Consider the following 142,407-nt stretch of genomic DNA (forward strand, 5'->3'; position numbering starts at 1 on the left):
TGGCTCATCCTTTTCCCACTGAAGTTGCCCAAAATGTCATGTTCTCCATGGATAACATGATGGAGAGTCCAGCCCCTGTGTGGTCCTGCTGCTCCTCCTGCTCCAGCACAGCTTGCCATGGATGTCACTTCATTCCCACTGGGATATCACAAACCAAAGCTGGGGTGATCACTAGACCTTGCTCTGAGGTGTGTGTAGGATCTGGGATCCCGACTGTGCCTTGTAAGATGGAGTTTTTCTACAAAAGAAGAAATTGGACTGCAGGAAAAAAGCATCTTAGTTCCTAAGCAGTGTTAAAAATGCATGGAAATTAAAACTGATGCCACAGATCATTAAAAAGTATTAATCAGAATAAATGTCTTTCTTTGTACTGTGCATTTTCAATACCAAAATAAGAGCAGGATAATGGAAATGGGGAAATTTCCTTTCACAGATAACCCCCCACAGATGCATTTTTAGTTATTTAAAACAGGCCCTTATTTCCATCATGGAAATTCGATGTTGGATTTTGTCCTTGGCGGTTACAGGTGTTTGAGAGTGTCCTGCTGAAGGAAGAACAAACCCCAAACAGCTGGGATGGTGTTTGGGGACACAAATCCAGGCCTTTCACCCTCACAGAACAGGACAGAATTCATTTGGGTGGGATAATAAAAAAGGGCACTGCCTGAGATTAATGTCAAAAGGATTTTAATATAATTTAATAATCTTAACAAATTATAATTAATATAATTTTAATATAAAGTAATATAATTTGTGTGGAGGATCTGGCAGTGCCCTGGGAGCTGTTCCAGGCCATGGATTGTTCTCCTTGGCCCTCCAGGCTCGGGGTCAGCTGTGCCAGGGTGGGGACAGGGCTCGGGGTGGGATCTGCTCCTTCCCAGGGGACCAAGGAGGTGCCACCAGACAATTCCACTGAGGGGACACTGCCCAGGGGGGCTCTGAGGCCACTTCCCCACTTTTCCAGGCCCCTCCCTTCAGTGGGATGTGGCTGGGACCAGCAGGACTCAGACACTGCTGCCAGGCATGGAATGGGTGGGAAATGTCAGGGAAAAAGGGGAATAACCCAGGGGGTCCAGATGGGAGGGAAGGGCTGGGAAAAGACATCTGGGAAAGGAAAATCCCAGTGTGAGAGAGAGGAAAATGCCCTCCCCTGGAGCTGTGCAGCCAGGGAGGATCCCTGGGCAGTGCTGCAGCCCCTGTGCTTGAGTCATTTAAAGTGGGTGGGAAAAAATCCATGGAAAATGTCCTGTGAGGAGCAGCCCTGCACTGCAGGAGCAGCTGAACCGAGTGCTCCAAAGGGGATTTTCCATCTCCTGATTTATGGGACGTGGAAAGTGGTTTGGTTTGGCCTGGCACCACTCCAGGGAGTGATGCCCAGCTGGCAGTACCTGCTTTGGACTCCAGAGGAAAGAATCCTGGAAGAAATCAGGTGTGCACTGAGGAAAGAGCCTGGAGAGCCACGGAATGGAGCAGGTTCCTCTTCCTGCTGGAGGGTCACAAATGTCCTTCAGCATCACCATCACCATCATCATCACAGGATGGGTTGAGTTGGAAGGATTTTAAAGCCCATCCAGTGCCACCCCAGCCATGGCAGGGACACCTCCCACTGTCCCAGGAGCTCCAAGCCCAATGTCCAGCCTGGCTTGGGCACTGCCAGGGATCCAGGGACACCCACAGCTGCTCTGGGCACCCTGTGCCAGGTCCTCAACACCCTCACAGGGAACAATTCCTGCCCAAAATCCCATCCATCCATCCATCCATCCATCCATCCATCCATCCATCCATCCATCCATCCATCCATCCCCTCTGTCCATGTGAAGCCATTCCCTGTGTCCTGTCCCTCCTGCCATCCCTTCCCCACTCCCTTTCAGCCTTTCACTGGCAGCAGCAGAATTGGAGATGCAGCAGCAGCAGAATTGGGGATGCAGCAGCAGAATTGGGGATGCATCCTCCCCTCCCCAGGCTGGATTTTGGGAGTTCCCTCTGCCCTGCCCTGGCTGGTGCTGGGACAGGCACCAGGAATCTCCTTGGTTGGAAACAGCTCCTCAGGAGCTCCTCAGCCTGACCCCTTTCACTGAACATTTCCATGAATCGTTGGCTTTTATGGAAATCCCTCCCAGCGTCCTCTCCCCAGCTGTTTCCTGTGCACTGTGCTGGCTGCAGGGCTTGTTTTAACTTACCGGGACTCGTGTGGTCATTTTAATCACCACAAAGTTCTGAACAAAGAACCACATGTGCCTTTGGGGAAAAGAACTCAAAAAAAGGATCCTCAGGAACAGCTGGAAGGTGTCCGGGAAGGCTCAGGAGTGGAGTAGGATTTTACAGGGCTGTGGGTGTAAACAAGAAGCAGCGTGGCCTCGGGGGCTGCCAGCTCTGTGCTGTTTGCTGCTGTCCTGTTTGGGGGGTTGTTTTTGTAGATTCCTTCTAAAAATAATCCCAGCAGCTCCTTGGAGGGCGATGGAAGCAGCAGCTGGAGTTGGATGAGGCACAAATTCACCTGCTCAAGCTGGACACAAGGGAGAGTTTGGATTTCTGATCTCTGGGTGAAAGGCTGGTTCTGGAGATCAGGATTTTCTGTGGATTTTCTGGGTTTTTCAGGATTTTCTGTGTTCATAGAAATCCACAGAAATCCTCTCCTCTGGCTGGCTCTGGGTAAGGATGTTCCAAACCTGCTGAAGATCCATCTGACAGGGGAACAGCCCCTTGTCCATTGGGGATCTGTGTGTGTCTCACCTCAGCAGCAACAGAGACCTGGGGAATCAATCCACAGCTGGGCAGGGCCATGGAATATCTTCTCCTCTGGATCTATAGAACATCCTCTCCTCAAGATCACAGCACAACTCAGGGTTCATAAAATGAGAATTTAATCCAAAGCCATTGCCTGAAATAACAGGAGAGCAAAAAAAAAACAGGCACAGAGCTGGGTGTGTGGAGATCACAGACCACAGAAGGCAAAACTCTCCAGGGATTCCTCTTAGCCACTGTAAAATGGGACCTCAGGCTTTTTTGAATCTCAGCTCCTGATTGCTCCATACACACCTGGGGTCTCCAGTGAGGGGATTTTGGGAAGCTGCACCACTCCCTGAACAGGGATAAATTAAATCTCTGAGGGCCTTCAGGAGATTCACTTGGTTTAAGATCATTTTGCTGTGGATTTCCCCTCTTGGCTCCTGGGGCTGCCCTGCAGGGCCTCAGTGGGATCAGCCTGGGCTGGAACTTTCCTGGGATGGAGCAGCCACAGCTCCTCTGGGACACCTGGGCCAGGTGAGGAACCCCCTTTTCCCTCCCCTTTAGGGCTGTCCCTGGAGCTGTCCCAGTCCCTGATCCATCCCCAGCTGGAATTGGGCAGGACATTTGTCCCCTCCTCACCCCGGTGGCGTTTGGGGCGAGCCGGGGAGGCTCCGCTGGGCTCGGCAACACCTCCACCTACAGAGGGAACACAGAACCGCAGCGGGAATAGGGGAGGGAATCCCGGGAATGAGGGAGGGAATCCATGGGAATGATGGGGAGAGAATCCATGGGAATGATGGGGATGGAATCCATGGGGATGGTGGATGGGGAGGGCTCAGAATCTGTGGGAGTGATGGAAGCACAACATCCCAGGAATGATGGGGGCACAGAATCCATGGGAATTATGGAGGATGGAATCCCAGGAATGAGGGAGCAAAGAATCCATGGGAATGATGGAGAGGGAACCCTGGGAATGAGGGGAGCACAGCACTCCTGGGAATGATAGGGACACAGAATCCTGGCAATGGTGGGGACACAAAATACCCAGGAATGAAGGATGGATGCACAGCATCCCTGGAATGAGAGTGCCACAGGATCCATGGGAGTGAAGGGGACACAAAACCCGTGAACAACAGGGACACAAAATCCATGGGAATGAAGGGGCATAGAACCCCTAGGAATAAGAGGGAATCCCAGAATTCCCCAGAAATCCACAGAATCCTTGGGAATGATGAGGGCACAGCAGCCCTGGAGCCCCAGGGGATGGGGAAGCTGGAATGTCTCTGCAGGATGGGGGCAGGAGTCTCTCCCTTGCTCTCCCCAGCAAACCCATCCAGAGGGATTCTCCAACCTGGGACAGAAATGGACACTTTTTGCCAAGTTTTTTTCCTTCCACTGGAATATAAAAGACTTTTTCTTCAAGCCAGCTTTACCAAATTTAACTTTTTTTGTTTTAATGGCCCTGCTGGGCTGTGGCCAGGCAGGAGGAGGGATGGAAAGCTGTTTCCTTTGCAGAAGTGCTTTTTCCAAAGGGGGATGTGATTGCCAGCCTGGCCAGGAGGGTTTGTTTCCTGCCCCAAGGAGCGTGGACAGGAGAGTCACAGACTTTGGCCTGATGTCAATTCCTGGATTTCATGAGCATTCCCTGGCAGGAGCAGCAACCAGGGAAAGATTTCCTGGAAAAGGGCCCTTATCTCCTCACCTGCTGCCACTCACCTGTGGGTTTGGGTTTGGGGGAGACTGAAGCCTTCAGAGGGACCTGTTGGGCCAATTTCCATCCAAAATATTCTCTGATTGTTCATCTTTTCCTAAACCATCCAAAGCTCGTGGTCCACGCTCATCCTTCCAGAACCTGTAACAAACCTGAAAGTGAAGGACAGGCAGAACAGTTTGTATGAAATGCTCTAAAACCTTTGCTTTTTTTTTTTTTTTTTTTTGTTGAACTCAGTCAAAAATTTTTAACAAAACCCTTTTTTTTTTTTTTTTTTTTTCTCAGAGGAAAAGCAACTCTAAGGGTGAGACCAACCCAGGCAAAGCCCAGGGAGAAGGGGCTGGGACATTTCCCTGTCCCTGTGGGACTCAGATGTTCAGAGCCCATTGGCAGCTCCTGATTTCCAGAGGCTGCAGCACCACCCAGAGCAGGAATCCTGCAGATTTCCCAGGAAAATTGTCTCAGAATGACTTCTGGAGGTCAACACAGGGGTTTGAGGGCCCTCAGCCTTGTCCAACACTTCATTCCTGTGACTCAGAGCTCCGGGAAATAACAAGGGAACTGCAAAATTCAGGGACACTGGAAAATTCAGGGATACCTCAAAGTCTCAGAGAGACAGGAATTGTGGTGCAGGGACATTCCAGCTGCTGTGCCCTGCAGGGAATGGGGAATTCAGGAGCCTCAGGACTGGCACCTGTCCCATGTCCCCCTGCTGAACCCACACAGATCTGAGGGCCAGGCTGTGACTCCCATCTGGAATTTGCTGTTTTCCCTCAGGAATCTCCTCCTGCCCGTCCCAGAGCTGGCACAGCCCTGCTGGGGCCAGGCCACTGCCCCTCCCTGGCTGGGGAGGAGTTTTCTCCATGAGGAACAAACTCTGGGCTGCCTGGGGGAGCAGGAGCTGGCCAGGTGCTCTGGAAGCACAGGGGGGTTTGTCAGTGCTCACACAAACCCAGGGCTGAGCCCTCCAAGGGTCACCCCAACACAAATCCCAAACCCAGGAATGTCCCTCTGCTCTGCACCATCCCAGCCTTTGTATCTGGGGGAAAAAGCTCCTTCAATTTCCATAGCAACAAACATTTTCCTGAGCACAACACACACAGAGCAGTTGTTCCAGACTGAAAAACAGTGGTAACCAAGAAACAGAGAGAGACATTTTCTCTTTTCCTCCCTGAAAATACACATTCACTTTCTGTATTTCCACAGCAGCAGCTGAGGGGGCCCAGCAGGACAGAGGGGGATTTTCTGCTCAGGTTTCCTCTCCTCTCTGAGATCTGTAGAACATCTCCCAAGAGCCTGGCACTGCCCCTGTGCCACCTGGGCCCTGCAGGGGAAAATTCCAGAAATGAGAGGCATTTTGGGAGAGCCCAGGGGCTCCAGGTGGGCAGGACAGCAAACTCCTCTCACCTGGAGGCTCCAGGTTTGGTACTACCTGAGCAGCAGCTGAAGAATCAGATCCAATTCCTCCTCTCCCCCTTCCAGCTCCAGGAATGTCCCAACAGCTCATCCCTCTGGACTTCAGAGAGGTCCATGAGGATTTTATTCCAACTGCTGCACCTCCAGGAGGACACAAACATCCAAAGCTTTCCCAGTTTTCCCCTCCCAACAGCAGCACATCCACACCCCCGTGTCCCACTCAGGCACAAGGGTCAGAGCCGTGGTGTGTAAGAAAACCAAGTTTAGTTTGCACACATTTGGCATCCAACAGGCAGTAAAAAAAAAGAAAAAAAAAAAGAAAAAAAAAAAAAAAAAGCTTTATATTTTATTTCTTGTAAAAATCTTTGAACACATGCAGACTAAAACCAGTGTAAGAAAGTCTCCACCATGTTTAAACAAATAACTATACTTAAATATAAGCGTCTGCAATTGACTGGTATAAAAATAAGGTACGTTTTGCTTTTTGTACAGAAATCCTTTCTCCAGTTCTCAGCTCAATAAACAATACACAACTCTAATACATACAATTGAAACCTGATCGTTTTTGCCACACCTCTCTGGGATACTGCTAAGGTATTATGTGCAAAAGTTGGTAACAGTTCATTTTTCCCCCAAAGAAAAAAAAAAAACAACAAAAAAAAAAGAGTTCTACACCTTTTAGAAAAGGAGCTGTGGGGGGATCAAAGCTGCAGTCAGTCAGTCTGTGGGGCTGGGAGCAGTCTGTGGTGGCTCAGAGGAGCTAAGCTCGGCTCAGTTGAGCCTGGCTCAGTCAGGCCTGGCTCAGTCAAGCTCAGCCCAGCTCAGTGGAGCCCGGCTCAGCGGCGGTGGCGGCCGTGCCCCGAGCGGCTGCTCCCGTGGTGTTTGCCGCCCTTGTGGGAGCGCTCGAAGGAACGCGAACGCTCGCGCCGCTCCCGGTGGTGGCCGCGCTCGTGCCGGTGCTTCTTGGCCGCCTCCGAGTGCTCCCGGGACTTGCTCTGCGAGCGGGAACGGGATTTTTTCCTCTTGTGGCCGTGCCTGCCCGAGCCCTTGAGCTCCTCGCGGCCGTGCTTGGCCTTGGCGTGCGGGGAGCCGTGGTTGTGGTGCCGCCGGGGGCTGCCGCTGTGGCTGCGCGAGCGGCTGCGCGAGCGGGAGCTGTACGTGCCCGACAGGCTGCGACGGTTGTTGTAGCTGAACGAGAGGCAAAGCAAATAAGTTAGTGCTTAGAGATCCAAATTGCTGGAGGAAATCAGGTTTTGGGCCTTGGGGGTAAGTGAGGGAGGACAGCGAGTGTCTCAGAAGCTGCTCCGTGGAAAGCTGGGGTTGGTGATGTGGGATTTAAGGGCGTTCCAACCCCAACCGCTCTTGTGGGTCTTTTAGTTGAGCTCGTTTGAAAATAAACAGCTCAAACTAAAAACAGAATGCAGCATCTTTTGACCACTCTGTCAACGCTGCCTTTTTCCTTCAGTGACTTCACTGAGATCCAAGTTGGCAACTTAGATGTGAGCCTGAAGATTCTTAGAATAGTCTTATCTAAAAAGCCAGCAGCTCTCACTGCATCCCTCTCCTCCCATGGCATGAGAGGGGCAGAGCCCTCAAGAGCCAGGCACTGCACCAGGGAACACTGTCACAAGGAGGCTGCACACCTGGGACACTCCTCTCCCCTTCCAAGGGCACTGTGCTCCCACAGATTGCTCTCACTTGTAATGGAATCGTTGGGAAGACGAACAAGGGAGGACTAACGCGAGCCCAGCACAGATTACGCAGGTACAGCGCAGTTAGCACAGGCTGATTTTACAGCCTGAACTCTGCAGAGCAGCTCCACAGCCAGCACTGAGTGCCCAAGTGAAGCCCACCTCCCCCTTTTGCTGTCCCTGGGCAGTGCCCAGCCCTGCTGAGCCCCCCTGCAGCCCCAGCCCCACTCACTGCCTGCGGGGGCTGTGGGAGCGCGAGCGCGACTTTGTCCGGGAACGGGAGCGGGAGGCGCTTCTGCTGCTGCGGCTCCTCTTGCTCTCCTTCCTCAGCCTGTGAGGACACAAACAAAACACTCTGCTCAGACACTGCCACGCCACACCAGTGCAGGAGGAGCTCCTGCTCTTCAGCTGAAAGCATTTCTGCTCAAGTACAGATCAGGAGGGTTTTACTTACCCGTTGTAAGGGCTCTTTGAGGTTTGCTGCCTCTCTTCTGGCTCTTTTTTAATGGTTTTGGTATTCATGGACACTGGAGATTTCTCTTCAGCTTTTACTTCTCTTGGGGAAGCTAAAAATTAAATTTAAATTCAAAATCAGTTCTTCTTTCATCCTTTGTCATAAACACAGTGTACATCCCTCACTCAGGTACCTTCACTGGGATTTGCACTAAGTGTAGACATGAACTCTAAATCTATTATTTCATCCCATCTCTCCATTTGTATTCACTCCTGGAATGGGATATTGGTGGGGAAATCCTCTGCCTGTGAAGGAGAACAGCACTGGGACCTTCAGAGCACACAGCCATGCTCACCTGGGGCCAAAAGGTACAAACCAGCAGCTGCCCCTGTGCCCCACAATAGAGAACTTGTTACCTTGGCATTTATTTCCAATGCTATAGAAAGGATTAAACCTGCCCAGTAAAATGACAGATTTCATCTTTATAACAATGGCACAAATATAAATGAGTAACAAATAAAATTATTGAGGTTAATATGTCAGTCTGTCCAGAGATGGATTCACCTTTCATGGAAGGGCTGTTAAGCCCACCAGAGCTCCTGCTTTCAAACTTTTCCAACCTGGGTTAATCACAGAAAACACTTCCCTTGTTCTGTGAGAAATTCACACTGCCCAGCCCAAAGACCTCTGAAAAGCCAGGACTCCTCAGCAGAAATTAAGAGTTCAGACAGCCTGGCCAGTTGAAAATCCATGTTCCATCTAATCCCCTCTGATGCCAAGGCAGTGCTGGGCCTCTCCCTCCTCCATTTCCTGCTCACCAGCTGTCAGCCCTCACTGCAACAAACAGTTGCCAAGTACATTAAAAACAATCAAGGGAAGGAATTTTAACAGATATCTGCTGCAAAAGGGGCCATGAAGGCTATTGCAGCACCCCCAAATTAAATCAAAAAAGCCTCCCTTCACATCACAGAACACACAGCAACTGCTGCTTCATTATCTCACTCTCTTAAGGGTGCATATTATTAATATATCACTCTCTTATCTGGGGAAATATAAATAAAACATCTTTCTTTCTAATATGGTTGCAAAGTTTTGAGACTGGTTTAAAAAAAAAAAAAAAAAGTTTTTCTGTTTACAAAACAAACTTACATGGTTTGGATGCAGGAGAAAAGCCACCCAGTGTTGAGAGTGCTGGAGTTCCATCTGGATTTAAACCTTTTGCTTTCAGTTTTGCCTCCTGTAGTGCCATTTTTCTCTTTTCTACTTCTTTATCCAAAAATTCATAATTGGGCTGTGGAAGTAAGAACCAGGTAAGAAGCTGAACTAATGTAAATTCATATTTCATCCCATTTCTGAAAAATACTGAGTTGGCTTTTAATGATCTGCCCAGTAATTTAACTTCCAGAATTTGTTCTCTCCTTAGAGAAGCCCTTCCCCATTAGTACTAAAGGGAATTAATTCTTCTGTATTAGGCATTCCCAAACTTTTCTGGACACCCATAACTCAGCTCAAGCTGCACTGAGCATCAAGCAGCAACACCCAAGATGTGAAACTCACCTTCTTTCTGGTATAAAGTTTTAGGGTTGTTAAGCAAATCTCCTGAATCTCCTCTTCCGTGGTGCCAAAGAGCAGGAACCAGTGGGGACGGGTAGGCAGCGGGATCTGAAAATCAAACAGGGAGAAGCTTAATGGAGATTCCAGCTCGGGTTCTGTTGAAATATCTCCATGAATTCCCTGGAAAGCAGAGCAGCAGCACTGGAGGGCAGAGCTCAGGGCAGCCAGGGCTCACCTGCAGGGCTCTAGCAGCGAGGTAAATGCACGCACACGCGATGGTCTCCGGCTGGAAGCGAACAAACACGTTCGTCCGGAGGCTGTCGTTCATGTAATTCCTAAAAACACAAAGCAGCACAGGTTGGAACTCCAGTCTGCTTCTCTTTTAGAGGATAACAATACTGGAGACTCAATTGACTTTATTATTTTTTCTGTTGTTACATTAAAAGTGTGATTTCTTTTGGGTTGTGCTGGATGTTTACGTGTGTCACTCTGGGACAAGTCTGCAGCACTGCCAGTGTTTTAAACCCCAAGGCAATAATGTGCAGCACTAAATCCAAATAGTGTGGTAGGGCCACTTCCCAGGTTAAATTACACTGAGAAGTGTCCACTGAGTTACAATTTAACAAGTACTTTGCATCTGTCCAGCTGATTGCCTTAAAAAAATCAATGGGTTTGTATTTAAAAAAATCAATGTAGAACTCAAGAGCCATCAGGAGAGCAAGGTGTATTTTCAACCTACCATTATCCAGAGGCTACATGCAACCTGCAGAGTTCATACAACTCTGGCTGCATTTCAGTTTTGTGTGCTTTGAGTCACTTTAACTCCATCCAGGGAGATGCACCCCATTTGCCCGCTGAGTGTTGGCAAAGATGTGTGAGATAGAACTGGGCCCTGAGCTCCTGTGGTTACACAGGGCTGGCACTGTTAATAACACAAGCCCAGAGATGCAGAGAACAGCAGAGCTCCTTGGATTTCTCAATTCCCAACACGGGAGAGAGCCCAGCAGTCAGTGAGTGAGGACTCTACACCCCCACGCCCAGCCTGGCTGCTAAGTGAACATGCTGCATGCACTGTCACCCTCTGTTAAACTCCAGTTTAAATGTTAAACCAACTCCAAAGAAACGCTGGCAGAATGGTTCCCCCACGTGTCCTTTTTAACATACAGCAGGTAGGCAACAAAGACATCGAGAAACAGTTGTAACAGTTACTTCTAGAACCAAATATACAAATCCTGGCGCCAGGACAGAACTAGGAGGTGCTGCCCGATGGCTTTGGGTGACGGCAGTGAACTCGCTGAGGCTTGCACTGGCTTGGCTGGAGAGAAGGGCAGCCAAAGCAGCCATCCCCAGGTCATGGGCTGAGGTGCAGAGGGCAGAGCTCTATGACTTACCAGCAGGGACTACCCTTCAATCAAAGAGTAGAAAAAAGAACAAAGTTAAATTGAGTTCTCCATCGCCCCGGTGGAATCAAGCCATGAAAATAGTAAGCAGAAACAAGCACCACGAGATTTGTCCAAATGTGTTTTGGGTGGTAACTTACATCTCATTGCTTTGTTCATAGGGATCAGCAGGCTTGTTATTTCTGTTACTATTTTCCTGGCTAGGAAAAGAATGGAAAATAGCAACTTACCAGGCTGTCTGTACCAGGGTTTGATTACGTTCACATTCTAGGACTTGTAAATACATAACAATGATCTGAGGAATAAGGAGGGGGGGAAAGAGAAAAAAGACTCAGTTTCAACACATAAAGCAGGAGTAAGGAAGTAAATATATACATATGTAGAAATAAAATTAAACAGTATGCCCAAGCAATACTTCTCTCCAAGCACACACTCTAAGCTCCCCCATCACCCCATCACATTCAGACAATTCTTTATTTCACTACTTCTCCACTATTTTAAACCCAGCCAGCTTTACCCTTTCCCAGGGCAGTGACTTTTATCAATACAGCTGTTTGCCCAAGTACTCTGGCAAAAGCATTAATAACCACAGGAGAATAAAGAGAAGAATTCAGGTCATTCTGACACCTGTGTTTCTTGTTCCACAGCTCCCAGTGATGCCACCAAGGCAGAGCAAGAATTACAATTACATTATCGTTGAGAACTCACCTTATGAGGATGCTTGACATGAACACAAAATCCCAACTCCTTCAGTACCCTCCTTTCTGCTTTGATTACTTGATTTTTGGTGTTTATGTAGTTCTGATCAAGTATCAGGGGGCTTGGAGTCCTATAGTTTGCAAGAAATAAAATCAAAACTGTTTTGCATATCCAAAAACAACGGCAACTCTGTTTTCCCTTCCAACCAACTAATGGCAACAGAAACCGGTTTTCAACTCCTGCAAGCAAGTTTAAGCATTAATCTTGTGCTGTCCAAGTTTAGATAAACTAGTTTAGTTGCTGCTTTTGGCTAGCTACAGATTAGATGGGCTGAGATTAAAAAAAAAAAAATAATAAAAATAACCTTCTGCTCCTGTGTATGCAAACTGCACTGCTCCAGCTGCTGGAAGGAGTTGGCTCCATGGGGACACTCCCAAGAACTTTTCCTCTCCGTGGCAGAGGTGGCAGAAGGAATCCTTTGCCAGGCAGGATTTCAAAGCAGAAGGAAGCCAGAACAGGGTTCTCATTGGTATTAAAGTAGCAACTTGTGCTTTAGAAATTGCAGTTTCCTACACTCTGCAGAGCAGCTGACTGACCCTTCAGAGAAGCCAGCCCTGCCCTGAGATGTGTGAGAAGTGAGTGAAGCACAGAATTAACCTGGGACCAGCAGGGATCTGCCTGGACTCTGGGCCTGCTCCCCTGTGCAGTGGTACCAGGGATGATCCTGCTGCTGTTTGCATTTGTAAAATAACAGCTCACTCCAGAGAGAGATTTCAAACTCCAGCACTGTCAACCCTAATTCCTTCCAAATCCAACCCCTGAACTGTCCAGAGCATGTTTAACCACAATAACCTTCTGATGCACAAGTGTCACACTCCATATTCTTTGTTTTGTCTGTGCTCAGACTTGACCTTTCAACATTCCACACGGGATATTTTAATCCACTTCCTCCTGAAGACAGACCAGCTTTTTTTCCCTCTAATATGCCTCACACATTCCATGTGCTTTCCAAAGCAGAATAATGTTTTTGCAGCTCTTTATGCTCTAATAAACCAGTCTGTGTACATGATACACCCCAAGCACTGGTGACAAATTTATTTTACATTACCTTCAAAAGAAAAAAAAAAAAAAGAAGTAATGCAACGTGGATTCAAAATACAGCTTTTTGTTGTGTCAGACAAAATATTTCACTGCCAACCTGCAAATTCCATGAGTGGATCTCACTTCTCTTTCCTGACAGGTCACAGAACAGAAAAAACACTCAAAAAGCAAGGTTCTCACCCCAGGGAGAAAGAGTTAATTTAATGACAAGGCTGGAATAATCCAGTTTGTGACACAACCTCTGCAGTCACCTGGACAGGCACTGATGGCTGTGGGCAAAGGACACAACAAACTCCTCTAATAAAATAATTTTGTTTTATCACCATTCTCCTGAAGCATGAGCTGTCCCTGCTCTTCCCAAGGGGTTGAGATGCAGCTCCCAGCTCTGGAATGAACAACTGCAGCTCCCTGGTGCCAGGATGGACCTGCAATTCCAGCACTGTCTCATTATAGAAAATGCCAGGCTTTCCATATTCCAGCAGAGTAACTTCTCTAGTTAAGTGTTACTCTTACTCATCAGGGCAAGTTTACCAAGTTTTTAATTTCAGCTCCTCTAAATAAAAACAAAATCAGATTTTTTTTTCTTTTGTTTGTGTTGGTTGTTTTTCTTTTCTCCCCATAAATTAACCGAAAGAGAAAAGTTTGAGAAGCTTTTCTTTAGGGTAAGGAATACTTTACTTGAGTGAGGAGCTGATTTTGTCTGAACACTCCAGCACTACAGAGACAGACTGAACACAGAGCTCTGGAGTGGGAGAGAGGAACAACCAGGCTGAGTTCTTCCCATCAGTGAAGCTGATTCACTCCCAGCTCATTCCCCATCAATTTTACTGGTGTTGATAACACTTCCTTCAGTACTGCTCTCCACGATTTCATCTGGAGATCACTGGCATGAACAGGATCTGCAGAGCAGAGTTCAGGAGTCCAGGCTGTCTGTCAGCAGAAAGCTTCATCACAGGTGGGAGATGTGGGTTAAACATTTAGGACAGCCATGATTTTATCTATTAAAACAATCTCCAGTGCAGTCAGGATCACCCACCACCTTGCTCATGTCCCTGCATTCCCTGAGAGCTCTGGGGGGAAGTTAAGGTGGCTCCAAGTGCAGCAGGACAGAGAGGAGCCTTTGCTTTATTTTAAGTTTTCTCTGTCCTTGCACAGGGCCAGGAAACCCAACGTGCCAAGTGTGCTTTGCTTTACTCTGCTGTCCCACATCCCTCTGGTCACAAAGTCCTACAGCCCTAAAAACCAGCAGTTTGTCCAGACAGACACAGCCTCTTATCCACTCATGGAAAAATAAAAATCTGCAGGAAGATTTAAGTGTTTTACTGCACCTTATTACTGGCACAAGTCAGGTTCTCCACTGCATCGATTCACCAATTTAATACTTTTGCCATTAACTCTGCAGTGTTGGTAAACAACTATTTACAAGTTTAGAAACTTCAGAAATTCTCCTTTGAAAAACTTCTTTGTTTTCTACTAAGAAAAAAAGAGGAACTTTGCCAGTGCATTTGCTGCACTTAATTCTCAGTTCAGTAATTATCTCAGGGCCATAAACAAACCAGAGAAAAAGAATTTATAAGCTTATATATGAAATATAAGCTCCAAGCCCTGTGTAGCCAAGGAGTGTTGCAAGTTCCTACTTGGAATCAGCTCCTACAGATCAGCACTAGAGCTCCAGACAATTTTTTTATCTTTAAGAACAGAGCACACAGTGGCCCCTCTGGGAAGTCAATCCAACACTCAGGATGCAAAACTTGATTGGGATTTAGACTGTGTAACAACCCAGAAGATTTAACACACATTGTAGCGTGTTTGTAACAATAAATAAATTACAAATACCTTTTTTTTAAATCACTCTGAGAAATGAGACCTAAGTTCTCCACAGAGCTGCAGCTTTGTTTGGTGCAATATTAAACTCTGATGTCTTTGGCATGACTAATACCTGGAGGAGCAGTGCCCTGCGTGGAGTTTTGTTCCTAATGAGCAAAGCACTTGTGACAGGTACAGCAGAGCACCAGCACCTGGTTCCAAGGAGCAGAGATCTGTTGTGCTGGCCAGTAAAAGAACACCAGTTCTCTGTTTGTCTCCAGGATCACAAGCACAAGCAGCAGGGCTTTGCAGGCAGTCTGAAGGCACTAAGGATGTGTGGCCCCCGAGTGAGGAAGAGCTGACTGAGCACCTCTCAAAGCACCGTGTGAGATTACAGCACCACACCAGTCACATTTCCAGTCTCGGGACCTTCTGCGGCTTTCAGGCACAGTTAAAAGAAATAAAAATCAACTTAAAACTACATTCTATATGTTAAACAACAGTTGCACTTTGCTCAGAACAGAGAGGTTTTGGCACACAGTTATTTCAAAAGCAGTTTTTCCATAGTACGAGCTTTTCTCCATGCACACAAACATTTTTTACATGCAGTTCTACATCACATATGCTCGTCAAAGATCCCAAAGAAAATATGCTTGTCCAAAACACTTATTTAGCTTTTTCTTACTTCTCAGCATTAGAAATACCACCTCAGTTGGCTACATGTCTCATGAAAAGAAAATTCCAATGCAATTCCCAGTTCTGCAAACAGGTACATAGAAGGGACTGCTTACATCATAATTGATAAAAATGTACAAATTCAAGACTTCTGTACCCTTGTTTTACTGTGAATTCAAACTGCAGTTATACAGAGCCAGAAAGTGGAACTAAGAACCCAAAAACTGGTTAAGAAAGAAAGCAAAGCCTACCCAAACTACCCCAAAATTCGTGTGCAGGTTAAGAGCTTCAGTTAACAGAAAATGCTAAGACTAAAAAAAAGAAAAGTACAGCAGCCTTTTTCAGTTCTGGGTTGTGTGTGAGAGACTAACTACAGCCTAAGTGTTAGCTTCAGTAAAAAAATTATTAAAAAAAAAAAACAACAAAAAAAGAAAAAACAACAACAAAAAAAAGGTCAAGCTAGTATTCTAAAAACCTGGACAGCAAAGAAAAAAGCTTATAACAAGATACAGGAGTTCTTCCAAATGGTTCACCAGCGGCCAACCTGTTAGTCCCCCGATTCCAGTGACCTATGCTCAGAGCACTGGCTTCTCCTTGGGGATTTTCGATACTTCACTCACTGTTGCCATGACGACAGCTTCATCTTTATGTACCACTCCACATCACCCAGGCTTTGGTAAATGTAGCTGGTCGCTGTATAGTCGGTTGCAAGGGAAAAAAGAGTTGAAGTTAATAACGTGTACAGGTGATGGAATTGTCAGCTTGTAAAAAGTACAGAAAAACGTTTACATCCTGCTTGCTACAAAAAAAAAAAGGGGGGGAGTTGTGCGAGTCTGAATGAATGTCAGACTGCAGCGTTTTTTAAGGTTAATTTCATGCAGATTCACTCAGAATCGCAGAGCAACAATACCCATTTCTCCCGAAAATAACGGGTAGCAGTGCACGATTTCTCTGGCCGTGATGCACTTTAGGCACCACGTAACATGCACAAGTTGGGATTTGGAACAGGCTAGCTGGAAAGATTTAAATTCACAGGTTAAGTTCAGTTCCTCTGATCCTGCACGATAGCACAAAGAAACGGCTAATTTGTATTCTCGTTGCAAAGAAAAGCAAAGGCATATGATTAATTAACCTTCACTGCCTGGACAGAGGCCAGAACATTACTAATCACTGAGCCTGCTCCAGTAATTCCAATATCCAGACTCCCTTAATAACTGGAGGACAATCCCACTGAATTCACACCTGGCATAACTTCACAGAGCTCTCTCAGGGCCGTCGGCTTTAAAGGCCAGACAGAACAAAGCTGAATTCCAAAGTGTAACAACAACTCTTCCTTCTTGGATCTACAACTAACTAGGACAACACCATCAGGAAGGTGGCCAAAGCTTTTTCAACAGAAGCACGACCAGGATAAAGACACCAACAAACAGCTGGCTGCCCTAAGGGATTTCTACTCTGTTTCTCAGAAAAGCTTGCACAAACACGAGTTTAAATTCCTGCCGTCACTTGGTGACACGGGGCGGGAAATAAAGTGTGAATTTAACATTGTAGCTGAGAAAAAAATCCTTTTGTAACTACGGAGTACCTGAAACTTTCAGCAATCAGGCACCAGAAGCAAAGCTGAAGCCTCCAACCCCAGACTGTGACACAAAATGAAGATTTTGCTGTTTAAACAGCAACCTAGAGAATTCTCTCCCTTCAACCACGCCTTCCCTCCTTTCAATGTTATTTGCTTTACACACAAAGAGCAGCATTAGGCACTGAGAACTGGGACAGCTCTACCCCACCTGCAGGGCCAGGGGAGCCCCCACTGCACCAGGACAAGGCAACTCTCACTTTCTGCACCCAAAAACGCCTTTCAGCCTCCCAGACTCAGCTACAGCTCCTCACCGGTAAAGCTGCAAACGCTGCCGGCCACACCAGGCCTTTCTTCACTTTATAAAATGGCTTTTTCTAGAAGGCAACATTGTCACCGCTCAAAATTCAGCTTCTTAACAGGTACTTTTTTAGCACCACAAAGACACCTGGGCAGCCACAGACTAACGAGAGAAAAGCATCAGGACTGCTGGTTAAAAAACTGGAGAATACACAGCAACTCACCGGCTACTCACACCTAAAGCTACCTTACAACAGCTACGAGACATCAAAAAGATCAACAAACGTACCTAAAACTACAACCGTGGTCCTAAAACTAGAACCAATACTTGCCAATCATAACTCGTAGCTAAATCAACAAGGAAAACGGGTCTACACCAAGTGAACCAAAGCAGAAGCAGCCGAGATTGCACTGTACTGCCTACACAGCAGCCAACGGGCACTCCCTTCTCAATTTTAGGTCGTTGAACTTAGCCTGGAAAAATACTGTGAATTGAAAAAACTGCAGCGTAGATTAGTGGTTAACAGGTGCTTATGCTCATAACGAAGCTGATCTTACCTTTTTGCTCTTAACTGCCGCAAATGATGGAACACGTTGATCACGTCCCTTATCCGACGAGGCGCCTCTTCGATTTTGGACGCGAGATTGATGCAAGCCATAGCAACAATCTGAAAAGAAGCCCCGTTTCCGTTAAGCAAACAAATTTCAGCCCAGATTAAAAAAAAAAAAAAAAAAAACAACAGAGAATTACGCAACTAAGAAGCAAATCCGCCAGGCTCCGCCCGCGTGGCCGCCCCGGCCGCCCTCTCCCGGTGCCGCGCTCACCTCGAAACTGTGCTTGACGAAGGACTTGGAGTAGAAGAACCGATGGAACAGCACCTGCCCCGTCGCCATGGCCACCTGTGAGGGGAGAGCAGGAGGAGGAGAAGGAGCGGAGTCAGTGCCCGGGCCCAGGCGCCGCCATTTTGTGTGAGGCGCCGCCGCCCCCCCCGCGCCGCCTCACGCCCTTCCCGCCGCCACAATGGCGGCGCCCGCCCTTCCCTTCTTTTCCTTTCCCTTCTTCCCCTGCCCCCCTGGAAGCCCCGGCGAGGGCCCACCTGCGGCAGCCGCAGCAGGATGCCGGCCGCCTGGATGAGCTCGCAGCCCAGGATGCGCAGGTCGGTCTCGCACTGCAGGTCCAGCCCGTCCTGCATGGAAGGGGTGGGCGAGAGCCGCTCCTCCGGGATCAGCGAGTGGTCGATGGTCAGAGACACCTCGGAGTAGAGCCGGTCGCCGATGAGGATGCCCGGCGGGGCGGGAGGCGGCGGAGCGGGGGCGGTGGGCGCGGCGGGGCCCGGGTGCGCGGCGGCCATGGCGGCGGAACAGAACGGAACGGAACGGAACGGGGGAAAGGCTGGAGTCCCGCTCCGGGTCCGGCTCCGCTCCCGGCGGCGGCCGCGCGCCGACTGCGCGGGCCCGCCGCCTGACGCACGCGCCAGCGCCGCGAGAGCGCGCGGGGGGCGGCGGGAAAAAAGAGTCCGCGGGGACACGCCCCGGGAGCCGGGAATGGGGCGGGGAACCGGGAACGGGACAGGGAACCGGGAATAGGGCAGGGAACCGGGAACGGGACAGGGAACCGGGAATGGGATAGGGAATGGGAACGGGACAGGGTACTGAGAATGGGACAGGGAACTGGGAATCGAATAGGGAATGGGAACGGGACAAGGAACCGGGAACGGGACAGGGAACCAGGAATAGAGCAGGGAACCGGGAACGGGACAGGGTACTGGGAATGGGGACAGGGAACCGGGAATAGGACCAAGACCGGGAATGGGAACGGGACCGGGACAGGGAACCAGGAATGGGACCAAGAACTGGAAATAGAACCGGAACCGGGACTGGGACAGGGAATGGGAACAGGACAGGGAACCGGGAACGGAACTGGGACAGGGAAGCGGGAATAGGACCGGGAGCGGTACCGGGACAAGGAATTGGGAACGGGACAGGGATCGGGAACGGGACCGGGTATAAACCAGTGCAGAATAACACCGGGAGTGGGAATGGCGCTGGATCAAGGGCGGTTTAACCCCAAAATCACCGCAGTCGCTGGGGCTGGACAGGATCTGTCAGGGTCAGTCCAGTCCAGCCCTGCCATGGGCAGACACCGTACCGAACAGATGTATAAAATACAGGAATATCACATTGTGGTTAACTGGGGGTCCTGGATCCAGGCCCTGTCTTACAGTTTTTAGTACTTGGAATATGTCATATGGGAAAAAAAACCCCAAAACCCCACATAAATTTGAATAAAAATAAGGTGATTGTGGGTTATTATTGGCCAAAGGTGGGCTGCGCCTTTCCAGACTGGAAACGTCCAGCGGAAAGTTACCTCCGACTTCGTTGATTAAAGAAAAACAAAAAAAAAAAAACCAGCTCCCGCCGTTTCAACCGTTGTAGGTAATAAATTCCCAATAAATGAGGAAACATTCCCACATGGCGAGACGCGCGGAAGAACACAGCGGCCGAGCCGAGCACGCCGCATCCCCGGCACACCGCGGGGCGGCGGCACTGGCAGTGTCCCGGCGCCAGCAGTGTCCCAGCGGTGTCCCGGGGCTCCCGGCCAAGCCAGGATGTCGCGACATGTCCCTTTTGTCACGACCGGGCGGGACTAGGACACCGGGGCCAGGCCGGGCGGTTGCGTCACTTCTGGGAAGGGCCGCAGCACAGCCGCGCGCCCCGGATCCCTCCGCCGCCCTGACCGCACGCGCGCCAACCGGGAAACTCCCGCCTCCTCAGCGGAACTGCGGCTTCTGATTGGCTCGCCGGGTTTGAGTGGCAGCGGCGCCTGAGGGGCCGTGCCCGCCATGTTGTGTGGGGAGGAGGCGGCGGTGACCCCGCGTTGCCCGTGCCCACGGGGGTCACCCGAGAACAGGCACAGAATGGCAGAGGTTGGAAAAAACCTCCAGCGTCGAGTCCAAGCTGTGACGGATCCACACCTTGTCACCCAGCCCAGAGCACTGAGTCACATTCAGCCCTTCCTTGGACACCTCCAGGGATGGGCACTCCAAACCTCCCTGGGCAGCTCCTGCCAAGGCCTGAGCTCCCTTTCCATGGGGAAATTCCTGCTGCTGTCCAAGCTGAGCCTCCCCTGAGGCCGTTCCCTCTCCTCCTGGGATAAGATCCCAAATCCCCCTCCAGCTGTCCCCTCCTGTCAGGGACTTGTGCACAGCCACAAAAGTCTCCCCTGAGCCTCCTTTTCTCCCGGCTGAGCCCCTTCCCAGCTCCCTCAGCCCCTCCTGGGGCTCCATTCCCTTCCAAAGCTCCTTCAGGATCCCCAGGATCAGCCATGAGGAGGAGGCTGAGGTGCTCATGGTCTGCTCGTCCTCTTCAAGGAGTGTGGAGCCTTATTTATCACAATCACAGTCATTAATAAACTTCCCCAGTTTTACAAATACATCTTTTAGAAAGGTCTCCGCAGTACGTTTGGTTTTTACCTTCCTTTTCCTGTTATAGTTTGGGGGTTCAGAGTCTGTAACAATCACCAAAATAGTGGGGGTTTTTTTTTAATGGAAATAAAGCATTTAATTGGGAGCTGTTTTATGTGCAGGTTCATGACTCAGCAGGGATCCTGCCTATTTGGAAAGGACATCATTTATTATTCAGTTATTTGGAATAGTTCACCCTATTTTCCTGGCCCTTTGACAACCTTCCCCTCTTATAGCCATGTGCTGTACAATCCCTGACATTTTAAAAACCAACTTTACATGGAACAAAAAAAATCTCACCGCCAACCTGCAATAGCACTGGCCTTTTAGAAACCTGGAACGGTTTTTGGAGTTGTGAGAGCAGAGCCAAAAAAAAGTCCTACGCACCCACAACGCTGGTGCTAAAACACCTCTGCAATGGCAAAGGCAATTTACAGCCCACGGAATGCGCTGGAGATTAAAGAAATAGCAATAAAAGGAGAGCTGGCAAAAGTTGTCTCAGTTCTCTGACTCTCAGATTAACCTGGAGTGAAAATCCTGGGTTTATGTGGTGTTTGCAAAAGACAAACAGCACTTTCCATTTCCCTCCGTGTGCCAAAGGGGCTGGAAAGGAGGAAAAACGAGTCATGAAAGCAGCAGGTGTCAGCGCAGTGGAATTTGCCCTTTTTTTTTTTTTTTTTTTTCATTCACACACCCATCATTTATTGCTTTTAACGCAATAAAATTAGTTTTCCAGGTTACACTTCAATATTTCAAAAAGCTGCAGAGATCTGTCCTTGTTCTTACTCAGCTCAACCCTCCTGACCATTCCCATTCTTAGCAACCCTTGATGTTTTAATGTGAGTTATTTTTGAGCTCCAGAAGGATGAGCAGCGCCTTGTCCCCTCGGCAGCAGGAGCAGCGCTTTGTTGCCAGGACACTGCTGGAAAATAGCATCAATCGATGAATTGCTGCTTGAGTCATGATGAGACATTAATGAGTCCAGTTCTCCTGGAGCCCTTTGGCCTGCAACTCTGCAGGCCATGGAAGCTCCTCTTTGCATCAGTTGCACACAAATGTAAAACTGATTTTGTTCTTCCATGTGTTTGATTGCAGTGAGAGGCACCAAAGCTGAGCGATAAAAAAAAGGAAACACCTCGTGGAAAGGGAGTTTTGAATATCCCAAGCTCTCTCTTCTGGTGGGGAGTGACATCAGCTCAGCTCCTAAATCCCCTCAGGATTTACAGGCTTGGCAGTAAATGTTTCCCAGAACAAAATACAAAAAAACTTTCTTAGCAAAATGCTACAAATTGCAGTGTGCAATTACCTTAACAGAAAATAAAGGATTATTTTGGGAAAATAAGAATCTATGGTGACAGAAAAATCTGATTTCCTTGAAGAATGATGGCTGTAAGAGAATGTGACAGGAATTTAGGCAGCAAAATATTTTGACATGAGCTGATATCTAAAAGTTTCTACTGTCACATCAAATAGACAAGACTAAGACAATGCAGAATATGCTTAGATCAACTTATTGATCAATCTATTCATTAAATTCTAAAATCTCCAAAGTAAATCATTAGTTGAAAGTTGTCTGTTTCTTATTTTTTTTTCCTATCAAGTAATTTAGGAGATTCACTTTCATTCTTCATGCTGAACGTGATAAATTAACTGAGAATGTGGATTTCCCTTCCATCTCAGTGATAAAAATCTGAATTATCAGCTGGGACAGGACTTCTGATGGCCCCTGTACGTGTCGACTGCTGGGTTTGCATTGATATAAAAATTTGGTGTCAAAAAACCTTGACAATGGGATTTATTCCAGCTGGATAAACAGCATTTTGCTCTGCCAAATTATAACTTGAAGAGAAATTCGTTAGATACCTTCATGAAAGATTTATAGAGACTCCAATTTCGGGCTCTGAATTAACAGCTCAGAGGAACAAGGATTATTTGAAATCGTTCCCAGAGGGCGAGTTCTTTAAGCTCTTACTCACTGGTTTTGAAAGAGAAAAGGGGAATTGAGCAGTTGGAGTCACACCCTGCAGTTTGTGCCGTGAATAACCGGGTGTGAAACCGGGGCAGTCGGGATAAACTGGGCTGTAAATGTTTCTCTGTTTCAGGTTAACTGAGCCTTCACCTTCCACTCCCCGGATCCCTCCCTGCCTTGGTTTCAGCGGAATTCCTCTCATTCATTTCTTATTTGCTGCAGTGGAGGCACAGCTGGCGACTGGCTTAAAGTATCGAGAAACGATTTTAACATTGTTCATGTGTGAAAGCAGATTTTTTTTAAAATTATTCTGTCACCTAGAATGTAAAATTCACTGCAGAACTGGAAAATTTGTGCTCTTCAGACCTCATACTCAAGGCACAACACTTGTTGCCTTTTGACTTCTCAGTAAATCTGCATTTCTGTGAGTGTTACGCAGATTTTTCAGAAGATTTAGTGCCTAAATGAAGCCCGTTTCTCTCAGATCATGAGTTTATGGACTCGAGGCTTCAAGTTTCCTGTAACAACAAATTGCTCGAACTTCCATCAAAGGTAGTGGGAAAACGAGGAACTAAGGAACACTCACCATGTATAAAAATCAGTTTTTCCTACAGACTGATGTTCAGCAGCTCACCTAAGTGCAACAGTAGTATTAATAGGAATAAATATACAAATATAGCATTTACAAATTGAACAAATTGAACTCCCTTGAAGTTCAAACCTCTTTTCCTGCATATTTACAACACCACCCCGCTTTTCTCCTTGAGACACGCTGGTGCTGCAGGAAAAACACGTGGAATTTGATTTATTAGCTCTTATCAGGTCCCACTGACGTGAAGATCAGCAGCAATAACGACTTTCCAGGCTGGATTTCTGTCTGGAGAGGTTGAGTGTGAGCACATCAGCTCTCCCACAGGGCGTGTTTGTGCATGGCCCAGCCACGAGCAGCTGGAATTTTGTGTGGGCAGCACCGGAGGGAGGAAGGAGAGCTTTGCTCCAGAGCAGGTGATTGCCTCAAAGTGTGACAGAGATGCGGTGACATCTCTGCTGTTGTCACACAGGTGGCTCCGAGGGAGGGAGGACGCGTGGTTTCTGCTGTGCCCCGGGTTTGACTCAGCACTGCCGGTGACACCCGAAACCGTGAAGGTGTGACAGGAACCAACAGGCTGCTTCATGTCCCTGCGGTGGCACAGCTCCAGCCCTGGGCACAGCCAGGCCTGGGTGTGTGGGGGTGTGATAAACCCTTCTGGTCACCTTTGGGAACAGGGAGAAACAGGTCTGGGTGACATCCCCATCACTGTGTCACCCGAAATCCCATCTGCCCCAGTGAAATGCTGAGGGTCTGCTGATATTCCCAGCTGGGCTAAGAAAACTGGGAAAACAGCACCTGGGAGAGGATGATTGGTGAGCATAGATCAGGTTCCCAAACCCACTCGGCTTCAGCAAGAGGCTCTTGCACGCTGGATCCTCCTGAGCAGGGAACATGCCTGGGTTTGTCCTTGGGGTGCAGTCCCCTCCTTTGTCCTTGTGTGCAGGGGTGGGTTGTGTCCCCAGGCTGTCCCAGCTGAGCGGGCTGGCGGTGCAGGAGGGAGCAGGGAAGTGCAGGTCAGGCTGTTCAGCTGGAGCAGGTCACAGCAGAGCCTCTCAGAGGGGACAGATGAGAACAGGCTGTATCCTGCACGGCTCATGTCAGGGACAGATATAGCTCCTGCTCCGGCAGAAGGACATTTGTCAATGTGACGAGAGGCCCAAAGTATTTTTAGAGCTTTCCTCATGAGTCTGCAGCTTTGAAGGACAAAAAAAGAAAGATGAGGCTGGCTTGGCTGGGCAGCCTTACCCAGCTCTTCTGGGGCAGGAGCTGAGGAGCGTGTGCCAGCAGGGATGAGGCACTTCCAGGAGTGGGGAACACATGGACATGGCACCTCCAGGAGCTGGAGAACATGTGGACATGGAGAAGCCACCTCCAGGAGCTGGGGAACACGTGGACATGGAGAAGCCACCTCCAGGAGCTGGGGAACATGGGGACATGGAGAAGCCACCTCCAGGAGCTGGGGAACACGTGGACATGGAGAAGCCACCTCCAGGAGCTGGGGAACACGTGGACATGGAGAAGCCACCTCCAGGAGCTGGGGAACATGGGAACATGGAGAAGCCACCTCCAGGAGCTGGGGAACATGGGAACATGGACAAGCCACCAAGTGCAGTGTCTGGCTCTGTCATGACTGTGACATTCAGCCTGTAAAGCCCAGCATCACCTGTGCTCACCTGGACCAGCAAGGCTGAGCCCAAGTGAGCATTCCTGAGTTAAATCTGTTTAACATGGAATAGCTTTACCCAGGAATTGCCTCCGCTGTTCAGGCTCAGGGCTTTGGGAGCCTTGGGGTGTTTCCTGCCCACCCAGACTGTGTTAACAACATGGCCCAGAGGGACACCCCAATCCCAGAGCCACCTTGCTGTGCAGCAGGAGCCACAGGTGCCTGTCCCAGCCAGGCTCTGGGGACACAAAGTGGCTCTGGAGCATTTGTGAGCCACGAGAGGCCCCGTGTGAGCACACCCTGGCCACATCCTGCCACCGGGGCCAGGACTGTCACCAAACCCCTCTTATCTGATCACGGGGGAAGGAAACGTGGAGCTGCAAGCAGCCCACGGTGCCAGCAGGTGCTTCCCCTGCACAGACACAGCTGCTGCTGCAGAGGTGCCTCACCTCATGAAAATACCTAGCAAATCTTTCACCACAACCCCATGTGTAAATTTGCATTTACCGAGCTGTGGCCAGCGTGGGGTGAGGGTCAGGCGAGGTCAGGGACAGCAGCACTGTCTGTGTGCACTGTCAGAGGAACCAGAGAGGCTCTGAGCTGTTCAGATCTGCTCTGGAAGGGCTCAGTGGGGCTGACACCCTCTCCTGCTCTGCTGCTGGGTTTTTGTGACCACAACTCACTGCTCTGCTCGTGAGGAGGAGCTCTTTCTGTGTATAAATGAGAAAAGCTGCTTTAATATTAAACAAGTTGTTACTTCTGTCATCCAAGTGTTAAAAAACCAGTTGGCAAAGCAAAGAGGGCACAGAGCAGAGCGAGGGTAGAGCTGGGGGTGGGTGATGTCAGTTGGCCCCTTCTCTCCCTTCAGGAATGAATTCCTGTCATGGTCTGTGAGCTCTTCAAGCATTTCTCCGTGGCTTTGCAAGTTTGTTCTGCTTTTAAAGCACTTTCAAGTGTCTCCTTAACCTCGAGAGGTCTTTTGTGTTATTTTTTGCTCCTCAGAGAATGATTCACAGCAGAAAGATCAGGGCCATCAGGTCCTCGCCTCTTCATCTGCTGCTCTGTCAGGGACTTAACTTCTCCTGCAGCATCTGAGTGAAATATCCACTGAACTCTGAGTCAGTGGCAAATCCCCCACTGATTGCAATAAAACATGAAATTCTGTCTTTATGGGCGGAGTGGGGCCGTGCAGAAAACCAGCACAACCTGCTTCCATCGACAGGAGTGAGAGGGTGAGCTCAGCCAGGATATTGGGAAGGAATTCCAGCCTTGGAGGGTGGGGAGAGCCTGGCACAGGGTGCCCAGAGAAGCTGTGGAAAGTGTCCCTTTAAACATCCCTAACCCAAACCATTCCTTGTAAAAGCTCATATTGTACCTCAACATTCTAAAGTATGAAACAGCTTTTACTTTCATATCTTACTAATAGTTTTTTTTTTTTTTTTTTTTTTTTTTTTTTTTTTACAGACTTGTCTGTAGTCTGGGGTTCACTAAAAACCACAATATAATCCCGTTAATGATTTGCCAGGGGTGAATTTCACTGGCTTTGTTTAAATAAGGCAGCAGTGTTTATGGGCTTTTTCAAGGGGTGGTTTGCCATCTAGTGGGTTGTTGGGATTTTGCAGAAAAGCCTCACGATGGTTATTTTTGTGTCACCCTCTCCATCACCATGGATGGGCAAAAGGGGCATAAACAGCAAGAGCCTCTCCAGGAAAGGGAGGGGAAATCAAAGTTACTGACATAACAGCAATATTGAACACACCCAGATATTGCCACTGACAGCTCACTAGCCATTTGTAAATAGAATAAATTGGTTATTTGAAGTAATTAGTTATGGGTGTCATCAGTAACCTCTTCCTCCCCAGAGCACCAAGAGAAAATTGGCATTTAAGCATATAAAAGTTGTGTACACTGCCAGGGTTTACTGGTGTATGAATTTAATCTGGGATATCCATATCTCAGAATATTTCCAGTTCCTGTTAGTTAAGGGAATTACACAAAGGAATAAAATTAACTTTTAAAAATAGTGTTAATAAGTCATTTATGGGGATGTGGGAAGACATTTTGTTCAAGGATTGTCAGAAATAGGAATTTCTGCCTTTATGAGCAAAGTTGCCCCACAGTGTACAGCATTATATATTAGAGTAAGGCTTGTCTTTAATATAAATCTCCTTTTAGTCAACATTATTGAGAAATTCTGTCACCCACTTTTGGAACAGATCAGAGTCTGAACTAGGAGATCCTTAAAGATGCTTTGAACCTTCTGTAGTTCCTGGAAAGACTGACAATAGAATTTTCTAGTATTTCCCTAATTTTTTTTTTTTTAATGGGATTTGTCAAGTGTATGTAATAATAATGCTCAGCAATCTCTGCAAAGCTTTTTCCAAAGTGAAATAAATGCTGTGTAATAAATTCCTGAGGAATCTCTTTTAGAGGGCCCTGCACCCAGCAGGAGGCAGCACTTTACTGCAAAACAACCCAAAACTTCAGGTAAAACTCAATTTTGAGGTCAATTAAACTGGGGAAAAAATATCAAAATAACACCCACGGTCTGGTGGGTGTCTGCAGCAGCTTTGACAGAGGCTGTGCAGGAATTAGGAGTGGCTCCTGCAATTCTGATCCTCCCCAGGCAGGGACAGGGTGGGAAGCTCAGGGGTCTTTAAAAAGGAAATTCCACATTTCTCCTGCACTAGTTGCAAATAGGACTGTACTAGTAAAGGACTGTGTCAGGTTCAAAATGCGTTAATTCTGATTTTGTGGCCCTTTTGTGCCCGCAGGTATTGCCAGGAGGGCTGGAAGAAGGGAAGACCTCCTGACCCTGTTGTGCAGCAGAACAAGAGTTGTGGTGGTTCCACCCTCAAACCGTGCCAGACGTCTGCTCTGGTGTGACAGTGAGGCCCCAGAAGGGATCAGCAGAATTCAATTGTTCCCTTAAAGCCCATTTGCATACATCATCATCAAGAGAAAAGTCACAATTTACTATAATTACCATTTTTACTGCACTGGAGCTTAATAGAAAAAGCTGGATGAGTCAGGCAGCTGAAAGCAGCAGGATCTCAGCCGTGCATGGAGCAGTTCTGGCTCTCCCATGCCCACATCTCGCCAAAATAACCAATTTAGGATTTCAAACTGGTGGATTTCACAGGCTGGGGTCCCCCAATTATTGATTACCCTTCGCTCTGTGTCTGGAGCAGAGAAAAGCTGTCCCTAAAGCTCTTGGCTCTTGGGATAACACCAAAGCCCAGGTGCTGGACACTCACCTGCTTCCCTTGGCAGCCAGAGCAGCACCTGCAGGGAGGTGGGACCAGCTGGGACCTCCTGAATCCCAAAATATCTGGGTGTCAGCAGACATCCTGCTCCTGGGACTCTCCTCAAGGAGTCCAAGACCAAGCAGGCCACACCACGGCTCTTCTCCAGGTCAGCACATCCAGGAGCTCCATGGATCACAGCCAAGCATGTTGGTGTTGTTATTCCTTAAGGTGGATTTTTCCTGCTCCGCATTTTTGGCCCATGAGCCAAAAATCTCCCCACCCAGCAGTCCTGAGCCACAATCCTCTCCTTCCATCAGCAAATCCTGCTCATCCTCTCCGTGCCCACCTTATCCCTCTGCCAGCTGCACATTAGTGCCCAAACCCCTGCAGCTGTGCCTCTGACAGGCACTCTCCTCCCTGTGCCCACCTCCCCAGGAGTTCAGAAAACCTCGTTTGCTCAATGATTAATGGGAATATTCCAGGCATTTCTGGCAAAGTCCAGCTGACCACTGTGCAGGGCTGTTTCTCCCAAGCCACATTTTGGGATGCAGCGATGGCTGAGGGAGTGAGAGCTGTGTAACCTCACACATCAGCCCAAATAAAGGAGAGATGTCTCCATCACAGGCCTGTCATGGTTTAGGCTGCCCAAACAATCTGTGAGTGTTTAACAAGCTGCTGAAAACCACTGGTGGACAAAAGGCATTCCTGGCATTTTTGGGTTTCATGTCAAGCTGTGTTCCCTAACCCAAAATGTGATGATCAAAACAAGACGCTCCTCTCTGGACTTCTCCCACAATGACCAGGCCTGGTGGGAGCTGTGGCTCTACAACATCAGCAGCAGCCCAAAGGTGTTAGAGGACACTCTGCTTCCAGAATTTCCCTGCTGCTGACATTGTCCTGCTCCCTGCTGGCTGGGCAGGGGACACAGAGGGACTTCATGGAACCATCAGCCACCCCTGGAGGTGTCCAAGGCCAGGCTGGATGGGGCTTGGAGCCACCCTGGGACAGTGGAAGGTGTGGGATGGGGTGGCACAAGGTGGTCTCTAAGGTCCCCTCCAACCCAAACCATTCCAGGATTCCGTGATTCCCTGATCTGAGGCACAGCCATGGACAGCTGGAAAAACAGACTCTGCTGCTGCCTAAACACCACCTGCACTGGAGCAAAGGATCCTCACACTCGCGTCCTTCAAAGCAAAAACAACACCCCTGGCCACGAATGTTTTCCCTTGTGCTGAGGCCCCCCAGCACAGACAGGCTGAGCCCTCTGGGGCCAGATCTGTGCTGTGACACACGTGGCCTTCTCCTGTTGTTTATCCATCCCCAAGGAAAGGCTGCTCCCACCACGGGCAGCCCTGCAGCCTTTGACGGGACCGTCTGTGGTGACGCAGAATTATCCTTTACAAAAATCCCCACAAACAAAACCCTCTCACAGACGCTTCTTTTCCATGAAGAGCTGCCAGTGAAAACCAGATTTGTTTTTTTATTTTGCTCCTAACCTGAAGGCATTGGCGTTGCCTCTGTGATCCTGGATTGTCAGTGACCTTTACCCACGCTCTGGGTGGTGAAACCACATCCAAGGCAGTGGCTGAGCAATGCCAGGGGTGTCACAGAGCCCAAAGAGCCACCTGCTCTGGCACTGCCAGCAAAGACATGGCCTGGCTGGGAAGGATCCCAGCCCCAGGGATTCCAGTGTCCCCATCTGTCCCCTCTAGGACACACAGCCACCACAGGTCCACGTTGATTTTCCTGCTGAGGAGGAGCCAGAAGGGAAGGGCAGGGGTAGACATCAGGAGGCAAATCTTGGCTCTCAAACAATAGCTATTGTGTAAATGTATTTTTTACTTCTGTCATAAAAAAAAAAAAACCTGAGTGATTTCGGCGTGTCCTAAAAAGGATTAAATGCCAGGATTTTCATGGGATCATAGAAGGGTTTGGGTTGGAAGGGACCCAAAAGACCATCCTGTTCCATGGGCAGGGCCATCTCTCACTGTGCCAGGTTTGTGCAAGCCCCATCCAGGCTGGCCTTGAGCACTTCCAGAGCCGGGGAGTCGATATCCAGAGGAGATGGACACAACATTTATATTTACAGTGTCCACATCTGTAGAAGCAAATAAATGGAAAATCTTGTGATGTCCTGAGGCAGTGTGAGAGCTGTCAGGGCTGCCTGGGGCCGGGGGGATCCCCTGGAGGGGCTGGGACTGGGATCACTGGGGTGGGACAGAGACCCTGGGCTGGGGCTCTGGGGTCCCAGGTGGGGGTCTCAGGTGGGGCCAGCCAGGGACATCCATGTCCTGGCAAAACCAACTCCAGCACAAACTGCCTGGAGAGCTCCAGTTCATTTCACTGAAGCAGTCAAATGAATCAAGTCTGATTTTGCCTCTTTCTTCACCTAATTAGACAACGGGGAGATTTATGGAATAATTGAGCCAACTCAATGTAGCTGTAACTTGACATCTAATTAATCAATGTCTTGCTCCTTCACAGGTGCAGTGAAAACCCTTCCTAACTGCTGCAGGCATGTCTCTATTGTTCCTATGGAAAAAAAAGCCCAACCAAACCCCATTTCTTGTTTCCTGGAGCATGAGAAGCTTCAAGAATTCTGTTGTTGCCCCCAAACAGCAGAAGGGATGTTGCAGGGTGGTCACATCCCTTGGGATGGCCTCAGTGCAGGCTGCTGGAGGCACAGCTGGTTCCTAATGCAGCTAAAAGTTGGGGAAGCAGCTTTTCTCACCAAAATACTCCTGGCTGCCAAACTAGGTGCTGGAGGTCTGTCAGAGGGGAGGGAAGGGATTGTGTTCCTGCAGCTGGCCCAGCCTGGGGAGTGCAGGGAGCTGTAAAGGTACCACCAGGACACGCAGGGATCCAAGGAAAATCCTGGCCCCATTAGAGTTAATAGGAGTTTTGCATTTGACCTCAGCAAGGTCAAGGATTTTACCCAAGGAATATTAGTCATCAGCATCAGGATGAATTAGAGGACTTGTCAACAAGAAGCAGGCAAGGTTAGTCCCGTGGGTGGCTGAGCTTGGAGCTGGAATGGCTGGAAAAAGCATGTCCAGCTTATTCCATTTATCCCCGTGCTGCATGCGAGGCCTGTGTGCAATAGCTCAGCATTTCTCGCCTGCTCTGTTCCATTCCTGTCAGACACTTTGTTTGGGATGGAGGGGGAACTGTAGGGTAAAATTTCCTTGGAAAGCTTCCCGGAGCTGGGGTTCAGCTCTCCCAAACCAGCCCTGGGCAGGCAGTGCTGGTGCACAGTTCCGGTTTCTAGGAAATCCCAACTCCCAGTGGCAGCAGGGATCCAGCCCGGCAGGTTCCCTGTGGATTGCAGGGATTGCACACAGCTGGAAGGCAGGGCTGCTGCCACCCTGCCAGGGGACAGCTCTGCCACCCTGCCAGGGGACAGCTGATCCCACCCTGCCAGGGGACATCTGCCCCCACCCTGCCAGGGGACAGCTCTGCCACCCTGCCAGGGGACAGCTCTGCCATCCTGCCAGGGGACAGCTGCCCCCACCCTGCCAGGGGACAGCTGATCCCACCCTGCCAGGGGACAGCTCTGCCACCCTGCCAGGGGACAGCTCTGCCACCCTGCCAGGGGACATCTGCCCCCACCCTGCCAGGGGACAGCTCTGCCACTCTGCCAGGGGACAGCTCTGCCACCCTGCCAGGGGACATCTGCCCCCACCCTGCCAGGGGACAGCTCTGCCACCCTGCCAGGGGACATCTGCCCCCACCCTGCCAGGGGACAGCTGCTCCCATCCTGCCAGGGGACATCTGCTGCCACCCTGCCAGGGGACAGCTCTGCCACCCTACTAGGGGACAATGCCCCCACCCTGCCAGGGGACAGCTACTCCCATGCTCTGTCCCCTCTGCAGGAGTGGGAGGTGACAAAGCCCCGAGGTGTGAGCCAGCCCTTCCCTGCCAGAGCCCTGGGATGGTTCCCAGTTGTTCTTGGGTGTTCCTGAGGCCACACACTCACCCAGGCTTGGATCCCTGAAGGATACACGGGATGTGGCACTGGAGTCACAGGAGAAATCAGCTCTTTCAGGAAAACAGGGATTATTGTCCTTGCAGAAGCCCCTTCATGGAAGTGGGAGCCAGTATTTTGAAGGATTTGTTTCCTAGAGGAGCGATGCTGATCTGTGAAACTTGGAGGGTTTGGGAATTGCTCACATTCAGGAATGATCAGGGCTGGATTTTGGGTTGGTTTAGGTCAAACCCTAAAGCTGGGTGTGTGCCCCCAGTTATGGGAGGGACTGGGGGTGCTGGTTTGGACTGGGAGCTCTTCTCTGCAGAGTCCTGGAGCTGTGGGCTCTGAGGAGGTTTTTGCATCCAGCCTTTTTTCCAGGATGTGCCCAAAGACCCTCAGTGAATTCTCAATGCTCTCACTGCAAAAGACCAGGATGGTTCCTGCAAGGATGAGCAAACCAACAGGGAAAGTACTGCACACTCAGAGCTACCAACATGTGGATATGTAAATCCAAATGTTTTGGATATTTAAATCCAAAGTGGTTCAGATATTTAAATCCAAAACGTTTTGGATATTTAAATCCAAAACATTTTGGATGTTTAAATCCAAACCGTTCTGATACGTGTTGTTTGGAAAAGAACCAACAAAAGCTATTTATACATTTGCTTGAGAAGTTCCCTGCACTCATTCTACACTGAATTGATGCTCTCTGTGTTTCTCCTTTTCGGAGGGTGACTGGAAGAAGTTGCCAGCTGAATTTCTGTTTCATTTTCCTCCAAGTTTTAATTGAAGTCAGGAGAAGTGTGGCTGGGCTCCCTATTTTGGGGAATTCTTTCCTGGCACGGCACCCGGGGTGTCTCTGACTCCAGAGTGATGCATTCCACATTGTTCCCATCACCCTGAGGGTCAAAGGAAAGCTGTGAGTGCCTTGTGGTGGCAGCCAAGGCTGGGGACAAGGCTGGGGGCAGCAGGTGACACAGAGCTGTGCTTGTCCCACACACACATTGGTGACATCAGTGACATCTCTCAGAGGTGGCAGGACAAGCTTGGCTCCAAGGGTAGGAAACACAGAATATTTGGTCTGTCAAAGTTGTTTCTGGTGGCCAACCCACTTTTATCACTGAGCTCATCCCAGGGTGAGTGAAGTCAGCGTGAATTCCAGGAATGCAATTGGAATTACAGAATATTTGGTCAGTCAAAGTTGTTTCTGGTGGCCACCTCACTTTTATCACTGAGCTCATCCCAGGGTGGGTGAGCTCAGCGTGAATTCCAGGATGTAATTCTGGAACTCAAGGTGATAAATTCAAAGTTTTCACCTATAAATTGACTTCATTCCCCACAGACTCCCGAGGGCCTATTGAAAATTAAATGGATTTCCTCCTTTCCTCATCTCCCAGACCTCCAGTGGAAATCTCCCCTGGTGTGTCTGTCCTCAGCCTTGCCCTGCTGCAGTTCCATGGTGGGTTTCCACGTCCTCTGTGACTAAATTTACCTTTAACAAGGTTCTTCTGATCACTTTGCCACATTCCAGGACCTGACACTCATCCCCATGTTTTAGTTGATAGAAGGATTTTCAGGAATTTGAACATTTCACGTCTTTCCCAAGAGCTTTGGGAAGTCTGGAGCCAGTTTTGAGTTTTTTGGGGTTTTACTCCCCACCCTTCCCACCTGTGGCCTCACCATCTTCCTGCAAAGTCCCCAGGAGCATCACTGTCCCCTGGGGCCACCAGCATGGGAAGGGATTCAAAATTGTGGCAATGTGTGTGTTTCCACATTTCTGGCAACATTTTTTTTTTTTCCAAAGATATTTTTTGCTAGGTTGGAAAATTTCAAATTTTATTTTTACTCAGCTTTGAATGATCTCTGAGCTCATTTCTTCACTTGCAGACTCCTCATTCCTTTTTTTTTTTTTTTTTTTTTTTTTTTTACTCCTTTTCCTTTCTGTCTCTTCTACAGCATTTCCTCCACTTTGGAATAGTTTGAAAGTAACAAAGAAAAATCAAACAAACTGGGAATTTTCCAGATTTGCAGAAAGTTTGAAAAGTTACAGAATGGAGAAGAGAATAATAATAATAAAAAAATTTACATTCAATTACAAAGTAGAGCAAAAGCAGGAAAAAGAGGGAAAAATCAAACCAGTTAAATATTTAAAATTATTTTCCCGCTGTACAAAATCTTTCAAATCTCCCAATTTAAACCTGAAAGCAGCAGCACAGACACACATGAACAAAAGGAGAAAGTCCAAAGGATATCTGTATCCAAAAGGATAAAGGGTTTGTAGAGAATTCTTAAGGATAAAGCCCACCAGGATTAAATAAGGAAAATTAACTTTTTTACATCAAGTTGAGCGAGGAAAGCAGAAAGTCCTGGAATTCTCTTGGCAGTGTCAGAGACCTGGTGCCCCTCAGGCCAAGGAGTTGGGTTTCCAATCTCATTCCTTGGCTTTCAGGACATCAGGCTGAGGAAAAAAAACCTGGATTTCCCCAGGGAACGTGGCAGCTGCTGCTGCACCGGGCAGTGTCCCCATTGCTCCCACGGTGGCACCTGGAGGTGTCATTGTCCCACAGGCTCTGGGGGTGGCCTTGTGCTTGTCCCCTGGTGCCACATGGGTGTGGTTTGGTGGCCCCAGGGTCACAGGCAGGTGGTGTCCCCAGGTCTACAGGTAACTGGTGACATCAGGGTCACAGGTAGGTGGTGGCCCCAGATTTAGGTGGTGACACCAGTGTCACAGGTAGGTGGTGTCCCCAGGGTCACAGGTGCTGTCTCGAGGGTCAGGTGGTGTCCCCAGTGTCATAGGTATGTGGGTGGTGTCCCCAGTGTCGTATCCCCAATGTCACAGGTAACTGGTGTCCCCAGTGTCACAGGTATGTGCTGTCCCCAGTGTCCCAGGTATGTGGTGGCCCCAGGATCACAGGTGCTGTCCCCAGTGTCACAGGTAGGTGGGTGGTGTCCCCACTGTCGTGTCCCCAATGTCACAGGTAACTGGTGTCCCCAGTGTCCCAGGTATGTGGTGGCCCCAGGATCACAGGTGCTGTCCCCAGGGTCACAGGTAACTGGTGTCCCCAGGTTTAGCTGGTGTCCCCATGGTCACAGGTATGTGCTGTCCCCAGTGTCCCAGGTATGTGGTGGCCCCAGGATCACAGGTGCTGTCCCCAGTGTCACAGGTAGATGTCCCCAGGTTTAGGTGCTGTCCCCAGTGTCACAGGTAACTGGTGTCCCCAGTGTCACAGGTATGTGCTGTCCCCAGGGTCACAGTTAGATGTCCCCAGTGTCACAGGCAGTTGATGTCCCCTGTGTCACAGGTAACTGGTGTCCCCAGTGTCACAGTTAGATGTCCCCAGGGTCAGAGGTAGGTGGTGGCCTCGCGGCTCTGGCGCTCGCGGGCCTGGGCCACGGCCACGTTGAGGCACTGCAGCCACTCCTCGGCGTTCCTCTCGTCCTTGGCCTTGAACACGTAGCTCCTGCTCTCCGTGAAGATCTCGAAGGCCCGGGGGAGGCTCCGGTCCCGCCGCTTCTTCCCCACCACCTTCACACTCTGCACCTTGCTCAGCTCGATGGGACACTCGTCGGGGTCGTCCTTCTGGGACACAGGGGACACAGCAGAGGTCACCTCACACACACCTCAGGTGTCCCAGGCCAGCTTGGAGCAGCCTGGGGATGGTGGAAATGGGGTTGTGGGAAATGGATTTGTTCTTAAATTCTTAAAAGTTTGGTAGGAGGTTTATATGGTGTGTAAAATTTGAGATTAAAAAAAAATGGTTAGATAAAAAAACGACTCAGAAATTTTATGGAATGGGAGAGGTATTGTTGAGAGAGGAATGGAATTAGGAACAAGTTTTTTTAAATGATGGGATTGTAAATAAGACTATTTTGGACAAATAGAACTATGGGAGATGTAGTATAGTAGGATTTATGAGGGGCAATTTTATATGATTGGTTTTAAGGCATTAACAGTATTGTGGTAAAAGTTGATAAGGTCAAGAAACGTTTATAATTAGGAAATTGCTGGGTTTTGATAGTGATGGTGTGAATTATAATATTTGTAATTTTTTTACTTTTTATATGAGACTGAAAAGAGAATAAAAGTACAAATCCATTTCCCACAGAAGGTGTCCCTGCCTAGGTCTAGGTCTAGGTCTAGGTCTAGGTCTAGGTCTAGGTCTAGGTCTTGGTCTAGGTCTAGGTCTAGGTCTAGGTCTAGGTCTGTGTCTAGGTCTGTGTCTAGGTCTAGTTCTAGTCTATGTCTATGTCTTCTCTTTTAGATGATGCTTGCTGACTCACTCTGGGCCAGGTTTGTTGTTCTGCAGGGCAGAGCAGAGGGGTGGGATCCGTGGGAGTGTTTTTGGGGCCAGGGGAAGGGGGCACTCACGGATTTGCCTTTTCGGAACAGCAGCTGGTTCCCAGCCAGGGTGAAGTAACGCGTCTTCCACCTCTTGATGAACTTCCAGCGGACCTGCTTCTCCTTCAGCTTGCCCTCCATCAGGGGCTGCCCGTCCTGGTTCACGCCTGGGGAGGGCAACAGGCAGCCAGGGTCACTCCTGCCCTCCCTTTCCCCCTTTTTGTGCTGCAGGAGGGTGGTTCTGCCTTCCCCATGTTTCCAGCACTCAGCTCTCAGCTCCCACAGACAGCTCAGCCCTCAGCCATTCCTTCCTGCTGGGGAGGCCGAGCAGATGGAGCAGCTCAGACCCCTCTTCCATCTCTTTCCCTGCTCCCTCAGCCATCCCAAACTTCTCTCCACCACCACATCTCCCAGTTGTTCCTCAGCCCATCCAAATGCAATCACCATTTCTGGCCTTGGATGCTTCAGGGATCCAGGGGCAGCCACAGCTTCTCTGGCCCCTGTGCCAGGGCCTCCCCACCATCCCAGGGTGGAATTCCTTCCCTGTATCCCACCCAGCCCTGCTCTCTGGCACTTTAAAGCCCTGATATCTCCTCGGGGTTTAATTTTCCTTTCTCTTCTATCTTTACATCAATGGCTGGGACAAAAAGGACCAGATAGACCAGAGGGCAGAGTGAGGCACAGGCAGCCTGAGAAGGGACGTTTTTGGATGGGATGTTTTCCTTGGAGCCCATCCCAGCATCTGTCAGAGGGGCAGTGATCCCTGCCTGGCCCAGCCTCCAGCTCCATCCTGCACTGCTTTTCCTTCAGAGCCTTTGCTGCATCTGCAGCCCGTGAGCCCACAGGCTGCTGGGGATGGAGGTGAGCAGGGTGCCCAAGGGAGTGCCAAAGGCTTTTTGGGCACCCACCCCGTGTCTGGAAAAGGGAAAACCAGCACCAGGACGAGGCATCAGCTGGAGATAAAGGACGTGTCCTTCCCCTGGTGTTGTTTTCCTTGGCAGTGAGGCTGGCTCAGGGGGACTCCAGCAATTTCCTCAGGAAAGCCCATAAATATTCCTGTCTGTGCAAGACAGGGAGAGCTTGGAAGGAGGTGGATGAATGAAAAGGGGCTTGGCAAAGCCTCAGTGCCTGCCTGGGGGGAGCTGCAGCTGGGATTTCCATGGCAGGAGTGAGCTGTGCTCTGCAGCCCCTGCAGCCCCAATCCCACAACTTCTCTGGATGTTTTAGTGCCAGAACTGACCACAGCACCCAGCCTGGCATGGGACAGGGTGAAACTGAGGGTTCCTTTCTCCCTGGAGAAATGTTGGCACTGCAAAAAGGGGATGCATTTCCCAGGAGGCTGATTTGGGGCTCTTTAGTGGGACAGAACCACATTTTAGTATCCCCCTTACTGAAAACTCATCAATTTTGTTAAATATTATTCCCTGCCCAGCCCCTGGTTCCACAAGAACATCTTCAATCCCATTCCAGAGCAGAAGGAACATGCTCCAACCAAACCAAGAGGGGTAAAGCCCAAAAGGCTCAGGGGACCAGACGATACTGAGATGGTTCGTGGTCAGGAGCACAACACGAGAAGGGAAGTGAATGTGCAATTTTGGCCTGAAGTGATTTTTTATGGCCAAAACCTTTCAAACCCTAAGAAATGCTGATCTCTCTTTAAGGAGCCAGTGGTTTTAGGCAATGCTACCAGAGGATTTCTCCTGTGGATCCACAAAGAATCCCACGGGGAGTTCTGGTGGCAGCTGCCGGAGTGGCCGTAATGAATCCGATGCCAGCATGTCTGAGGGGCTGATTGGGAGGGAGAGATTCATGCAAGATAAGAATAAAACTCTTGCCCAATATTTTTCTAAGCCCTTCTGCTTATTTTCCTTGCGGTTGGCTTCACAGAATCCCAGAATAACTCAGCTGGAGGGGTCTCTGCTCCCACCTCCTGCTCCAAGCAGGGTCACCCGGGGGGTCACACCGGGTTCTTCATGGATTTATCCACCTGGGACTTGAAAAATCTCCACAACATCTCTGGGCAACTTGTTCCAGTGCTTGATTTCCTCAAGCTTTCACTCACAGGGAACAATTCCTGTCCAATATCCCATCTAAATCTCTCCTCTTTTCAGTTTGAAAAGGTCATAAAATATCCAGAGGTCTTGAAATATCTATCTTTCCTTAAATCATCTTAATATGGACACACTGACTCCGATTTAACCCTGAGCAGTTTTTGTTGATGTGTCTGTTGGAATTTTCTATTTCCCATCTTGCTTTTTTTGCAGAACTACAACACATCCAGCTCTGAGCAGTTTGGGCACTGAATAAAAAGTTAAAAACTCCCCCCCAAACTCTTCCAAGATGAACTCGAGACAGATAAAACCCAAAGCTTTAAATCTCGAATTTGCTGAAAACACAAAATCCTCCGCAAGAATTCATGAATGATCTCAGTGATAATAAACCCCTGTGAACTTGAAAGAATGGAATGTGTGGCAGATAAATGCAATTAGCCTCGGGGAATATGGATTCACTCTCTCCCATTAATCACCACGTTGGGTTTTGCTGAAAACCTGGAAAGGACAAATCTCTGGATGCCACTCCTTATGATACTCCTGTGAGCATTAGAGCTGAGCTCCTTCATTTCTCTGGGCAAGTTGGAACTGCAGGAAGGGGATAAATATATTCCCAAATTAATGTTGTGTAGATTTTCCCAAGGAATTGCAGTTTTCCAGAGGAATTCCTAAAGTCCCTCAGTTTTTCCTGAATCCCAAATCCTTACCCAGAGCCCCCAGGGATCCCTGCCATGGTTTTGAGAGGAATTCCCTGGTGGATCTCCAGTGGATTTGAGGAATGTTTTGTGCAAGAGCTGGTGAAGCCAAACTCTCCGTGCAGGGATGAGGCTCCCAACAGCCAGCCTGCCCTGACAGGAGGAATTTTCCCATTTTTCCAGCATTCCAGGAGTCTGGTGGCTGTGCTGGAATGGCCAAGGTTGGAACACACCATGGCAGGAGCTGCTGCTCCTCCCTCTGAGCCCTCCCTGCCTGGGAGAACACCAGCAGGATTTATGGGAATGCAGGAAAAGCCAATCCAGGATGATTTTACGGCACTTCTGGAAAAGTGTGGTTGTGCAAGACATGCTTTGGAAGCAGGAGAATTTGTGAGAAGGAGTCAAACTTTCTCTAATTGTCACCGTGGGTGCATCAACCCCTTTGCTTCAGCTTTGCTGCCTCTTTCCACACAGGATCAGCTTCCAGCTCCAAAAATCCCTCCCAGCTACAGCCAAACAGGAGTCACTGATCACAGAAACATGGAATGGTTTGGGCTGGGAAGGAATAAATGTCATCTCATCCCACCCCCTGCCATGGCAGGGACATTTTCCACCATCCCAGGCTGCTCCAAGCCCTGTCCAGGACATTTTCCACCATCCCAGGCTGCTCCAAGCCCTGTCCAGGGCATTTTCCACCATCCCAGGCTGCTCCAAGCCCTGTCCAGGGCATTTTCCACCATCCCAGGCTGCTCCAAGCCCTGTCCAGGACATTTTCCACCATCCCAGGCTGCTCCAAGCCCTGTCCAGGACATTTTCCACCATCCCAGGCTGCTCCAAGCCCTGTCCAGGACATTTTCCACCATCCCAGGCTGCTCCAAGCCCTGTCCAGGACATTTTCCACCATCCCAGGCTGCTCCAAGCCCTGTCCAGGACATTTTTCACCATCCCAGGCTGCTCCAACCTGGCCTTGGACACTTCCAGGGATCCAGGGGCAGCCACAGCTCCCCTGGGAATTCTATCCTGATTCAAGGCCAGGGTTTTAAGGCAGTGTTTGCCCAAGTCTGGAGGATAAATGGCATCTTGCAACACGGCATCCAAAAAATGCAACAAAAACCCCACATGAATCAAACCCAGCAGACAATAATAGGAAAAAAAAAAAATTTGTCTCTGAATTCCTCCTTCGACAGGAGCTCTGTTGCTAAACAGCATTGCTGAGAGGAAGGAATTGCGTTCTTGCCTCTCAAAAGCATTTCACATTTCAAAGGGTCTTTCCCTACTCTGGAATGAAAATAAAAGATGTTTCACAGCCTTTAAATTCCTTCCCAATGCGAGGAGACCTCCAAATCCTTTTTTGTGTTGGATTTTACAAACCCAGAGAGACCCTGCAGCTTCTCCCACTCTGCCACGAGCCTTCCCTGCTGCACCAACACAAAGGTGGAGTTGTCCCTCCCTGCAGATTTTTATTCCACTGAGCTCCCACTTCCACGTTCCTCTCTTCAGCTTTCACAGGACCCATTCAAGGAATTTATTTTCTTGGTTTTCTAAAGGTTTTTAGAGCTCAGAAGCAAATCACGATACTCACAAAGAGCCTCTCTCACAAAAAATTCTTTTAAACTGAGACAAAGAGAGCAATTGCTCATGAAAAGGACAATTTCAGCCAGGAGAGCAGGAGTGAGGCAAGGCTGTGCTGGTTAAATGTCTTTGGAAATTCAGACCAAAGTTACTTCATTCAGCTCTTTGACATTTTAAGCGAGAGGCTCAATTTCCTCAGCTTGACATCCCTGATGTGATGGGGAAACCACGCTGGGAGCACAGTGGAGATGAAGTTTTAACTCAGAGCAGGATTTATTTCTGGTCCTGTTGTCCCCTGGAGCTGGGGAGGGAGAGGAAGCTCAAACACCCCTGGAATGAGCAGGGGCAGCTCAGCCACTCCTGCAAGGCTTCCTAAACTGGGGCTTGGTGCAGCCTGAAGAGACACTCACTGTTAAAATAAATCTCTGAAACAGCCAATTATTCAAACATTTGGCCAAAATATTCAGAATTCCTGGCCAGGATTGGTCAGAGTTTAATGGAGTGGCAGAAAGCCTGTGAGAACAAGACATTCCTCTGCCTGTCAGGGCACTGATGGGGCCAGAAAACTCCAAAAGCAGGAAAACAAGAGATTTTACCTGGGAAAAGGCACCAGGAGATGAAACCTGGGAAAAAGGCTGGGCTTTCCTATTTTCCAATCACCCTCTTTTCCAATAAGCTGAAGTATTTACAAGACTTTGCTTTTATAAGATTTAATTACCACGTCCCTAAGGAGATGTGCACAGTGGAGTCGATGACATTAAAGCAAATAATTGTGAGAGTGAAGAAATCAGGAACCAGGTGTTGTTCCTTGTGGCACCTGGGCAGGCTCCAGAGGAGCTGGGATGTGGCCCAGGAGATGCAAAACTTTATCTGGACCTGCAGAATGTCTGCAGAGCCCTCCCACCTCCCCCAGGGCTCAGTGATGCTGCAGATTTGGGGTTTATGTCCCTCTGAGCACACACCAAATCAGCTTTGGGCTTGACTCTCTTACCACAGAGGAGTTTAATGGAGAATTTTAATTAAAATAGCCATTGGGAAGTTTGTTTTGCCCTTTCCCCACCTGCAGGGACAGGGGCAGGGCCCTGGTACCTGTTGCCCTCTCGGGGTTGTTGCACATGAAGCACTGCCAGGCTGCTGCCTCCTCACTGTAGCCAAACAAATCAAAGAATCTCACTTCCTCCAGCTGCATCTGAATGTTCTCCAGGTCCTGGGACAGGAGGAGAGAAACCAAACTCAGGAGGTGAAGGAGCCCTGATGGCTCAGGAAAGCTGAGCTGGAACAGAGACTGGACAGAGCTGGAGAATAAAGTAGAGATTTATTGAAAGGTCTTTAGGACACACCTTGGGCAGGGCAAGAGCCTGGCCAGGGCTGCACCCAAGGTGGACCCAAAATGGGCACAAAATGGACACAAAATGGACCCAAAATGGACACAAAAAGGACACAAAATGGTCACAAAATGGACAGAAAATGGACATAAAATGGTCCCAAAATAGTCACAAAATGGATCAAAATGGACACAAAATGGACACAAAATGGACACAAAATGGTCCAAAAATGATCACAAAATGGTCCCAAAATGGTCCCAAAATGGTCCCCAAGTGGTCACAAAATGGTCCCAAAATAGACCCAAAATGGTCACAAAATGGACCCAAAATGGTCACAAAATGGACCCAAAATGGTCCCAAAAAGGACACAAAATGGACATAAAATGGACACAAAATGGTCACAAAATGGACCCAAAATGGGCACAAAATGGACACAAAATGGTCACAAAATGGACCCAAAATGGGCACAAAATGGGCACAAAATGGACACAAAATGGACACAAAGTGACCGACCAGTCACAAAGTCTCACACTTTTATAAGTTTTGGTCCATTTGCATTTTGGGGTTTAATTGTCCAATCCCAGCTCCAGGCTGGGAGGTCCCATCCTTCTTGTTCCTCCCTCCAGCCCCCCTTGTTTGTGCTTTTGGGGCTGAGAGTTGTCCTTGGTGTGCAGCAGGAAAAGGGTTTGTTTTGTGTCCCTGCTGTGTGCAGAGCTGAGTGACACTGACTGTGAGCTCAGAGCTGCCCCCCTGAGCACCACAGAACCTGAAACACATCCAAGCTCAAACTTAAGGCATCACTTTTTCTGTGTGAGGAAAGGAGCCCCTTTACCTTCTGCTGAGGGAAGGTGGAGTGGATCATGGCAGTCTCAAAGCTGTGCATCCCCTTGAGCTGGGTCTTCTCCCACAGGGCCTTGAGGACCTGCACTGAGCTGCTTTGTGTGGACAGGGGTTCTGCAAACAGGCTCTGAAGAAAAACAAAGAAAATTCTCTCAGGTGGTTTTTTTTTCATCAAAAAACACCTTGTCCTCACAGTGGGGCAGCCATGAGGATAAACAGGGCTTGGTCCAGCTCCTCTGGGGGTGTTCTGATGGATCAATAGGTTCACAATTGGATACAACATCAAATATCTCATTTTCCTTTGGGGTTTGTGATGTTTATTGCACATCCCACGTCTCTGAGGTCTGTGGCTCACTAGGGATTGCCCTTCAGTGGGCAGTACATTGGTCAGTTCATTATATTTCTCTACTGAAATGTTCATTTATCACCATTTATCAGCACTGGCCTTTGTGAACCACACAGAGCCCTGGGTGAGGTGCATCCCCCTGGAAAAACCTGACATTTCCAGCCTGAGGGAGGAGATGCTTCCCACCTTGCAGGGTTTGTGTGGAGCTCCTTCAGTCCTTGAGCAGCAAGAGCAGAGTTTGTGAGAGCACTGGGACAGAGAGTGGGATGAAATAAAGGAGAGAAAACTCCCCAGGGCATTCCCAACGCAGAGTGCAGGAGTTTTCAGCACTCAACACTCCCAGGACAGGATGACACTTTGCTCTGCTGTCACCTCCAGAGCTCCCTGAGCCAAAGGACACTGAGGATCCAACCTCCCACCACCCTCAATGGTCCTGGAATTTCATCAGCACCAAGTTCTTTATTGCATCAAAATCAGTGGCACAGGAACTCTGTGGCTGAGAGAACATTTGTGCCCCTCCTGCATCTCCTCTGTGATCTCTGAATTAAAGAATGCATTTACACACAGGGGCCAAGATAAAGTGCACAAACAAATCTGAATTTTCCATACTATAACTATTTGATTTCACAATATGGGCAATGTCCTTCAAATGTGGGATTCCTGGATGGACTTTCTGTCTCCTCTCTCCGAGCAAACTCATCCAGCCTAATCCTGCTCTCCTGCACGAATAATTTCCCAATTCCTGTCCAAGAGTTTTGAAACACAGTAGAACTCTCCATTAGTATTTTTTTTTTTTTTTTAATTAACTGACCAGTGTTCTTGAAAAGGATTTATTTCTAGGAAAACACTCAGGGCAGAGCAATTCAGGCTGTTCCATCCCCAGCATCCCTCAGTGTGTCACATTTTGGATAAATCCTGGCTGTTCCCAAGGCTGCCTTAGGGTGGGATGGGCTGCAGTGAAAGGCTCTGTGGGTGTCAACAAACTGAATGTTGTATTTTACCTCAAACCCCACCTGTTTCATCTCCAAGTGTGAATGGAGGGTTTTTTCTCTTAGTTTTACACTATTTGTAACCTGTTAGGAAATTCCATAGGTGTCCAGATGCTGGGTTGTGCTTGGAAACAGCACTGAGCACAGAAAAATCACAAATTATTTACAAATTCTGCTCAGTCTGCAATAAAAACCCCAGTGGGTTCTGCCCCTCCAACCTCCTCCTGCAGCCCTGGGGTTGGTGCTGCTCCCCTAAAATCCACTGTCAACCCTTCCAAGGCACCTGGGACTTGCTGGGAGTTAAGAACAACATGGTTTGGCCCCACTTTTTTATTTTATTTTATTTTATTTTATTTTATTTTATTTTATTTATTTTTTTTTATCCCCAGGCTTTGTAATCTCCCCACCCACTTTTGAATTTGAGGTATTTAACAGAAATATAAAAAACTTACAAAGCACAAAATAACTCCAGCCCAGTCAAACGAGTTTCTGGGGGATCACAAAGGCCATAAATAAATATGAGTTAGAAACGTGTTTAATGAGTTTAAAGATGGAATATTCCTGTCCAAGTGTGGTTTGTGTGGCCCTCACCTGCTGGAACAGGAACATGATGTGGATCCAGAGGGGAGGCTGCTGGCTCAGCAGGGTGAAGCTGGATTTGCTGTACAGGCAGTAGTGACCCTTCAGGGCACAGCTGAAGGACAGCCTGGCCACACAGCTCTGACCAGTGTCTGCAGGGAGAAACAGGGAATATTCACATCAGCCACAAAGCAGGGAGAAAAGTCAGCTTTCAGAAAACTCAGGGGTTTTTTTCAGAAAACTCCCTGGGGTCCCACTCAGGATTTGGGGCACTGCTGCAGGCAGCAGGGCACTGATGTGTCTGCACCCTTAAAGAAGGAGAGAAATTCAGTATTTAGTGATTCAAATCCTGCCCTGTAACTCTTTAATGCCAAATGCAGGAGGGGCAGCCCAGCCCAGCCAGGCTCTTCATGGTCTTTGTGTTTTCTCATGAGATACCAGACCATCAGAGCCACCAAAACTGGGTATCCCTTATCCTGATTTTAAAAGTTTATTGGAAAACCCCTGCCCTGTGAGGCCCCAGCCATGTGTGGCTGACACCTGTGGGATCCCTGATGAGGGGATGGTTTTAACTGGAAATGGAGCCCTTGAGAGGCACAAATCTGCTTTTGCTGAATATTACAGACCATGGAATGGACCTTAAATCCCACCCAGTGCCACCCCAGCCATGGCAGGGACACCTCCCACTGTCCCAGGCTGCTCCAACCTGGCCTTGGGCACTGTCAGGGATCCAGGGGCAGCCACAGCAAATCTGGGAATTCCTTCCAGCTCCTCCCCATCCTCCCAGCCAGGAATTCCTTCCCAAAATCCCATCTGACCCAGGAATCCCTTCCCAAATCCCATCTGACCCAGGAATTCCTTCCCAAATCCCATCTGACCCAAGAATCCTTTCCCATTATCCCATCTGACCCAGGAATTCCCAGGAATAATATAAATATAAATATAAATATAAATATAAATATAAATATAAATATAAATAATATAATATAAATATAATCTGACCCAGGAATTCCCAGGAATTTTATCATCCCACCCATCCCTGCCCTGTGTCCATGTGAAGCCATTTCCTCAGCAAACCCAGTTTTGCCAAAGGATGATAAAATAATTTCGCCTTGCAGCCTCTGGAGGGTTTGTCCCCAGCCTCACCCACCTGGCCACTCTGCAGCATTTCTGGCAGATTCCCCCACCCCACTTTTAGATTTTCTGCCTTTTCAGTGACAATCTGACCACTGACATTAACATATCCTTTTGTGCCTCTGGTAAACTCATTCCTCACCTGTCACACTTTTACATGAAATACTGAATTTATTCAATTTCCCTCCTGTGCACTCACATCTTGGTTAGATGGAAAATGTTAATCCCAAGCATTTCAAGCCTGTCTGGTGCTGGACACACTCTGCTCTCAGCCTCTCCTGGTGAGGAGATCCACAAACCATCTCCTCTTAGTCACGTTTTCTCAGCAGTCACAACTCATTTTTCCAGTTAGGAGATTTTTCTTTGAGCTTTTGATTCTTTCCCCCTTGTCTCCCCACGGAGGCTGAGTCACATCCCTGCATGGCTGGCCCGTGAGCAACACACCCCAGCAGGGAAAGATGGGCCATAAAATCCACTTCTCTTGGATCAGTGGCGTAAAATCCACACGCTGGGATTGGTGGCTATGGGGAAAACTTGAGTTTAATGAATTAATTTAATTAATTAACCTACTAGTTCTTACCCAAACCTGCCAGTGCTCACGTTGACTCTAACAGGGGAGTTTGGGAAGCCAAAGGGGTTGATTAGAGCCCTCCTGAGTCCTGGGGCACAGGAAAGCACAGAGGACATTTCCAAGGAAGCTGCTGACAGATGCTCCTCCAACCTGCAGACCCCTCACAGATGTTAAAAAACCCTTCAGTGATGCACTCAAGCAGAAATGGGGCTTGGCCTCGGGCCACGAGTGTGAAAAATTGATGTTTCAGGATGGGAAATGACTCTTAGCTAACTAAAAATGACCCTGAACCACGGTGAGGAGGAGCAGGCAGTTTGTCCTTCCTTTTCCCTGGAGCATTACAGCTGTGCCTCTTCCAGTTATAAAAACTGGAATGACAAAAAAAAAAACCCTGGGGGCAGGAGGGGCAGGGCTGCAGACCCTGGTGAGAGCTGAGAAAAGGCCCCAGGTCTGTCTGGGAGGGACATCCCTGAGTGCTGCAGGCTGAAAAAAATGTCAAAGGATCTATGGAGGAACAGGAGCTCCAGGGAAATGCTCAGCAAGGTTTTGTTGGTGACACTGAGGGAGGTTGGGGACACCTGCCAAAATCAGCTCCAGCTCCAGAGCAGAGCATTGCTGGCTGAGCACAAAATTCCTGGAAAACTGCAGCATTCATTTGTCACTTCTCACTGCAAAAAGCTCCTTCCCAGACAATCTCCCAGCCCCTGGAATAGCTGAGCTCTTACTCAGGGCTGCTCTGCTCCGTTTGATGTGCTGAGTTTGGCTCTGCCTGACCAGCAGCCCACGTTTGCTGGGACCATCTTTCAGCAGCTTGTGATGAATTCCCAGGATCCAGCCAGGACAGGGAATAGCTGTTATTCCATTGTCAGCAGGATCAGGGAATTGTGGAGTGCCTTGGGTTGGAAAGTCTTTAAATATCATCTCATTTCACCCCCTGCATGGGCAGGGACACCTTCCACTGTCCCAGGGGCTCCAACCTGGCCTTGGGCACTTCCAGGGATCCAGGAACAGCCACAGAAAATCTGGGAATTCCATCCCATCCTTTCTCCACCCTCTCAGTCAGGAATTCCTTCCCAAAATCCCACCTGACCCTGCCCTCTGCCAGTTTAAGACCATTTTCTCCTGTTCTTTCATTATCAGCCAGGTCTGGCTTGGCAGGAGAGTCCAAGCACCACAAGAAAAGGGTTTAAAACACGAGAACAAGTGAAGAGCACCACAAGACACAAACCCCACCCCACACAGTCACCAAATGCCCCAAAAGACTGATGGAGACCCCAAAGAAATGCTCCTCCAGCCAAGGAATATTTTTTCAGCCCAGCTCCTGTTGAGTCTCTGCCTTCCAGCAAGGGAATAACCCACAGCTTGTTTCTCCTGCAGGAAACAAGGGGATGGATGTTGCAATTTTAAAGTTCACAACCGACTGGTTGTGCCTGGGGAAAAGGAACAAAATATAAGCAGAGGAATGTCAGTGGAGCTGTTAATTGTTACCTATTCCAGCCTCACTTGCTGGGCTGAACGGGGAGGGTGCAGAGTCCCTGGCTCTGGGAACAATTAATGAGTTATTTGATTTACATCAGTAATCCTTTACTATTAAATGAAATCTGTTAATAGGAGTAGAAGTATGCTCATAAATTTCCTAAATAGAGTCAAACCCACACATAAACGTGGAGCCAATGAGAAATGGATGTGACTGTTTAAATTCGGGGTTTAAGCCTTTTTCAGCTCCCTCAGTTTCCTCTGCCTGACCTCTCCAGTTTGGGTTACGAGAAGTGTGCAAACAGTAAATGCATTTATGGGAGGAGAGGGCAATTTTAAAAGCAAGCAGCTTCAAGAAACGCTGCTTTATGTTGTTTTGAACACTGCTGGCTCTGTGTGCAGGGCATAACTCAGTGCCAAGGGTTCACCTGCACTGGCAGGGCTGTGATGGGGCTGGACACCAACCGCGAGACACCCAGCACAGACTCCACATCCAAGGGGCCAATCCAGGAGCTCATAAAATCATCACAGAATCACAGACTGGGTTGGAAGGGCCTTGAAACTCATCCTGTTCTACCCCACCTTCCTTCCTCTAGACCAGGCTGCTCCAAGCTCCATCCAAAACTCTTCTGGTTGATGTCAGCACATCAGGAGTGTCCCAGCTGCCAGGTAAAGCCCAGCCTGTCTCCAGGGCTGCTCCAAACCCCATCAAAAGTCCTGTGGTTGATGCCAGCACACCCAGAAGGGTCCCAGCTGCTCCCAGGGCAGGGGTGAAGCTCCCAGGACCTGTCACAGGTGTGTGAGAGCAGCCAGGGAAGAGCATTCCCAACACTCTGCCTGTGGCTCTGGGAATTTCTCCAGCAGGAGCAGCACCATGAGCCATCCTGGGTGGTGGCACTGCTGTCCCCACTGTCCCCCTCACCTTTGGGAATCCAGCTCCTGTTTGCTGCTCCCTGGGAAGGCTCTCCTGAGCCCCCCCAGCCCTGATCCCACTGCAGGACCCGAGGCCCATCTGTTCCCAATCAGGCTCTGGCTGATGGAATGCTGGAATTTATCAGGCCAGAGCAGGGGTGAGCACTGCAGGGGAGCAATGAGCTTTTCCATCCACGCCGTCATCTGGTCCCCATTAGCCCTGAGTTCCACATAAAACATAATAACAACCACATTGGGAATGCCAGCACGCTGCAACCTGCTCCCCCTGCTGCCTCCTGCCCTGCCAGCAATCCCAGGGAATGTTCTCTGCATGGATTTCCTCCTGCATGGCACCCAGGAGCCAGCAGTGACTGCTGCAAAATGAGATTTTTTCATTGGAAGTCACTGGATGTGGAGGGGGAAATGACTCCGTGGTCTCCCAGGGCTCTGTCCTTCCCAAAATGAGGCTGGAGATGGCAAATCCTTCAGCATCCTTGGCACACAGATATTACCAAATGCTTTCTTTCCAGCAGCTCACTTGACATTCAAAGCTCTGAGCTCTGGGCATTCACAGTGGCTTTTTAATCCAAATTACCAGAAAAATTTTGAGAACTACAGCAGGAAACAAGGGCCTGTTCTTGTTATAACCAAACCCAGCAGCTTTGCTGGCTGCTAATAACTGCACCCAGGCACTCCCAAAATCAGGATTCCCATGGCCATGGGTCTGAGGCACACGTCTGGCAGGGGTGGGGAACAAGGAGAGCAGATCACAAATCCTGCAGCGTGCAGGGCTCAGGGTGGGGGGTCTGCAGGGGCTCCAGAGCTTCTTTCTGTGCAGGAAAAACTGAGGGGGCTGTGCCAGGAGGAACTGAGTGGACTCGACCCCAGCTGGATGGTGTGACTGTCCCCAAACCAGTAACACAATGAAACCAACAACCTCAGAGTCACCCTGGGCTGCACAGCTGGATGGTGTGGCTGTCCCCAAACCAATGACACCAATAACCACAGAGTCACCCTGAGCTGCACAGCTGGATGGTGTGACTGTCCCCAAACCAATGACACTAATAACTACAGAATTACCCTGAACTGCACATCTGGATGGTGTGGCTGTCCCCAAACCAATGACACAACGACACCATCAACCCCAAAGTCACTCTGAGCTGCACAGCTGGATGGTTTGGTGTCCCTAAACCCATGACACAATGACACCAATAACCACAGAATCACCCTGAGCAGCACAGCTGGATGATGTGGCTGTCCCCAAAGCAGCCACAAAGACACCAATAACCACAAAGTCACCCCAGATCCTGCAGTGGGCTGGGTTGGAAGGGCCTGGGCAGCTGCCCTCAGCAACATCCTGGAGGTACCAGGAGAATTCAGGGTCCCAGCCCATCCCATAAAATATGAGCTGAGGAAAAAACTCTGCTGAAGTCCATGGAAACTGAAGAGCCTGACAAATATGACAGCTTGTTGTTTTTCTCGTTTTGAGGAAAAGATCCCCAGGATAAAGAGGCTTTAAGTGATGAACATGACATTAAAAAATGCCTCAAATTGCTTCAGGTATGTCAGGGATGTGGGTCAGGGCACAAGGCTTCAAACTAAGCAGGAATTGAGGCAATAAATGGATTTTTTTGTGGGTTTGAGTTCCTTCTTTCTGCTCCACCTCAAATCTCCTGCCTGACTGCAGTGTTATTCCAAAAAATAAAAATTCCCTCATGCACATGAGTCTGGTGTTGCAGCTTGTCTGCTCTGTGCAACACCCCCAGCTTAGCCTTTTCCTTTAGGATAAAACCTTCTGGCCAAGAGCCCAGTGCTCACACTGCTCCTGCTGCAGGATCATCACCCAATTCTCAGCTCTCCCCTGCCCAAAGCACAGCCACAGCCAAAAACAGTAAATATGAAACAACAGGCCTGACATGGCGATTTTTCAAGGCATCTTCAAAATGTCACAGACAGTTCATGGGTCCACCCTGACACTTCTTAACCTGCAGCCCTTCCCAGCTGTAAAATCTGACACTCCAGTTAATATTGCATCCATTTGGACACAGAATATAAATTGAATGAGCTTAGAAGTCAACAAGGAGCCTGCAAATCACACCCTGTAAAGCAAAAATACTCTGTGAGGGGTAAGACCTACACAGCAAACATCTGACTGGAGAGCAAAAAAAAAGCCAATTTGCAAATCACAGACGATTTAACAGAGCAGAAGTGCCAATTTTGTGTGTTTTGAACTTGCCTCTGACAACTTCATTGCGTGTTCTCCAGCACCTGGATCAGGGCAGACACTCAGTTAATCCTCCCAGTCACTCCTGATATTGCAAATCTCTTTTCCAGGTTGCAGAGTCCATTTATCTCCATGTGGAGTTCTCTGATATTTTCCTCACACTCCTGCAGCCACTCTTAGCCTTAAAATTGAGGCTCTAATCAATGCAGGAAATCTCAGAATGGCTTGGGTTGGAAGGGACCTTACAGCACCTCCAGTTCCTGGGCAGAAACACCTTCCCCTGTGTGTCATTAGTGTCCAGATCTGAGGGGTCCTACAGGAAATTTGGGATGTTCCCAAGGTTCTGTCCCCACCAGCACATTCCCTATTGGAGCAGGGCAGACACTCAGTTAATCCTCCCAGTCACTCCTGATATTGCAAATCTCTTTTCCAGGCTGCAGAGTCCATTTATCTCCACATTTATCTCTGATTTTCCTCACACTCCTGCAGCCACTCTTAGCCTTAAAATTGAGGCTCTAATCAATGCAGGAAATCCCAGAGTGGCTTGGGTTGGAAGGGACCTTACAGCACCTCCAGTTCCTGGGCAGGGACACCTTCCCCTGTGTGTCATTATTGTCCAGATCTGAAAGGTCCTACAGAATATTGGGATGTTCCCAAGGTTTTGTCCTCACCAGCAAATTCCCTGTTGGAATCCCCAGAGTGGGGCTGAGCAATGAGGAATTGACCCCATTCCCAGACAGGCTGCCCCAGGTCAGACACCACCAGCAGCAGCAGAAATACAAGCAGGGCTGGAATTCTGGTCAAGAGAGCAGAATTTGGCCCATCACCCCATGGAAATTCTTCTGAGTGTCATCAACACCCTGCTGACCCTCCCCAGAGCTGCCACTTGAAATCCCAGGAAAAGCCTGAGCAAGGAAAGGAGAGGGAAATTTGCACTCTTGCAACACATTTTGCCACCATTTCCTTCAAATACTCCCTGTCATGAGGGGTTCCTCTGGAGTTCTTATCTTTTCACATCTCCCACATTAAATTTCCAGTTCGAGCCAACATAAAACCAGCCAGCTATGTTTATTAATGTTTTCTAATCTCCATTTTTTTTTCTGCTTAAACACGTTGGTGAAATGTAAAACACGCCTTTGAGTGGGCCCTGTTAGAGTTTGGGGATCCCTGAAGTGCAATAACTGCAGGTTTTTGGAGAGGTTTATGCAATATCTGGAATATTAACAGAGCTGTCCCCTGTGGAATGAGCTGGAGCTGCGTTTCTTCAAGAGATTTAGAAGTTGTCCCATAAATCTCTGCTCTGCACATGTGTCCTTGCTCAAGGAATTTCCCCAGGAATGCCTAGCTGAGGATTTTCAGGAAATTACAATAGTTTGAATGAATTCAGAAACAGTCACGGGCCTAGGATGTATCATGAGAGGTATTGCAGAAAGGAAACTGAGCATCGCATTAAAAAATATTCAATATATGGGAGTTCATTAAATGCAGGGTCAGAGCACTCAGCACTTCAAAAGCCACGTTGTTCACTCTCGTGTTTTCACTGGAATTTTATGGAACACAAGTCTTATCCTTAATTCTACCAAATAACTGTTTCGACTACTCAACCTGGAATTTAAGGTATGGAGGAAATTCTTCAGAAGCATAAGCTTTTAAAAATATATATAGAGAAAGAATTCTATCCTTTTGTGAGTGGAAACTGCTTTTTCCCTTCTTGACCACTGAGAAAGGAAAGAAATAATTCTTTTATCAATTTCATTTATGCTCGTTGGAGTCGAAGCGATGCTGGATTAGAAGGTGATGTTTAAAGTGACTGGAAATTGAATTTATTAAATTAAATTACATTTAATTTATTGAGGCAGCCGCTCTTTGGGATCAACGTGGCCCAGGGAAAGGGTGGGCTGTGAACAGCTCGAGGCCACCAGGGAAGGGTTGGATGGACCCAAATTCACCTTAAGGGGAGTAAAAGAAGGAGGTTCCCAACACAACCCAACCCAACCCAAATCAACCCAAATCAACCCAACCCAAATCAATCAAACCCAACCCAACCCAGCCCAACCCAACCCATTCACTTCAAAGAGGAGCAGATCACAGACCCACCAGGGATGAAAGCATCAAACATTAAAGCACCCCAGGGATTGGGGAGATGGGATCCAACCCAACCCCTCAGGGAGTTTTGGGGTTGGAATTTGCTGCCCTGAGGGTCCTGACCTGCTCTGTCTCAATCCAGCTGATTTAATAACTTGATGATGAGGGAGGAGCCCCAGATCTGCCCCAAATCCACCCAGCAGGAGCTCCATATAGGCTGGATATCAGGAAAAAGATTTTTACAGAAAGAATAATAAAGTATTTTAATGGTCTGCCCGGGGAGGTGGTGGATTCACCATCCCTGGATGTGTTTAAGGAAAGACTGGATGTGGCACTGGGTGCCAGGGTTTAGTTGAGTTTAGGGTTGGGATTTGATGATCTCAGAGGTCTCTTCCAACCTGATGATTCTGATTCTGATTTGAGCCATCATGGGAGTCTGGGAGAGGCCAGGGATGTGCTGTGCCCCTGAAGGAAATGAATCCTGAAAGGTTTCAAAGGATTCCATTTGGGAAAGATGTTGTTTCCCAAAGTTGATGTTCCTCCCTGCCTGTGCTGGGGGGTCTTTGCTCCCCTTTTCCTGAGCCCTGAGGGGAGCCTGGGTGGGTGTTAAACTTCTTGAGAACTTTGGAGCTCCTTCAAGGAGCAGAGTCTGTGAGAGCACTGGGACAGAGAATGGGATGAAATAAAGGAGGGAAAACTCCCCAGGGCATTCCCAACGCAGAGTGCAGGAGTTTTCAGCGCTGAACACCCCCAGGACAGGATGACACTTTGCTCTGCTGTCACCTCCAGAGCTCCCTGAGCCAAAGGACACTGAGGATCCAACCTCCCACCACCCTCAATGGTCCTGGAATTTCATCAGCACCAAGTTCTTTGTTGTTCAGCTGCTCACACAGTCAGTGGCACAGGAACTCTGTGGCTGAGAGAACATTTGTGCCCCTCCTGCATCTCCTCTGTGATCTTTGAACTAAAGAATGCATTTACACAAAACGAGAGTGCACAAACAAATCTGAATTTTCCGTACTGTAACCATTTGATTTCACTCTTTGAAGGCTCATCCCTCTTACCTTCGATCACACACTGCTCAGGGATGGGAATCCTCCTCCCCATCTCCAGCACAAACTCTTTTACTTTGCCCAGGTTTTCCTTCAGGTGCAGGTACAGCTTGTCCTGGCATTCCTCAGGGTCTGTGGCAGCCTCTGCCCTTTCCTCCACAGCCTTTTCCAGGCTCAGAGGGGCTGCCTGGGGGCCATCAGCACTTTGGGGTGAAACCAGGGAGTTCCCCACATCCACTGCCTCAGGGTGGACCCCAAAAGGGACCTTCTCGTGCTCCTGGCTGAGGTAGATGTCAGAGAAGGAGATGCCAGCAGGGATCTCCCCGTTTTCACCTCCCTCTGAGCTCAGCCCCTTCATCCTGAGCGTGTGCAGGGCCAGGCTCTTGGACCTGCAGGGGAGAAAGGAAGGGAAAAAAGGGTTTGGAATAGAGGCAGGGCACAAAAATCCCCCCAAAATGTGCCCTGTGCAGCTGCCTCAGGCAGCCCAGTGTGGGGCAAAGCCAGCCAGGGGCAAGAACCTTTCAGGAAAATCTGCATTTCAAAAGCCAAGCTCAAGGCACAGCTTTAATAAGCAAATGAAATGAAATAATATCCAAATGATATCCACATATCCCAACATCTGCCACGGGGGGAGTGAGGCAGCCCCTCTGCAAGGATCTTATAACCCCAGGGGTGGTGTGGCTGCTTTAGCAATCACATCATAAAAAGGTGATAAAAAACCAGCAGCATTTCACTGAACCAGGAGCCAACCTCCAGCTCCTCCTGCCCTGAATTCCTGCTGGGGATGGGGGGAAAAATGAGGCAGGAGTGGCTGAAAGGGCAAATCCTGGAGCAGGAAGAGCAGAGCTCTGCGTGGAGCTGTGGGGCAGGGACAGCCTGATAAATAAATGTGATAAATTTTGTTTATTGATAGATATTGTTAGTGATAAATATTGTCATTGATAAATATTGTTAATGATAAGTATTGTCATTGATAAATATTGTTAGTGGTGACATCCCAGAAAAGCTCTCAAGATTTTCCTTTCTGTGATATCTCAATGCAGATATTTTCCTGCCCCTTTTTTTGCTGCTTTAGGGCACAGAAAAAATGAATTTATCTCCCCAGAGCAGCTGTGGCTGCCCCTGGATCCCTGGAAATACCCAAAGCCAGGCTGGACAGGGCTTGGATCAACCTGGGACAGTGGGAGGTGTCCCTGCCATGGCAGGGGTGACACTGGATGGGCATTGAGGTCCTTCCAACCCAAACCATTCTGAGATTTACAAAGATTTCATCCAGCCCTTAATTTCATGGATGCAAAAAATGGTTAAAAATAGTTTTTTGCTTCCTGTGGGTGTTACATGAGCAGACTAACCCTCCATGTTTGGATAAAATTTCATGACAAAACTGATCTCCCTGAACCCCTCACACATTTTCCAGAGCCCCACCTGTTAAACCTCATATCCTTCCTCTCTTCTTTAGAAACCTGGCCCAGGCTGTATCTCCTCACTGAGCCAGGGGTGCTGCTGTCCACGTTTATTTTCTCTTCAAAAGCCTGGATTTTAACTTGCAGCTTTTCATCTTCTTCGCTGCCATTCACGACGGATTTAAAATCCTCCAGTGGTGCAGGACATTCAGCCTCAGGGTGGTTTTCCATCCTGAGGGAGCAGAAAGCAGAGGTTTAAAATTGTGCTCATTGTGGCTCTGCCTGGGACTGGTGGTTTGAATCTGGTAAAATAATTTTTTAATTTATTTTATATATTTTATAATGTTTAAACAGAGGTTATTTTCAGGAACATCCTCCAGATCAACACCTCAGATGGATCAGAAACATCAAAATCTCTGACAACCCTGGATTAGAAACTGCCAAGTGCCAGCAAATCCCAACTCTGTCCCTGATGGTCCAATTTTTTTCATCTGAACTCAAACCATTCTCTGAGAATTCCTGAACACTGACTTGTTTCATGATTTTCTCACAAGGCAAAAGTCAAGCTATTTGCAGACTTGATAGAATTCTGTGGTTTTAAAGCTTTGACCAAAGTACATGCAGTTCTTACTGAATTACTGCACTCTGAGGAGGAAAAATACCTTTTAAAACTCAGAAAAAGTTCTGAGCAATGTGACTCCAGCTCAGCAAAGAGAAAATGAAGAGTTAAAATGAATTTGTAGGACTGCAGGGGAAGTAGTTTTGGTTTTGATTTGTTATTAGTTTGTCTTAAAATCACAGAATCAGAGAATCATGGAACTGATTGAGTTGGAAGGGACCTTAAATATGGAACATTTTAATGCAAAATTCAAAGGTAACTCTCAAAAAAAATTAAAATAAAATAAAAAAAAATTGAAGGGAAGCTGTTGATCTTACAGGACAAAAAAAAAATCTGCTGGAAAAGACACTGCTGGTAAAAATGTGCTGGGTTCCCTCACAACAGCTTTGAAAATGGCTTTTTCTGGGTTCTTTCATCCCTCAGAGCCTGCAGAGAGACTCAGCTCCTCCAAATATTTGGCCACGTGCTGGAAATCTGAATTTTGAGTATCTTTACTCTGCCTTGGAGATGCTGCAGCAGCAGCAGGACTGGATTTCCCAGGGACCAACAGCAAGAGCATCATTTCTCCTTCCCCTCTCCCTCTCCTGCTGGGATGATGTGAATGTTCCCATCCCACTCCTGCAAACAGAGAGGAGCTGGCACAAAAAAATCACAGAGGCAGCACAAAGCAAACAGGAATCTCTTGGAGAATCAAGAGGGATTGGACAGTATTTACTTTTTAAACTCTCCCCACAGCTCTAAAATAAGGTTTTTTTACGCTTCTGGCTATTTCTTTGTTTGGTTTTCTTTTTTTTTTTCCTCCCCTGATGAACAAACATCTGAATAGTTAAATCTGTAAAACATGGATATATAAAACCACAAATGAGGGGTTGAACACAGCCCTTCCAAAGCAGCAGAGTCTCACAGTGGGGAAGCCCATTAAAAACTCCCCAAACTGCAAATTACCAATTGTAAAAAGCCAGTTTTTAAAGAAAAAAAAACAACCAGAGATGCAGCATCACAAAATGCACTTTTTGTCTTGTTTTGATAAAGGCAGCTCAGGGTATTCCTCAGGGGAGCTGGCGAGTTCTGCCTTGCTTTGTTTTTAATTTAAGCAACATCTCGTAATATATCAACACCGAGGAGCACTTGAAAAATATTCTTGTGTAATAAAGACCCTTGATGTGACCTTTCCTAACAAATCTTCCCGGGGATGTAGGACAAGATTTAATTTATTGGGAAGCAGTGACTCCACCAGAGCTCCCAACACTGCTCCCTTTGTGGGAGCTGAGCTGGAAGGGAAACTGCTGGTCCCTGTGTAAATATGGGCAAAGCCCCAGGACACAGAGAGGGGATTGATGGACTGATGGGCTTTGGGGGTGACAGACCCCAACCAGGGAGCTTTGGTGATGTTTGGAATTAAAAGTGGTGTTTCAGACAGCACCTCTTTGTCCAGCATTCTCCTGCTCAGCTCCCGTGGCTTTGTGAAGGGAAAGCAAGGAAATTATTCTCCTAAAGAATCATTAAATCGTTATGGTTGGAAAAGAAACCTGGATGAATCCTATTTTCCTTATGTAGGGCAGAAAAAAGTCACTCTTAGGGTGTGGAGGGTGGGCTCCTCAAGCCACCATCTCCTTTTTGCCCCTGTTGGTGCCAGGATTCCCAAGTGGGAAGCAGAGGAGCTCTGAGTGCCCAGGAGTGTCCTGTGCACCAACATCAGCTCCTTGGGAAGCCAAAATTCCCCAGGAGACCCTCAGGGAGGGCTCCATCCCACCCCTGACAGCCCTTCCTGCTGGGCTCCCCTTCAGCTCCACTCAAAGTCATTGTTTGCAGCCTTGGCAAGAGGCTCTGGTGCCTTGCTGAGCTTGTTGGGGCAGGATCAGGGGTTTCACACCAAAGCTGGGAGGAGGAGGAGGAGGAAGGAGAAGAAGAAGCAGAAGAAGCAGAAGAAGAAGCAGAAAAAGAAGCAGAAGCAGAAGAAGGAGAAGGAGAAGGAGAAGGAGAAGGAGAAGGAGAAGGAGAAGGAGAAGGAGAAGAAGAAGAAGAAGAAGAAGGAGAAGAAGGAGAAGAATCATCATGCCAAAAATAGTGCCAGGCTGCTGCTGGCTTCATTCTCTCAAATCCTCTGGACAATGCACCTCAATGTCCAGGTGATGCTTTGAGCAGAAAGGACATTTCTCCAGACCAGCAGCACCACAGTCACACTCCCAGCAGGAAAAAAGAGCATCCCAAAGGGAGATTAATAAAAATACCCCTGAGATTGTGGCCAGGGCTTCACCTCTGTGCAGGTGGAGGCCACAAGGATGGATCAGGAGCTTGTGGTTTGTTAAGGGAGAGAAAATCAGCTCCTCTAATAGGATGGACAGGAAGGTTTGAAGAAGGCAAGTTGGGGAGAAAAGATCATGGAATTGTCAGCAGAATCTCAGACTGGTTTGGTTTGGACCTTAAAGATCATCTTATTCCACCTCTTTCATGGGCAGGGACACCCTCCACTGTCCCAGACTGCTCCAAGCCCTGTCCAACCTGCCCTTGGACACTTCCAGAGATCCAGTGGCTTCTCTGGGCACCCTGTGCCAGCTCCTCTCCACCCTCTGAGCAAAGAACTTCCTCATATTTAACCTAAATCTCTCCTCTCCCAGTGTAAAACAATTCCAAGCAGCCACAAAGCCTGGGAGGAGCAGCACTGGTGCAGCCTCTCGTGCTCAGTGCTCACCCAGAACGAGGGCTTTGAACCTTTCTTCCCCTTTAATTGACTGCACTGCCCCTCTAGGTTGGATAAGTCCATTAAAACCCTGTATATGTTCTGTAAAAGCCCCTCTGGGACTGAATAACTGGCAATTTTGGGACAGTAAGGAGCAGCAGAGCATGGCCTGGTTTTAATTACAGCCCCCAGTCCCTGCATGTGAAATTCCCTGCGTCAAACAACGCTGGGCTTGGAGAAATCAGCTTTTCCTGTGTAAACACAGGAGTTTCGGAAGGAATAATCCAGACACACAGTTTAAAATCCTGCTTTCCTCTCAATCACTCTGGATTGCTGCTCTCCAGCTCAGTGACTGCAGCAGCTCCAGGGCTGGGAGGGCACTCCCACCTTCACATCTGGACTGGTCCCACTTCCCAAAAGTCCAAATCAACTCTGCTTAAATCAGCAGAGACTTCTCATTGAGCCTTGTCTGATTTAACTGATGCTCTGCTTGATACAGGCCTGAAATGTAAAACCAAATAGCTAAAAAATGTAAAACCAAATAGCTAAAAAACAGCCGTGAAAAAACAGCTTTTTGCTGTGATCTCTCACAGCCACGTTGAGATAACGAGGGCACAGAGGGTTGGGGAGGGAATTAAATTTAAAAATAAATAAAGAAATAAATAAAATCAAGGAGCAGAGAAAGAAAATCATCTGTAACCACATTCACACAGACAATGAAGCTTCTACTCTTCAGCCAGTCCTCAACAAAGAGAATTTTAGTGAGAAACAGACAGATTTTTATGAAAACCTTGGTTTTAGGTTTTTTTTTTAGCAGCTCTAGAGATAAATGTTAAGAACAGAATATAATAAAGAATAGGAATATCACAGTATTTTAACAAATAAAGTAAATTTTCAGCCATGAATGAAGGACCATGATGTGCTGTGAATGCTGAGGGCAGGTTTCTGCTGAGGTTCTGCCACCAGGTGAAGCTTGGACATTTCTCACAGCCTCGTGGTCAGATGAGGGGCTCTATCTGGGTTTTCCTTTTTCATTTTTACCTCTCTCCAGGACACCAATAATTTGTTTCTCCACTGACCTCAGTGTTTTGGCTCCAGTGCTGCCAGTCTGGCTCCACCGTTAGGAGTTTTCTGACATCTGTGTTCCATTTTTTCCAAAGAATCCCTGCTCCTCTGTGCCCCCCTGACCCACTGCACTATACACAACTCTAATTACGAGTCTCTCACTAATTAGAAGTGACTGCCACCCTGTATTTAAATAACATTCCTCTCCTGACTGTGATGAACATCACAAGGCTTTAACCTCAGCACGCCCAGCCAGAAGGAGCTGAGTGAGCAGAAAATCTCACTGTGGATGCTCCAGAAAGTATTTTTTCCAACTTTTTTTTTTTTGGACATATCTTCACCAGGGAGCTATGCCAGCCATTGTTCCCATCACCCTCAAGTGGGCATTTACTAGAGTAAACCCGATGATAATTGTGACTTCACTGATTTATTTTTAAATAAATCAAAGCTTTTTTCGCGTGCCATGAGTCGACTTATCTGGGGCACGGCTTTCCTCGTGGCAATGGGAGAGTGTTTAACAGAGTTAAAAACAGAGTTAGAAACAGAGTTAGAAACAGAGTGTAAAACAGAGTTTAAAACAGAGTTTGAAACAGAGTTTGAAACAGAGTTTGAAGCAGAGTTTTGTGGGGATATCCACGGACAGCAGGGAGAGGGAACTCTGCAGACTCTGTTTTGAGAGAACAAGTGATTTTATTGCAAGGGTTGTGGGTAAAAAGGGCTTTGCCTTCAGCCACCAGCCTGGGCTGAAGGGAAGTCCCAAAAAGAGGGAGAGAGAGAGAGGATAAGAGGCAAGAGAGGTGGCAGAGGTAAGTGAGGTAAGGAAAGAGAGGTAAGGTAAGAGAGATGGGGCAGGTAAGAGACAGAACACTTTGTTACAATCCATTTTATCTCCTTTTGTGTTGAATATTCTAATTTACAGTGACCAACTTGCAACCTACAAACTTTGCATGCAGCCCATGAGAACTGCTCTATCACCACATCATCCTGTATTCTAAACTCTAAAGAGACTTTTCTTATCCACCTTTTCCCTGATGCCTTGGCAGGGTGGAGAGGGGCTGCACCCTTGGGTCCTTTTGTTTCCTGTCCTTCCACCCATCTCCAGCTCATCCCCATCTTCCTCCCTGCCATGATCACATCTCAACCCTGCCCTTCATTTCTATTCCACTCACAGGTTTTATATCTTTAATATTTCTTGCCAAGCTATCCTATTAATAAGCTTTTCCTGTCTCATCTTTCCCAACAGAGTTTAAGAGGAGTTTTGGTGCCTCCCAGAGCCCTGGAGGGGGTTTAGGTTTGGGTTTGGTCAGTACCTGGCGGCTGTTGCGGCGCCGTCGGCGTCGAGCTGCCGCACCAGGAGCTTGGCGATGGCAGAGAAGCTGTTGCTCATGCGATAAATGTCCCTGCTCTGGGAGCCCAGGATGCTGGAGAAGGTGTCCGTGAGGCTCTTGATCTCCAGCAGCAGGATGTGGTGAAAGGAGTGCTCCATGCTGGCCAGCTGGTTCACCAGATACAGCAGGGACGTTCTGGCTCGCTCCTGGGCAGTGTGAGGAGATAAGAACAGCAGGGAACACATGGATTCATTGTTTGCTGCTGGAGGGGGGTTTGTGTGCTGGGGATGAGTCACTGTCCCTGGGGAAGGGTGGTTGTGCCCCACCATGACACAGCCAGCTGCCTCAAACACAGTTTATTTGTGGTTACACTGAAGTGGCTTTTGTTCCTCTTGGTGTTACCTCACCCAGCCACACTCAGGACATCTTGTCTCCTCCTCAGAGCTAGAGCCAGACCCCTGAAGGCTCTTTGAGGGCCCTGCGTGGTTCTGGGTTGGGGTATCAGCCTGGCTCAGTGATCAGGGCCCCAGCATCACCAAGCTGTCCTTTCACCTCTGATGAGTCTGGCTCAGCTACTCCATAAAACCAGAGAATGGTTTGGAAGGGACCTTAGAGACCTCCAGTCCCTCCTCTGGCATGAGACTCCTTCCACAGGGTGCTCCAAGCCCCACCAACACCTCCTGGCTGGATCTGAACATCTCCAGATTAGGGCTCTTTTATTATAGTTGTCCTAATTAGACTGGGTTCCATAGTCCCACCCAAGTGGAAAAAGCATTGGAAAAACCAGCAATTAACTCAGGAACTCCCACCAGACCCTTCACTGGGGGAATCCTTTCACTCAGGGAAGCCCACTTGGTCCTCAGGAGGTTGATAGAGAAACTGGGAGATGTTTGGCTTGCAGCCTGTGCTGAAACACAAACAAAGGCAAAACCAAACAGGTTTTTTCCTCTTCCCAAGGGCCGGCAGGGAGCTCGTGTGCCACACACGTGCCCTGGGCTCTGCAGGGTCCCAGCCCGATTTCCTCCTCTCTTCTGGACCTCGTAACTGAGAGCAAAAACTGCTGAAAGTTTGATTCCAAACCCAGCTGGGCTATAAAAACACCCGTGAGGCTTTGGCAGGATGTGGCCCGAGCACCACGGGTGAGACTTTTTTGGAAGAGCGAGTCAACGTCATTGAAGGAAAAGCAGCTTTTCTGCATCGTGCCATGGCAGAGAGAAATGGGAAGAGTGGATCACACAAGCTGCATCCCTTCAGCCATGTGGGGGAAAGCTCCAGCTGCACCCAAAGCTGAGCTGATGTGATGAAGGAGCTTTTTCCTCAATGGCTTGGATGAGGTTTGACTTTTTTGGTGCACAGTCACTCATTTATTTGAAAGCCGATCCTTCCTCCAAGAGATAAACAGAGGCTCAATTAACATTTAAAACACATTTTTTGTTTTCTAAACAAACTGTGCAGCAGACTAAATGGAGGAGCAGTTTTGACCATTTTCCTGTCACTTTGATCCAGCTGGAGAGTCTCCAGCCATGCTGAAATGCTGCTACTCGCCTGGAGTGAGGTAAAAGAACAATAAACTTGCCTGAGTAATATAATATGTAACTGCTATACAAAACAAAATTAAAGCAAAATAGCTCGACATGAAAGCAGCCGTTATCCCTGCCACAATCCTTATCCAAGATGTTTCACAAAGCCTGTTTGGATGCACACAACCCCCCTGTTATTCCAGCAATGCCTGTTTGATGTATTCGTGTATTTTCTCATAAGCAGCACTTACATTTTATGGAGTTACATCTGCCAGAAGGTGAAGAGCTAAAGCACAGGCAATGAGGTGTGGCAAAGTGTTGTGCTTTTTTTTTTTTCCCTTAAAAACAGGTTCAGGAGACTACAAAAAAGATCACAGGGCTTTCAGAAATAACTCCAACTCCCAGGTGGTTTAAAACATAGGGGAGAAAAGAAAGTGTGCCATTGCCCTGAGCCCCAAGATGGTTTTTCATTTGCACAAATTTATGGTTAAGGGACAAGTTCTGCTTTCAGCTTGCCCCCTGAAAGTGTTGCTGACACCAACAGAAGTGGTGTATGTAAAGTGTGAGTAAACAAGGGGCAGCCTTTCAAATCCAGAGCTCTCCTCTCTCCCGGGGTCCCTGGAAGCACAAGAGGTTTTTTCTAGGAGCCAGCAAGGATTTGCTGCTCAGACTCACAGCCTCGACCATCAAGGGCCAAGCCTCAATCTTTGCCACCTCTTTTCCCCAGGCAAGGCTTCCAGTGAAATAAAACATCAACAAATAAAATTCCAGCCCTGCCATTGATGTCTCCTTGCCTGCTTGTTTGGCTTGGCCGGGCAGGGGACGCCGACTCCTGTCTGAGAAGTGGCAGAATATCCATGGCAGGGCTCGGTGACAGGGAAAAGGGGGAGAAGGGATGAGGGAGGGTTTTGGGAAGGCCCTGGCACAGGGGGCTGTGAGATGAGACCATCACACGTGGGTGTGCACACATTGGACTCGATGGGCCTGGAGGTCTTTTCCCATCTGGGAGGTTTTATGATTCCATGACTTCACCTATGCTGAGGAATCAGCCATGGAGGCATTTCCTTCTCCTCCCAGGTGAGGTGATTCTTTTTGTAAGACCAACTTAGGGCTTGGAGCAACCTGAGGTAGTGGAAATGTCCCTGCCCATGGCAGGGGAATGAGATGAGCTTCAAGGTCCCTTCCCACCCAAACCACTCTGTCATTTTAAGACCTCCCATAACTCAAAATTATTCACACTTCCTAACTTTATACAGATCAAAACAAGAGAGGAGCCATTGATCTCCTGGTGGAACATTCACCCTTGCCACCCTTTGTGTGTTGTTTTTAATCCTTTTTTTTTGAGTCTGGAGCGCAGGGTCCCAGGATCTCAGTGACAAACACAGCAAACAAATGACAAATGTGTCCTCCCCAGGGGCTGGGATGCTGCTGAGTCAGCAGCTTCCCAAAAAATCAGACTGGGACATGGTGAGAGGTTACTCAACACTTACTTTTACCATTTATATTAATTTTTCAGTGCAGGCTGTGTGTGCCCTACTCAATAGGTTGGTGCAACCACACAAAACCAACAGGTTAAAAATACGAAGGGAAAATATTCTTTGAATCACGTCTCAGTAAACTTTACTCCAGTGTGGGATTTCCAGCACTACGTGAAATCCAACGGGGCCAGTTGGTTCCTCGTTTATTCTTGGTTTGGTAGAAAACAATCACAGCAACAAAAAGGCAAAATAAATAAATTCATTCCCTTTGAAGCAGCAGAAACTCAGTGGAAACAGAGCCTCGGAAACACCCAGATGGGGAGAGCTGGTTCAACACCCCAAAGCAGAATCTGAATGAAATCCTTCAGCTCTGAGCCCAGCTGGGCTCAGCTGAGGATTGCCTGGTTAGCAACTGTAAAGCTTCTAGAAAATGCTGACTCTCAAATACTAAAATACAGAATTAAATGTGGTCACCTGCAGATCTCATAAAAGTAAAACTTGCTGGGGGATGGAAGTAAACAAGGAGAGAACAACAAACTTCATTTGGCTCCCAGGCCTCGATGGGATTTTGGCTCCTCTTTCCACACAACAGAAATAAGTTTTACGAAGCCAAACTAAATCTGGTTTTGATTCTTCGGAGATAAATTTAATTTTATGTGAACATAAAGCTCCGGATTGGTAGAAACAGCAAGGATGGTGTCTTCCTGTGCTGCTCAACCACAAAAGGCCCAGCCAATACACACCCAAATTAATTCCCAAAGGGGAGAGGACTGGAATGAGATCACCTTTAAGGTCCCTCCCAACCCAAACCATTCCACGATTCCATGGCAGGAGAGTCTGGTGAAGAAAGAAATACATGGATACCTTAATTTGTACGAGATTAAAACAACTCCCAACAAACCCCACCCTAAATCCAAGCAAGTCCGTTTGTTTCCCCCCTTTCTTACCTCATCGAGGTGTCCAACAGCTCCAAAGATCTTTGCTGTCTGCCCAATCAAACTGGGAAAACTCTCCCCAATTTCCCTCAGCGTGGGAAGGAAAGGGGCCAAGGCTGCAGGTTCGTAGCTGGATATTTCCAGGAGGATGTTGAGAATCACCTCGCTGTGGTTGGGGTCCCTCAGGTGTCCAAATAAAAACGGCAAACACTCTTTCAGCGCCTGTTTAAAAAAATCAGAAACAAATTGGATCTCTGTTTTGAATTGTGAGCACATAAACCAGAGGAGATACAAACACCAGAGTGATAAAAATAAGCCACCAGACTTTTGAGTTAATAGAAGAGTTTTCCACCCTTGGTGACCTTTGCATGGAGCTGTTGCTGAGGTCAATCCAAGTTCAACTGAACATATGGAATAAGGGTAAGCTCTGCTTTAAAATATGGCAGTTATGCATAAATAAGTAAGGAAATGCCCAATTAAAAAAACAAAAAAAACAACACCGAAAAACTACCTTTACCAAATATTTTCCTTGCTCCAGGCCAGTCGATATTTTATTGATTAAAACATAAGACTCAGCCTTCCTCAACAATGCAATAAATTAAAGTACTTGTAGAAATTTTTGGGTTCCACCAGAAACTAAACAATGTGACAAGGTCAGGAGCTGGAATGGAGGGAAAAACAGGGGGCAAGACCCTCACTGCATAATAAATGTGCTGTAGGTAAGTTGTCATTTCTTGTAAGAACCCAATTTTCAGGAGACTGAGGGTGTAGTCCTGGGAGCCAAACAGGATGCAGTTGTGTACAAGTCCCCACTGAGGGATTAATTCAGGGTACACAGACACACTAATGCACCCTGGATTCGGGGAAACTGCTGCATCTGTGCAAAAGACATTCAGACACAGATAAGGGGCATAAAACAACCCCCTCTTCTGTTCTTTTCTTTTTTTTTTTTTTTTTTTTTTTGAGGATTAACAATTCTCATCAGTTCCTAAATCATTTTAATTGTCCTTGACATGGATTCTAATGCAGCCCATGTACACTGACAGAAACACAGTTATGGGAATTCACACTCAGCTGGCAGAGGAAGAGCCAAAAACACTGGAGACAAATGGCTTAACCCAAACCTTTTGGTCCAGCAGAGTCTTTTCCTTACGACTAGGTGGAGGACTTGGAATGGAATTAGAGAATTCACAGGGAATTAGGGTAGGAAGGCCCTGAATTGTGGGATTTCTCCCTTACCAAACCTGCGAAACACAAACCACTCAAAAGGAGGGGCAGGGACACATCCCAGGTGTGGTTTACCCCCAGTTCTCTGTTCCTGGCCACGGTGTGCAGGAGCCTGAGGAGGTGCAGCTGCTCGGGGGGGTCCAGCTGGGCCATGGGAGCCACCAGGTCGGGCAGGCGCGCGCAGATCGGCCCCGGGCGCTGCTCGTAGAGCGCGGGGAGCACCCGCAGCAGCATCGAGTTCCCTGGGGACACAGTGGGGACACAGCGGGGACACAGGGCTATCAGACACTGCCCAGAGCTGGGGACAGCCCCACAGCACCAGCACCCTCCTGGAGTTTAACAATCACTGAATGGTTTGGGTTGGAGAGACCGAAAAGCTCGTCTCGTTCCACCCCTGCCCTGGGCAGCTTCTGCCTGGGTTGAGTCAGAACCAGAATCAGAATCAGAACCAGAACCAGAACCAGAATCACTGGGTTGGAAGAGGCCTGCAGGATCATCAAGTCCCAACCCCAACCTCAACTAAACCCTGGCACCAAGTGCCACATCCAGTCTTTTCTTAAACACATCCAGGGATGGTGAATCCACCACCTCCCCAGGTTGACCATTCCAATACTTTATTACTCTGCCCAGATTGAGTCAGAATCAGAACCAGAATCAGAACCAGAATCAGAACCAGAATCAGAATCAGAATCACTGGGTTGGAATAGACCTCCAGGATCACCAAGTCCCAACCCCAACCTCAACTAAACCCTGGCACCAAGTGCCACATCCAGTCTTTTCTTAAACATATCCAGAGATGGTGAATCCGCCACCTCCCCAGGTCGACCATTCCAATACTTTATTACTCCGCCCAGATTGAGTCAGAATCAGAATCAGAACCAGAACCAGAATCACTGGGTTGGAATAGACCTCCAGGATCACCAAGTCCCAACCCCAACCTCAACTAAACCCTGGCACCAAGTGCCATGTCCAGTCTTTTCTTAAACACATCCAGACATGGTGAATCCACCACCTCCCCAGGTTGACCATTCCAATATTTTATTACACTTTCTGTAAAAAAGGTAATTTAAAATTTTTAAAAATTAGGATATTTTTCCTAATATCCAGCCTACATTTCCCTTGGCACAGCTTGAGACCTCTCGTTCTGTCAGTTGCTGCCTGGAGAAAAGAGACCAAACTGACCACAGCCACATTTCAGTAGAGAGTTGCTCCAACCTGGCCTTGAAGGATCATCAGTACAAAACCAGGGAGGCATAAAACTGTAGAAAATTATCTATTGGGGCCAAGAAACCAAATAAATTATCAAAATAGAGCAAATCATTGCAGGAGTAACAATGTTGTATAAAAAAAAAATCCCCCACTAATTCCTATTAATAATCATTTTAATTCTGAATATCATGAGAACACTGTTTAATGAGCTTTCAGTTTTGGATGATGCTCTGTTGATTCCTAGGCCAAACTAAGTGTGATTTCAATTAACAAAGAAACAAAAGAAGAAAGAAGGAGAGGAATGACCAAGAAAAAACAAAAAAACAACAAAAGACAGAAAACTACAATTCTCCTTTGCTGAGATTCAGATTTTCAAATTAAATAAGCATCGTATGGAAGGAACAGTTGGTTAACAGAGAACTAAACATGCATTTGAACAGAAATAGTTAAAGATGCCATTTCCAGGAATAGAAAGGAGCCAGAGAGAGCCAACTGCAGACAGACAGAGATATGCTAAACCCTCTCTCACACGTTTTCATAAGATGTCTGTGCATAATTCAATTTGAAGCCCAGGCTCATACCAAAATATATAACTTCACATCCCAGAACATGCCTGCCTCCATGGATTTAAGTTTCACTTGAGCAACATATGGAAAACATCTGCCTATTGCAACCTAGCATGGCTCCTTTTTGTAAACCCTTGGAAGTCCTCACAGCCTCTTTGGGTTTGGTTTCCAAGAGGAATCAGCTCTCTGGCCTGCTGCTTTTCCTCCCATTTACACCTGAGCCTGGATAGCTTTGGGAGATAAGCAGATCTGCCCATGGATGGTCGGAAAAGGATATTTGGGTTCAGCCTGGAGCACATGGGGCTCTTGCCAGATACAGAAAATGCACCCCAGGACACGGTGGGGTCTCACAACCTCCCCCCTGAGCCAAGGAATGAGCACATAACTCAGGGCAGGTTCAGACAGCTCTGAGCCCAGCAGCTCCTAATGAGCCCTGAGGGTCCTGATCCTTGGCAGGAGGGGCTCTCCACTCCAGCCAGCCACACTTCTGCACTAATCCTGCCTGGAGAATCCCTGGCTGCCTCCCCAAGGCTGCTCCGAGCCCCCCGTGCAGCCCCAAACCCAGCTCAGACCTCACTCCCACCCCCAGCAAATTTATCTTGTTCTGTTCTACACAATCACAAAGGCCAGGGCCAAAGGAAAGAGATTTGCTGATGAATCACCCTGAAAAGATGAGGAGACTGCTCCGTTCTGGCCATTTCCTAACCACATTCCCTGGGCTCTTCCTGATGTTCCTGGTGGATTTGGATAAAAAGTGTCACCACTAACATTCCATGGGAGTAATGCCAAGAACTAATTCCTCCAGAAGGAGAACCTGGAGATCAGGAAAAGGTCCTTCTTCCCCCAGAGGGTGCTGGGCACTGCCCAGGCTCCCCAGGGAATAGGCACAGCCCCAGAGCTCCAGGAGAGTTTGAACAACACTCCCAGGGTGGGATTGTTGGGGTGTCTGTGCAGGGCCAGGAGCTGGGCTGGAGGATCCCTGGGGGTCCTTTCCAACTCAGGACACTCAATGATAATAAAAAGGTGTGAGGATGGATTCACTGGAACTTTTCTAGACTCAACGTCATTGTTGGAAATTGAAACATTTTGTCCTCAATACACCAACAATTATTTACTCTCCAGATAACGTCACAATTCCAGCACCAAGTCCTTTCTTTGCTCTTCCCCTTGCTTAAGTTTGGACTGGAAGTTTTCCACCCACATGGAGCAGAGCCCTTAAACTCCAGTCAAATTTCAGCAACGATTGCAAAAGATGAAATTCCCGTATTCCTGGAGAGGCAAATTTCCTCTCAGCTATAGAAATGTGATGGGAAAGGATCCAAGAGGGAGTAACAAAAATAACAGCTTGGAGCAAGGAAAGACACCAACCTGGGCCACATTGTTGCCTAAGCTGGGATGTCAGGGGTAGGAAGGGATCTGGAAAGGAAAACTGATTATTTAGTCTGGCAAAAGGAGCACTTGGAGTGCGGGGTGTATCAGAGGAGTGATGCAATCACAGATGATGGACTGCAGCCACCAAACCTCTCTGAACAAAAAATACTTTGTGCTAGCGCAGCTTTGGGCAGCCTCCTGCAGCAAACACTGCTGGGCTGATAGTCCCTGACCAAGAGAAATGAAAAGCAAAGGCAATCAGAGCAACCCCCTCCCTCTGCAGGGAGATTGAAGTGACCTCACTGACAGGGAATTGCTTTTAAGTGAAGAACCTGTGTGTACACGTGTAAATAATACCAGATATCCCAGTTTGGATATCTCTGCTCAGGGAAGGTCAGCAGGCACACCCCAGTTGGTCATTTTCTGGTCTTTTCATGTTTGAGGTAGCAAGAGATAGTCAGAGGTGTTTGTTTGTCACATCTTTAAGGGCTCTGAGGGGTTTTATGCACACACAGCTCCTCAGCCCCATTCCCAGAGCTGGGACAGTCAGAGGTGATATCGGGAATTCTGAATAATTCACTTCTTCCCAATCTTGCTTCATCTAAACTGAGGGCCTGAAAATGTTTGTTGTTGCATGAAAATGGAAAAAAAATCCCACTCAATTCCCTAAACACCTTCCTTCCCTCTTCCCTGCCACCCTGACCCCCAGTACTTTCAAGATTTGATTTCCTCACCCTTCCCAAGCAGACCACAGGCTGGGAATGACACAATTCCAGCACAATTCCAGCTGGGGACACTCCATGGCTGCACATGAGGCAGGGAGGGACCCCAGGGCTGTGACAGGGGGTGCCAGCCTTGCACCCAATCCTGGGAAAAGCTGCCCCAGCTCCAGCTCTGCCCATCCCTAAAGCACAGAGAAGAACAAGGACCCTGAGGCCCATTGTGGTGTCCCATGAACAGATGGATTTTCACTCCAGAGGGAGTTTCCAAAGATAAAACCCAAGCACCAAGAGTAATTTTCCTCCAGGATGATCCAGGTTTGGCACACACTGACTTGAAAATCATGGAATCATTTAGGCTGGATGGGACCTCCAGGATCAGGGTCCAACCTGTGCCTGGTCCCCACCTTGTCCCCAGGACCCTCCCAGGAGAGAGAAATTCAGATAAATTCCTCCCCAGGATCCAAGGCACAGGTAGTGCAGGTTTGCATAAGCAAAACCAGAGACACAAATGGAAAGGGAGCACAGATTCCAAGTTTGATGTAATTGCAGGAGGGGTTTTTTTTGCTGTTCTCTGGATATTTCATAGCCAATAGATAATTTGTATGAGATCACCCCTAAATCTCACCTAAGCAAAGCATCTCTAACATGATTAATGAATGGCCTGTTAAACCAGTAAGATTACAGAATTTAAACCAGATTAATACCAATAAAACTTGGACTAAATCAATGTTTCATTCAAACCCACCTTGTTTCGCTTTCTCAAAGGTAACAGACACAACCCTGACTGTGCAGCTGCAGATTTTACAGTTCCCAAAACAGGATACAGCACTGACAGATTATCCACGGAGTAACGGTGGTGTAAGTGCTAATTAAGGCTGGAAAAGCAGAACCCTAACAAGCTGTTAGAACTCCTTAAGAGCTCTCCTTTATTGCTTAAAGCAATAAACTGTTGGGATAGAAGGGAATTACTTTACAGCAGCGCCTAACTCTCAAAAAAAAAAAAAAAAAAAAAAAAAAAAAAAAAAAAAAAGCTGCACTATTTAGCTAGTGTAACCAAACCAACTCCAGGTATGTTTATTTTTCTACCAATCCCCTCCAGAGCTCTGGCACACACCGACCACAAACTGAATTTGCAGGGAACGCTTTTTTTTTTTTTTTCCACAAACGACAGGAAACAACAGAAAAAAAAAAATCTGAGCGCTCCAATCCTTGTTATTGCTGCTGCACATCTCAATTCACCCCAGGGCGAGCTTGGCTCTCCCCTTTTTTACCCTTGGCCAGTCAGAGCATCCCTAAGGCAAACCTGGAGGGTTGGATTGTGCAAACTGCCCGCCCCTTTTCCTCCCCATCCCATCCCTTCCCGGCCAAAAGGCTGAGCCGGGAGCGCTCCGGTTACAGCTCTGCCACCGCCGCTCATTCATTTTCGGGCTTTATTAGCGGCTCTCTGCGCCTCTCCCGCTCAGTCCCGGCTCTGCTGCAGCTCCTCACAGCCCCAGGGATTGGCAGGAGGATGCTGGCCCGAGAATTCCTCTCCCTGCTCACGCTGCTCTGCGTTTTCAGGGCGTCCGGCTCTGCTGTGGATGGAGAGGATGACTATGAGCTCATGTATGTGAACCTGGATAATGAAATCGAGGGTCCTGCCACTGAGGAAGGTGAGTAAATTTAAACTGAGTTTGGGTTAAGTGCAGGACTGCCTTTGTTGCTGCCCAGCTCTTTGTAAGAGTTATTGCTGCAAATATAATTTACTTCTTGTTGTTTTTTTTTTTTGTTTTTTTTTTTTCAGAGGGAGAAGCTCGTGCTTATAGCAGTAGGTTATAAAATAATGGGAGGTTTTTATGGGCAGTAATGGGAGGTTATTATGGACAGCAATGGGAGGTTATAATGGGCAATAATAGGAGTTTGTTATGGGCAATAATGGTAAAGCCCCGGGATGGGGTGCCTTGCACTGTGCTTTAGGCTCTTTATGCCTCAGTTTTCCTGCAAAAGGCTGTTGCTGTCCCAGGGGTTCAGGATCTCTGAAATCACATCCCTGCACTGTTCTGTCCTGATGCAGAGGGACAGGCACTGCCCCCAGCCTGGCAGGGGGTTGGAACCACATTGTCTGTAAAGTCCCTTCCAACCCAAACCAGTCTGAGTTCTGTGGCAGCCTGGAGGACTCAAACCTTGCACAGAACCAGATTTTGCCAAACCCTCCCGTTTAAATCTCGGTCCAAAGGAACAGCAACATCTGTACGTTCCCTTCCAGCTGCTTCGTGCGACTGCCAGCGGGAGCACAGCAAGTGGGACAAGCTGTTCATCATGCTGGAGAACTCGCAGATGAAGGAGAACATGATGCTGCAGGCTCTGGATGAGCTCCCCAGGCTGGAGCTGCAGACCCTGAAGGCAGAGCTGAACCAGCTGGCCACCACCCTGGCGGGCACCTTGGCCACTGTCACCTCCCATGTGGTGTCCCAGGTGGAGCAGGTGCTGGTGAGGAGCAGGGAGCAGGCTGAGGAGGCCAGGAGGCTGCAGGAGCTGGAGCAAGGGAAGGTTCTGGAGCACGTCCTGCAGCTGAGCCACAACGTGTCAGCGAGGCTGGGCTGGCTGGAGAGCGCCTGGCGCGGCAGGGATGAGCTGCAGGCACAGGACACAGCTCTGCAGCAGGACAAGCTGGGTGGCAGCACAGGGGACAATCTCATCCTCGACTCGGTGTGGAAGGAGCTGCAGCAGACCCGGGCTGAGCTGAGGGTGGCACAGCAATGGGCAGCTCAGCACCTGCTGCCTGCAGGTAAGGCCATGGGAGAGCTCTGGGGATCCACAGCCACCTCCTTCTCCAACAGCTCCAAAAAAAAAACAAACCCATAGCTTTGACCAGGCTGTGCTTGAAGGGAGGAACCCCTGAAGTTGTGGAAAAAGAGGCAGAGAGGTTTTCAAACCTGGGATCAAAGAAAGGTTTCATCAAAGTCCTCGTGCAGGGCAGAGGCAGCCAGGATCCCACCTCCTCCAGGCTCTCCCAGATCAAAGCCATTGCCAGAGAGCAGCAAATAGATTTTAGACAGCCAGGTGATGTTCTCTCACCTTTTGCCTTCCCAGCTGGTGACTCCTGTGTGTTTGCACCACTCGTGGAGCTCTCCTGTTCTCCTGCATGTTCCCATTCCTCCCTTTTCCTGCATTACCATCTCCTCACAGCTCCAGGAGCTGGGCATGCTGCTGCCAGCCAGCCAGCCAAGCACATTTCCAGGCCAGGGAGGGCACATTCCCTGCATGCCAAAGGGAATATTCTGCCCTCAATATTCCCACTGGCACAGAGAAATCAGTAACCCGTGCTGCTGCTGCTGCTGCTGTTGTTTGGGGAAATTTTCCCCTTCCAAAACACTGGTCAATGAAGTGGCTGTAGAAAGGTGGGGTCATATCTCAAATCCCAACTCAGCTTTTCTGTGCAGTGCAAGGAGAAACCCCAAAAAGCAGCAGCTTGGGTGTGGCAGAGCAGCCCCTCGTTTTTTCAGAGTGTGGGTGCAGAATTACCACGGGCAAGATAAGCTGCACTGAAATCACTCTGCCTTCTAACTGCTGATTAATGGCTCTGCTTTCCACAAATATGAGTTAGTGCTACCTAAACCCCCCCAAAATCTACCCCCGCAGGGTGGGTGTGTAGGAAGGAGGGGGTGCAGCATCCCCAGAGTGAGCTCTCACCCCAGGGAGCAGAAAGGAGCAGTAATTTGCAGTAATTTGCTACAGCAAAGGCAACAACACAGCCACAACATGGTTTTACATCAAAGCTTTTACAGTCTAACCTGAACCCATCCCTTCATGCAGGGCACAGACTCAGCTTTAGAAGTAAAATGTTTTCACTGGGTTATCACAAACAGAAATCTTTGTGTGCTGGGAGGAGGTCTTTGAGCACACTCCTCTTGCCCCCAAACACAAACCTTGTATAGAACAGGATCTCCTTCCTTATCTCCCTGTGCCCCACCACCCTCAGCAGCAACCCTGCACTAGGTGAGAGCAACAAACTGGATCTGCATTGAGGATCATCAGTGGAAATTCACTTTATTTCCACTGGTTCCCACATGATTTGACATAAAACAACCATACTTGTAAATTTAAAGGCTGCATTTTAAGTACTTCCAGAGTATCTCTCTGGATATTTTTTTTTTTTTTCTTTCCAAGGGAATTTTTAGCAACTGACTTTAATTTCTCACATCTTGACTTACTGCCAGCCATACTCTGGAGGGATTTTCTAATCACACTTTTTTTTGTTCTTCACTGAGGCTGGTTTTAATTTTGTTTAAGCTTTGATAATAGAGCCTGAAAGCCTGCTAATTAAAAGCTTTTTCACAATAGTGCTCCTAAGTAGCATTTTAAGGAGAATCCCCAGCAGTTGCTCACTGACCCTGCTCCTCCTCAAAAGGGTCAATGGGAGATGTAAAATCTGCTCAAAGCTGGAAGGAAGCAGCCCATGAAAATACCTCAGCAGCTCAATCCTGGAGGGCACAAAGAGTCCTTCATTCCCCGGAGCAGAAATTTCCACACACGTTTTAGACATTTCAGATCCTCCAGCTTCTTTAAACAGGAAATGAAGCTGCTTAATTGGAGAAGGGGCTGCTTGTTCCCTCCTGTCACCTTGGATATTGACTGAGGTACAAGCAGGGAACAGCACAGACGCCACCAGAAATGTCTTGGCTTCAGTTGCTTTCCCCAAGCTGCATAAATTTCTGTTAGTGGTTTTAATTAATCTAATTTCTGTTATCAGCATTTTGATTAATTGGACGTGAGAGAAGAGCTGGTTTAGAAGTATCAGTTGTCTCATGATTTTCCCTGTTTAACCAGTGCCCATGAAAGCTCCTGACCAAAAAAATCCTAAAGGGAGGGCCAGGAAAGGGAGTCATGTAAATTAAATAAGCAAACCCATCTCAGCATGTTCCTGCCAACATTTTTCTGCTTTTTAGAAGCTCCAGTGCCCTGATGCCCCATAATCCCTGGCACAGCCTCCCAGCAGTTTCCCTCCTCCAGGCACAGCCTCCCCTTTATCCTGGGAATTATCCTGCTGTTTGATGGGATCCCTGACCTCTTATCCTGGGAATTCCATGGTGTCCAAACCTGCTGTTTGAGGGGATCCCTTAATCCTGGGAATTCCAGAGTGTCCAAACCTGCTGTTTGAGAGGATCCCTTAATCCTGGGAATTCCAGTGTCCAAACCTGCTGTTTGAGGATATCCCTGACCCCTTATCCTGGGAATTCCATGGAGTCCAAACCTGCTGTTTGAGGGGATCCCTGACCCCTTATCCTGGGAATTCCATGGAGTCCAAACCTGCTGTTTGAGGGGATCCCTGATCCCTTTCCTCAGCACGACGTTGGGATTTTCACTACTCCACACTTACAGGATAAAACAACACTTCAGTGGCACTGGGGGAGGGTTATCCATTATATTTATAATTACCTGGTTATAATTAGCCAAATTTAAGGGCTGAAAGAGTCCCTCTCCCAGGAGGGAAGCCCAAAGCTCCTTCCCCAAGGAAGCAGCAGGGCAGACAGGCTGCATTAACCCTTTGGATGCCACAGGACTGTGCAGGCAGAGAGGAGCCAAGAGAGATTCCTGCAGGCAGATTATCCCTTGCCATAGTGTCCAGCAATGGACACTCCATCCACTCTGACAGCTCCTTCCAATCCTCCTGGGGCAGGTTCCTGCATCCCACGGGATGAGCTGAGCTCTCAGCTCCCTTTGGGAAGTCAGCACTGGAGCAGGCATTGGCTGCCCCGAGCAGTGATGGAGTCCCCATCCCTGGAAATGCTCAGAAATGGGTGGATGTGGCACCTGAGGACCTGGTTTAGTGTGAACATGGTGCTACTGGGCTGGCAGTTGGACTTCACAGAATCCTGGAATGGTTTGGGCTGAAGGGATCTTAAAGATTATCTAGTTTCAATCCCACCTGCTAGGGGCAGGGACACCTTTCCCTATCCCAGGTTGCTCCAAGCCTCTCCCAGCCTTGCCTTGGACACTGCCAGGGATGGGGCAGCCACAACCACAACATCATAGAAGTCTTTTCCAACCTTAATAATTCCATGCAATGTCAAAGGTCCCAACTGTGCACAGTTAAATAAAATAAACATACAAATAAACCAGTTCTTACTTACCTGACAATCTCCTCCACCTTTCCAGGCTGTGAAACCGCAATCCTGTTCCCCATGCGCTCCAGGAAGATCTTTGGGAGTGTCCACCCGACCTCTGGCATGACCCTGAGCTCCTTCACTGCCTGCATCTGGCTCAAGGTGACCGAGGCCTTGGACAAAACCATTGTCTTCTCCTATGGCACCAAGTTCAACCCCTATGAAATCCAGCTGTACCTGAGCCGGGACTCGGCCGTGCTCGCCGTGGGGGGAGCCCAGCACAAGTTGGCTGCCAGAAATGTGGTTATTCCTGGGAAGTGGCTCCACCTTTGTGGCACCTGGAGCTCAGAGAATGGCTCTGCATCCCTGTGGGCACAGGGGCAGCTGGCAGGGAGTGCCTCAGGCGTGGCTGGAGCTCACACCATCCCCGACGGGGGCATCCTGCAGCTGGGCCAGGAGAAGAACGGCTGCTGCGTGGGAGGGGGGTTTGATGAAGCTCTGGCTTTCTCAGGGAAGCTGACTGGCTTTAACCTGTGGGACAGAGTGCTGAGCCCTGCTGAGGTGACAGCTCAGAGCACAGGGGACTCCTGTGGCACCCGGGGCAACGTGGTGGGCTGGGGGGTCACGGAGGTGCTGCCCTATGGAGGAGCCCAGTACGTGTCCTAAAGGCTGGGCTCTGCACAGGGAGTGCATTTCACAGAGCTGAGGGTCAATATTGCAACAGCCAGAGCTGCAGGAGCCCCTGCCTCTGCAATTCCTGAGGGACATCAGCACTGCAAGGTCACAGAATGAGCCACTGTGGAGATGGCATCGAGCTCTGCCTGCTGTCCTGGCAAAACCCTGAAAACACACCCACAGATCAAGGCAAGGCATTGGAAAAGCTGTTCTGCCTTAGGCAGCTCTGTCTCTCCAGTGCAGGGTTTTCTGATGTCTCAAGTGTCACCATGGACATTCAGGAGCTAAATGGAGCTCCTGACATCCCTGCTGAGGAAAATCTGCCAAACAGAGACGCTGTGGCTGCTCCTGGATCCCTGGAAGTGCCCAAGACCAGGTTGGAAGGGGCTTGGAGCAGCCTGGGACAGTAGAAGATGTCCCTGCCCATGGCTGGGGTGACACTGGATGGGATTTAAGGTCCATCCCAACCCAAACCATTCCAGGCTCCTCCAACCCTTGGGTTCTATAGTGTTAATGTGAATTTTACACAGGAACCACCCAAGTCAAGCAATGTGTTGTCTATTAATCGTTGTTAGGAATGTGTAGACTCTAAGAAAGCTCGTGCCTTGTTTAAAGCATTATTTAATGCCACGAGTTGTTATAAAAATAATATTCCCCATCATAACCTGACCTTACATTGGGAGGAAACTCAGCTGTATTATATTGTACATTGACTTCGTGATAATTTTATTGAAATTATTTTTGTAAAGTTGTTTTGTAAATAAAGATACTTTACTAGACTAAAACTCTCTACTCTTCTCATAAAGCCAAAATTCTGAGCCAAGTCCCAAGTGGGACTTTCTCCACATTTTGAACCATGCAGTTTTAGCTGCTGATAGAGAAAAGATAGAGAGCAACATCATCACCCCATGCACAATCCTGGCCCTCTGGAGCCAGTTTTTAAGGTACTTTTGGACTCATTTGCTGCCCTCAGGAGGTTTATACAAGACAGAATTGCTGCTCGGTGCCAGTGATTCTCTTCTCTCTCTCACACAAACTTATCCCAAATCCCCTAAAAGCCTGGGGCTGGATACAGAGCACAACAGCAGCTGCAGAGAGCCAAGTGACTGCTGGTGATTTTCATGTAGAAAACAGCAGGAGCAGAGAATGATGAATGCCCCACTCCCTGGGAATGTAACCATTTACAACAAGCACCATTACTTGCTACCTGTTGAAGCCTCTGAAGAAGTCATCATGAGGAATGTCTTACTCAAAGCAATTCCTATCTCCCCTGGAAGCAGCCCATCCTTCTTGTCTATTCCCAGCTTTCCCCTGTCTCTCTCATTCTCTACAGATGTAAAAAGAAAACATTTTGACAAATTTCTTTGACATGTTGCTGCTACATTTCCTCCTGGCCATGACAGATCCTTTCTGCCCTGATAAAAAAGTAAGAAAAAAGGTAAATTCCACTTTCCTGTGCCATTCAAGGGGGTTGTTATATGAGCTGCTCCAAAAGTTTTGGCAGTGCTGCTTATTTAAGGGAAAAAGAATTGTTCTGATTGCTGGAATTTCTGCTGTTACCCTGCAATAAAAATGTATCTACGTTGTAAATGCTTGGCAGTAAACTTGACAAAAATCCCTCACTAAGTAATATCTGGAAATAACCTTAGCTAAGGAACAATGAAATATTACCTCTATTCATCTCTGGCAGCCAAACCCCAGATTTTCAGAGTTACAAAAACACTTGGGGTCCCAACATTGTGCAAGGGCAAAACCACTCTGAAATCCTCCCTCTCTTCAGTGCCCTCCATTAAGTGAAAACAAATGTCCCTGAAATGCAGCAGGACAAGGAAAAATCCTCCAAAAGACCTCCAGAAATCCCTCCTGGCTGCTCCTCTCACTGCAGCTCATACCTGAAATGCTTTGTCTTGGAAGGAGCCTCCTCCTATCTCAGCTCAGGTTTGGCAGAGGACCAAAAGCAAAGCCAGGCCTTCCATCCTTCTCTGACTCAGCTGGAAAATTTCCCTTTTCCCAAGAGGAAATTCCCCTTTTCCTCCTTCATCACCTCCCAGGAGCCGCAAAGCCTGTCCTATAGCCCAGCACCACAACTCACCCTCCACTGCACACTCCTCTCTTCCCTTCCTCACCCAGCTACGCTTTCCTTCGTCAACAGTTTGGAAAACATTGAGAAAACAGCATTTTTTGGGGAGAATTTGGGCTCCAGTGATGAAAAAGCCTCTCTGCCAACACAAGCTGAAGGAATGAGGCTGAGGCACAGCCCAGCAGCTCAAAACTGCTCTGGAAGGTGGAGAGCGGAGTCCAGTGGGACTCTCTGATTACAGGGCAGAGTTGTTGCTGTCCTCTGGGATTGAATAAATAAATAAATGGGAATCAATCAGTGCTGATGGAGGGTGTCAGCACAGAGCTCACACTCACTGGGGCACAGCAGCCAAACCCTTTCCAAAGAGCTCTTTTTTTTCGCTAATGAGATAAGGAAACCTGGCTTTGCAGCCCAAGAGTTGCCCCAAGTAATGAAAAACTCCAGTTCCTCTCCAACATTTGCAGGCAAAGGGCCAAAGTTTGCTCAGGCTGGTGCCACGAGGCTGAGCCCCGTCTATGCAGCCCCACAAACGTGGCTTTGTCTCCAAAATCTGCCTTGGAAATCCATCCTGGGCAGCTTCTCCTCCTGCTCCCTTCAGCCAACACTCTCAGGGCAGTTCTCAGTTCTCAGCCTGTTGCAAATCCCACTTCTCATGCCTCAAACACTGATTTTGTGCGATGTAATTAAAGTTACTACTCAAAATAAATCCTTTTGCCTGCTCCTAACGGCCCTTTCCAGGCTGGAATTCCCAAACCTGATACCCACAGCAACATCTGCTGGTGGGAGAACAGAAATACACAACTCGGCTGTGCTGGGTGTGCATCACTTTTCCCAAAATCATGAATAAATTCGCTTTTTCTTTCTGTTACTATCCCCCCAGTTACAAGTGGTAATGCATATTGTTAGCAGATTAATAAGCCTTAAAAGAATAAATTTATAAATTAATTCATAAATTAATTTATAAATTGATAAATATGGGATGCACACATTTAATTTGAGAGCTTAACATCTTCATAATAATATGAATAAACATATTTTTATAATTAAAATAATTTTAATAGTTATTGTAACTTACTGCTCTTATCCCTACTCGAAGGAGAACACTGATTTTACCACTGCAGTAGCACAGTATTGCAACAAACACTGTGAACTTTATTACTCCAATTCCATTAGAGTTCCCTTGATAGAGGAATGAATATTTTTGGCTTTTTTTTTTAAACCACAAAAAAAATATTAAAATGTAAAGAGATTAGCAACATTGTTCTATATAAAGCTAATAACGAAGGCAAAACGAAAGAACCACTACAAAGCTTTTCTATCTTCCATCTGACTGTTCCACCACAGAATGGGATTAATTTCATCCCCATTTCTCTTTTGGAGCTTTGCCAGTGACACTAAGAGGAAGGATAAGAGCTCATGGCTGGTGCCTCATATCAGGGCTGATAATTTGGAGTCCATTAGCAGGGAATATTAACGAGGACAGATGTATTTCCTGCCCTGGGGGTCAGCCAATCCATCCCCCAAACCTCCAGAGGAGCAGTAAATCCACATATTCCTCGAGGAAGTCTGTTATTAGAGTGTGATTAATACATTTGATCACGTTTATAGATATTTCCATAGGTTTGCTTCGTACAGCTCCCATGATTTGTTTAATGCTCGGATTGATCCTGGAGTCTCTCCCACCCTTGATGATTGATTGATTCTGTACAATAATAATTCTGTAGGTGCCCTGAGTGATGTGGTGACACAGCCAAGCTCTGGGCTGGGCCCTACCTTGAAGGACACTCCTGAGGATGGTCTCTGTGTGCTCAGCCAGCAGCTCTGCCTTGGCAATGGCAGCCAAGGACAGGTAACTGGACATGTTCCTGCACAGCTCCTTGTTGCCCCTCTGCAGGAATTTCACTGCCACTGGCACAGCCAAGGCCATCACTGGAGGTCGGTTGTAATTCTGCAAAAACATGAAAAAAAAAATTAATATAATAATCTTGTGCTGGGCAGAGCAGGGATACTAAAGTCAAAGCAACAAGAGGAAAAAAAGTAAAATAAAATGTCAAGAAAGATCATGTTTTGGTACCAGTGCAGAAGGCAGGAGTCTAACAAAGAGCAAATACAGAAATTTAAATTCCTACTGCAGCAGGAGATGTGAAGAATAGCCTTGTTTTTGTGTCCTGCTAGAGGAGGCAGAAGGGCACTAACAAAATGTGGTGCATAAACACAAATCAATATATATAAAAAAATAAATATATAAAAATATTATATATACACACACACATTTATATATATACACACACACATATATATATAATATAAAATATTAGGCACACTAACTACATGTTAACATCTCTAACAAGACATTTTGTGTTTGGTGCTCCCTGGGAAGACAGAGGCTTTATCCATCACCCCAAAGCACAGGAAACACCTTGGAGCAGCCACTCCCAGTCTCTGCACTGGGAAACTTGCTCACAGTGCTTTAGTATTGATCATTAATTACCCTGGAATCATTAATATTTCATTTTTTAATTTAAACTCACAGAATCCCAGACTGGTTTGGGTTGGAGGGACCTTAAAGATCATCCCATTCCACCTCCCACTGTCCCAGGCTGCTCCAAGCCCTGTCCAGCCTGGCCTTGGACACTTCCAGGGGCAGCCTCAGCTTTTCTGGGAACCTCCAGCCAATTCCTCTGAACACTCTGAGATTTTTCAGCAGTGCAAACTCCTCTTCCTAAAATAGCCCCAAACTTCTGGTATCTCTGAGGGTTTTGAATCAATGTCAGAAAAGGTTTTCTGCTGTTATTTATACAGAGAATTGTGTGTACAAACCACACACCCCCACTGCCTGCTCAATTCCCACAGCAGCAGGACACAGTTTGTGGGTCACTGAGCACCCACATTCCCTCTGGAGCCTCCTTAACCAGTGCTGTGCTCCCCTCTCCACTCGGTTCTGAGCAGCTCTTTGAAACTGGAGCACATCCCTGTCGCTGAAAATAATCCTGCAATGTGATTATGTCTAATTAGCAGCTGAAATCCCAGGCAACCCCTGGAACCCAGATGTTTCAGGCAGCAGCAGAGCAGTGAGAAGGAAGGAAAGGCAGAGCAGACTTTTTGGACTTTCCAGCTCTGAAGAGGAAAAATTCAGACTGAGAAATCCCAAATCTGTTATTCCACAGAGTTTGAGGATTTTTCCTTGGAATAGAGACTTGCCAAGCAGTGGACACTCCCTCCCAGAGACCCCTGAGGGAGAAGGGGCTGCAGCCACCCCTTGGTGTCAAGACAGATAATTCTGGCAGCTGCCATATGACCAAAAGCTGCATCTTTAATGAGAAAAGCCCTGCAAATAAATGGAGCTTTCTGCAGCAGCATGTTTAAATCAACATAATGCCTCGTTATGTTTGGCTGAGACACCACGGAGCAGGAGCCAAACTCTGCTCCAAGTCATTGCTCTGCTACTCCACACAAAGAATGGGAAGATAAGGCTTGGCTCTCTGACTAGGATTTAAAAGATCTAAGAAAATTCCAAAGAACAATTCTTTTTTTTTTTCTTTCCCCTACTCCTTGCAATAAAGATAAAATCCTTAGTTAAGAAAAAGGTTTCGATTGAGAGGGAAGGAGAAGGGTTTCGTTTGTTCCATGATAAACATCAGGGCAGGAAGGCATACTTAGAAAACGTGGAGGTGACAATGAAGAGCAGATTTCAATAAAGTGATGCAGTGACGTTTGCAAACCTTGGGGACCTCCCTGCTGCTGATACCAACAGAGACCTGCCTGAGATCCAGCCCAGCTGGCAGAAATTCATTATTGTTCCAACTGTCCCCCACATCTGCTGGAAAACCTCATTTTATACCTCTTTTTTTTTATAATGAAAAGGAACTTGCCAATAAAAGCTCCGCTTTAGGAAGCAGCAAATGTAGGTTTATAACTCAGCTGTGGCTGCCTCATCCCTGGCAGTGTCCCAGGCCAGGCTGGCCAGGGATTGGGACAGTGGGAGGTGTCCCTGCCATGGCAGGGGTGGCCCTGGATGGGATTTAAGGTCCTTCCATCCCAAACCATTCCATGATTCTCTGAGTTACCTCAACCATTTCAAGAGAGGAGGAATCAGAACAATGCAATTCCCCAAGTTTAAACATAACCACTCACAAGCACCCAAAAAGAGACTTAGAAAAGCATTTTTAAAAAATAAAACCCAACCGGCAATGAGAATATTCCTGCTTTCAGCCCAGCTCTGTTGGAGCCCTGGGCACTGAGAATTTCAGACTTTCTGTACTGACAGAAAATACTGAATTGGACCTGAGGCCGTGGAAAAGGCTTCCAAAATTGAGTGACAGCACTGGGATTGTGGGTGTGGAGTTGGGATAGAAGTGTGTGATATCACAGGGTGGAAAACTCAGAGTTTAAGGGTTTAGAATATAGTAACATATAGAATTATAGTAATATATGGAATCTATATATAAAATATAGTAATATATAGAATATAGTATTATATATATAAAGCAAAATGGAGGATTTAGGGCATAGTCTGAGTCCTTCTTTTTCACCTTCTTCTTCATGGGTTTGGGTGGGATTTTGTAATTGAATAGAAAAGTCCCCATTGTGGGCCACGGGTGGTTGGTTATTGGGTTAAAAGTGAAAATAATTTAAGTGTCATTTCTTAATTAAAAGGCCTTGGAGAGAGAGGGAGATAGAGGTGATTTTTTAGTTTGTTAGCTAGAAGTGCTGTAGCACTCATAGTTTGTAATATAGATAAAAATTAATGAACATCTGAGTCAGAATACAAAACAAAATTTCGAGCATTTAATCCCGACTCGGGAAAAAAAAAAAAAAAAAAAAAAGAAGACAAAGCCCTCCACAGCTCTACCTGCAGGATACAGCTCATGATGTCAGATGCAATCTTGGCGTGTGGAGCATCCTCATCTTTGCCAGAGGGTTTGAGGTTGTGCTCCAGGCAGGACTCCCAGAGGGCCACCAGGGCCCTGCCGTGCCGCTCGATGGACGCCGTCGCCCTGATGGCCGTGGTGATCCTGGTGATGCAGATCTCCACCACTGCCTGGTCGTTGTCGTTGGTCTGGTAGTCCTGGGGCACAGCAAAAGGGGCTGAGGCATTGATTTAGAAGAATTAAAGACTGTAGTCAAAATAGATAGTGCTGAGATAATGTAGCTAGGACTTCCCTTTTGCTAACAGAAGCCAGACTGAAGGAACTGATAAATCATGGAAGGAACTGATAAATCAGAGGAGCTGTCAAACCAGGCTTTTGCATCCTGAATAATCAATAGACCCCATGGATACAATACAATCATAAATCAAACAGTCCTGGAAAAAAACAGGATTTAGCTTTCACGAACACTAAAGGTTAAAAAGTCAAGGGAGGAAGACCCATCTTACTTCATCATTTTGAGACCCCACCCTATAAAAAAGACCACCGACCCATTTTAAAGAACAAACTCCCCATGCTTGATGGCTCTTTGGGCAAATTACCATACAAAGCAGGGAACGGGAGGTACCAGAGTTATGAATATACATTTGTGTTTTGGGTATTCAATACTCCTGGACATAAAAGCCCCTGTGACCATCTGTAAATTGTGGTGTGTAATAAACAGACACTTTCTAACTTTAAACTGTTAGAGAGTCTTTGTCCGTCATAGTCGGATATTGGTATTAGATCAATAGCCAGAGTTTTTTAATAAATCAGGGCAACAAAGCTGGTGAAGGGCTTGGAAAAAAAGCCAGATGAAGAAGGACTGAGGGAGCTGGGGATGTTTATCCTGGAGAAAAGGAGACTCAGAGGTGACCTTATCACTCTCTACGACTTCCTGAAGGGGGTTGTGGGCACCTGGGGTTGGTCTCTTTCTCCAGGCAGCAACTGACAGAACGAGAGGACACAGCCTTCAGCTGCATCAAGGGAAATATAAGTTGGATATCAGGAAGAAGTTTTTCACAGAAAGAGTGATTAAATACTGGAATGGTCTGCCCGGGGAGGTGGTGGAGTCACCATCCCTGGATGTGTTTAAAAGGAGACTGGATGTGGCACTCGATGCCATGATCCAGTTGAGGTGTTGGGGCTGGGTTGAACTCGATGATCTTGAAGGTCTCTTCCAACCTACACATTCTGTGATTCTGTGACATCTCCCCATCAGTTGGTTTGGCAGGACCCCATAAAATTAAGTTTTTGGACCATTTTCCCCCTGCCCACCTTTACAATAAACATTCCAGAACTCTGGAATCTGTCATATCCCACAGGTCTTAATTCTCATTACTGGGAAGGTATGGACCCCTGTAATCTCTTATAATCTTTAATATGCTTTAAATAACTGTTTAATAAAAAACCTATTATAAAGATGAGCTTGAAATATCTTTGAAGCTGGTGGGAACTGGATTTTGTCAGCACATTTTTAAATATTAAGCTTTGTCCTTCAATTCTTATCAGAAATCTAAATTGTTTATATCCCCCCCTCCCTTATTTATATAATATAATTTCATAAAAAAAAAAATATTAAGGACACTGTTTCACTCACTGCAGCAGAACTAATGATCCTGATCTGTTCAAGAGCTTCAGAGAGGCTTCCTTCAATCTCAGCATCCTCCAGGGAGAAGAGATCCCCTGCCCTGGACAGGTCCTTCTGTGCCAAAACCAGCCCGAAGAGATGATGCATGGCCCTGCTCTGCCACCCAATGCAGCACCACGAGCATGGGGAGCTCAGCTGGGGACAAAACAGGAACAATTCTGCCCAGGAGGGATCAGTTTAATATCAAGGATAAAGCTGGACTGTATTTCAAGGCTTTCCTGGCCCAAATCTGAAAGAAAATGATAACAAAAAAAAAAAAAAAAAAAAAAAAAAAAAAAAAAAAAAAAAAAAAAATATCAGCAAATGCATTGATTGGTTTAATATCAGTTTAATATCAAGGATAAATCTGGGCTGTATTTCAAGGCTTTCCTGGCCCAAATCTAAAAGAAAATAATAACAAAAAAAGAAGAAAAATCAGCAAATGCATTGATTGACATATTCCAGTCCAGCAAAGATTTTTAAATGTGTGTGAAAGAGTCAGACAGGACCCCCTGAGCCAAGGACATCGCTGAGAACATTCATGAACTGTGGGAATTTATACCTTCAAACACTAAGTAGAAATCAGATTAAAATTAGATTAAAATTAGATTAAATAAAAATACATAATTACTGAAAAAAAAGACATAATAACCCAAGGTTTTTTTTCTTTCTGTGCATGTTACCTGAGCAGGCTGGTGCCTGGACCAGCTGCTGAGGGTTCCAAACCTCTTTCCCTGGTGAGGAGCAGAGCTTGAGGAAGAGGAGGAGGAGGGTGAAGCCTCTTCCCTTTGTTTTCTGGGTTGTTGTGTCTTGACTCCAGAAAAATATTATTAGCAAGATTGAGATGATAACGAGCTTTGTTAAGAAAAAAACTATCCCTTTTGTTGCCAAAATGATCCCCAGGGTGTTTTAAACTCCTGTAAAACAAAGCCTTGGCTGAGGTGAATCTGCTCTTCTCCTTGGCTGGGGATGGAGTGAGGCTGAGCCGGGCAGGGCTGGGCTCAGATTTTGGGGAATATCCTGCACTTGAGTCCTAAAACTCTGCTTAGGTCCCACATGGATTCACTCTGGGTGTCAACTCCTCTGGATTCTTCTCTGGAGCTGACAAAGCCACAAGATATATCACTTATAATTGTTATTTGAGATGTGGAGTACCCTTAATCCCTATTTTATTCTCTTTTTTTTGGGAAAAAAAAAAGTCAAATATAATCAGAGAATCATGGAATGTTAAAGAGTTGGGAGGGACCTTAAAGCCCACCCAGTCCCAAGCCCTGCCATGGGCTGGGCCACCTCCCACTAGCCCAGGTTGCCCAAGGCCTTACCCAGCCTGGCTTTGAATATCACCAGGTTTGGGGCAAAACCCAAAGCAAAACCCTGAGAACCTTCTGGAAGCAACTCCCTGGAACTCCATTTTAATATTTTAAATCTCTATTTTAATAGGCAGCACACTGCACTCCATTGGTCACTCTGATCATCAGTCAAGTTCTCCTCTCAGAGAACAACTATGCAAAACACACCGATAATTTCTAAAAACACATATATAGTTCACATGAAACACTGTGAGAATCAGGCTGCAAAGATTCAAACACTTGAAAGCAAGAAAAAAATCAAGGGCGACACACAAATCACCCACCTGAACCACCAGGGATGGTGGGAGCTCAGATACTCTCACCCTACTCACACTCAGCCATTCCAAAGTCCAAAAATAAAAGTTCAGAAAGCCCCAGAAACAGATTTTTTATTTTTTTTACCTGTTTGGGATCCCCCCAAGCCATCCTCAGAGATGGGGACAGGTACTCTGGGGACAAAACCTGCCCCTTTCCCCCTGTCCCCTCGGGCAGCATCCAGGGCCAGGGGCAGCAGAAAGGCAGGAAAGGATCCCTGAGCTGTTCATTGCAGGGAAAGCATCCCAGGAATGCAGAATAAAGCAGCCTAAAAGGTACCCAGGCTCCGTCAGGTGACAGAGGGAACCCAAAGGCAGGGAGGCCTTATCGCTGAATGAGTCTCTGTGTTTCCAGGGCAAAATACAAAGCCTGCTCCACTCGAGGGCAGTTGTTTTTTAATAGAGGGAAACAGAAGTCTCTGTGTTAGTGGAAAGTTATCCTTCCTGGGAAGGAGGGGAAACAGCCCTTGGTGGAAAGAAAGAGAACAAGTGAACGGCCTTGGCTGGAGAGGAGATTTCCTGGCCAAAGGAATAAAATGCCATCATTCTGTGACCTTTGCATGAGCACAAAAGAAGGTCTGAGGTTTTGCTTTGGCTTTTAACGTGAGCTTTGGGAGCAGCACAACAAAATGTGCCCAATAATGCAGGAAAATGCTCCAGGAATGAAGGTCCCTTGAGCCCTCCCTTTGGTGAGTTGCTCTGAAACTCTGCAGCCCCTTCTGCAGGAGCTGGGCTTCTTCTTCTTCTTCATCATCATCATCATCATCATCATCATCATCCTGGGTCCCTTCCAGCTCAGGATATCCCCTGGGATATATATCCTGATATTCCCTGAGCCTTGAGAATATCATTGGCCTTTTGCAAATGATCCTCCCCTGGGTGTGCCCCTGCACAGGAGTTTCCCAGAGAGCTCCTGAGCTTGAACTGAACAGAGAATTTTATGTGTGTTTTATAGACAACACCCAGGATAATGCAGAAAAAACATTTATTTTGTTGTGAGCTCTTGGAAATGGAATTAGAGCAAATCCTCTTAATGCTTACATTGTGTAACAGTGCTGGAAATGCTTTCCTTGCATTGAAATTAAAGAGAATTGTTCTTTAAGCATTTCCTTGCTCACTATAAGATTTGCTATTAATAGGCAGCAGGCACTGAGCGGGAAGGAAAACATTTATGTGTCTTATAAAATGTCATTTTTTAATTTTTCTTTTTTTAAAGGGTCAAGCTGGGCAATAAAATTGTTTCAGGGTGTAGTTCCTGAGGTGTCTCATCATCTTGAATCTCCATCAGCTCGACTCCACCCCACCCATCAGAGTTCTCCACTTGCTGTATTTGTGTCCCATGCCCAGAAGGAATGGAAAAGGCAAAGGGTTTGGCCAAAGCTTGTCCAGCCAGCCCAGATCCCCTGGCAGTGCCTCAGAGGGGATTCACAGCAGGAATTTTCACCTTTCCAAGGCCAGAACAAAGCAGGAACTCCAGTGCTTGGAACAAACTTCAAGTCATGGCTGTGCAGGAAAAACCCCTCAGCTTATAACACAAACCGCTTGCACTGGTTCTGGTGCAGCCCCACATTAATTCCAAGGTTTGATCTGGTTTCCAACACCTCCTTTTCCCTTTTCATGCCGAGCTGAAAGAGTCACCCTTTCCCTGGGACCTTGAAGCTGCTCCCCTCCAAGGTGAGTCTCTCTCCACTTGCTGCAGGCACAGCATTCTTACCAAAGCTCCTTATCACAAGCAATCAGAATAAAAGCCAGCCTGACAGGTTTCAGAGCTTGAAGCTACTGAATTGGTCTGTTTGCAAAATAATTCCCCCAATAATAGAAGATTAACAATAAAAAAATTCCGTGTAAAAGGACAGTTGGACCTACAGGCATCCAAAAGCCAATTGAACTCGAGCTGAAAGGCTCAGCCTTACAGTTTATCAGGAGCTCAGTTTCTGCAGAATGACATTAGAAGGACAGGAAAAAAAGTCTCTCTTGAACCAAAGAGGAAGAGAGAAGATAATTTTTTTTAATATTTACAGTGAAGGAAATTCTACAAGAATATAATTTCCTTAACTTCCAAAATACTTGAAATGTAAATCCAGCTGTTTGATTTTCTGGGTGTTATCCCACTGAAAACAGAAACACAACCCTCAAACAATTGTGCAATGACATTTTTTTTATCTGGTTCTGTGCCACACAACATCCATCAGGAAAGCCTTCACTCTGTTTAAGGAATTTTAGGGAACTCAGGCCACTGGAATTCACGTTAAGTGAATTTTTACAGGATTTTCTGGTTTCTCCCTTGCTGGAGCTGCAGTGAGGACAGAGGTGCTCCCAGACAGGGTTCCCAAGGAAATGGAATTAATTACCAGAGTTCCATCCTCTGTGACCCCCAGTTTGCCATGGTTCTCCCCAGGTGCTGCAGCACAACTCCCACATGGAATTTCTTATTCCCCAAGAAGGGCTGAGCCACCTCAGGTGCCAAAGCTCTTTGCTAAACACAAGGCCATGCTCATTTTCTGAAATCTTCAAATATCTAAAAGGTATAGAATGAGCATCTGGTGCAAAAAATGTAATTTAAAGTGTCCAGTAAAAAAATGTAACTTAAAGTGTCCAGTAAATTCCATGGGAGAGGAAAGTGGTTTGGGAATTCCCTCAAACTGGAGAGACCCGTGTTGGAGAACTGGGTTCTCCAGTTTTTGGAGAATTGGGAGCTGTTTTATCATGGTCATCTTGGGCTCAACACAGCCCAGAGTTCTGAGTAACCTTAAAAATAAAACAAAAACTCCCTTCCCTTACCTCGCAGCCGTGTTGACATGCTTAACCCATGGGTTACACAGAGGGCTTTGGATGCCTTGGGTGAAAGGCACTGCAGGAAAACAGAAGGAAAATAGTGTTAGTGACTCTTTGCCTTTCCAGACTGAAAAAATTCCCCTCAGGAATGATTGTTTTGCACCAAACAGGGTTTAATCCTCATGGTCTGGGCCCTTAAAGGCCAGGGGAGCAGCTCTGCTGAGCCCTGGGCTGGTGTCACTCACACTTGCATGGACTGAATGGAGCAGGTTTGGATTTCCATGCTCTGGGGATAATTTACTTTTAGTTTCCTTTTTCATGAATAGCAGGAAGATAAGAATTATCTCCAAAGAAAAATTTGAATTTCAGGTGGAATTCCCTTCTGTTGAAATTCTTCTTCCCCATCTCACAAGCAAGCAAAAAAAAAAAAAAAAAAAGCGGAATTTCTGTCTCAAAGAGTTACAGAAGTTTGCGATATTGCCAAGATTGCTGGATGCTTCCTTCCCCCCCTGCAAGGACTCAGGGGAAAAGAAAAAGCCTGGCTACATTTCCCAAGAACATCCACATATGCAATTCATGGACAGAATATTACAAGATATTTCAGAGAACCTTTCCCCTCTGTGCTGCACTAATCAAAAATTTATTTTATTTTTATGCTTGGAAAGCATTCACTCCCTGAAACAGAGCTTCCCTTTCACAACTTGGAAATAAAGTTCTCACATTTTTTCAGTGAAAGGAAAGGATTAAAGATTATATTGAGAGAGAGCATCATTTTCACACAGGGGTGAATAGACTACAGCAGTTCCCATGGGATCAGCTGCATATATTTAAAATCTTCCCACAAGACAAGCATTGTTTCCTATGCGCCTCTCTCTTTTATTTCCTGTCAGGACAGGTTTCCACACTTCACATCCCTTGAAATCTCATAGATACTGAGCTGGACCAGATGATGAAATGATAAATTATGACGTCTATAAATTAATTTTAATTTCTAAAATTAATTTTAGGGGTTAAAATAAGTTTTTACTGATGGAACACCTCATTGCAGTGCTGGGAGCTGACTTGTTCTCAGTTTCAAGCTCTTGGACAACCTGGGTCCCTGTGGAGGCCACTGCAGGACAACCAGGAATTGCAGAGCCTTTGGAGAGATCTCTCCTACCAGAATTCCAGCCTGGAGGCAGCTCAGGGTCCCTCCAGGTGTGTGAATATTCTCCCCTGGGATGAGCTGGTTTGACCAGCAGTTTTCTGGGTCAGAATCTGCCTGAACTGAAGCAGGTCTCACCCAGCTCTGAGGGAATTTTGGCTGCACAGCCCGTGCAGAAGGGGTAAGAATGTACTCAGGGAACTTGCCAACTCCCACTGCTGCAAACACACACAACTTAATCAATATTTTTTAATATAAATAAATGACTTGATAATCTGGGTGCTGTCAAGACCGTTTTCTCTGATTTTCAATCTATAAAAAATCATATTTGGCTGCTGGTTCAGCACACACTGAGGCTTTATATAAGACTTCATAAGACTTAGCATTTTTAACATCAAGTAAGGCAGATTTGTAAGAATTCCATGTTTAAATGTCTCTGTGATATTAAAATATCAGGCTAAATAAACAACACAGTGCTAAGATGGAATAAATTTCTTCACAACAAACACCAATTCCATCACTGTCACAGTGATGCTGTCCAAAGCTGCTCATTTTCAAGGATTTTCATTGCTTAATGAGCTTTTAGATCTGTGACTTATTTTCAAGACTGCAGTGATGTTCCAGAAAAAGAATTTGGTTTAAAATTCTACAAAGGGAATAATGGGTATTTCTGTCTAAAGAGAGTGAAGGAGGAAATGGGGCAGAGCATTGAGGGTCAGAATACAGGGACCCTGTCATGAAAAATGCCATTTTGGCAGGGAGAATTGGACTAGAGCAGTAAATAAATGCAAAAGTCACTGAACCTCAAAGTCTCCTGAAGCAGCAGTCACCAGACAAGCACTGAATGTCCTGAAGTTCCTCCCAGGGACCTGGCAATGCCCCCCCAGTGTCTCTCCAGCTGGTGATTTTATAGGACCAGCAGCTCCCCAGCCTGGCAGATTCCTCCAAAAGCAATTTTAATTCTGGAGCCCAGGGACAAAGTTCTCCCATGCACAGTGAGGGAAGGAAAAGCTGAGCCCCAGGAGGAGGATCCAGGGGTGCTGCAGGTTCATGTCCCACACACAGACATTGTTTTTTTTTCCTTTCCTGGCACCTCCAGCCAACTCCCAGCACTTCTCCCGGGCATCACTGTAATGCATTTCTACATCTCCTAACCACGGCTCCTGCAAGTCAGAGAGAACCAGGAACAGCCCCCACATTCCCTCCAAAACCTCCTCCATTATTTAACACCCAGCCCTGCTCCTCGACTCCCCTCCTCGCAGTAATTTATTCATTATTCAAACTGGTACGCGAAGACATAATTTAAGTTATTCATACCTCTGAGAAGCGAGACCTCGGAAAAAGCCATGAATAATTGATGGCAAATTGACGCTCTTTAGAGAAATTCGGATGGGCTCCATCCCAGCTGCCAGTGCCCCTTCCATCCCCCTGGCTCTGGTATGTGAGCGAGGCTGTTGGAGAATGCTCAGCCCTGTCAACCCGACCGTACAGTCTATTCAGTTACCCTGGAGTTGTCATGTGGAATCAAGCAAACAAATATCTTCTCTCCCTCCGCCCCAACCCCGGTGCTGGAAAACACATCAGGAATAATTCCTCACCCGGCTTAACTTGGGCAGCAAGCTCCAGTGAAAGTGCTCCCGGGCTCCGTGTGGAATTTGAATTAGTTAAAAAGGATTTATCAACAGCCAGTGGTTACATTCAGTTAATTAATAACCTGCTTAAGAGTAACAAGGAAATTGCAGAAGTTAATATTACTTATGGGGCCTCTTCTCGAAGGCTGGAGCCTGTCAGTGCCCCTGGAGGAACTTTAGCCAAAGGAAAATCAGGGAAGAGCAGGAGGACACTGAGGAGCTGCATCCTTTCAGTTGACACTTGTGGCATCTCACCAGCTCCTGAACCTCGGCCAGCCCTTCCAAAGGGACCTGCCCAGGTGGGACCCGTGCCCAGGACCTACCTGAGCACCTCCAGAGCTTGGCAGCTGTAACAGAAACAATCTCCAAAGCATTCCAGAGGCTTGTGTTTGTTCTCACACACCTTCCCCATCAAGCACGTCCATACTTTCCCCTTAACTTCCCTCTGACAAGTGAATTCCAGACTCCCACCAAGTCAAGCTTAACTAAAACCGACCCCATGGATCCGAGCCTGGCTGTGTCCTCCTCTCCTGGGAGAGCACAGGAGCAAAACCCCACGGGGAGTGTCCCAGCAAGGACATTCTTCTAATAACAGCCAAAGGAATATCAAAGGAACCAACTGGGAACAGCCAAGTGTAAGGTCAAGCACCCTTGGGCAGCTGCTGGGAGAAAGGAAAGCCTGTTTGCCCAAAGATAATGAGGAGAAACGTTTGTATAACTCTTGTTAGGGCTTTTGTAATACTGAAGGAGTTTATAAATTACAGGTTTTTTAAAAAATCTGCTCCCTAGAACACACATTCAGTCATACAGGTCCTCATTTTGATGGCAATTCCTCCTAATGGCTTTTTTGCTCCCGTTCATTGCACCACAGCCTGGGCAATCAAATACAAAATTAATGGGGGGTGAACACATTCTTTTAACGATGTTAAAGTTGTTGTTGTTATTGTTCTTTAAGGGAAATCCAATTGTGTGTTTCCTACATCTTCCTTTTAGCTCAGGAACGACAGGAACACAGCTGGCTTCTCTCTCACTTCTGTGAGACTGTAAAAAAATCTCGTGAGATGGTGGCAGGACAGAAATATTCCCACTCTGAAATTCATTTTCTAAACAAGAGATTTTAATATAATAGATTTCATAGGGCAGGGTGGTCTGACTAGGAGAACACAAACAGGGTTGGATTTTATTTCTGATAATGACTTTATTCATTGTACAGCAGGAATTCAGAGCTTCCTTTGCTCACCATGAACCTAATTTTGACTTCAAATAGCAACCAAAATCACCCAGAGATTGTGGATTCCCCATCCCTGGAAGTGTCCAAGGCCAGGCTGGACTGGGCTGGGAGCAACCTGGGATAAGTGGAAGGTGATCATGGCAAGGGGTGGAACAAGATGAGCTTTAAATGATTTGCTGCAATAATAAGACAACCAAAATACTGTGATAACAAACCAAAAAAAGTTCACACACATTTTTCGCCAGCTGAAAAAAGAGAATTTTCTTCATGAAAATAGATTTTTCCCCATCCTAGAAAAAAAAAAGAAATTTGTTTTAACTTTCATTATAACAGCTACAATGAACGACGCCCCTTTTCAGCAAAGCCCTGAAAATATTTATTTTGTTAGACTTTCAAACCCAAACATCTTGTTAGGGAAGAGACAGGCTATTGTTCTCCCTCCAACTAATTGGGGAAAAGCAACAGAATATTCCATATTCATTACATTTCACCAAAATGACTCATGTTATCTTCCACCCAGACAAAGTGTTTTAATTTTAATAACGACAATGCCGACAGCTACAATACTGTTCTTGCAGAAGTTTGCTTGTAAATAATTAACAATTGTTGTATAATGACAGAGGGGGGGTTGATAGCTCTATTAATTTCACAGTCAGGCTGGAGTCTCTTTAATTTTGGGTATTCATTAGAACCCACTCCCCTCCCAACATAAAAGGCTAATGGCAAAATCAGGTTTATGTCCCTGCAGCCTGTCCCAGTGCCAAAATCCTGTTGTGTGCCAGGAATCAGCTGTGGAAAACCAAGGAGAATTGTGCAGGACTCACAGATCACACCTCCAGAGGGTTTCAGTTTGGCTAATAATTGTCTGGGTTTGAGGCTGAAATCTGGGATGGGATAAATAATGAGTTTCAAATCCTGTTTTCGAGGGTGGCCTCGGCAGGGGACAGATCCAGGACAGGGCACCACTTATTAATGGCCTCTAAATATGTGCCCTCCAAGGCTGGCCAAGCAGGACACCCATGAATGTTCCCCTAATTCACTCAATATCCTTAAAATCAGGCAACATCCCCCTGATTCTGATGGAATCAGCCAGGACACAAATGCCTTGAGGACCATGTAAAGATTTCCCTTGTTTCCATACCAAGTCTTGCTTATTCTCCAGTTACCAGCCACAGTCACAGCCCCTGCTGAAATTAAAAGAGGTTTTGCCTGAATAAAACTGTGAGATTATGACCCAGGCCTTGGAGGAGCCAAAGCCTGCCCAGCCCTGGCACTGCTGTTGGGGTTTGCAGGTGGGTATTGCCTTGTGCAATGCTCAGAGCTCATTAACAGCTGCCCTGCTCCAGAGGCTCATTTGCATCACAAACCCAACATCTGCTGCGCCACCGTGGAGATAAAGTTTATCACAAATAGGGAAACTCGGCACGCTCATTTCTTTATAACCACTGCTGGTTCAGAGAGGCCTCCAAAATACTCACAGGCAACAAAAAAAAGTCACCCCAGCCTCCCTTTGGACAAACTCAAACAATAAAAAAAGTCACCCCAGCCTCCCTTTGGACAAACTCAAACACAACCAGCCTCGTTTTTATATCCCCACACACATTCACATTTCACATCTCAGGTAACATTTTCATTAACCACCTGCATAATTTCCCCGCTGAACCCATATTTTATTACTTCAGGCATCTCCTTCCACTGGCTTTGCTTTCCACGGACAGGGCCTTCCTTAATTGAGCTGCATAGTTTATGAAGTGTGCTAATTGAGCTGCATAACTCTGCTGCTGCCGGGGTTTCAGACCCTGAACCCGACCCAACATCGAGCGCTGGGTCGGTGCCACCAGAGCTGCAGCTCTGCAAGTTAAGGAGGCCTTTAACAGCTCTGCACTCCTGATATTCCTGTAGGTTTCTCCCAATTTGTAATGCCCAAATGGGTCAAAAGCTGCATTGGGCTTGCACAAGTTTTTTTTTTTAAGGAGAGACAGGACAAATGAATGCTGCTGACAGCACTTGAGTTCTGTCCCTGAGAGCAGCAGTGAGGAAAACTCATCCAGGAGAGCAAAAGCGGCACAGAAAAACCCTCCTGGCTCCAAGGACTGCTCCAACCACGCTGCCAGGCCCTGGGTAGGAGCCAGGAGGCTCTAAAAGGGTCCTGGAAGCAGGAAGGAGGAGAGGTATCGATAGGTAACCGTGAGGATCTGCCCGTGCTAAGAGCTCAGCAATCAGGGCAGAGACACCGCGTCTGGAGCCAGGGCTGGTTCCGCACAGCATCCAGCTGTTTCTCACCCTAATTAAGTCTATAGGCTAACAGGGATTATTAATATTAATCACCCAGCCTCTGAAGCTGCTAATGAAACCAGCTAATCCGTAGCAGTGAAAATTAACACAGGGATTTGTGCTGAGTTACACGGGAGAGAAGCAGTTCCTGCTCTACAAAGTGCTCACCCCTTCCTTGTGCACAGGTTCTCCTCCTGGCCACGGAGAGATGCCTCAGTAAGGTACAAAAAACCCTAAGACATCTGCAGAATAAGTTTTCCATCATTAATGCTGCACATCAGAGGAGGTTTTGAAGGGGGAACACCTTCCACCAGCACCTCATTTCACAGTGGCACCAAAGCTGAGCAGCAGCAGTTACTTGGGAGCTTAAAGAAACCAGGCAGGGGAAAATAGAAGAGAGGCAGCACCTCACAGGAAACATTATTTTAATTAATTAATACCTGATGTGGAAGTGGCTTGGCAGGTAAAGTTTTGTTTGCTAGATTTGTAGAATCCTTTGTATAAATAACTGTAGAATGTTGGATTGGAAAATCCGCGAGATTGCCAAACCTGTTGAGGCAAGAGCTCTCAGGTCTGGGCTTACCTGATGTTTGTCCTCATGTTGCTTCCCTAAGCAAAGCTTTTCAACACTCCACAATTAGGAAATTACTCATTAGCCAGAGACTTTTCCCCATTCCATCAAGAACAGAGGACACCAGATCACTGGTTTGTTCCGGTGTCTGAATTAATGATTCTTTGCTCTCTGAAATGTTTCCTTTCGAAGGAAATATCTTCTCCTTTTCATCTTTCTCACTGTGCTCATGTTGTCCTGTCCTGTTCCTCAGCAATCCTCACTAAGTTTTCATTTCCTTTAATTTTCTCTGTGTTTTGGGGGTTTTATTAGTTTGGGTTTGTTTATGGGGTGGTTGTTTTGGGTTTTTTTGGGTGGTACCACTGCATCTGTTTTGTTTTTCCTCCAACATCTTCCCTTACCAAAGAACCTCCTGCTCCAGAAAACAACTCCTCGAATTTTCAACATGTTTTGCAGAGAAACCATTTTCCCCTCATAACTTCAAAATTTAAACCAATAGTTCCTGAGAAATAAAACAAGATCTGATCCTTTGTGTCCAAAATGTGGTTCCTGGCTTTTCCCCAGCAGGTCTGAATTTATCAAATCGTGAGGTGTACACATTGCATTAAAACCAAGTAATAGAAAATTCAGTGTTCACCTTTCGAGTCCAGCTCGATAGGAAACCGATTCAATTTTGCTGTCAATTACGTTAGGGAGAAATAGGAGAAAATAGAAAAAAAATAAAATCAGATTAATGCATTCTGAGATAAATGATATTTCAGATAAGTTTAATCTTACTTTTGAGAGGTGCAAACTCATCACGTGCATCTATATGGAGAGAGGCTCAACACCAAAACAGTTTCACCCTCATCTAACTGAATTAGGGTTTCCTTTTTTTACCCTCAGCAGCACTCATGGGACAGGACAAGGATTTCAGCTGGGGCCCGAAATTCCATATCCAGTTTAACTGACTTTAACCATAAAGGCAATTTTCTCCTCATCAGAAGTTAGATTGGCCCTTTGGTCTCCCTTGTCAGGCTGTAAATAGATGCTCCCCTCTCTCCTCAGGAGGACAAAGAATTAAAGGAAGACAACATGGAAAAGAGATTGAAATATGTGGGAACTGGGGGTGGAGACCACCAACTTCTGAGATGTTTTCAGGAGGTTCCAGATCTCAGCTCAGCAGATTCTTCAGCTTAACTTTAACCATCTGAACAACAGTCTCATCCTTTTAGTTGTTCAATGTCCCATCTCTTAGAGTGGGAATGAGACTGGAAGGTGCCCCCAGTGACAATCGAGTCCAGCCCCAGCAGATTCAGGGCCACCTCCAGCTGGATTTTGGATCATTTTCATGGCTCTCCCCTGGATTCAGTGCATCCCTGTCCTTCTTGCACCGAGAAGTTTGTTTTTTAGAAGTAAAGTGCATTTATCAAAGAAAAAAACCTTCCTGAATGTCTTCAAATCCCTAACATTTTTTCACCATTGTAAAATGATTAAATCTATTTCAATTTTTCACTCAAGCAGTGTCTTCACCCACTGTACATTTTGCTCCCAGAAGGGGTTAATGTCACACATATGCACACCCCAAAGATTTTTATATTTTTATAGCAAGGCAACAAAGAAATTCACTTAATGACAAGTTCTTGGACTGATGCATTATTCATTTTGTTATGTGACAGCAGAACAAAACTGTAGCCATAAATATATAATGTTACACACCACTTTTAATGCCGTTTACATTTATGGAGTAATTGGCTGTCTTCCACATTATCCTCTCTTTAGTCACTTCTTTTTAAAGGGAGTGTCATGAAATGCAGCTTGTGACATCAAAGATGTGTTTATTCAGGAACAGGGACAGCAACAGGCTGGGATAAAGCCAGGCATCTCAAGCTCTGTTTCTGAAAACTTTTTTTTAGTCTCTGGAAGGATCTTAGAGGTATCTTTACATCGTTTTTCCACATACAAATTGCTGTTTTGCTCCTTTTTTCCCTGTGATTAATGTGAATTTTTAAATATTCAGGACCAAAAGGAGACAAGCACAGATCCAAAGGAAGCAGGTGTGGATTCAAGCTCCATGAAGAGTCCATCCAGGAGCTCCCCTCCTACAACCACAGAATCCTGGAGTGCTTGGCATGGAGGGGACACCTTCCACTCCAGCCTGGTCTTCCCCAAATAACAAAACCTATTCCTTCCACAAGCCTCCCACCAGAAAATCCTCCTGCTTTTGCCCATCCCCAGCAGATGAGTGTCATAGACATAACAGGGAATTTTCACTGTGCCAGACAAATGCAGCTCAACTGCCAAAACCAACACTGAATCCTTGCCTGAGCAGCAATTAAAGCAGAACAATGCAGATACCCAGAGCCTGCCTTTAATCATTCCCCCAGCCCTGTGTTAATTAGCTAGACTGCAGTAACCACTGACATGATGAGCCTGTGCGAGAATAAAAAGTAAAACTGAATTAAAAATTCAGTAAATTATACAACACTCTTTCCCTATCAAAATATTTTAAAATATTCATGTCTGGCTTTTCAGGATCTAAAAGGGGGCTTGTAAAGAGGCTGGAGGGGCATTTTTCACAAGGGCCTGGAATGATAGGACAAGGGGGAATGGCCTTGAGAGAAGGTGGGCAGAGTTAGATGGGATATTAGGGAAAAATCCTTCCTTGTGAGGGTGGAAAAGCCTTGGGACAGGGTGCCCAGAGCAGCTGTGGCTGTCCCTGGATCCCTGGAAGGGTCCAAGGCCAGGTTGGATGGGGTTTCGATCAACCTGGGATAGTGTGAAATGTCCCTGCCCATGGTGGGATGAAGCTTTAAGGTCCTTCCAACCCAAACCACTCTATTCTTCTAAAAGGACAAAGGTCCCTCCAAAGATCCTAGGATTATTAATTAGAATTCTTTGTATTGCGGTCTTTATGGATCAGATTAAATGTGTTTAAGTGAGCTGGCGAATGCTGGTGCCTCACTGGGAATGTCTCATGATGCTCTTGCATTTCCCACAGTTCAGGGGATGATCTCGCTGCTCTGCCCAGCCTGGAGGGCACAGCTGGACCTGCTGCGGGTCCTTCCAACCTTCTCCAGGCTGAGAGAAAGTTGGAAGGACCTTCTCTCTCTTCTCCTTCCACTGAGGGATGAAATCGCAGCTCGGGCGGGTGTCGGGGCTGAGGGACCCGGGACAGAGGCTCTGGCGGGTGTCGGGGCTGAGGGAACCGAGGCCGGGACAGGCTCTGGCGGGTGTCGGGGCTGAGGGACCCGGGGCAGAGACTCTGGCGGGTGTTGGGGCTGAGGGAACCGAGGCCGGGACAGGCTCTGGCGGCTCCGGCCGCTCGGGGCCCTCAGGCGGGCTGAGGCCGCAGCGCCAGCAGGGGGCGCCCCGGGCCCGCGCTCTGAGGCGATGGCGGCGGGCGGGAACGGCGGGGCAGGGCCGGGGCTGTGGGGACGGTGCTGCTCCGGCCATCCCGGCTATATCCCAGCTATATCCCAGCTATATCCCGGCCATATCCCGGTTATCCCCGTTATCCATCTTTTCCCGGTGCTCCTCAGCTCCCAGCCCTCCCTCAGAGTCTCCCTGAGGCGAGCCCGCCGGGTGCCGGAGCAGCAGCCGCCTCAGCCCCTCAGATCCCTGCCGGCCCCGCTCGGATCCGTGTCCTCCGCTCCCAGAGCCGCTCCCGATGCCTTTCCCTGTTGCTATTCCCGTATTCCTGCCTCTCCCTGCCCCGAGGAGCCGCAGGGAAAGGGGAATGGCAGCCCCGGGAGCCCCGTTCCCGCAGGGATGCGGCTCCCCAGGGTGGGATGCTGAGCTCTCCAGAAAGGCGCTTCCTTCTCGTCTGTTGTTTGGCTTATTATTGTTAATAAAACCATAAAATCCTAAATCGCAGCATCAAAGGACCCCGTTTGGGTTGGAAGGGATGGTAAAGCTCATCTCATTCCAGTTCTTTCACGGACAGAGACACTTTCCACTATCCCAGGTTCAGGTAAACTGGGATTGTTCTCTGGGAACTGGCCTTGCTTTCCAGGTGAAATCTGGCCAAGCAGAATTCACAAACAAAATGCTTTCAGAGAACAATTTAAGCCAAAATCCAATGACCCGGTTAATACTTGGACACACTTGCAGAAGCCCTGGTCACTCCATAGCCCAGCTCCACCTTTTCCCTCCCCAGCAGGGATTTAATGATGAACGCTGGAAAACTGAACCCCTTTTTGGGGTCTTGAGCTGTTCTTAACTGCAGTTTAAAGACCTTGCAGAGCAGCCAAACACACATCTGACATCCTCATTCATCACCTGCAGTCCTGGTTATTTGACGTGCAGAGCTCAGGGATGTTCACAGCAGCTGGAGGAGCTGGGGCAAAGCTCCCAAATTCCAGGGAGAACCTGCATTTCTGGTTATTTGACATGCAGAGCTCAGGGATGTTCACAGCAGCTGGAGGAGCTGGGGCAAAGCTCCCAAATTCCAGGGAGAACCTGCATTTCTGGTTATTTGACGTGCAGAGCTCAGGGATGTTCACAGCAGCTGGAGGAGCTGGGGCAAAGCTCCCAAATTCCAGGGAGAACCTGCATTTCCTTGTCTGCACTGCTAAGCACATGGATTTCACTTCTAAACCATTGTCTGTTTCTGTTTACTGACCCCAGAGTAAGATAATAAAATGAGAAGAAGCATCCAAACAAAAGGCTCAGGTTCCTGATTCCTTATTTCTAAATCCTTTGGACCACAAGTGTTGTTTGTAGCTGGACAAGCACTAAACTTCTGCAGAAAGGATTCATGCCAAGGTCACACCTTCTCTGGAACTTTTCCATGTGGAAATAACCAATATTTGAGCCAGAATCTTAAAAAGAATATGAGGTTACAGGCAAAGAATAAAACCATTTTCAATATAATTTTATAATCTGGGGGTTGGAACTGGATGGTCTTTAAGATCCCTTCCAACACAAACCATTCTATGCTTTTCTCATCACTGACAGCTTCAATACTACAGGAAGCAAAGAAATGTTCTGGCAGTCTCCTTCTCCTCTTTTCATGTGGAATTTCTGGGTTTGCTCTTCCCGGGACAGGACATTTTGCCAGGGATTTAAGAAAACTATCAATTTTTGTAATACTAAAATTATAGTCTCAGGGACTGGCAACACAAATATTCTGCTGCATAAATATTGAATAATAACAACCCCAAAAATCAAATTTAAATACCATGGCCTGTTTTAGTGGGTCTGCTCAGCTGCACAGTGCCAGAATGGGATTTAAAAAATACTTGAAATACTACTTGCAACATTTTTTTTTAACTTTAAAAGTTATTTTCAAAGATGGCTACAAAGTCTAATAACTTCCCAAGTATAAGCAGAATAAACTGAATATATCCTCCAGGCTCAGGTGATTTGTCAGTGTATGGATGTATGTCGTGTTTTTATTGTTTAATTGGTTTAGGTCCAATGATGACAGTTTTCTGGAGAGGCAGCCAATTCCTGCAGGAAACTTGTTCCAGCATTTAAAGCCAGAAAAACCTGGAGTCTCATGGAAAGAAAAAGGATTTTCTGGCCAACGAGCAAAGTTAGTCCTAATTTTACAAGAGAATGATGCTCTGTGAAAACAGATTTGGAAACTTTTTCAATATTTGAAATTTAGGGAATCATTTAGGGAATTTTGGGGGCAGGATCACCCTACATTTACCTTCTACAAGTGTTTTATGCTTCCCATGTTAACTGTGGAGTGTTAGATAACACAAATTCTTTGATACTGTGTTGGGTCACTGATAAGGCTGGATGGATTTTAGTGACTATAAAGCTCACCTGGAATCTGAGTCATAACTTCTTGTTCATAGCATGATGTCCAAATTAATTGCACAGAACCAACAAATAGATAAATATTTTATATAAATATCTTTTTAAAGAGTGAGTACCATATTCAGAATCTGGGTAAGTACCTCTAAGGAAAATACTGTGGCTTTATTAGCATCACACTGAACATGAAAAATCAGAGTTCTGCTCCTAAATTCCAATAAATCCCCTGGTTTAGCTTATCCTCCAGCAGATTTCTGGCCCCTCAGTGTCACTCACCACCTCATCCACCACGAGCTCAGAACTCAAACACCGCAGTGCTAAATTTGGAGTGTCACATATTGCATCCACAAAGTATTTTTCTTTCCTGGAAGTCCAGGAAAGCGAAGAGGAGCGAGCACTGTGTGGGTGATGCCTCTCTCCCAGTGGCTGTGTTTATTCCCTGGGATTTGGCAGGTTCCTGTGGAAGGCTGGGAGCTGCAGGATCCGTCTGGGATGTGCAGGGCTTTGCACCGAGGATGTTTCAGCATCCCTAAGTGGATTTGGGGATTTGCACGGGGTGGGAATGGAGGCAGAAATCAGCTCCTGGGGTTGGATCTCCATCCAGGAGCGACGGCTCCTCAGCGTCTCCCCAGCAGAGAGCAGGAGATTGTGCAGGAATGGAGAGCTCTGGATTTGGCACCTGCTGCAAGAATGTGCCAGGGATGTGTGGGAGTGCTGGAGCCTTGTCACTGGGCTCCTTTCCATTGTCTGCTCTCTGCCTGCTGCACTCCCCTAAGTTGAAAGTCTTAAGCAGTTCTCAGATTCAAACACGAGTAATCTTGCCTGAAGCCTTTTGCAAAAGCTGCCTTCTTCTTCTTTTTTTTCTTTCCTTAATTTTATCTTGGATATGTTCCTCTATCTGCATAATACAGATAGAATAATATGCCAGGGAAGCATGTTGTTCATGTTTGCAAAAATATTTGGTGGTTGACAAATGAGCTTGATGTACTGTGCTGTTGTACTGACTTGACACTAATCTCTGCCACTTAGAGCAAATGAGAATAAATCACCTCTCCTCTCTTATCTTCCCCACCCCGAGTTGTGTGTGCACTTGCAGCTCAAGCTGGCTCAAGGTTTATTTAAATCCACTCTTTTCCCACCAGTCCTGTCCTGCCAATTCCATTTGGGTTGGGAAAAGGTCAGGAGCAGCCCTGGAGTTGGCACTTGCACAGTGCTGAATCACTTGGTCACTGAGTTCAGGCTCCAGATGTGCAGGTAGGAGATGACAAAGGAAAAGGGGGAGTGATCTCAACAGCTTAAAATGCCTGGAAAAAAAAATGGGATTGACTCCAAAGTCTGTCCCCATAAAGGGGATATAATTTACTGGCCTGGTAAAAGGGCTGTGGAAATCAAGTGAAATAAAACCACGCTCGCTCAGCTGTTGAGCTGCAGAAATGGGAGCTGAAATATTAATTGGAGAGGGGCTTTACATTAAAACTGTCATGTTTGTGAGCACAGAATTCAGCAAGGTGTGTCCAGTGGGCTCAGGTTTGGGATTCCTCCCTAGTCCTCATTGTCAATCTGAATCACAGCTCTCCAATTTAGGGGCTTAAATGGAGCTGTGAACCCTCTGTTCATTCTGAGCCCGGTTCTCTTATTTCTGCCATCTATAAACCAAGTCATAATTACCCAAATATTTACACTGATGTTTATTTCTGGCAGTGATTTGGTGTTTGTCATTCACATTATGATTATGAAGCAACATTTCTGTGCAGTTGAGGTATTTCAAATTATTTGCTTGCTGAACAAGCAAATGTTTCACTTCTGTCATATTGTCACTGCTGCTTTTTATGTGGACTAGGACTTAATTATGATTTCACAATTTGTTTACTGCAAGCTCAAGAATCAGAAGGTGACAAAAGGTAAGTTTTGGCAACAATAAAATGTTCTCCATGATGTAGCACAGTTTTTACAGAGAGATTTTCCTACAGCATCTAAATACTTTTTTTTTTTTAGAGGCATCCAGAAATAAAGTGTAAAAATTCTGGAGTTCTGAGACCTGTTGCCTCCAGATTTCCCTCCCTTCTCATTTCTGACCCACACACATCTGTGAATATTTTCCATGGAGTACTTTCAGTTGATACAGACATAAAAAACGCAATAGATTTTTGGAATCTGGTTTAACTGATTCCAAGGTTTTTGTGGAAATATGTGGGAGTTGAAACCAAACCTCATTTCTTTGTGGGGTTCAGGTGGTTTCCTCCCCATTGATTGAAAGTGGGCTTTATTTGCTTATGGCATAAAATACATTGACATCTTCCTGTGTTCTGTTTCAATACATGCATTTAAGAAACCATATTCCAGGGATTGAAATTACTGGAGTTGTGCTTGAGCAGATCCTGGCAGTGCTGGAATGTTCAGCCTGCCCAAGGACTACTGTTTTGTCTGAAATGGAAGACAGCTCTCTTCATATTGTATCAAATCAAAACCATTAACTCATCAATTAAAAAAAAAAAATAGGAAAGAAAATCCGTGGTAGAGCAGAGGTAACAAAAAGCTGAAGTAAACCAGATGCCTCCCCACAGACTGAATGGGGGTAAAGCAGATTCAATATGGAACTGATAATAAACCTGGAGAGAGGGCAGTGCTGGGGGATTTCCTTCCTGCTGCCTCCTCTGGAAACAAACCCAGGCTTTGGGGCATGGAACTGCCACTGCCTAGTCCAGAATGATACAACCATCAATATCTTAGTGAGGTTTTAGTGAGTCACACTCCAAATATCCTCACTTTTGCAGTTTTTTTTATCAAGATATGAGGAAAGAAAGTCACATTCTATTCTATTCTATTCTATTCTATTCTATTCTATTCTATTCTATTCTATTCTATTCATCAGTTTTGTTTATTAGCTGTTATTCTATTCTATTCATCACTTTTGTTTATTAGCTGTTATTTAATCATAAATTAGATATACATAATTGTAATAGAAGAGAGAAGGTGAGAATGAACATTTCCTGTCAGGAGCAATGTCCACCAAGCAGTTCCTCCCCTGCCACCCTCAGCACTACAACACTGAGCAGGGGTGGGCACAAAGCCCAGAAAAAAAAAAAGAGGTGGAACTTCCACTGCTGCCAAGAAAAAGAGACGTGAAATTCTACCTTTGCATTTGCATATTTGTACTGCAAACAGAAAGTGACCTCAAATCAACAGCAGATGTTATTTTTTTCGGCTCATTTGTTTGTGTGTGTCATTCCAGGCAGTCCCAGCCTGAGGAATTTGGGCACAGCCTGGACTGTGGGGTGTGGAGCTCTGGGTGTCACTGCCCTCTGTCAGCTGTTCCAGCAGCACAGTCCAAAAATCCCAAGGAAAAATGGCAATTCTTACCTGTTTCCATTAAAAAACAAAACAAAACAAAACAAATCCAAAAAAAAAAAAAACAAAAACAAAAAACCCAACAAAAAAATCACCCAGAAGTGCCTGAAAAGTTTGTGTACTTAAAAAAAAACACCTGGAGAATTATTATTTTATTTTTTTTTTAACAAGGATTTAGCTGTCATATATGTGAATGTCTTTTCCCACCCATCTCGAAATAAAAGTATAAAATTGCTTCTTTCAGCAGCTCCCCCGGCTTGTTGTGCGCTTTGGGCCCTGAGGATGCTGCTGCTCTGAACTAACAGAACATAAATGTTGTGTCTGTGCCTGTGGGAAACACTGTAAACATCCACGTGGAGACCACAGAAAAAATAAAATTAAAAAAAAAATCGATAAAAGCAGAAAATCACCATTGTACCTGCTGCTGTCAGTGCAGCAGGAAAGTTCACAGCCCGTTGCAGCGGTTTGATGGCCCTTCCTGCTAATGCCAGGGAAATAATTGTAATCCAGCAGCACGGCCCAGCGGGGAGGCAGCTTATTTTCAAAACACAGCCACAGTGAGAGAAAACCAGCAACTCTTACACTCTGAAAAATGAGTATTTTGCTTTCTCTAGACAAGATGATTTTTTTTTTTCTTTTTTTTCTTTTTTTTTTTTGGTGGCTCGAGCTACGGGTTTTTCGTTTTGGTTTGAGTTATTGTGCCCAGGTTTTTCTAGCAGGAGGACAGGATTGATATCGGTGTCATATCCCAAAGATATCCCAAAGCCTGGCACCAGTTTTGATCTGCAGTGTTGTGAAATGAAGATTAAACCCTTCCTTAGCCCTCTCTGGTCACCTGAAGGGCAGCACTGAAAGGAGTTCTGTCCATAAACTGAGCCCGTGGACTCTCAGTTTAATCCTCTGAAATGCCTCAGAGTGTTCTTGCCAAAATCCATGTGTTTTTCTTTTCCTGAACTCTCCTGATCTGATTGAAATGCCAGGTTTCATTCGTGGCTCTGTGTTCCTGGGCAGCAGATTCCCTCAGCTCCATAAAAACGTGAGGGGCTTTTTGGGACTCCTTTATTTGATTTTCTGTTCCTTCCAGTATTGGGTTGTCTCTCACACTGAGCCTTCCTCAAATCAACCCCCCCACTTTGCTTTTGTGACTAAAAAAATGTGGGTTTTTTTTTTTCCCATTCATAGAAGGATGATGAGAATTTTAGGAAAATGCCAGTCTTTGATTGCTGGAAAAATGTTGATTGGCAGGGAAGAGGAAGGGAATATTTACAGCTGGATTTATCCGTTTTGTTCCTTGACATTTTTGTATCATTTTCCTGTTACAGCTAAAGATTCAAGGTAGGCTTGTTAATAAATAGATCAGAAATGAAGTGGCTTTTTTTAAAAATCACATTTTTCCTAACCTGCTAGTAAAATCTACTTGCTGAATGATAATTTGTACCCTTTCTAGAATGATAATTCTTACAAGAATAGCAAGTTTATAGAAAATATCAACATTAAAGCTACTTTGAACAGGTTAATTTATAACTTGGAGACAAGAAGTGGACACTAGAATTTGAGAGGAGTTGCACAAGGTGCTGGGGTGTTTTTATATTTAATATATTCATACCCAGTGTAGTAGTCATTGTTACTCATGCTCTTTCCAGGTGGAGTGTTGGCATTTTGTGCTTGAGAAAGGAAAAGCAGAATCTTTGGAGAAACTTTTGTACCTTGGCTTTAAACACCTGGTGAACAGGGATGGATTTGGGCCTGTGCTGCACAGTCACCCTGGCTTGTTATTAGAGCTTGGATTTGCACTTAAAAGAGTATAAAAAGAAGATTTCCTGATTTTTTTTCTTTTTTCTGTAGGAAGTGTGTGTGAAAACATCTCAGTGCTTAAGTCCATGAACTGGAGCCATAAACCAGGATGGAATGAGGAGGGATTCCAGGCACTTTGTGTTAATCCATCCCAGATTAAAAGCAAATTCTTCAGCAGATTTACCTGGAACTCTTCCAGGAGTTATGATTCGCTGGAGTTATGATTCCAATCAGTGTTGTCTCTCTGATTAAAGGAATTTCAGCAAGCCCTGCAATCAGAGCAGTGACCAGACAGCCCCAGCCTCGGGATGGGCCCTGGAATTCCAGTGTCATTCCCAAACCCCGGACTGTGGGCTGGATAAAACCTTCTGCACCAGGGAACACAACCCCCAGCTGAGGTGGGGACACTGAGCTGTGGGTCCTGGCCTGCTCTGAAACAAATCCTGCTTTTATCTTTTATGGGACAGTGCATTCTGTGAGCAGACTGTGGGATTCAGGGAGTTATTCCATGAACAAAGTCCCGACTTCCTCCTGCTCCAGCCCCAGCTGGAAACATAAACCAGGCAGTATTTATTTACCCAAACACCCCCCCAGAACTTGATTTTGACGACCCTCACAGTACATTCTGTACAGATTTACAGATGCTTTTCGATGATAGGCTCTGAAAATCAACTTTTTATTGCCCCCCTCCATTCCCTGCCCTGGGATTGCAGTGCCAGCCTGCACATGACATCAATTCCTGGGCTCTGCCTTGATTGGGGTCTGAATCCAATCTGGTTAATAGTCCTCCACTTCAAATTCTATTGGAAACAGATGCCTCCAAATCAGGTTGAGGAGCTTACAGGAATCTGGTCAAGTATAAAGTGTTGGTTGGGAATGGATGAAGTATTTGTAATCAAGAGAAAACAAAAGCAGACCTCCTGCTTGGAGAGCCCTGAAGGTAAGGAGGGCACTGCTTTTAAGAAGAGCTTCACTGCTGCCTCTTGCCAAGCAAGAAAATAAAAATCTGACAAATTTATCCATCCCTTCAGTCCAGAAACCAAAGGACAGGCTCACCTGGGTCTTGGAAAACAGGAATTAACCCCAAAAGCCCTAATTTCAAAGAAGGAGGTGTTTCATCATTGTTATTTGTGTAACAGTCAGTTTTGAAGAGAAACTGCCTAATTCTGGTCGACTTTATTCCAGATAAAAATCTGACAAATTTATCCATCACTTCAGTCCAAAAACCAAAGGACAGGCTCACCTGGCTCTTGGAAAACAGGAATTAACCCCAAAAGCCCTAATTTCAAAGAAGGAGGTGTTTCATCATTGTTATTTGTGTAACAGTCAGTTTTGAGGAGAAACTGCCTAATTCTGGTCGACTTTATTCCTGATTGTGTCCAGAGTTTCATTAGGTGGAAAATAAACCCTCATTTCTCAAGGTCCAAGGCAGGATTAAGAGTTCACTCACTCTGTGTCTGCTGCACTATTCCTGTGCTTCCATCTGACACAGACTAATCCTGGAAACAAATGGGCTCCTGCTCAGGATTCCCCCGGAGCCCCATCCAGCCTGGTTTAGCAGGACAACAACACCCTCATCCCAAAGCTTTGGTGGCTGCAGCTAAAGGGCTTTGGCTGCACAAGAAGCCGATTATTTCCATAATTAATGGGAGTGTCCAGTTGTCTGTGCAGCAGGATCTGCCCTCCTGTTCACTTTCACGGGAGTTTCATCACTGCACACTTGAATTATAAACTGGGCAGGATTTCCTTTTCCAGTCCGTGTTTCCTCCCAGCAGGAGATGGGGGGGATTCCTCCAGATATTCTGGAGCTTGTCTGAGATGCTAAACCCAGGTTTGGGTTTTAGTAGAGCTTTATGTGTTGTGCATGACTATTTAATGTTTCCCTCATTCACAGGGCTGCAGTTCTACATGTTTTAAAGTCCTAAATCAGTCCAGCCCTTGGCCTTGGAGCAGCACCATGATGAAGTTTCCTAGAGCCTGAATCTAGTACAAGTTTTTTTTCTGGAAAACTTCATCCTTTCGTCTTATTTCCTCCCCTGTGTCCTTCCTCCCCTGCTCCCTCCAAACCCAAACAACTCTGCTTTGTGTTCAGTTCAGAAAAAAAAAAACCCTTCACCGAGATTTTTCCCTTTTTTTTTTTTTTTTCTTTGACATCACCCCATTGTCAGGGAATTGTGTTCAGCTCTTCCACACGTTTTCCTTTTCATTAAACATGGCCAAGCTGTGGCTGGATAGCCAGAGTTTATTCAGCCAGAGCCAAGCTGCTGTACACAGACTTCTCCTGCACCTTTGGAATCTTTTCTATCCCTCCACAAAACATCAGGCTCTGCAATTTAATTACTGGGCTATAAATAGGAGCCTGGCCTGACAATTGAGCCAGGAGAGTTTTCCCAGCCAGACATTCAACTTCTCTGCACTCCTGTAAATGCCTGGGGTTGCCTCCAGTTTTTAAGCTCAGCTTTTAAATTCATCTCAGATTTTTAAATTGCCAGCCCATTGTTTAATTCCATGGAACGAATTTGCTGCAGTAGCTCAGTGGCTGTCAGAAAGTTTACCCTGGAACTCACTTTGTGTTGTGTCCTCCACTCTGGGCCCTCTCTTGAGGTCTGAAATTTCAGTATTTTAGCAGTTTAGCATTTAAAAATAAAATTAAGCAGCTGATAGATTTGCTGCAAAAAACATTCTGGAAATACTCTTTAATAAGCTGCACATAATTAATGCTTATTATTTATTCACCTGCAGAGCTCTGGGGCTGTTGCCAACTTGGTGGCTCAGGGCCTTGGGGATGACTTTTCCAGCCTTAAAAATTCCATGATTCCGTCATTCTGTAATCCATTTTCCCTTTCCCAGGGAAGACTCTGTTAGAAACCAAAGTGGTTTGTGCCAAGCTCAGAACTCAAGTACAAAAACTCCTCGATTATGCAGCAAAACTTCTGCAGAATTGTGATTATTTTGTATTTAAGGGCTGTCTGTGCTCCAAGCCAATAATTTTACTGGAGAGTTGACACCATCAGCAGAAAGGACAAGGACACACTTGTTAATTCTTTTTAGATGTTTCAATGCCTTACAATGGGGATAAATAATTATGTCAAATTGCACAACTCGTGTTGAAAACAGCTCTAAGTGTGGAGTCATTTGTTGTCTCAGTGTCAGTGCCTGGAAATTTGAGAGCCTGGAAGTTTTGTAGGACATGAGAATTGTGGTTTTGTGACCAGGCCCTGCTGAGCTATTGCTAAGAAGAGTTTTTAAATATTTTTTAATAACTTTTTCTCCTTACCAGCCTCTCCTCTCCTTTTATACATTTGTGGGCTGATCATGAAGCTCCTTTGATTTCAGGTAACTTAAAGGGACACAACATAAATTTTGGGTTTAAATCATAAAAAACTAATCAAAAATAAATTTGTTTTTAAATAACAAACTAATGGATTCAATGGATTGTATTTAAATCCCTGCCAAAAGCACACACTGCAAATGAAATATTTTCCCTGTGGTTTTGAGGATCCACCTTGGAGAACTCCATTACTTTATTAGTTTCACTCTGATTTCTGGAGCGAGTTGAGGGAATTAAAAATTAACCTTTTCAGTCCATGAATTAAAATGCAATTTGTTGTTCTCTCAGATTTATCTGCTGTACACATGAGATTAGCAATCTCCTGCCTGGCTGTGATTGAAACCATGACTTGTTCCTTCTTAATGCCCTTAGAATTTGTTCTTCCATCATTTCTCCAAAGATTATTTCTCCCTTTATTGCTGCTCTGTGTAATCCTGTTTTTGGGATGTCTTTTATCCCCGTTTCATTCTGCTGGTTAAAACAGCCAAATGTGGGGTGTATAAAGTTGCTGTGACTCAATTTGAAGCTTTTGATTGAAAAGAATTTGGATTTTTAAACCTAAAGCTGTGGCAGTTATTTACTGATAGGTCATACATAAATAATTATTGTGAGTGGGTTAAATCAAAACTTTGCCTTGAGAAAAATGTTATTTCCATGCTCAAATATTCCAGGTTAAAGGCTGAAAGGCAGATCCTGATCACCTCTCCCTTAATCCCAGGAAAACACAGCACAGAACTCCCAGCCCAGCCACTTTTATTGGAGAGCAAAGTGCCTTAAATCTTCTTGATTTATTTTACTAATTCTTCCCTGGTGCTGCTTGTAATCCGAGATTAACGGCATTGTTTGCTAATTTCATTGTTTGAACTATCATGGAAATCTCATTAACTAAAGGAAACATCTAAAACGTCTCCAGGGCTTTACTTTTAAACAAATTAATCCCATTTTAAACAAATTCACCCCACCACAGTTTTCTGTTGTCAGAAGGCTCCTCCAAGACTGGAGTTACTCCTGGTCGTTACATCCCAGGTTTGATCCCTTGTTCAATAAGAAAAATGTGTCTAAAATAAGAAAAGTGTGTCTGAAATAAGAAAGCTGTGTTTAAAATAAGAAAATAAAAGAAATATAAGAATATAAGAATATAAGAAAATAAAAAAAGATGTGCTTTATTTGCACCTTGTGCCTTTCTCTTGGAATGTGAGGTTTTCCCAAGCCCATCCTTGTGTTCCCACTCCCCAAATTTGTGTTGTTGGGAAGGGAAGTTGGTTCAGCACAAATATGGAGCAGCACAGCCACAGCTGGTCATTCCAGCCTCTCATTCCTTCTGTCTCTCATCAAAGAGCTCTTCAGCATCCTCTGGAAGCAAAAAAAGCTGCTCCCACAATTTTTTTTTTTTTGGTAGAAGCTCTGTGAAAGGGGCAAAAAGCCCTTAATGGATAATGTGGAAAGGACATTGGGACACATCCCAGCAGCACAACCCTCCCTGTTCTCCCAGGGACAAAGGGGATGCCCTGTGTTACTTGTGAGTAAAACCTTATAAAAAAAAGGCCTTGTAAAATCAAGCCTTGTTATTTTGACTAACAGCCAGCCTAAGAAGTTCCAGAGAGGAAAAAACCCATAATAATAAATAAAAATCAATTTACATAATAATTTATTCTTATAAAAAATAACTTGTAGCTATTTTTAAAAATTCTCCTCATATAAAACATTCACTTCCCAAAACCCCAAAATCTAAACATATTAAAAAAAAAAAAAGTTCAATAAACATGCACACTAGCCATTACCAACCAATTAACCAAATTTCAATTAATTACTCACCAATTAAATTCAACCACAGTGCCTTCTAATATTCATATAAATTATATAAATAAAGTTCTCCTGCTCCGTGCTGGGATAAACTGGAATTTCTGATGGAAAAGCCCAGTTCTGTGTTCTGTACTGGGATAAACTGGGATTGCAGCTGGAACAGCCTAGTTCCCTGTTGTGTACTGGGATAAACTGGGATTGGTGCTGGACCAGCCCAGTTCACTCTGTTCTGTACTGGGATAAACTGGGATTGCAGCTGGACCAGCCCAGTTCTGTACTGGGATAAACTGGGATTGGTGCTGGACCAGCCCAGTTCCCCAGTTCTGTACTGGGATAAACTGGGATTGGTGCTGGACCAGCCCAGTTCCCTGCTCTGGATCTCCCCCCTGGAAGCTGCTCCAGCTTCTCCAAATCCCATTCCTTGAATTTCCCAGCCCTGCTGCCCACAGGGTGAGGTTCAGGAGCCCCATCCCAATGGGAGAGTTAAATCCAACCCCTTCTGGAGGTGTGTGTGAAGGGAATTTTCACGGCAGGAGGGAGGATCCATGAATATTAACAGCTCCTTGTGCCTCGGTGTCCATCGTGTGGCTGCTGGAAATATATGGGATGGAGACAGGGCATTGATTCATTCCAGGATGAGGGGGGTCGCCCTAATGTGCTCCAAACGGCTTTTAAATAATGACTGCGGAGGAATTAAGACCAGTTTAATCCGACTAAATAATACTCCTAATGATAAACCATTAAAATCAAGTTGACTTTTAGATTCGAGCAATTGTATCAGACAAGGTGATTACACTCACCATCAGTATTGATAATCATTAAAATAGATTAAACCACGGGCTGAGAAATGAGAGATGCCGGGTGACTCTGCTGCTTTGACTTTCCAGCAGGGCCCCTCCTGCTCCTGCAACTTCCTGCTGCTCCTTGGGGATTCAGGGGCTGCTCTCCACAAGGATGAGCAACTCTTGAAACAGCGCATTTTATCTCAAAATGTCCTTGGAGGGTGGCTGCAGACAGCAGGAAGGAAAAGGACTGTGTGGTCTTGCCTTGGTCCTGCCTGGAGCCCGACCCTTGCTCTGCTGGAGGATGTTTTCCAGGGTGGGAACACATCCAGAGGGAATGTTTTGATCTTTGAGCTTTGATCCTTTCAGCAGCAGCCTGAGGTTTATCCTTTTAAAGGACAGTGCTGTAGATGTGGCCCAAAGTGACTCAGAGGAAGGTGAACATGGAGCTGCCCATGAGCAGAGCCTCAACTCAGAGCTGGACACGAGGTGACCCCAAAGCCACCAGCCCAAGGGCTCAGAACCAGGTGGTCTCTGAGGTCCCCTCAACCCAAACCATTCTGTGACTCTGTGACAATGGGAAGGGCCAGAAGAAGCCAGGACAGGGGGGAGAGGAGGAACCACCTCATCAGAACTGGTCTTTTCTTGCCACAGGCAGCACTTCTGCCCTGAGATCAGCCAGAACCCCAGAGCTGGATGATAAAAATCCTCCCCAACATTAACTTGAATAATTCTGTTGATTCCTCCACTCGAACATCAAATTTGTATTTGAGCCTCTCTCTTAGAAGCTGCTGCCACAGCTGGAGCTACAGGATGAGTCAAAACAAATGAGGATGAGTCAAAAGGAGAATCTGTGAACACAGGCAGCACAGGAGGGGGGGATTGTGAGCAGGAGTGCTCATCATCCCTCCCCAAATTTGTCTCTTAGTTTCTTTGTACTCTGATGATAAAAATCCCCTCCACATTAACCATGAGTGGATCATGCAGAAGAGCTTTTGGGCATGTTGCGGAATGAATTTCTCAGTGTTCCAAAAAGCTCCTTGGACATGAATCCTCCCTTCAGTTCTCCCTGTGAGGCACCTCATCCCCCTGGGGGCTCTAACTCAGCCTGGCGTGGTTGGGGTGCTCCAGGCTGCTGCTCTGCTCTGCTCTGCTCTGGGAGTATTGATATGGAGCACTCACTTGTCTGTGCCTTCAATTGCAAAGGGCTTTTTAAAATTGATTACTGGTCTGGCTCAAGTTATTGGATGACCCTGTAAATACAGAGCGAGGATGGGCGTTTTATGATGTCTGACTTCCCTACAATATTTTTTTATTAAGTAAACGGTAATGGAAATATTGGGTTTTCATTCCTTGCTTGCTCCTTTTCCAACAATTGCCAGTAAATCAAAGTTGCAAAGAGCTGCTCCGCGCTGGCAGGGCTGACAGAGCCTGGTGGGCACTCATTTTGGAGATGATATCCCCCTTATTTCGAGGCACTCAGCAGACTTCAGCGCTGATGTATTGACACTCCCAGCTTTCAGGTCAAGGAAATCGTGCAGGAAAGCATTTCCAGCAGAGAAATGCCCATATTTTAAAGTAAGGACTGCCCGTGGTAGCGACGCCAATTTGCTGAGGCACAAAAATGCCACGCTTGGAAAGAGAGGAAGTATTTCTTCCCTTCTTCTTCCAACATCCATGTCTGGGTGTCTCCAAATCCATCACAGAAACCCCTGGGAGCCCCTGGCCACAGGGCCAGGCTTGGGCCATCTCTCCCATCACATATCTAAGCACCCACAGCCAGGCAATTGGGCTCTTTTGGGGCACTTTGATCCCTTCTGGGGTGTTTTAATTCCACCAGGGGCAGTTTATTCCCTTCTGGGGTGGTTTAGTTCCACCAGGGGAAGTTTGACCCTTTCTGGGGTGGTTTGATTCCACCAGGGGCAGTTTGTTCTCTTCTGAGGTGGTGACTCATTCAAGTTGGCCCAGGACAAATAAATGCATGGAACCATCAACATCTGAGCAGATCCACAATCAATAAATAATTTAGGGATGAGTCCTGCAGTCCAGCCTGGTCTCTCAGGGCTCTCTCTGGGTTAGGAGAAAACAGAAATTCATATGAGAGAAAAAATTAAATTCTGTACATCCTTTTTTTTGTGGGTTTTTTTTCCCCCTGCATTTCTGTGTTTGTTGTTTTAAAGTGGAACGTGGGAGTTCAGGCAGAGCCCAGCACAGGCTGTGTGCTCCCAGCCCTGCTCGCTCCTGGGAAACCTCATGGGATCCTGGCATGGTTTGGGTTGGAAGGGACCCCAAAAACCATCCCATCCTGCATCCCACATCACATCCCGCATCACATCCCACATCTCATCCTGCATCCCACATCATATCCCACATCACATCCCACATCTCATCCTGCATCCCACATCATATCCCACATCACATCCTGCATCCCGCATCCCATCCCACATCCCGCATCACATCCCACATCACATCCCACATCCCTCATCCCGCATCCCGTCCCGGCCGGAGCCGCTCCCAGCAGATGGAGCAGTTGCTGTTCCAGCGCTGCCGAGCCACGAATCCCAAACTCTGCTGCCGCCGCTCCGGGTGTAAACCTGCCAAGGAACCGAACTCCGGCCCCTGCAGCTGCTGCTTCAGCCCTTTCCTCTCTTGTTTTATCAGCCTCAGTTTCCCGGTTTGAGCTCCCCCGGGGCCGCTGCTGTTTTAACAAACTCTCTTCAACCCGGTTTGGCCAAAACGGCAAACAGGGGATCAAAAAGATCAAAAAAATTGATATTAAACTTGCTGCGGGTGTGGACTGGGGGTGTCTCTCCTGGGGGGAGCAGAGGATGCTCACAGAATCACCTCCATCCCCTGGCACAGCTCTGGCAGCTGGGGATTGACCTTGAGAGGATGTTCCTCTGCACAGGGAACAGCCTCAAGCTGGGCCAGGGTTGGATTTTGGGAAAATTTCAACACCCAGAAAATTTCAAACCCCCAGGGCAGTGGTGAGTCCTCAGACCTGGAGGGATTTAAGAGCCCTGGGCATGTGGCACTTGGGGACAGGGTCAGAGGGCTCTTCCAACCTGAACAATCCTCTGAGTCTGTTCCTTGACTTTCCTGCTGCTTTAAAAAGGAATTTTCCCCATCCCATCCTGCCCTGGCTGCACAGGGCCATGGAGGGTGCTGCCCTGTGTGCTGGGACTGCTGTGATAACCACCAGGCTTAAAACCTGAGTTTTTTTCCATCTGCTCTGCTGGAGGTGAATCTTGGGGTCCAGGCACCCCCAGAATTTGGAAGGCTCAGCCAGAGCTCCAGATGTTGCAGCTCTGAGCTGCTGAAACACAAAGGTGGGATTTATTATTGCACGTAGAAAATAAGATTGTGTTACATAATCAGATCTCATTTGTTATTTATTGCTTTCCCTCCCCGCACAGATGTGGATGGTTCTCCCTCTCTCCTGGTGGATAATCCCCGTGGTTTTCCTGCTGGAGCTGTGGGATGGGTGGGGAGCTGGGGGCTGAAGGGATGGGTCGAACTTTTCCCAAAGAAAACCAACATCTTTTGCCTGTTTGTGCCCACAAAACCGCAGGACTTTTTGCAAAGGGCGAGTTCAGGAGCCATGGCTTGTCCTGGGAGGTGAAATGCTTGGATATGGAGCTGACACTGCTACAAAAAATGCCCCAAAAATGCTGTTGACACCAAACCCCAGCACTGGTTGTTCCGGTAACCCTCCTGTGCCTCTGCCTGCTGCCTTTTCTCCCTTTTCCTGGCAGGGAAGTGCAGGCAGGGCAGGCAGAGTCAGCTCCAGGCTCCTGCTCTGCTGCCTGGATATGACAATCCTGATCCAGGTGCTGCCAAAGTGCAATTCTTGCAGCAAAAACCTGCAGCTTTCCCTGCTCAGGGAGTGTTTGGACAACACTCTCAGGCCATGGTGGGATTTTGGGAATGTCTTGTGCAGGGCCAGGAGTTGGATTAATCCTTGTGGGTCCCTTCCAGCTCAGGGTGTTTTATGATTCTGGGATTCTCCTGTCCCACGGTGAGCTGAGCCCATCCTCACCCCGGGTAAAATCCACATCTTGCTGAGAGAAAGTGAGATTTAGGATTTAGAAATAGTGTGAGGTGAAAGGGTTTGGGAGGGGTTTTGCATTGCCCCAAAATCCACAGGTGGTTTAGATTCTGATCTCTAATCCAATGGATCAACACTTGGAGCACGTCCTTCCTCCCGGGCTCCTCCACATTTCAGTTCCACCTCCCAAACCACAACAGACAAATGATTTCAGTTGTGTTTTGGATCCCCACAAATTTAACCCGACCCCGGTGATGCTGCAAGAACTTGCCCCGAGCACAAAAGAGACAGGTTTGATTTTTTTCACCCTCTTTATCCAATATTCCATCTCACACAGAAAATCAGGTGTATGATGGGGATGTAATAAATGTTGATCTTCTCGCCCCAACTCTCTGCTAATGTGATTTTTGGTGCTGCATCGTGTAGAAAATCTGAATTCTTGTGTTTTTATGTGAAAATGCTGTCACAAACCCCAGCAAGTTTTCAGTGTGATGAGACCCTTAAAAAGGGGTTTTTTTTTGTTGTGTTGTAGTTACTGATGTCTTCTGCAAAGAAGATCCTTAAGACACAGGAACAGGTCGGGTTCCTAGTGCTGAGAATCACTTGGAGTTTCATGGAATGCAGGGACAGTGATGGAAAACATCCCCAGGTTTTGGGCAGCTGGGCTGGCTTTGTCCTGCCTTTACTTTGTGCTTCTCTCAGGTTTTTCACTTGGGACCAGCCTGTGTCCCCCCCCCCCCGCCTGTGTCCATTCCCTGCCTGTGTCCCCCCCCCGCCTGTGTCCCCTCCCTGCCTGTGTCCCCTCCCAGCCTGTGTCCCCTCCCTGCCTGTGTCCCCTCCTTGCCTGTGTCCATTCCCTGCCTGTGTCCCCTCCCTGCCTGTGTCCCCTCCCTGCCTGTGTCCATCCCTGTGTCCCCTCCCTGCCTGTGTCCATTCCCTGCCTGTGTCCCCTCCCAGCCTGTGTCCCCCCCCCGCCTGTGTCCCCTCCCTGCCTGTGTCCATCCCTGTCTGTGTCCCCTCCTTGCCTGTGTCCCCTCCCTGCCTGTGTCCCCTCCCTGCCTGTGTCCCCTCCTTGCCTGTGTCCCCTCCCTGCCTGTGTCCCCTCCCAGCCTGTGTCCCCTCCCTGCCTGTGTCCATCCCTGTCTGTGTCCCCTCCCTGCCTGTGTCCCCTCCCTGCCTGTGTCCCCTCCCTGTGTCCCTCACTGCTCTCACACAGAGAGACTTTTCCCTCCAGCCCAGCGTTGCTTGTCTAAACTCACTGTTGTCCTTAAGGTGACATCAAGGGGCACAAGGACAGTTCCCTCTCCGTGCAAAACTTCCCCCCAGGATTCCTGTCCTGGCTCTGGCTGCTGCACAGCACGAGGGTTTCTCATTGACAGTCCCAAAGGTGAAGTTCTTGGTGGATGTTTGATCATTCCTCTGCAGCCCAAATGAATTAAAGGACATTGGATCTGTTCTGTGGGATAAATGGGAATTGTTTTACGTGGTGGAGTGTACACAGTGATTATAATGGGTGACCTTGCAGGGCGAATATGGGAAAGCAGGGCCCTATGCTGGGGTGGGGAGGTGCTCCCCTGCTGATCCAAACGTCCCTGGGTTAAGTGGGGATGTGGAGTAATCCAGGGGGAATTAATACCCAACATGACAGACGGATAATCCAGACTGATGTAAAGCCTTGTAAGCACCAGCTGCACGTGAGGACCCTTCATCCAAAACATGTGTGGGTCCACAGTACAGCATTTCCTGCACAGCAATTCCTGCACTGCACTCCCTGCAGTAGAATTCCCTGCACAGCATTCCCTGCACAGCAATTCCTGCACCACCATTCCCTGCACAGCATTCCCTGCACAGCAATTCCTGCACCACCATTCCCTGCACAGCATTCCCTGCACAGCATTCCCTGCACAGCAATTCCTGCACTGCACTCCCTGCACCAGCACTCCCAGCACAGCACTCCCTGCACAGAATTCCCTGCACCAACATTCCCTGCACAGCAATTCCTGCATCATCATTCTCTGTGGAGAATTCCCTGCACAGCAATTCCTGCACCAGCATTCCCTGCACAGCATTCCCTGCACAGCATTCCTTGCACCAGAATTCCTTGCACAGCACTCCCTGCATAGCATTCCCTGCACAGAATTCCTTGCACAACATTCCCTGCAGCAGAATTCCCTGCACAGCACTCCCTGCATCATCATTCTCTGTGGAGCATTCCCTGCACAGCAATCCCTGCACCACCATTCCCTGCACAGAATTTCCAGCACAGAATTCCTTGCACAGCATTCCTTGCACCAGAATTCCCTGCTCAGCACTCCCTGCACAGCACTCCCTGCACCAGAATTCCCTGCACAGAATTCCTTGCACAGCACTCCCTGCTGGTATTTGCTTTCCAAAAGAGAAAATGGGGTTTTTGCATTTCCCAGCCACACCAAACTTGTGCTCCTGATACTCCAAATCCTGTCCCAGCTGAGCTCTTGGCTGCTGCCCTGAAGGGAAATGGGAATCTGGAGGAAGTGTGGGAAAAAGGAAATCAGAGTACAAAGAAACTAAGAGCCAAATTTGGGGAGGGATGATGAGCACTCCTGCTCACAATCCCCCCCTCCTGTGCTGCCTGTGTTCACAGGGTCTTCTTTTGACTCATCCTCGTTTGTTTTGACTCATCCTGTAGCTCCAGCTGTGGCAGCAGCTTCTAAGAGAGGGGCTCAAATACAAATTTGATGTTCGAGTGGAGGAATCAACAGAATTATTCAAATGGTGCAGAAACAGCCTCAGAAAAGAGTGTGTGTGCAGCATCTCAGCTCTTAATGTCTTATTCCCTAACAGCAATCCTGGTTCTTTGAAAGAGCAGAAAGGCCTGATTTGGAACGCTCCAGTTTGTATAAGAACGTTAAATATGCAAAAGCTTTTCCAAATAATAGTTTTATTAGTCCCTGGTGGGATCTCACAGTGATTCTCTGGGATCCAATCCTGCTCTGTGCAGCACCTGGGGCATCTCTGCCCACAGGTCCAAAGGGTGACATCACACCTGAAAGGGCTTCATTTGCATAAGAAGTTCATTAACAATTAATTAAATGGCAGAGTGAGGGTCCCCACACCCCTGAGTGGGATGGACACAAAATGGTTGATGGGTGATGAGATCTCACACTTTTGTAAGTTTTGGTCCATTTGCATTTTGTGGTTTAATTGTCCAATTCCAGCTCCAGGCTGTGAGGTCTCATCCTTCTTGTCCCTCCCTCCAGCCCACCCTTGTTTGTGCTTTTGGGCTGAGAGTTGTCCTTGGTGTGCAGCAGGAAAAGGGTTTGTTTTGTGTCCCTGCTGTGTGCAGAGCTGAGTGACACTGACTGTGAGCTCAGAACTCACCCCTGGGCACCACAGAGTGTGAAATACATCAAAGATCAAAATTAAGGCATCACTTTTAGCTTTAATCACAGCTTGGGACCTTGTGCTCCTTCCCCAGTCCAGGCTGGGGCTGCCACATCCCCTGTGTCCCCTGCTGGTGTCACCTCAAGCTCTGGGGCTGCCATGTCCCCTGTGTCCCCTGGCTAGTGTCGCCCCAAGCCCTCTGTGTCCCCTGCTGGTGTCACCCCAAGCCCTCTCTGTCCCCTGGCTGGTGTCACCCCAAGCCCTCTGTGTCCCCTGCTGGTGTCACCCCAAGCTCTGGGGCTGCCACTGGAGTTGGTATTTAGAGCTGCTCAGTATTCAGTGGCACCACTTACCTAATGCACAAAGATTTAATTCCTTTCCGATTGATCCCATAATTACAAAATTTGTTTAAAGCTGTTATATTATCTCCTTATTTGACACAATATGGCACAATTTTGTTATAGTATTGAAAACCAAATAAGACAACTGCAGCTGGTAGCATTTCAAAGAGCCATTCCCTTTAAGATGAAATCAATCCCGTTTCAAGTTTATTCCCTCGCTTTAGGACCGAGGCTCTAGGGGTGTATTTTGCTGGGAAAAAAAAAGTCTTTTTGATTTTTTTTTCAGAAATTCTTTAGATTAATATGCAGCTGTCATTGCGAGGCAAATCCAGCCCGGCTTTCATGTGCTCCTCTCTCTCTCTATCCCTGGGCTGTGGAGAGTGCCCAGCCCTGCCAGGAGCCACCAAGGCTCTGGTGGCACTTGGGGCAGGGCCACCAGGGCCACCAGGGTCACCAGGACCACCAGGACCACCTTGTCCCCACTGCTGCCCCACCCCGCACTCATTACCCCTTTTAAACCCAGCTCAAAGCACAAACCCACGACAATAACAGAGAATTTGGGTCCTTTGTGCGGCCCCTGGAGTGTCCTTTGAAAAGTCGTTTAACTTGCAGATCGTGTCGACAAAACTTTCCAAAGGGGGATGCTTTGGAAGTAAATAGACGCTGAAGGCCCCAAGTGAAGTTTAAATATTTATATCAAGAGTTGGGTTATTCTTTCAGCAGCGTCGATCGCACAAGGGTTTGGGTTTGGGTTGGGAGGGACATTAAAGCTCATCCAGGGACACCTCCCACTGTCCCAGGTTGATCCAAGCCCTGTCCAGCCTGGCCTGGGACATTCCCAGGGATCCAGGGGCAGCCACAGCCTCTCAAGGTCTCACCTCCCTCCCAGCTGGGAATTCCTTCCCAAAATCCCATCCCTGCCCTCTGTCCATGTGCAGCCATTCCCATTTCCCATGGATGTGCTCTACAGTGACTCCACCTCAGTCAGGGCTCATCCCAGGCATTGGGGAAGGACTTTTCCCATTTTGTCCCTGCATCCCCTTACAGATCCCCCCAGGCTGCTGAGGATGGGGGTGCTGAGGGTGCTGGGGGTACTGGAGGTACTGGGGTTATGGGGGTTCTGAGGGTGCAGGGAGTGCTGAGGGTTCTGGGGGTGCCCAGGATGCTGGGGGTACTGGGGATCTGATGGTTTGGGGAGTTCTAAGGGTCCTGATGGTTCTGGGGGTTCTGGGGGTTCTGAGGGTGCTGAGGGCACTGGGGTTCTGAGGGTTCTGGGGATTCTGTGGGTTCTGGAGGTGCTGGGGCATTTGGGGTACTGGGTTTCTGAGGGTTCTGAGGGTTCTGGGGATTCTGAAGGTTCTGGGGGTTCTGAGGGTTCAGGAGGTTCTGATGTTTCTTTGGGTTCTGAGGGTTCTGGTTGTGCTGGGGATGCTGAGGGCACTAGTTTTCTAATGGTTCTGATGTTTCTGGGGGTTCTGATGGTTCTGGTTGTGCTGAGGATGCTGAGGGCACTGTTTTTCTGATGGTTCTGATGTTTCTGGGGGTTCTGGGGTGCAGCAGCTCGGGCTGCACCTCTGTCTCAGCCCTCCCACCCTGGTCTCTGCCCCTGCATCCTGAGCCCCCTCCCTGCTGTCCCACCCCGAGGAGTGTCCCAGGGGCTCTCCAGGGGCTGGAGCTGAGCCCGGACAGGACCTGCAGAGCCCCACAGCCTCCTCAGCTCCTTCTCCTCACAGCAGGGATGCAAATGAACGCCTTTGGAGCGTGTTGGATAAATACAATGTTTGTTCTTCCTAATGGATTGCAGCAAGATATGGTAAATATGAACTCCCAGGTGGGGAAAATGCATAATTCATCAGCAGGCTCCTGATGAACGCGTGGCTGCGGCAGAGTTAATTCTCCTCCCAATAACCAGGATGGGGCTGGGATTTGTGCTGGGATTTGTGCTGGGAGCGGCTCTGATAACCCAGAGTTGGTTTTTGCTCTTGCTGAGCTGGGCTCACACAGCACTGAGGGCTTTGCTGCAGAGCTGGGGATGCACAAGGACCCAACTGACCCCAGGGATATCATCTCATCCCTCCCCAAATCCCTCCAAAGGAGTTACGAATGAATCTGAAAACCTCATTGAGTTGGGGAGAGCCCTGACATTGTTTTTAGGGGAGAAGATGAGGTTTGGTCATTAATTATCCCTCTCTCCTGTGTCCACACACTCCTCTCTGTGTCCACACACTCCTCTCTGTGTCACCCAATCCCACAGCACCCAAATCCCTCCAATCCTCTCCCCAAACCCCAGATTTTGGGAGGCGTTGGTCGATTGGCCGTGCCATTTAACCCAATTCATTCCAGCGCAATAAATACCATTTAAATTCCTGCTGGAGTGATTTGTTCAGTCAGGGGATGAGTTCACCTCCTTCCCCTTAATTAGTTATCAATTCATAAACGCCGGGATTTGATGCCAGGGTGAAAAGTGATTAGAGCATCTCTTAAACCGGCTGTGGGAATCTCTTTTCCTGACTATTGGCCCTTCCATCCTTTCCAGGCACGAATTAACCCCTGGACACACCTCGGTGACTTTGGGGACATCCCTGGGTGACACCATCACCCTCCAGAGCTGCTCCTCGGATTTAAACCCGAGTTTAAAGAAGTCAAAGCTGCTCTGACTTAGCAAATCCCAGTTTTTCTCCCTGTTTGAAGCCGTGCTGTGACCAAAAAACCGGAATAAAAGCGGTGACATTGAGCGATGCGATTTCCAGTCAGATGTTAAACACCTTTGGGGTAAAATCTCCTTTTAATGTGAGCACAACTCCCATTAACATTAATAGTGGCGGCTTCAAAAGGAGAAGGAGCACCTGAAAAGTGCAAATTAGCACTTACAAACTCTATTGATAAATTATTAAAGAGGATTATTAAAGCCTAAACCACGCCTCCAGATCATTAAAGTCAGTCCAAACCAACGCGGTGCTGCCTCATTAAAACTGCTCCTAAAATGCCATTTAGGCCCCAAAATGAATCCAGAGTAAATATTGGTTCTGCAGCTCCTTTTGCTTCATGCAGAATTTGGAGGTTTGAGAGCTTGAACTTCTCTTCTTTAAATGCAAATGAGCGCCAGGCGATGCTTTTATTGCGGCGCTCAGAAATCCGTGTTTAAAAAGGTGAATTAAAGCCCAAAGCTCCAGGGCTGGGTTGTCTCCAGGGCTCTTTGGGGTTGTTTTTGTGGGGGACATTGGAATCCTCTTGGTTTGCCCTTTTTTGGGTTTTTTTTTCAGGCTCCCTTGGTCTTACAGGCAGCAGCTCATCCCAGTCCTGGTGCTGGTCCAACCCCATGGATGTGGCTCATTGGGATCACCTGGAGCAGCCGGGTATTTATACATATATATATATATATATATATATATACACATTTATATTTTATATATATACATTTATATACATTTACATATATATTTTTATATATGTATATTTTTATATACATTATTAGATATAATTGATGTTTTATTTTATTTTTATTTATATATTATATATTTTATATAATCTATAATTATATATTTATTATACATACTGTATAATTTATATATTTTATTTTTATTTATATATTATTTATATAGTTATATATACCCTCCCAGCTGGGTATTTACGGGATACAATCACCCCCAAACCCCTCAGAGGGGGATTTATTATGGGAATACAATCACCCCAAAATCTCTCAGAGGGGTTCAGCAGGATTTGCTCATCCTGTCAGGTATTTACTCACCCTGGGATGGTTTTCACTGCACTAAAATGGCATTTTCTCAACTTCAGTGCTGGTTTGTAGCATCTCAGTGACCAACATTCTTAATTTATGGGATATTGCCTTCACCCTTCCTGGGATATTGTAATAATAATAGCAATAACAACAACAACAATAATAATAATAATTATTATTATTATTAAATAGTTACAGTGTTATAACCACCATCCTAAACACAAATCCCAAACTCCAAACCGATCCCCAGAGCCATTAACTAAATGACTTTTGAAAACAAGATTATTTCTTTTAATAAATAAGATTTATTATTTATTATATTACTAATGTAGCAGCAAAAGGAGTAGAAGTCAAGAGAACAACCCCTCAGTGCTGATCCTGAGTTTGGGACGACTCCAGTTCTTTCTGTCATTTTGCAACAGGTGAATGCAAAGGGTCCCTGTTTCTGGACATAAATAAATACACAAATTTAGTTGGGGAGGTTAAAACAGAGCAAGAATCAGCCAGAGCTGAGTGCTGCTTGAGGTGCTGCTGTATTTTCCAGGAAAATGTGGATTTTGGGGTTGGGTTTTAACACTGTTCAGTTCTGAGCTGAATATCCCAAATGTGGATTTTGGGGTTGGGGTTTTAGCAGGGTTCACCTCTGAGCTGAATCTCCCAAATGTGGATTTTGGGTTGGGTTTTAGCAGGGTTCACCTCTGAGCTGAATCTCCCAAATGTGAATTTTGGGGTTGGGTTTTGACACTGTTCAGTTCTGAGCTGAATATCCCAAATGTGGATTTTGGGACACGGTTCATCTCTGAGCTGAATATCCCAAATGTGGATTTTGGGACACGGTTCATCTCTGAGTTGAATATCCCAAATGTGGATTTTGGGACACTGTTCAGTTCTGAGCTGAATATCCCAAATGTGGATTTTGGGACACTGTTCAGTTCTGAGCCTAATATCCCAAATGTGGATTTTGGGACAGGGTCCAGCTCTGGGCTGGAGGCTCCAGGTGGAGCCCAGGCACCTCTCCAAGAGCCCCTGGTGTCACCAGAGCCCCCAGAGCCCACCCCAACACCCCCCCAGGAGCCCAGCCAGGCTCAGCCCCTTTAAACCAGCTTTAATTATTCCACACATTACACAGAAAAACACTCGTTCCTTTTTTAAAAAATAACTCTCCTCTGAAAACACGTTTTATCTCTGTAATAAGAAATCATTAATTAGGAGATGTTGACCCGACGAGCTGTGGCTGATGAACAGTGCCTTTAATCAGACCTTTTACAAGCTGGTGGATGTTAACTCGTGCCTGTTAATTATTCACACCTTCAAGTATTCCGATGGTGGGAATATTTCATGAATGCCCTTCTTTTTAATTTTTTTATTTCGTTTAACGGCGACGATGGGTTTTTATGAGCCAGGAATCGCAGTTATTAATTTACAGCCGTTTTGGCATTTCCACGCCGCTCGTTTGGCGTTAACTCTCTGTTTAAAAATAATAAATGACCCCTGACTCTCCATTGTCTGTCCTAATTAGCATATTGTCTTTTTAAAGAGGAAAGCGTGTTTTCTCTTCATTAACCGGGATATTACCTCGGCAAGACAATTCAGTTGGTCCGCGATCCAGAGGACGCCAAATTACCTCTTCTAGCAGGACAAAAATCAATTAACACCACTAGGGATGTCATTATTGTCACATTATGTCACCGGATATACTCCAGGGGTAAAGAAATGATTTGTGGAATTTTTAATGCGGCCGCTGGAAAAGCCTCGGGGTGGTGGGACTGGGCACTGCCCGGTTCTGCTCTTTCCTCCAGGGGACAAAAGTGGGAAAAAATAAAAAAAATTTTTAAAAAAGGGGGGAAAAATGTCACTGGGCTGGCTGGGGACACCAAACCCTTCCAGGAGCATCACCCCAAAGTCACTCAGCACTGTGTTCTGGCAGGGGAGAAGTGGGAAAAGGCTCAAAGAAGGATAATTTTCATTTTATAAACAATTTTATCGCCCGCGTTGGCCGCCGCTCCAACGGGAACAACCCACGAGGTGCCGGATTTTATAACTATCCCCAAACTCCGGTACCTGCCCCACCTCAAGGGGGAAGGATTTAATTAAGTCTCTTCTGTCTGACACGATCTGATGTCATTGTACAAGGAGATGTTCTTTGTTAGCGCCGCGCTCCGTTTGGGGCTCCTCTGTGTATTCGAAACCATGGTAACAAGAAGAGGAAGCTAAAGCCAATGAGATAATGAGATATTCTCATTGTAATTGTGTTTCATGAGGGCCACACGCTCCCATGGGTGGGATCCGACTGTCTTACAAGAATGGAAGGGACGGGAATAAATTAACGCGGCGGCGTTTTTTTGGCCACAAGAGTCGTGTAAACACTCCCGGCGCGTTTGGGAAAAACTCTGCCAAAAACGGGGAGAGCCCAGTGGCCAAACCCTACAGAACTTCAAGGAAGTTCAGGTTTGAAAGGCATTAACGAGGTTTGCATGGTAATTGAGTGATGGAGGAGATGGAGGAAGGGGAAAAAATAAAAAGGGGGATCGGGATGGAGTTGAGCGGCATTTCCTGAGGAAATTGTAGAAAATCCCATGTTGAGAGATGGAGGAGATGGAGGAAGGGGAAAAAAGAAAAAGGGGGACTGGGATGATGGAGCTGGGCGACGCTTCCCGGGGAAATTATGGAAAATCCCGTGTGGAAAACAGCCCAAGAACCCCTGGGGTTTGTCCTCCTGCTCTCCTGGAAGTGAAATCCAAAGTTCAGCTGTGATTTGAATGATAAAAGTTTCTAGAGGTGCTGAGGAAAGGAGGAGTTTGTGGTGAAAGGCAAAGCCAGGGGTTGGGTTTGGAGAGCCCCGGGTGAGGTTTTATCCCGTTCCCAGGTGGGGACACACCGTGAGCAGAACTTCACACACAACACGGACCCTGAACACCGCAAAATCAAACTGGGAAATGGGATTTGGGGAGTGGAAACGGGATCAGATCTGCTTCATGCCCTAATTGTCCTCATCCTATAATTGTCTCCATCCTGTGTAATTCCCAGCAAATGTACAATTATTGCTCTTTTTCCCCCAGAACATCTCAGTGCAGGGCAGGGCCATGTGAGCCCAGGGAATATGGGGCTGGTCTCCTGAGAAAAGTCACAAAATGTCTGGGAAAATCCATTTTTCCTGGAGCAGAAATAGCAAAGGGAGCAGAGCCTGGAGCTGCTCCACCACCCCGGGCAGGCTCAGGCAGGGGAGCAGCCACAACTTGCTCCACATTGTGGGCAGGGATGATTTTTATTAATGTAATTATTACTGTTGCTCCGAGAGTGCACTTCTGATGTGGGGAGAGCTGACAAGATAAATTATATCTGTTGTCAGCGGCATGGAGAGACCTTTGGGATGTTTTAATCAAGAGCAGGTTCCCCCCAGCCCTTCGTGCATCTTCCCCAGAGCGGGGCTGGAGTCACACGGAGACCAAATCACCCAACCTTCTCCCCAAACATCCAACCTCCTCCCCAAATATCTGAGATCCTCCCCAAACATCCAACCTCCTTCCCAACCATCCAACCTCCTTCCACCCCATCCAACCTTCTTCCCAACCTTCTCCCCAACCATCCAATCTCCTCCCCAACCACCCAACCTTCTTCCCAACAATCCAACGTCCTCCCACCCCATCCAACTTTCTCCCCAACCATCCAACCTCCTCCCCAAACATCTGAGATCCTCCCCAACCATCCAACCTCCTTCCCAAACACCCAACCTTCTCCCGAACCTCCTTCCCAACCATCCAACCTCCTCCCCAGCCTCCTCCCACCCCATCCAACTTTCTCCCCACACCATCCAACCTCCTTCCCATACCACAGAGATTTGGGGTTTTCCTCATGTACCCCAAAATTTAGTGCCTGTATCTGTTTGGTGTGAAACAAGACCACGAAGTGCCGTATTTTACACGGGCACCACTTCTGGAGGCACTTCCTGTTAAATCTGTCAGCAAATCATCACCACAACGGAGATAATCAGAAATAAAAATCCCATTTAACTGCCTGACTACACTGTGAGCTTCTCCCTGGCAAAGGTTTGTTTAGACTCTTAAAGGAAGATTATTTTCAGTGCTGCAGTGCCTGGGCACACTCTGGCCACACTCTGAGGACCTGTGGGGGATAAAAGGAGCTTCAGCTGCAAAGTTGATGCAGAAGGATCCTCCAGGGTCAGGTGTGGGGTTGGACTGGTCAGTCCCACCCTCTGAGCTGTCCACACCCATCACCCTCCACAAGGTCCAGGGCCTCCCACGAGGAGAGATGCACCAGGAAAGGATATTTTAGAAATTGTTCCAAAAGAATCTGTCAAAATCCTAATGCAGCCCCATCTTCTCCTCACTAACGTGCCCTCAACTTGCCAAGAGCTTTCTCCCAGGATTTACCACAGAGGAGCTGTTTGACAGCCTTGTACAGGAAACCAGAGCTGTGTCGTGGCTTTTTTTTTTTTTTTTTTTTAATTTCAGCAATATACACAAATCAAGTGCATTTATTAAGTCAATGTATAATCATTTTTACAAGGATGTGTAATTTAAAAACAGCCATAAAAGATTTCTGAAGTAACGCTACACGTCTCTTTTTTTTGGACAAATGTTATTTCAGGGATTTACGATAATTCCTTTTCTGAAAAGAAAAACGAAGCTAATTGAAACAAACTTTGTAGTTTCTATTAATGCCATTGGAATACAGTATGTGCTGCCAGTTACAAAGTGACATTGAAAGCTGATGCTGTTCTCAACAACACCATGATTTCTCAGTTTTATGTACTTTTTAATTTCCTCTGTGGAAAATCTGTTCTTCATAAAAAAGAGCTGCTGAAGAAAATGTGGAAAAAGTTGATTCATTCCATATTTACATTCTTGCAAGTACCTGGAAATGAACCAATTACCATCGGGAGCCGAAAGAGAAGTTAGGAAAGTCATTTAGAAAACTCATCTTCTGACGGGCTCTGCCTCAGAAGTGCCCTGGGAAAGTCCTGCTCTGGTTGCAAACCCCTTCCATCCCAGCAGGGTTGGGATCCTTGGCCCTGGTCCTTGTCCCACTCTGTCCCCAGATCCTCTGGAGCTCGGGGACAGCTCTGGAAAGGGGCCTGGACTCCCATCCCAAACTCAAACTCACACTTTGACTGGGACCCCAACATGGTCTCAAACCAAAACATTAACGTGAACTCAAAGCCAAGGCAAAAACCAAAACCAAAACCAAAACCAAACCAAACCAAACCTGAACCTAAATGTGACCCAACCCTGATGTGAACCCAACAAATCCCAAATCCCAACTCAAAACCAAGCCTAAACCAAACCCAAAGCTGAGCCCAACCCAAACCTGAGTCCAACTCAATCTCACACCCAAACCTGAATTTGAGTCCAACCCAAACTAAAACCCAACCGTAAGCCAACTTCCAACCCAAACCCAAACCAACCAAACTCCTCCACAAACCCAAACTCCAAACTAAATTTGAACCCTAACCCAACCCAAATCTAGTCTCAAACCCCAACAGCCTCTCCTCCCAACACATCAGGGGGTGCTGTGGTTGCAGGAGAATGTTCTTCCTGTTAAACCCTCAGACCCTCTACCAGTTAAATTAAAAAAAAAAAAAAAAAAAAAAAAAAAAGAAGGAAAAGGGGGTTGCTTATTTAAAACCGGAATTTTGGCATCATCAACACCCACCCTGTCAGAGTGGTCTCTGGTTTTTGGTCACTTTTGCCAATCCCCCCCTGAAACCACCACGAGAGCAGATCTGCCTCACCCAACCCCAGATGTGGCCACTGCTGCCATTCCCTCCTTTTCCCCTCAAAATTTCCCAAAATTCTGCTAAAAAATCCCCTCAGCTCGGGAAGGGGGGGTTGTTTGGAGCTCCTGTTGGTGACTCAGACATTTGCAGGAGTTTCTCCCTAGGCCTGGCTTTAATAAATCCTTGCTGCAGGTTTGCTGCTCGGGGCTTGTGCGGCTTTCAGCGGCGCTGGGCTCGGACGAGGCTTTATTAAATTCTGCCAGAGGAAGAGAAGCAGAAAGTTGGAGTTTTCTAGCACTAATGTGATTTTTATTCTCTTTTTTTTTATTTTTCATTCCCCCCCCCCCCACCTCCCCAGCCTGGTGGCTTTCACACTCATATTGTGAGTTCATTTCAAACAGGGGTTTGATGGATCCTCATTACCGCGAAAAGCCGGGCTGAGAATGGAGAAAGGGACAAGCCTTGTCCCACTTCGTGCTCCACAAACTGCAACACAACGTCTGTCAGGGTGGATATAATGAGTCCTGCCTCTTGGGCTGAGGTTTTCACACCCCAATCCCTGTTTGGGTTTGTTTTGGCAAGGAAATAAACCTGGAATCAGCACCCAGCAGCCCCTCTCTGCATCGCTGGGTGCACAGAGGATTAACCTCCCTCCTTTCAGTTATGGGGAAAGCATAAGGTGGGGAGAAACTTCTCATTTTCAGGAGAACTGAGAAACAAAATGTTTATTTTCTTGAAGAGGGAGAGCAAACCATTCCCCATTCCTGCCCCTGCCCTGGCCAGCACTCAAAGGGGGTTTGTCTGAGCCCTCACTCCTGGTTCATGGTGCAAACCCTGGCTCAGAACCCCCTGAGGTGCTGCTGAGCTCAAGGATCCCAAATTTCTCATGGCAAGGCAGCAGTGGGCAGGCAGGATTTATCCTGATTCCCAATGGCCACGCCACAGTCACTGCACTATAAACACAGCCTGGGGCAGATATACGAGCATTGATCTGATACTAATAATCCTTTCCACCTCCACAGGGCTTTTAGGGACTCTCCAGGGTTTCTAGGATTGCTGTTCATACCCAGAGCCCTGAAACAGCAACTGGCTTTGGTGATCCCCTTTGGATCTGTGGGAGCGTCGGAGCCATCAGGATTTTTGTAGGAGCAAAAATTAAAATTGTTTGATATGCAATGGGTTTTTCAAGTTCTCCACCCCAAACCCTGTTTGTCAACCCAGCCTTTCGTGTTCCTCACAGCAAACAGTGAACAGGGAAGTTGGTTTGTGGCCTCCAAATTAAATTAGGATTGATTTTATTTTGGTGGGGTTGTTTTTTTTTTTTTCCTACAGGCAGACTGAAGAAATATCTCCAGTTCAAATTGCTTTAAGTCCATCTTAAAGTATGCACTTTCATACTGAATTTAGCACACAGGCCGTTAGGCTTGTTATTTTAAATTAACTAGAAAATCAATTGGGGAAAAGTAATTTCCATGCACAGCTGCAGGAAACTGGGGGAGCACCAACATCTGCTGCAAAGGGGGCATCTGCAACATCTTAAATATTAGAGGGTAAAAACTTTAAACTCAGCTGAAATACACCACCATGGCACTCATTAACTGTATCTGTATGGAATGTGTCAGTGTTAATTGTTGGGCTTGATGGTCTTGAAGGCCTTTCCTGATATTAATGATATTGTGATTCTGTATATATATATATATATATATAATTAAATATATAATAAATATATCTAATTAAATATATAATAAATAAATAATAAAGCATATATATAATTTTGTTCATATTTTCTCTCCTTCTCCTTCTCCTTCTCCTTCTCCTTCCTCTTCTCCTTGGTATCAGTATTTTTAATTTCCAGCCTTCCCTTTCCTCCTTCCCATCTCCTCCTGCCCGTTTCCACCCCCCAGACTCTGAGCACAGAACATTTCTGGAGCTGTTCCTGCCTGGTCTTTTCCAGGAGACAGAGCCCAGGTAATTCCTGGCCTAACAGGGCCCTTTGCTGTTAGGACTGGCAGATGAAATGCTGTAATATCTCTGCAAAATTTAATGAAAGGAGAAAAGCAAATTCTTAACTGAGCAAGAGATGTGCAGCTTCTCCAGCAGGAACAGTTCTGTTTTCCCCTTGGATTTTTCCATCCCAAGAAGGGTGCAGGTTGTACATGGGATTTACGTGCTGGCTTTTGTTTTGGTGTTGATTTATTTATGCTGAGGCTATGAAGTGAGTGGCTGCAAAGTGCCTGCTGAATGCCATTTGGATAAATCACTGCTGGTATTTATTGTATTCCTTGTTGGACTGGTGTTGCACACGCTGATATAAAAAAAAAAAAATGGATGGGAAATCAATGTGGCTCAGTGTAAAATATCTTGACTATAAAGATTTCTCATATCTATCAAACATCCAGTGTGTTTGCTGTGTCTGGAGGCCGTTCCCTTGACATGAGGATTGTACTAATTGTCCGAGTATTTGATTTAATTTGCCGTGGGAGCCGTGAAGGAGCACACAATTCCTGCTTCAGGGATTTCACTGGGAGTTTGGGGCAGGAAAATGAGTTACAGAATCCCTTCCATGAATTGGAGCCCAACCCAAAGCCCCCAAGGCTTTTTTCCCTTCCTCCCCCCCATGATCTCTGGTGTCCATACAGATGCTGCAGGACTTCTTCACACCACAGAAATCAGAACTCTGCTCCACCAACTCTGCCCAAAAACACTCCACAGATTTCTTCTTGGGTTGGGGATGTCCTTCAGGATGGAAAACTCCTGGTGGGATTGCACAGCCAGCCTGGTCCCCTGAGCCCTGTCCATGCCCAGCTCTGGGTGCCGCCTCCTCCTCCTCCTCCTCCTCCTCCTCCTCCTCCTCCTCCTCCTCCTCCTCCACATCTCTTGGGGAGGATTCTGAGCTGAGCAAGGCTTGTCACAGCTGCACAAGGTCCTCAGTTTAGGATGGACATTGAGTGCTGTGTCCAGCTCTGGGTGTTTCAATTTAGGAAGGACTTTGAGATGCTTCAGAGGAGGCAACAAATTTGGTGAAGGGCTTGGAACACAAACCCTGTGAGGAAGGGCTGAGGGAGCTGCGGTTGTTTATCCTGGAGAAAAGGAGACTCAGGGGTGACCTCATCACTCTCTACAACCCCCTGAAAGGTGGGGCACATTTTGGGATGTTGATGTGTGCAGACACAGCTTGGGATGTGTTCCGAGTTTTGGGGCACATTTTGGGATGCTGATGTGTGCAGACACAACCTGGCAGCAGCAGCAGCTCCCAGGGAACTGGAAGGGGATGATCTGGGATCGGTGCTGCACCCAGTGAGTTTTGGGGTACATTTTTGGGATGCTGCTGTGTGCAGACACAACCTGGCAGCAGCAGCTCTCAGGGAGCTGGAAGGGGATGAGGAGCCTCTTCCCTCGCACATCCATCCCTTGTCCAAACACAAAGCTCCGGCAGCCTCATTAAGGGTGGGTTAATTAGGAAAACCATCCCAACCCCATAACAGCAGGGAGAGCTCCCCCCTGGCAGCAGCACCTCGCAGCCTCACCCTCCTGTTTGGATGGGAAGGAGCAGAACAACTCGGGGATTTCAAACACCACTCAGGCCCCGGCGCTGTAATCGCCCAACCCGCCTTGGGTCACTAATGCACTGGAACATCAATAATGACACCGGGGGTGACAAGATAAGGAAAGGCTCCGGATGAACCACTGCACAAAGGCAACGTGGCCCAAGTAATTAGAGCTCCACATGGGCCCAGACACTGAATATTTCTAGTAGAGCTGAACCCCTTCCCAGATAACCCCCAGTGCTGGGATTTGGGGCTGGGTCATCTCTGGAACTCCTCTGATATTTTTGCTGCCGTGAACATGAACCGATTTGCAGCCACGCACAGACTTCCATTTCCCCCTCCATTAATTAGACAAATTAATTAAAGCGCTCTTTGGAATCTATTCCCCCATTCAAGACCAAGGATGCTGCAGAGATTTTTTTGTTAAATTTGTTCAGGCAAGGCTTATTAATCCTGAAATGAATTCTATCAAGCCCCTTGGTAAAGCACCAACTTCAAGTGCGTTTGTGGAGAAGAAAGCTTTGCAAATCAGATAGGAAAAGCTACAAAAGTGCTGGGTATTATCCTAATCTGGGGAGTGCTTAATTTGACACTCTTATGTCAAGATATTAGAAGAGAATGAGCAAATGGCCTGATAAATGTGTACTTAAAGAATGACAATCCTCATAAATCAGTTAATTTCTATTTATCTCGTGATACCCTTTTCCGCAGAAACTTGTATTAGGAAATAAATAAGATTACGGGGTAATTCCGAGAGCTGTAAAAAGAGAAAAAAAAAAAAAAAACACTTAAAGGCAGAAGTTTTGTTTTATTGTGCAGCACTTGTAGAGTGATTCCATCCACTCCCAGAAATGGAATTGTTTCCTGCTGAGACTGGTGCCATCAAACCCACACCGTGGGCATCTCCTGCAGCCCAGGGACATGGAACAGCCACAGGAGAGGGATCAGAGCTTGGAGAGCTTATTGTGCCAAATTTTGGTGAATTCTACAAACCACATTTCACTGAGGAACAGTGAGGGAATGCTTGGTTTGGGGGTCTGGGAGGGTTTGAACTCAAAATTCCACATCAGAGAGGCCCAAAGAACAGCCTTAAAGGCTTCAGGATATGACCCAGGCCTGAAACAATAGCCAGCCCAGAAGAAATGAGTTTATTATCTGCTCTAAAGGGATTTTATTGACTTGCTAGGAAAAAAAAAAAAAGTCATATTTAATATTGAAGTATAACTTTTAAAAACAGAGATGCTGACTCTATAAAAATGTGCTCTGGAGCTGAGACCTTGACTCCAAAGCGTAATCCAGAGGTTTTTTTATTTTTTTATAGCTGTGCTATAAATCATCAAAATTAAATGTTTGCATTAGCAGAGGCAAGAGAAGCCTATGCAGAGTGTGGGGATGTGTCACCCAGCATAGAGCTCAGCAATTCCACACCCTCAGCTGCTTCTGACCTGGGGAAGGGCTTTGGGTGGGGTTTGTCTCTATTTCTGTTGGGTTTTTGCTGTTCCCCTGTGGGTTTTTTTTTCCCCAGTGGGGCAGGTGAGGTGTGGGGAAGATCCCAGTTCCCTGAATCCCTGTTGGGGCTGAGGTGGGAGAGCAGGAGCAGGATGAGGAGAGACTTCCCAGGACAATGAGGGTGCAAAAATGAAGTTTTTTCCCCCATTCCCATATAGGTCACCGAGCTGACCCCACCACCCTTGAGCTCAACCTTCCTGAGCTGTTTTCTCACCATAATCATCCCAACAAAATCATCTTTAAGCATGAACTCTGCAGACCCCCCTCCCCAGGCTGTCCCCAGAGGGGTTTTCAGCCCTGGCCTGGCTGGAGGAGCCTTTCCAGAGCTGTCCTGCCCATGAACCCCTTTCCCTGCACAGCCACAAACCCTCTCCAGAGTCCACCCAGCCAACCTGTTAACATCCTCTCCTTCACACTCCCGCTCCCCGCCAGCTGCTCTGCCTAGCAAAATACAGCTGGAGAGGGTTATAAATAGTAAATGAAGGCTTGCTCCAGCCACTCCAGCTGGGCAATGTTAGAGGAGGGACTCATTCATCACCAGGGTGTCACATCCCCCTTGATGTGCTGCCCAGCCCTGAGCTGGGGACTCCTCGCTTGGCTTGGCTCAGATTCTAATTCAGGGCTGGAACTTCTTCTCTGAATTAATTTTTTTGCCAGTGTAGCCTCACCAGGAAGGGGAAATGTGGGTGGCAGGGGGCTAACAGAGGTTTAAGGATGTCGTTCACAGGGAGGGATGGGTGATGCAGTGCTCAGTGTTACAGTTTTGGGGGGTTTTTTTGGGGTTTTGGTGTGTTTTTTGGTTCTTCTTGTTTTTGGTTTGGTTTGGGGTTTTGGGGGTTTTTTTTCTGTCTTTTTTTTGGTTAAAATTAGGATTAAGACACTGAAGATGTAGATTTTTGAATTTGGACTCAGTTGTTTATCATATTTTATTTATTTACAGTATTTATAGACTTGTGAGCTTAATTTTGTAAGCTGGAGAAATGAGTTAAATTGGCTTGCTTTTTATTTTTAGAGAGGTTTTTTTTAGGGATGATTTGTTTAATTATGAAATGCTGCTTAAATTATTTTTTATTTTAAAACTAATAATTAATTACTTGAAGTTTGCAATGCGGATTTTATTAAGTAATGACTAATTAAGAAAAAGGAGGAAGAAGGACAAGAAGAAGGACTCAGACAACACCTAAAGCCCTTTATCTTGACTTACATGTATTACTATATACTAAAACCCCAAAATCTAAATTTCCAACACCCAGGAGGCCCCACTCTGCCCCACTCCCCCTTGGCCACTGTGGGGACATTTCAGGCCAGTCCACTGGACCTGAACAAGCTCCATTTCTGCATCAGGAGGGGCTGGAGGGATGAGCCCAGACATCTGACACATCCTCCTGCTGTGACTTTGCTTCAGGGAGAGGGGAGAGAGGGCTTGGTCCCTCCATCTGTTGTGTGCATCAGCCCCGGGTCTCCTGGGTGTGTATCCATATCAAAACTCAATTAGAAAATGAGCCCTGCATGTGAAGGACTATTGTGTTTCAAGTATTTTTATAATTAAATCTGAGAAGGTGGGACAGGCTGTTTATGGAGGGCTCTTTGCAGAACTTTTTCCTGGTGCGTGGAGGAAGGGGGGAGCAGAGCTTGTTTTATGTGTGGTTATTTTATTTTCAGTGCACAGTGGGGAGAAATCTCTCTGAGGGGTCAGGGTCCCAAATACACATCATCACCATCGTCATCATCATCATCATCATCATCATCACCATCACCCTGCACTGCTGCTGGTTAATTGTTTAATTCCCCCCAGTCACTGAGCAGAGATTTCATCCCAGGAGCTGGAGGGGTTTAATAGGGACCTGCACCTCCATCCCATGGAGCAGCCTCCAGTGGAATTGCTTCTGGAATTGTTCAGAATCACTGAACCCCAGAATGGTTTGGGTTGAAAAGGACCTTAAAGCCCATCCAGCCTCACCCCCTGCCACAAGCAGGGACACCTTCCACTGTCCCAGGCTGCTCCAAGCCCCATCCAACCTGCCCTTGGGCTCTTCCAAAAATCCAGGAGCAGCCACAGCTTCTCTGGGATCCTGCACCAGCCCCTCCTCACCCTCCCAGGAAGGGATTTCTCCCTAACATTTAATCCAAATCTTTCTTCCTTTATTCTAAGGCCATTCTCCCCTTTATCCTATCACTACCTGCCTGTGTAAAAAAAATTGCTTCCCTTCATTTTTCTAAGCCCCCATTCAAGTACTGGAAAACTGTGGGGCTTTGGCTTTGTGCTGCTGCTCTTGAAGTCCTGCACTCAGAAGAAAAGTTATTCCCTTTCCACATCCCTGCCTGAGTTATTTCCCACTTGCAGAGCTGCTACCTACAGGATATAATCATGAGCACAGTAAATCATTGTGCCATGTCAAGCTGCAAGTGGTTTTGGAGTTAGATCTGGAGCTCAAATCTGCGTCTGACTGTGTATTTTATCTCAAATGTACTTTTTAATTTGTCCATCTGAAATTCTTCTAAATTTAGGGGGTATCCAGCAAGAAGAGGGAAAGTTGTTTTTTAAGTAACTGTGGTTATTTTACTGCCAAAGTCTCTGCAAGAAATCTAAACTCAGGGCTGGAGTTGGGGCTGTGTTTAGGACTGGGCATCCCTTTCCTGCACCCCAGACTCTGCTCTGCCCACAGAAACACCCAGAGATTTGTCAGTCACAAATCACATTTCTGTTCTTTGCACAGATCTATTTAATCCCCATCATTATTTTAATAATTTTTATCTGTCCATTTTTTTTTTAAATTCTGGTACAAAGCCAGTACAACAGCTCCTGTTAATCACCCAAAAGAGTTGGAGTTTTAATATTCTTCCCAGCAGGTGAATCGTGGATGTGCAGATGTCACCTCCTTTGGTGGCTCCGTGATGGGGACATTGTGATGGGGACATTATTCATTTCTTATGCTTGTAAACAGGTTTGTTTGTTAAATAAATAGTTTTTTCCCACTTTTCTCCAAAGAAATCCTTTTCCTGAACCAGCTGGAAAGAAGAGCCATTTGAATTTGCCCTCCTGAAAAAAAACATTTAAAAATTTCCTCACAAATTTGCCCTAAACCAAAACAACACATTTTTTATTTTGATGCCCAACAGCACAAGGAGGGACAAACTCAGTCCTGTCCTTGATCTCCCCTTGCTGAGGGGGGATAAGGAAGACTTGGCCAGGCTGAGGCAGGAACAGAACAATTCAGGGCCCAAAATGAGACGTCTTGGCGTTTTCTGGGCTGGCTCCCCTGAGCCTGGCTTGGAGGCTGGGCTGGCTGAGCCATTATCCTGAGCCAGGGCTGCCAAAGAGGCCAAGGCTCCGCACCGGAGCGTCGCTGCAGTCACATTTGTGTCTCAGAGTGTGCATTGTCCTCAGAAAATAATCCTCACTCCATAATTCCCTCATAATTCTCTGTATGAGGGTCTTGCCTGCCCAGCCAGGGGATGGGAAGGAAGCAAAAATTCTTCCACACTTGGTGATCCCAAACTCTGCACCAAACCCCACAAGTCACATTAAAAAAAAAAACATCCTGGTAGAAGGGGCTGTCTTCAAAGCACAAAAGCCAGAAATAACAATTGTATTAGACTGTATTAATGAATTTGTAATAAAGTTCAATTTGCCGCCATTTATCGTGTGATTTAAAATTAAATCGAGTTTTTTAGTGCAAAAAGAAAAGGGTTTTGTGCTCTTTTTTTTGGTAAATAATGTAAAATCTTTCATGCCGTTCACAAGTCATTTGTATTAGCAGCAGTGTATACAGATTAATTTATTTATTCTCATTAAATCGTCGCTGCTTCCCATTGTTCCATCATCCTTGGGGACAATCCTTATTCTTTCACATATTTTTAAGAGCTAAAGAGTCACAGAGACAAACAACAGGCTAAAAAGGCGCAGTGGCTTTAGTTGTCTCTTGGCTTTGGAGTGCTGGAAGGGGTTAAAAACCACAAGCTGGAGGAGGAAATGTGGTGGTGACATTAACCATGGTATTGATGTTGGCATTGGTATTGATTTGGCATTGATGTTGGCATTGGTTTTGGTGTTGGTGTCGGTGTTGGTGTTGGCGTTGGTTTTGGTGTAGATTTTGGTATTGGTGTTGATTCTGGCTTTGGTGTTGATTTTCTTGGCTTTGGTTTTGGTGTTGATTTTGTTGGTTTTGGTGTAGATTTGGCATTGGCGTTGATTCTGGCTCTGGCTTTGGTGTTGATTTTGTTTGCTTTGGTTCTGGTTGTTGATTTCGGCATTGGTGTTGATTCTGGCTCTGGCTTTGCTGTTGATTCTGGCTTTGGTGTTGGTGTTGATTTTGTTGGCTTTGGCATTGGTATTGATTTTGGCATTGGTGTTGATTCTGGCTTTGGTGTTGGTGTTGATTTTGTTGGTTTTGGTTCTGGTTGTTGATTTTGGCATTGGTGTTGATTTTGGCATCGGTGTTGATGATCAATCAGAATTGACGCTGCTGTTGCTGTTGACATTGGCATTAATGTTGGTGTTGGCCCATTGGGACAGGGAATAGGGAGGCACCAAAACACAGACTCTACCCCATGAGAATCGGCCTGTCAGAGGCAGACTGGCAGCAAACCTTCACCCCCATCAACACCCCCATGGAAATCATGGAAACTCAAGTGCTGGAGGCTCTGGCTGCCTTTGAGCGCTGCACAAACACTGTGCAGGTCTGAGGCAGGAGCTGCACACACAGACACCCATCACCCCGTGCAGGATAAAGAGCAAATCCAGCCCCCCATCCCTCGCTCCTTATCAGCGCCGTTTGTGTGCCCGCCGAAAATAATCATCTGTGAATGGAGCCCTAATTACATTAGAGCTAATCCATTTTCCTCTCTGAAGCTGGTAGTCAACAGTTTATTCTCTCACCTCCGAGATGAAACCGAATGTCAATTTTGGAGATAACATTGACGTGAACTTATGTATCAGGCAAGTAGACAAATACCATTATAATCATTTATAATCCTTTAAAGCTGTGACTGAGAAGTGGCATTTGGACTGGATTTAAACTTGGCGTTGTCCGTGCGGAAGATTAAGCGCTCCATAAGACTTTGATTTCGGAATATTGCCCATTAGAGAGTTTTGACATAGGAAATTGAAGTATTATATATAGTTTTAACGTGGTTAACAGAGTCTGACACAAACAATAACATTCCAACTTCAGTTAATTCTTTCGCATCCCATTTTCCCCAGCAGGGGAAACTCCGCTGTCGTCCAAAAGAACCCCAGCAGGACTTTGAAGATTATTCCTGCTGGATGGGAATTACACATCCCCAGATCATTCCTGCTCTTGCCGATCGCTATCGATGCTCTCCAGGAGCTGCCCTGCATCAGCCAACTCTGGGGCCAACAGCAGCCCCCACAAAATCATAAAATCATGGAATTTAGGTTGGAAAAATGTAAGATCAAGTTCAATCATTCTCCCAGCACTGCCAAGGCCAGCACTGGCCCCTGTCCCCAAGTGCCACATCCCCATGGCTGTTAAATCCCTCCAGGCATGGGGACTCTACCACTGCCCCGGGCAGCTGTGCCAGCCTGAAAATTTGCAATTTTTCCCTGAATGGAGCAAAGAAATGGTTGGAGTGCTGCAATGTTTGGAGTTTCATCCTTCCCAAATGCTCTGCAGAGGTTGATGGCAAAGGAATGGATCTCATCCAGTGCCACTGGATTTTCTTGCTGACTTCTGTGACAAAAATACAAATTCCAGACATTGCCCGTGCAGGGGTAAAGAACCAAACCCCAGCAGGGAACGGTGCTGTGGCCCTTGCTGGGTGCTCCCAGCCCTGCAGCTGCTCCAGGGAAAATAAACACCAGGATCACACTTTGTGAGCTTCCAGGAGGAAATTAGTGATTAAACACTTTTTATTGCCACTTGTTCCTCAACATCAGAAGCAGCTTAGGAGGGATATAAAGGAAATTTCAATGGTGGTGCCTGCTAGACGAGAAGGCAAAAAAAAAAAGGTGGCCAAAGGAAAGGTGGAAATGCTCAGTTGCTCTGGTTTAGATGTTCTCCAAGGCACAGGGATGTGCCAGGCTGCTGTGGGCTTTTGGTGTGGGCTGGGCCCTCTCCAACTTTGAAAATTTAAGGTGCTTTCCAGGTTCCATTCACAGTTTCCAGGATTGTGCCCTGATTTGAGGCCTCTCCTTTTAGCACAGGAGGGAGGTGAGTGACTCTGAGCAGGTCCCAGGGGGGCAGGAGTGTTCCCAGGGGGGCAGGAGTGTTCCCAGGGGAGCAGGAGTGCCCAGCCATGGCTGGACAGGGATGTTTGGGGCTCTGCAGGAGGCAAAGGGGGGAATGAGCCACCCAGGG

At 46.9% G+C, this 142,407-nt stretch overlaps 3 protein-coding genes and 1 long non-coding RNA gene across 9 annotated transcripts; 2 read left to right on the forward strand and 2 right to left on the reverse strand.

The window, feature by feature from the left end:
* Window positions 1–6,183: 6,183 nt before the first annotated feature.
* Window positions 6,184–18,500, reverse strand: CCNL1 (cyclin L1). Its single transcript, XM_083868285.1, has 11 exons — window positions 18,211–18,500; window positions 17,939–18,013; window positions 17,672–17,781; window positions 11,665–11,785; window positions 11,187–11,251; window positions 9,792–9,891; window positions 9,560–9,664; window positions 9,152–9,293; window positions 8,003–8,114; window positions 7,781–7,879; window positions 6,184–7,045 (listed from the first exon to the last, which is right to left on the reverse strand). Exons 1-11 carry the CDS (start codon window positions 18,463–18,465, stop codon window positions 6,694–6,696), a joined length of 1,536 nt encoding a protein of 511 aa, XP_083724411.1. The 5' UTR covers window positions 18,466–18,500; the 3' UTR covers window positions 6,184–6,693.
* A 14,324-nt stretch (window positions 18,501–32,824) lies between these two features.
* Window positions 32,825–35,374, forward strand: LOC310913461. The gene is made up of 4 exons (XR_014590822.1): window positions 32,825–34,994; window positions 35,066–35,125; window positions 35,195–35,250; window positions 35,298–35,374. It is a non-coding gene; the product is annotated as an uncharacterized lncRNA (long non-coding RNA).
* On the reverse strand, window positions 35,280–93,385 carry VEPH1 (ventricular zone expressed PH domain containing 1). Of its 6 annotated transcripts, XM_083868889.1 has the most exons (17): window positions 93,244–93,385; window positions 92,888–93,003; window positions 92,607–92,760; window positions 90,152–90,221; window positions 85,678–85,957; window positions 84,023–84,238; window positions 80,944–81,118; window positions 66,537–66,703; window positions 65,247–65,456; window positions 61,284–61,507; window positions 55,632–55,841; window positions 54,219–54,595; window positions 44,765–44,904; window positions 42,831–42,965; window positions 41,763–41,880; window positions 36,386–36,522; window positions 35,280–35,596 (listed from the first exon to the last, which is right to left on the reverse strand). In XM_083868889.1, the coding sequence occupies exons 5-17, from the start codon at window positions 85,813–85,815 to the stop codon at window positions 35,360–35,362; spliced, it is 2,484 nt and encodes an 827-aa protein (XP_083725015.1). In that variant the 5' UTR covers window positions 85,816–85,957; window positions 90,152–90,221; window positions 92,607–92,760; window positions 92,888–93,003; window positions 93,244–93,385; the 3' UTR covers window positions 35,280–35,359. The 6 variants fall into 6 exon arrangements, with proteins under 6 accessions (XP_083725015.1, XP_083725016.1, XP_083725017.1 ...); XM_083868890.1 differs by lacking the exons at window positions 92,607–92,760; window positions 93,244–93,385 and having other exon boundaries at window positions 92,888–92,994; XM_083868891.1 differs by lacking the exons at window positions 92,888–93,003; window positions 93,244–93,385 and having other exon boundaries at window positions 35,280–35,593; window positions 92,607–92,881.
* PTX3 (pentraxin 3) lies at window positions 67,453–73,173 on the forward strand (the record flags this gene model as incomplete). Its single annotated transcript, XM_083868224.1, has 2 exons — window positions 67,453–71,981; window positions 72,575–73,173. The coding sequence occupies exons 1-2, from the start codon at window positions 71,840–71,842 to the stop codon at window positions 73,171–73,173; spliced, it is 741 nt and encodes a 246-aa protein (XP_083724350.1). The 5' UTR covers window positions 67,453–71,839.
* Window positions 93,386–142,407: the final 49,022 nt, after the last annotated feature.

This window comes from Zosterops lateralis (genome assembly GCF_965231275.1).
Source record: "Zosterops lateralis genome assembly, chromosome: 10".
NCBI classification, from domain to species: Eukaryota; Metazoa; Chordata; class Aves; order Passeriformes; family Zosteropidae; genus Zosterops; species Zosterops lateralis.

What these genes read in the sequence shown, in the direction of transcription:
- CCNL1 (XM_083868285.1), bottom strand. Translation starts at nt 18,465, where the DNA reads ATGGCCGCCGCGCACCCGGGCCCCGCCGCGCCCACCGCCCCCGCTCCG. An exon ending in TCCTGCTGCGGCTGCCGCAG is followed by an intron (nt 18,014 to 18,210) that starts GTGGGCCCTCGC and finishes CTCCCCTCACAG; the next exon opens with GTGGCCATGGCGACGGGGCA. An exon ending in CGGCAGTTAAGAGCAAAAAG is followed by an intron (nt 11,786 to 17,671) that starts GTAAGATCAGCT and finishes TGCAAACTATAG; the next exon opens with GACTCCAAGCCCCCTGATAC.
- VEPH1 (XM_083868889.1), bottom strand. Translation starts at nt 85,815, where the DNA reads ATGCATCATCTCTTCGGGCTGGTTTTGGCACAGAAGGACCTGTCCAGG. An exon ending in CCTCAGGAGTGTCCTTCAAG is followed by an intron (nt 66,704 to 80,943) that starts GTAGGGCCCAGC and finishes CTGTGTCCCCAG; the next exon opens with GGAACTCGATGCTGCTGCGG. An exon ending in TCATGTTCCTGTTCCAGCAG is followed by an intron (nt 42,966 to 44,764) that starts GTGAGGGCCACA and finishes GTTTTTCTTCAG; the next exon opens with AGCCTGTTTGCAGAACCCCT.